Genomic DNA, 144179 nt, shown 5'->3' with positions numbered 1-144179 from the left:
TTAGTTGCTGTTGCCGCCAGTTAGCGCGGGCAACAGCAGGCGACGGTTTTCTGTAGTTGAAGTACTATTTTGTTTGCTATCCCAAAAACCAAGCATCCGTGAATTTTTAAAGAAAGGAACACTGCAAATATCACTCATGTATTGATTTGCTGCATTATTTTTGCGTAATGTCTTCGTGCTCAACAATGTTGACAAGTATGAACATTAACACCGGACTCGGCTGTGGGTAAATAAGACTATTGCGCAGTTTCTCTTTTACTTTGGCCGGGCGGCTGAATCAAGTCGCAGACAGACAGACAGACAGACAGACAGACAGACAGACGGACGGACGGACGGACGGACGGACCAAACTATCTGCGTTTAAGTGCCCGATAACGACTATCGTCTTTATCTTGTGCGCAGCTCACTGCCGAAGCAGACACGCCATGCAGGGTGCCAATAACAGTCTGGTTGCATTTTCGCCGAGCGCAGCCTGGCGTAAGCTCGTTCCAACTTTCTGTAATAATAGGGCCGCTGTTTGCCTTGGTATGTCACTACGCTTATCACACAAAAAAAGCACCCGAATAACGCTGTAAATTTATGCCCGTCATCCAAAACGGCAAAATTGTGGGCCTTGATTATGTAGCACTGACGTTTACACAACAGGAGCCTTTAAGACTTGCCTGACTCGGAACAATGCCCCCAGCGAGCCGCGTGGTTATCATGCTGACATGAACGAGCGTCCCTGATAAAAAAAAAAAGCCATAGATAACGTGCTTCCAAGAAAAGGGCCTCGAAGAAAAATCAGAACAGCCTAATATGACACGCCAAAAAAAAAAAAATATCGACACAGGCAAGAAAAAAAAAAAGGCGCGAATATTGCCTTTTCTTGGACTATGCTTTTCACATCTCGCCATTTTACGTAACATTGTGCCCACCCTTCGCTTGCTGTATAGGCGAATGCAATTTTCGCGCCTGAACCTCACGTGATACGAGCCACTCACTCCTGGCGCATTTCGTGTCCACGCTCGGCCTCAAAAGTCAGCCATCCGCCGCAGGCGATGCAGCGCAGCGGAACACGATAAATACCCGGTTGCTCTTGATATTGAAGAAACAAAGCAATTTCCGCTAGAATGAGGGGAAAAAAGAAGATAAACTTTTGGTATCTTGTGTTAGTCCTTTTTTTCACCGCTTTTTTATACTTCTTGCCACTGGGGACGGTTTCATTCAGGGCCATTTTTCTTTCTGCCATTTTTTTTTCCGGGGTACTTTTTTTACGGCGACATTTTCTCCGTGGTCGCTCTGAATTTTTGCCGACAGGTCTAATCTGCTGTAACACCATCTTATAACGCAGTCATTTCACCACTCTGTGGACGATCAGTGAGTATGAGGGGGAAAAAAATCTCGCCGTATTTAAGCATACGAAAACAAGAAGACTAGTTGGTGCGGCAAAAATAATTGTCTAATAAGGGACCCTGTGCGCCTCACCTATTCTTCTTTACACGAAGCTTCTTTTTGTTTTCATCTAACCATTTTTTCATCTGGAGTTCGGGATGAGTACTCGTTGCTCCCTTCTTCGTTTTTATCATTGACCCGCTCGGTCCTGAAGTCGCCTTTTATTGTGTGTCGTGCTGGCTTTTCCTCGTCCGTCCAGTTGTTTTCCTCCAGTCGATTCAGTGCCCTAAGGCGTTGTCGTCCCTTTTGATTAAATGGCCAAACCAGCTCAGCCTTCCTCCTTGGACTTTATTTTCCGTCTAGGAAACTTCCACAGGGCTCCCGTAGGTGCAGTCATCCAGAGACCCATCCTCCTTTGTCACCCAGCGTCCCAATTTGAGCCCATCTTATCCTCCGGCTGCTATGGCGGGCTCCTTGCCATGATGAAAGCCAGTCATGTTTACGGCAGGGCTGGTTGGCCTAACCAATTTCCTGTACGCGTAGCTCTTGAAACTTTTATCAAAACCTTCGTGACACAGGCTACTTTAAGGAAACTTCTTTCCGGATGTTCGGCCACACCTGGAGTCTGATGGCGCCTTCTTTCTTTCATAGTCGGCACCACTAGGCCTAGCCTATCTTGCTGTAAGAAAATAAGGTGAGCGCTAAATGAATGAATGAATGAATGAATGAATGAATGAATGAATGAATGAATGAATGAGTTTATTCAAGACAGAATGTTAAAGGGCCTTGATGACCGAAAGGGGATCGGGGCAGGTTAAAAATGGGTGAAATAAAGTTAATCTATGGGTCTTGCGGTATTCATTGTGCACTTATGGGCGGCTTAAGCCGTACAACTCTACCATACACACACGTTTGGTAGAGTTGGAAAAGAAAAGTAAGAGAGATAGATAGATAGATAGATAGATAGATAGATAGATAGATAGATAGATAGATAGATAGATAGATAGATGAGAGAGAGAGAGAGAGAGAGAGAGAGAGAGAGAGAGAGAGAGAGAGAGAGAGAGAGAGAGAGAGAGAGAGAGAGAGAGAGAGAGAGAGAGAGAGAGAGAGAGAGAGAGAGAGAGAGAGAGAGAGAGAGAGAGAGAGAGGGTGAAGTCAGCCAGGTTAGCCGCTCGACTTTTTTTTTGAAAGAAGGTGTACTTTGCTACGCCAGATCGGGGTGAAGGTGATACGAAAATTCTGAAAAGATTTCTAACGTACACATTACTGTAAAACACACACACACACACACACACACACACACACACACACGCACGCACGCACACACGCACGCACGCACGCACGCACACAAGCGCACATGCACACACGCACACACACACAGGCGAAAAAGTCGTTTGTCCGAGAGTTTACACCTTAACGTCGAGCCCAGTGTTCCGGAGGAACGTTATGGGCGTCTTTGTTACACGACATCCCATATCTGTTGTGGGCGACGCCCCAAGAAGATCCCGCAGAGAGACCTGGGCGGACACGGGAAGGCCCAGAGAACGCTTAGCGGTGGTGCTTTCAAGTTCGTAGCGAGGACATGCGCAGAAAACGTGCTTCGGGTTCTCGTTAACTGCACCAGTCGGGCACGGGGGGAGGAAGTCTGTTGAGGTTTAAAAAGAGAATGTTTAGTGCACGTCACAGTGATCCTGATCCGATGCAGGACAGCTTCATCTCGCCTGTACATACAGCTTGGCATCGAAAATCGGCAGTTTAAGTCTATCGTGTGTAGCGGCACGTAGGTCTTGTTGGCGTCAGTCCATAGTCAACGCTGAGAGCTCTGAGCAACCGAGGAAGCAAGAGCCGCTCCGTTACCCTTTAAAAGGCACTGCAGTAATATACGAGTTGCAATGCGCGGAAGCAGAAGCTCTGTCGACTTCGTCGTTGCCAGCCACAGCACAGTGAGAGAAGCGCTTGCAGCACGATAACATGGCGGTTTTTTAGTGCCCGAGTGTGCAGATCACGAATTGGTAGAGCAAGCTGCTCATGCAGCTGCACCGTCAGGTGCTGTAGGGCTGCGCGGGAGTCGGTAAGGCGTGACCATGCCTTAACTGGAACATTTAGAATGTACTGCAACGCAGCACACCGGACAGTCAGTTCAGTGGCGATTGAAGAAGTCTTGTGGTTGAGTTTTGCGGTGATTTTTGTGGGGGTTGACAGGATCCATATTCCTATGGCAGATGATGTATCCGTCACCAAGCCGTCAGTAAAAATGTGAGTTTAATTTCGGTAAGTAGGGGCAATGTGCTCAAATGTGAAAAATTTCACAGCTGGCCGAGACAACTTGGCTTTGCGCTTTGGTCTGGATGCCGGGAACGGTCAGTGCAATTTTCCAGGAGGCAAATAGCATGGGCCTGGGCTTCCGAGTCACAAAACAGCGGGTGTTGAGATAGTCCTGGTTACGGATGATAGCGAGTCATCCGGGTGCCACAAAGGGCGAGTGGCGGGGTCTTATTTCGAGGTGTAATGGGAATACAGTCCACCGTCATACTACTTGTGGACACCATCTTTAAGACAGAAGCGATCGGGCCACGCCAGTCGTTTCACTGATGGAGGTGAAAACGAAAGAGCCTGTATGTCGAGATTACGACGCGCGCTAAAGGCATCCAGGTGGTCAAAATCAGTCCGAAGCCCCCAGTACCATGCGCTTCATTGTCCAGGCGTAGCGTCAGAGCAAAAAATTGAATATTGAAGACCAAAGTAAAATCTAAATATTAATTTATGATTTCACTGGTATTATTTTGTGTACGTTATGTCACTCTCTACGACGGCTTCTTAAGGATAGAGAAAGCAGGACAAAAAGTTTTAAAGACATTCACTCGAAATCAGTAGTTTTGCGTTTATCTGCTTAGTATACTGATTGTATCATAAGAAGCAGATTATTCTAAGAAACCATGTGTGTTTGTAGCTCCTATGTTTGTAGCTCCTAGCACGCACACAAAATTAGTATTACAAGTTTACACAACCAGAGATAATTAACCTCAACTATCAGACTTTCTGAGGGAGCAGCGCAAACTAGACAGGACAAAAGGGTAGGACACAACACGAGCGCTTACTAACAACTGAAGTTTTTATTAGAAATTGGAACAACATATAAAGAAGCCTGCGTACTAACACCCCGTGACATAGGCCATGCGCACAACACTCTTGCACACACTGAAAGTTGAAGCTCATGCGCGATCAAGGTAATCAACTTCACAATCCAGCAAGCACACCGAGGGGGAACTAATGCAGTCATCACCGTTCTTTTTGATAAAGAAGGCTTCGGATATCTCCCTTGTGCGCGCGTCTTTGTGTGAAAACAAAATACTTGTCCCGTTAAGTTTCGGATAACATCCATGCTTGGAACAATGTGACGAGAGATGGGACGAAGGCTGGCCCATCTTCTGATGTAAAGGGCAAGCCTTCCGATGTAAAGGGCCAGCCTTCGTCCCATCTCTCGTCACATTGTTCCAAGCATGGATGTTATCCGAAACTTAACGGGACAAGTATTTTGTTTTCACACAAAGACGCGCGCACAAGGGAGATATCCGAAGCCTTCTTTATCAAAAAGAACGGTGATGACTGCATTAGTTCCCCCTCGGTGTGCTTGCTGGATTGTGAAGTTGATTACCTTGATCGCGCATGAGCTTCAACTTTCAGTGTGTGCAAGAGTGTTGTGCGCATGGCCTATGTCACGGGGTGTTAGTACGCAGGCTTCTTTATATGTTCTTCCAATTTCTAATAAAAACTTCAGTTGTTAGTAAGCGCTCGTGTTGTGTCCTACCCTTTTGTCCTGTCTAGTTTGCGCTGCTCCCTCAGAATGAATGTATACCAACTGGCCCAGTTCTCGACCTTGTTGAACTATCAGACTGTTTTTTAAAAGAATAATGTTCACCCATATAACCAAGAAGAAATCTGTACTCGCATATGATTATAAAATCGGAAATAACTTTCTGACCAGAACACACAGCTTTAAATACCTGGGGGTGACTATTACCAGCGATTTGGGGTGGCACACTCATGTTGAGGAGGTGTGTTCAAAGGCCTACAGAAAGTTGTTTTACTTGAGGAAAAAACTCGAACATGCCCCTAGAGATGTCAAATTACTTTCATATAAGACATTTGTTCGCCCTATTTTGGAGTATGCGTCTTCTGTATGGAGCCCTCATCAGCAGTCACTGAGAGATAAACTAGAAAAAATTCAGAGGGTAGCAGTGCGCTTCATTTGCTCGCGGTACCGGAGGACAGAATCCGTCACAAATCTGTTAAAATCATGTACGCTAGAACCCCTGCAAGTGCGCCGCGAAAAGCAAAGGTTAAAACTCCTGTTTCAAATTATAAGAGGCGAAATGAAAATAAATAAAGACACATACATACAACCTGCACCCAAACGAGGAGCTCGGTTGAACCATAGTCACCCATTAAGGCCCTTTTGGGCGCGTCTAGATGGCTTTAAGAATTCTTTTTTTCCTTATAGCATAGAAGTGTGGAATAGACTTCCAGAGTACGCTGTTACTAGATCAAATGTCAAAGCGTTTGAGTGTTTGCTAGAATTGTACTACCGGCAGCACGAAACCTAATGTCTGTTTTGTCATTGTGTATTGTTTTTTTTTGTTTATATTCCTCCCTGTAATGACCCTCAAGTGAGGGTTACAGTATCAATAAATAAATAAATAAATAAATAAATAAATAAATAAATAAATAAATAAATAAATAAAATAACTATATCTATCGCTCGTTTGTGCGTTTGAAACTGGTTTATAAATGAGAATTAATAACGCATGCTCTTTTTTCTGGGCAAAACGGATTTCCTTTATTTATTTGTGCAACCAAAGCCCCTTTTTTGAGAGAAACATGATTAAAACGCGAAGCTTTCTCTTGTTTAACTTTAAGTTCTCTTGTCTTGTTTAACTTCTCTTGTCTTTCTCCAGTGCAACCCGAGTCAAAGTCCAGACTCCAAACTGCTTCAACCCTGCCGGAATGGCGCAATGCGATAGACGTCGGCTTCATAACGCGAGAGACCCTGGAGGTTCCATTCCGACCGCGGGAAGCGTTTTTTATTGACTTGCTTGATGTGCCTTCGCTTATCATCATCTTCATCGTCTTGTGAAACCCATTGCGTAAGTTGGCTTTCCTGCAGTGCGTCTTGGCGTGACATCTAACGCCATCAGGGAGACACAGAAAGCTTCGCTTTAAAAAATTGGTCTCGTATCTGCTCACCTCGTTGAAAATGTCGCCGAAAGACGATAGTCTTCTGCCACCTCTGCCACGTAAACGCCTCTCTCCTCTCGCTCGTCGAGCTCTCATGCTCTTCTGTTCCCTTTCGATCCTCGCACGATAAACACGGAGGAGGCTTGATTACGTCAATTCAATATTCCCGCGTTCAACTGCTCGCGCCATCTGCTAAAGCCTTTTGTTAGTGCTGAGCTTGGAACACTGCCACACGGGCCAGACTCGCGCGAGCTCTTTTTGTATTTTCGGATCAAAATAGAATCTTGTTTTCAACGCGTATTTTTTATTTGCTGTCGCAAATATCGAGCACCCATCTTTTTTTTAAATTAAAAGAACACGGCGGGTATCGGTTATGCATTACTGTTTTCTTTCAAATATGCATGTTTTCTTTTTCTCAGCAATTTTGAATGGTGCAAAGTGTGTTTCCAGGTTTGTTTGTTGAGAAATGTTTTCGCTATATAAGCTTTTCGTTCAAGATTTTTTAACTTTTGGCTGTATGGCTGAATACCTACCTACCTACCTACCTACATACATACATACATACATACATACATACATACATACATACATACATACATACATACATACATACATACATACATACATACATACATACATACATACATACATACATACATACATACATACAGACCAAAACATCGTTTCTGGCCGAACGTTTGAAGGAAACCGAAGCTGAACTGTACAAGCTTTATTAGAGTGTGGGAATCACCCTTTGAAGACATGCGTGAAAGAGAGGGGGACAGGAAGGAGAGAAGAATAACTTCAATTGGCCATATTGAGACAGCCTTAGGCCCTCCTTTTCTGCGTCAGTCAACAAGGAGATTTTTGCTCCTGGCGGCTTCTTTGGTCATCTGGAGGATGCGTAGTTGCAGTAGAGGACGGGAGTGCGAGAGAAAAAGCTTTATTTGAAGCGACGCATGTCCGGGTTGCCGAAGGTAGAGTCCTGGTGGTCCGGGAAGGCGCCTAAATGGGTGCTACACAAAATTCAGGCCCCGCACGGGGGCAATGTGCAAGGTGAGGCAAGACTAGAAGACCGGGAGAAAGTCCGGCGTATGTGTATAAAATGAAGGTGTAAATGATGATAGCGGGGTGGTCGCCTGTAGCGAGGACAAGTCCAGAAGGTATGCTTCACGTCAGGATAGGCGCCACACAACTTACAGTGGGCTTTGCCAGTTCGCGTCATAATGTGGTGGATAATGGGGTCGCATGTCAGAAAGAGCGCCTGTGCCTTTGCGGTGTGTCAATTAAGCATCGGGAGCGGCAAGGCTGCCGGGAAAGAGGCGGAGGTCCTTAAATTGTTGCCTCTGAGCCTTGCGATTGGCAGCAATTTGTTTTTTAGGATCGGAGCTGCGTAGCAGGGACTCACAGTGCTCGGTGTGGGAGGAGTTTTGGCGGGTAGTTTCTTCTGGCTTTTCTATATAATGTTTGGGAGGTCTGTGCGATGACCCCAGTGTTTGCGTTTTCTGTGAAGATTCTTGGTTGGAAGGGACTATAGGCCACCGGGTTGGCGTAGGAGTTTGCCTAGAGCTGTCTGCACTCCTTGACTGGTGCAGCGGTGAGCGTGTGGTGTTCCGGTGGGAATTCGAACCTGCCAGTCTTGTAATAGGTCGTGATCTCTTCGTAGGAGTTCAGAGCAGGCAACGAGAAAAATGATACGGGGTCACCCCGACGGTACTACAACCTTAACCTTCACAGTGCTGAATTTAATTTCTCGGTAAAGTTCGTGTCTTATCCCTACGCCTACCTTTTGTATCTTACAACCGGAGTTTCAAACAAGAACGCCCATATCCTTTAAAGAAGGAAAATGACACGTGCTGAACTTCTTGGGATTTGAGTTCTCTTCGAGTTTGTGTCTGCCACCGCTGGGAAAATCTATTGTGTCGGCGAGAAAAGGCAGGGGCAGGGATATGTGGATTTACGAGACTTCTGTGCCACAAAGCCCTCTCCGAAGAGGTCTAGAAGAGGAAACGCACTTCGAACAAAGAGTTCTTTTTTTGCCAAACCCTGTCGGTGACGTCGGGAAGTATATTGCAGTTTCCACATCGATAAGGGCATGCGGATTACAAGAAGAACTAAGTGGAATTGAATTGTTAGAGCAAAAGAATAAACAAAGAGCAAAGGAGGAGAAGGAGGAAATATTGAATGACGGTAGGAAAGCAGAAAAGAAGTCGTAGAAGAGGCAGAAAGACTTGGGCGCCGAAACAAACGGAAAAGGAGCAAGCAGAAAAAGAAGGGCGAAGGTGTACAGGTCCAAAGAAAAAACAGAAAAATAAAATGTACAGTAGTGGTCGACCTACCAGAGTAAGTAGGTGGACTTAAAAATGTATCAGAAACATCTACCCCGGTTGTGTAATGATAATCGAAGGATGGTGTACCAAGAAACTTCACGTCGCCAACAATAAGAGGCTAGATTTTGTTACCGTGCCAGATAGCCAAACTGCCACTCAACTACAAGGTAAACCCATAGCAAGATGGAAGACATAAGACTGGTCTTCTCGTTTGGGCCCAATAAAGTATTTTCGCTCTCTCTCTTTCTTTCTCCAACTTGTATTGCAGCCCATCAAACACACGGGTCAACATTCCAAATTCGTCTTGCAGGCGGTGCGTCGCGAGACACGCATAGATATAGATGGTTGTTGAGGCGCATGATTGGACGCCTAACATTAGCATTCTTTCTAATGTCACCTTGCGCTCCCGGTGGTTTCGCGGTCTCGACGATGCCCGACTTCACGCATCCTTTTGATTCTCACTTCGCATTACTATAAAGTTTCGCTGCCGCATAGTTAGGCTTCCCGCCTCCGTTATGTGCGCCGTTTCTTCTCATCGCCTTCGTTCTTTGTGAATGGGGGACACAGTTTGTGGCTGCACGGCACCGTTTCTTCTCGACGAACTGTGGAATAGCTTCCTCTGTTGGTGGTGGTTGCTTTCGGTGTTCCACATAATATGAAACGACGAGCGCGTCAAGATCAGGTTATATAAACTGTTCAAGACACACTCATTGATGCCTGGGCGACAGCAGCGCGCCACTTCGAGATCGATTTTGAGAGATTCTTTGGTTTCACTGGGTTCGAACTTGACGTAGGGTGTACTGTTGCTCCTCTGTGCACGCGCTGTGCGGGTTTAGCTCCTTGCGCCCACGCAGCTTGGGGAGAGCAGAGCGCGCATGCGATCTCTGCCCTTTTCGAACACGGCGCAACTGCGAAGGAGTGCGTGCCCCGCCCCTACGTGCAAGCGCGGTGTTGTTTCAATCCCTTCGTTATGCATCCAGACATCACGATAAAGGCACCCGAAGAAAGAAGGCTTTGGATTAAAAACATGATAGACACTGTTTCAAATAAAAGCTGACACAGCCAGTGAAACTTTAATGTGCATGATAAAGTCATGTTTGCGCAGGTAGCGATCAGGCTTTGAATGATAGCTTCTTTGCTCTTTTGAGCCTGTATTCGGCCGCAAGATCTACTAGTTCCATACGCACTGCTACTTCACTTCCATGCCGTGAGCTCCATTCAATGGGAGTGAGGCACGGTTAAGACGCCACAGGAAGTGGACGTGAAGTCATAACTGGAAGTGACGCCACTTCTGGTCACATTAACACTGATTGAACCACGGTGGGTAGTGATGACGTAACGTCTGCCACTCAAGATTTGCATTACTTCACGAGCCGACAATTGACACGCCCTAAGCTGGCAACTGTTGGTTTGTAACTGGCGCCACAAATTCCCGTATTTCTCACCCTACCGCACGCGGAAAAAAAAGAGCTGTGGCCCGCCACGGTATGCACTATCGGTCATGGCCTGCGGGACAGAACCTTGGGCCTCACTAAATACATTGAAATTAAATTGAGCTTAGCTCAGCGAGCCATTGAAAGAAAAATGCTATATATAGAGATAATAGATAAAAAAACAGAAAAAAAAACGCCGCATATCTGCTCCTTTCGTTGCAAATGTCGACGAAAGACGATAGTCGACTGATGCCCCTGTCAAGTAAATGTCTCCTTTCTCTTTCCCGCTCCCCTCTCATACTGTTCCTCTGCAGTCTCGTCCCTCCCAAGGTAACACGCTAGAGGTTTGCTCAAGTCAATTTAAAGTTACCGTGTTCCATTGCTCCAAGTAGGGTGTGCGCGATGCCAGCGCTGCCGTACGACGGAGACGCGCGGGAATCGAGACACCCTGCTACAACATTTATAGAACCACGTTGCCCTACTCCACGAGAGTTGCAAACGGAACGTGCAACCTATCTAGAGGAGCCTTTCGTTGCTGTTGCTGTTTGATTTTTTAAATGCCGCCAGGCAGCGCGGGCAACAGCAGGGCGACGGTTTTCTGCAGTTGATGTAGTACTATTTCATTTGCTTTCGCAAAAAGAAAGCATCCGTGAATTGTTGAATAAAGGAACACTGCAAATATCACTAGTGTATTGATTTCCTGCTCTACAGTTGGGTAATGTCTTGTTCTTGTTCAACAATGTTGACAAGTATTAACATTGCCATCGGACTTGGACGTTTAGATTCAGTGGCTGTGAGTATATAAGACTCTTGCGCAGTTTGTGGTTCACTTTGGCCGGCTGGCTGAATCGAGTCACAGAGAGACAGACAGACAGACAGACAGACCAAAATTTCTGCGTTTAAGTAGTCCAAGAAAGACTATCGTCTTTAGTAAGAAAACAGCAGCCTGAGTTAGGGAACAAATACCTCGGGTGGAAGACATTTCAATTCAAATTTGGCCAAGAAATGGGGCTGGGCGGGTCATGAAATGTGGATGACGGGCAACAGCTAGACTGTTCACTTAAATGGGATCGGTACCACGGGATAAAGAACGAAGCGAGGAAAAACTCAGGACGCGATAGAGAGATGAACTACGAGAGCTCAGGAACGAAAAATGGACGCGAAAAACACGCGATAAAAGTGACTGGATATCTTCGGATGAGGTCTTCGTCCTGCTTCGCGCACAAACAGGATGGTGATGATGATGATGATGACGACGACGACAACGGTGAATCTAGGGACCTTGCAGCGATACTCAATGGGGTCACGTGACGAGCACGCTCTTATTTTTACGGAGGCACGAATAATGTGTTAAAGCTTACTTTAGTTTACAGTATAAAAACTTTACAGAAATATCGCCGCTCTCCCTACTGCTCCTAAGACGGCACGCATCTCCGCTCTTGACGGCGGCACGTTCGGTCTCGTCGACTTGCCTTTCTTATATTTTCTTGGCTCTACGGCGGGTGCACGACGGATTTTACCAGGAACTGCGAAACACATTCGTTTTTAATTAGCTATGTAGGTGCGGCTTTCCAGCTGATAGCAGCTCACTCGGGGCTTGGTTTCCGGAGTTTATGCGAAGTATTTGGCACGGTTATTAACGGAACTTTGAGGTTGCTTCGTGCGCAAACCGAAATATTAGGAAATGGCTCTACCATGTTCGAGGGACGTAGAAGCCATTAAATGTTACTATAGGGACAATAAATTTTGACGGCGAATTACGCAAAGACTTTTCAGCCCTCTGCGAAGTATTTTTTATGCAGTGCTGTAACTTGAGGGCACTTCTTGCCGTACGCGGTATATGACACGTTTCAAATGACTCGACTACATATATGAACGGCATACTCTTTCAGGTTGTTAAACGCTACCCCAAGATTTGCGAGGGCGAGTATTAACCCGAGCTTTGCGGCGGAAATAGAGGATTGCCTGAAATCTCCCTTTAACACTCCTTTTACAAACCGACATGGCTTCTACCTAGTTTTCGAGGGAAGTAATTATCTCCTTCCTCCAGTCAGGTGAGAGCGGCAGAAATCAGGCCTACGTCTTGCCCAGCTTACGTCTGCGCAAGAAGACAGTAACAGGTAATTATCAAGCCCACATGGTTGCTAAGCCTGCGCGAAACTTCCAACTTTCTAATCCCTCCTGACACAGCACCCTGTAATAGGTCACGAACAAACAAGCCACCAGGTAGTGACGCTGTGGGTCGCCTAACTTTAATTCCAAACATTGCGCTTTGCGAAGTGCTCCCAAGTTACTCCGGTCGCAAGTAATTAATTGCTGTCGGGCCGACTGCCTCGCAAAGATTAGCATGTACGACCGAAAGCCAAGTCATTCGGTCGGATTCAGGGTGTGTACGGACGGGATCTCACTTGGAATGTAGCACAGGAAGAAAGCGAGGAGTTTTCGGGGAGAAGCGGTCAACTTGGCTTTGAAGCTCGCTTTCTGCGGCTTTGCTTTGTCAAGAGTGACACTAAGTTGTTGGGTGTCACCGCCATCGCGGTGAGATTCCGGCGGACGGACGCGGCAACTTTAATTAGGGCGGATTTTGTAGGGACTGAGAATTAAGAGATGACAAATTTCAATGAGAAGCGAGTCTCCGTTGAGTGCCCTCTGGTATTTTAAAGCGAAAGCTTTCTTAGTGGGACCTATGGCGTCTTGTCGAAAAACTAATATTCCCCGAAGCACGGTTGGTCGACCGAAAAGCTCTGATTATATCTCTGGGCGCAAGGCGTGTGCGTGAAGCAGTGCTTTCATTGTGTCACGGAAGAGGAGGAGCAATGCCTTTAACGATGAAGTTTACCCTTATCGTGGTATACATTCCACCTGATGCTGCATTTAACGTGGATCGTCTCCAGCACTACGTACGCTCGACACCAGCGCCACACGTGTTAGCTGGAGATTTTAACGCGCACCATCCCTCCTGGGACAGCATAAGACCATAGTTTGAGGCAGGCGCCTCTCTGACGCGGCTTCCCGTAACGGCTTGACTGTCATTAACACCGGTGAGCCCGCGTTTAGCCGAGGTGCAGTATCGAGCACACTCGGTGTTGCCATGGTCTCCCTCGGACTGTTATTGTGTCAAAACAGTTACTTGACGATCGCGAATGAGGAACGGTTCTAGATAAGATAATAGACGCATTTATCATGAAGAAGGAGTACAATAATCTACCTTTATCTCATAAACCACGTGTCGGTATGCATTTAGATCGTTTGTGTATGAGTTTACATACTGCGGGGAAAAATCGTTGCATGGGTTCGTTTCTCGTTTGCGATTTGGGCCTTTGAAAGTTTGACGGTCGATTGTACGCACTTTCAGCGAAGTTTGGACTCGCTTTTAGCTTTCACGCTTCTCTCGGCTTTCTTTAGGAAAGGATGGTAAATTTTTTTCGTGGGCCGCGTTGTCATCAACTCGTGGAGCGAGACGCCTTTAGCGAATGCGAGTGTGGAAACAATTACAGCGCCCTCCTAATCAATTCACACCGTTTTCCCAGTGTCGGGGAAACCTAGAACATCTCGACGACATTTCCGAGGACCTCACTTATTGCTAGAAATAAGGCGGAATTAAAATACCAAGAGGAAACCAAAAGAGCTCAACTTCGGTCTCTCCCGCAGTCTCATCAGATTCACCTTCTACCGCATTCCCAAGAGTCTAATTTCATGCGGACGCTATCACGACCGCCACATGCGGTTTATCTCGTGTGCTAATTAGGCGGTTCAACCGACTTCAGTTAGCTAAATTCAAATCTGCGTGGCGATGTTAGCTACCGGGGTCCGGATAGAGTCCCGTAGGCTGTAAAGTAAGAGATATGTTAACGATGAAACCGGCGTTGACTTGGTCATTGGTGGCTCTACGCAGTCGTACGTTTCTTGCTGCGTTTTGCCCTAATTCTTTCCGTTTCTGAAAGGGCACGCAGTCGGCTGGGATGGTTATGTGCCTCGCATGCGTATCGTGGCTGTGTTTACCTCGACGGAATGCAATACGGGAGATTGCTTGTCGGCAGTATACTTTTGCGAGAATGGCGCCAGTTGTAAGCAGCACATTTTCGCGTGTAGTGGCGCCCGCGGAGCGTGAAACTGATGACTTCATTTCCATGCCCTAGAGGAGCTGTTTGTGGCTGGGGGGGTATATATCATCGTTTTGCGGCAGGGGGCCCGAGCCCCGGAGCCCAGCTCTATGAGCCGTAGCACGAACTGGTCGGGGTCCATTTTTTTTCTGCCTAATTTTGCTCCTCAGTGTACTGTAGAGGCTCATTACCCTCCGCACTCATTTTGTTTAAGTTGGCTGAGTGCCTGGACGTCGAAATAAAAAGAAGGGAAACACACTGAAGCATGAGGGAAAGGAAAGAGAAATGTGAATATGGCGATATTAGACGCCTGTAGTTTGCTGCTTGTTATAGTGCTTGGGGGTGTATGAAACATTACGTAGTGTGGACACGTAATGTGGATTTCGGTTTTGTGCCCGATCGTAACGGGCATGCAAATTTCGAGGCTACTTTTAGAGAAAAAGGTGCGCCTTAGAATCGTGAAAATACGGTATATGGCATAGGCTAGTCTACAGTCTTTCGACAACAATTTCGCATGAGCAAGCGGATACGAGGCCAATCCTTTTTTTTAACACGAAAGTGTTTTAGTCTCGGATACACGAAGATTTCGCTGACGTCATATCCGTCACGGAAGGGACGCCAGTATAACGAAGCAAGTGGCCTGTAAAGGGTGCACCCCTGCACACAGGTGTTCTTGCGGGGAAGCCACCTTCAGTACTAAAGAGTACGTTATACTTATTGTTGTTCGTTTTCAGGTTTGATATTTTAACACGAAAGTGTTTTATGCCGCGATGCCCCAAGATTTTACTGACATCATATCCGTCACGGAAATGACGCCAGTGCACCTTTGCGGAAGCAACCCGCCAGCAGGACGTCGCTGGCCAAGCACACCCACAAGACAGCCACCGACCCGCAATCATGCTCAGCTGCAGATTTAGGTGCACATTTCACTTTCGTGCTTACCTGATTCCAGTGACAGAGGAATCAACCACAGTTTTTTTTCGTCTTCAGGGTCTCGGGGCCACTAAAAGGCGTCGCGGAAAAGTAGTTTGCTTTCGTTTCTTCCACCTGTTCGTAACGTAAAACCTCCGTAATATTGGTTTGCATGGTCAGCCTTGTTTGTAAGGTCGAGTTATAAGATGCCTATGGATAACAACTTATGTATCAAAACTTGTAGGTAAAATCGGGTTTCAATGGAAGTACACTCCCACTCTTTTTAGGTCTGGTTTCATTCATTTTCGGCGCACAACAAAGGAAAGAAAAAGTAAAAGAAGCAATAAAAGCAATTTTTTCTGATAATTTTTTTACTTGAGCGGAGTTTGCGAACGCTCACTTATATAGAAAAAGGATCCCGCAATTTCGAAAGAGCTGAAAAAATGACACCAGTAATCTTTTTCAGCAAGAGTAATCTCATGGAAATAGAAATATAAGCCCGGAGTTCGTGATTTTTTCAGACATTCTTACTTCGCCTCATGCAGTAAGCGAAAAAAAAAAGCCCGTTGATGGAAGAACAACTATCACCGGAACTTACGCTTGATGCCCATTTCACTGCGGCTGTCTGGCCAAAACGTGGCCCGAGAAGATTGCTTTCAGAGCTGGTGTTTATGGAATACACCAAAATTGTTGTATTGCTAGAACCGCCGGTGAAAAGAAGGTGGGGAATGCTCGTTAATCTAAATCCCTTCTCTTCCTGATTCTCCCTTCAGCTTCCGCTGCCATGGTTTTTCTGCCGCCAACTCTTAAACTGAAATCTAAAAATCCAATTCAATCCAATCCAGTCCAATCCAATCCAATCCAATCCAATCCAATCTAATTCCATACAACGCAATTTAATCCAAGCCAATCCAATACAATCCAATACAATCCAATACAATCCAATTTAATCCAACCCAACCCAATACAATCCAATCCATTTGCGGCGGCGGCGGCTCCGGCGGGCCAGCTGTGCACCATGAGACGTCACCGCTCCTCGCGCATGCGCAGCACGGCTCTCCAGGAGCCACGCGAAACTGCTCAACCTCGGCCAGTGCAGCTCAGGCTACAAAACATTGTTGCTATTTCTGGACGCTTGAATTTTGTCTTTACGCAACAACAATTAAAGGCACAAAGATTGGACAAACGCGAGGAGTTAAGCTGCATGATGTCACCTCCTCTATTCACAATGTGGATGTCAGCGCGAATATACCGGAAGGTTTCGGTTTGCGGACATTGCGATGTCTACCGTGGTTCGCTTTTCATTCAGCGTGGCGATGAAAAACAACAAAACGACAGAAGGTTTCGCTGCGCAAACCATGAATATTGTGCGGAATCACACGGGAAAGTGTGGGCAGTCCTTCTCGCTTAGTTATGTCGCCGTGTTTTCGGGATTCTCTAGGTGAAAAGCGCCTAAACAGTTTATAATTATTCTTTCGACAATTCTGGAAATTCTCAAAGCAATTAGTTGCATTCGTTTTTTTTTTGCTGGACTGTATACGCACGCAGCGTATGTGAAAGAAAAATAATTCGTTCGCTCATTTGCTTTTTCACCGTGCAGACTTCCGTGGCTTCAGAAATGGCGATGATAAATAAGCCCAGAAAGTATCGCAGGAAAATTACACTATAGTTTCCCATTTCGGAAATACTCCCAGCTGTCATGCTGGGCGATTTTTATCCGACTCCTTAACAGGCTCGATATTTTTATGCGAAACATTCGCTGCATTTACAGGACAGAAGAAGCAGTGTAATAGCACGTGCACTGACGGCAATGAAATGCAGCAGGTTAGTTAGGGTGCAGACCTATATAACTGTACCGAACTTAACGTAGGTTGTAACTTCGCAGCGTCGCGGAGAGCTTATTTAATGGTTGAAGGACGTCAAGCTGACAATCACACAGAAATAACAGATATACGTGGAGCCTAGGAAAGTAGAAATCCATATCAATATTACCCGTATTCCTTACGGTTTCATGAAGATATGTAGCTACAGATGTCTTCACCCTCCCCTCCCCATTTAACTTATTTTCTAGAGGAAAAGAAAAGGGGCGGGGAGTGCACACATCAGGCTGTCAATAGGTGATAGCGTATTATAACGCTGTCACAATATTGATGGAGTACAGACCGATCATTCCGGAAATGGGGAAAGAGGTATTATGCCATCTAAATTGCTATTGAGTGTTACTACGCCATCACAATATTGATTTAGTACCGGGAGGTCATTCTAGACCACTACGCCACTTTACTTCACGACGAAAAGTGTTTTGTGTAACATTATTTCTCTACTCAAAACGTAAAATGAGAGAAGAGAGCTCAGGGAACATTTGTACATGTTTTAATACCTTTAGTGGGACATACTTCATGATAAGGGCTCTTATGTGGGAGAAATACGGAGTTTGACGTTGTATGAATTTTCTTTCAGGCCCGCACAGTTTCCCTATCCTTCTAGTACTAGTACTTTAGTTTCGTGGTTCTCCCCCCGCGGGACTCCACCGACGCTTCTCAGTGACACTGGTTTGCTTGACACTTTCCTGTTGATCTCAGTGATGCTTCAAGAATTTAATGTGCTCCTGTTAGCATCATGTTTTTCGGAGGCGGGGGGAAGGAGCGCGCCTTATGCAAAATGTTGGGCTGTCTTGTTAAATGTTCTTTTCCATTCACTGCAGGGAAGTGGACCATTACGCAAAGCGCGCTACTAAACAAGCTCGGCGAAGTCATCGTGTTTCTATGGGCTTTCGCGGAAGTTGCGTCGCTCACATTCTTCAGTCGCCGTAGCGAATGTTTTGGCAGTGTAAACGTTGCCCGAGAGCGACCCTTCCTTGCACTCTACAAATTTATACCGCTGACACAGGGGGAATTCGACAAACAGTGACCCCCATACTCGTCGAACGTTTAATGTACGCTATGGTTAGATGGAATGCCATCTGGTCAGACTGAGAACTTGATCAAGTATTAATTTGCATTAGCTTTTGCTCGTATCAACTTTTCAGATGCGAGGTTTTATAAAAACATTGAAGGAGGACAATGTTCATGACGACTGAAATGCTAAAGTGGCGGTAGCATTCTGTTTACCCTGACTTCTGAAAAGCCACTTTACGCATTTAGTACTTGGCTAGTGCACTTGCGTATACTGAAGCTCGATCAAACACACCATGTATGCAAAGGAAGGCTTGGACGACGTAAATTTCAGCTGTACTGCTACAAATGAAATCTATACAGCTTTATCAGAAAACATCGTGCTTAAAGAACATTTCCTTCTGGTCTGGTTTTCAAGCCCAGAACCACCGCCGGTCTAGGTTAGTCACTCTACCAATAATATAACCAGGAAGCTATCCGCAAGTAGCACGGGAGTAAACTAATCGGCAACTAGAAGTGAGGGACAAGCGTTCCTCGACCAATTTCAACTCTTGCTTTGCAGAAGCTTGCTCCGAATGGGTGTTTTTTACCCTCAAATTGTCGGCATTACCATATTTGCTACAGGCACAAGTGCATTCAGTGGGCGTCATAGTATGTAGCCTTAAAAATCAATTTCTGTGGAATTACCGGACCGAATAAACAAATGAACATGTCAAAGTTACACATACCAGAGGAGAAAGTGAACGGAAAGGCAGGAGGTCAACTGGGTGATGAGCCTGTGTGGGCTTTGTGGCCGGCGCCTGGGAGAGTTGCTGTTGTGAGAGGTAGGGGGTAAGAGAGGTCTCGTGCAAAGGAATAACCAGTAGTGAAAGCACGCGTACAGCAATATGCTTCTTGAAAGCCGCTACTAGCGTTCGCGTCAGCCGTTAGTGTCTAGAAAACAGAGTTGCGGTGGCCTTCTTCTAAAGAGATAATTGGCATCAATATCTCAAAACGATCTCTAACGTGAATGGCCGCTCATATTGTCAAATATAAGTAGAAAACGCGTGGCCCCAAAGGGTGAGTGAGAGGCTATACGGTGGGCGCTGAAAAGTCTCTTTGGCTATGTTCAGACTACCGACGCAAAAGCCATATCGGGATCTATGGACGTAAAAAAACGGCGTGTCACGCAGTTCGGTTGGCTGAGACGTGAAATGACGCCATTCTTTAAAGTTATTACGGCAGTTGCGGCAACAGTCTGAACCCGGCCTTAGGCACCACAGGGTGGAGCGCACCCGATGGGCAACAAGCGTTCGTAGCCGCTCCCATCTACGAAGGTACGTACATTTGCCTAAAATCGATTGAGACTGGACGCGAGTCCAGGCTACAATAGAGGATGCAGGTGGGAATAAGGGAAGTCCGCTGCATTCCTTAGGTTGAGGGATGTCGTGCGTACGGAGGACGGAAGGGTTTGAGAAACAGAAGTTTTTGATAACATTACTAAGTAAGCAGCGTCATCAGCCCGCTGATTACTGGCAATACTACAGAATATTAAGCAGTCGCTGAAAGACAACGTCGTGACAGCAGGCGGGTAATTTTCTCGGACCTCCGACACCGACTGGTGAGTAGGTCCATGGCGCAGAGGTGATCACACGATTTGGAGGGGGCTTTATAATTACAGGAAATCGCCCACTTTCGGCGTGCGGCTTGCTTGGCGTGATTAAGGTCACCACGAATGACTACATGCTCAGCAGTTGTCGAAGGCGTGGCCGACACGGAATCGAATTGCTGTCAATTTGCCGATATGTCAACGGCACTTGTCGACGTCGACGATGTTACCCAAACGCTAGTGTACATACGTTTCCCGCCACTTTATGTCGTGAGCAACAAGGACATTGTGACTGGTTTTGGGGCGCAAATTTGTGTTTCCGCACAATAACTTGATGTTTTATGTTCCGCTTGTGTAACAAGAGCATCTTGATCACTTTTAGAGCAGCCACCTCCGTAGCCGAAGTGGTTTATTTTCTACTTCGCTCGTTCGGAGCCTTTGCACTGTCCTTTGTATCATGAGACGAGCCTACTTTACTACACTCACCATTCACTCTAAAAAGGTCCAGATCTCTTCTCTCCTGAAAAAAGAGTTCCTCCTCGAACTCCACATACTGTAACGGCTACCAACTGCACACGATTTACCACGGTGGCTGTGCATGCCAAACTTAACACCTCGCAGGAGTAACTACAATGCGCCGCAATAGACTGTTCATTGTTTTATTATTTTTCTACTGTTTGCTGCGATGAATAGTAGCATTCCGTGGTCTGAGCAGAATTTGTTCCGCCTCCCTTATACTTGACAGATAGTTCGCTTCGACGTAGTGCATGTTAACCGAAAAAGTAAAAAAAAAAAAAAAAAAAAAACAAGAACGAAAGAATCTGTGCTATCAACTCAAACGTCCGAACAAGTACATCTCTTGAATCTGGTACCGTTACATCTCTTGAATCTGGTAGACGGCAAACACCAGACCGGGAACACCAGAAGGTTTTCTAGCGCCGATATCTGGGTTTCAAATTTATGACGTCGGCTTTCCGGCGACGCTTTTTTCAGCGGACTGACGCGCTGCAGAAAATGCTTGTTTTACAGAAACGCAAGGTACACATAGGCAAACAATTTTTTTCTACAAGCACGGGTGGCACCGCCCAATGATGTCAACACTGTTAGCGCCAAGAAAACCTTGGCCCTAGTCAAAGCAAAACACAATATAACGAAATAAGCAGACTTCTTTTGAATAAAAAAGCACATTGGTATGATTTTACGAACACGAAACTAAAACCGTCACGTTTAGGTTTTAAAAAATAAGCTGTCGAAAAAAGAGGGGAACTGAAAAAAAAAAAGAGAAAAAAATTAAGAGAGAGGGAGGCTGGCACGCGTTGGTCGTACGGGAGCACTGCCGACTTCCGGTCCAGCGTGCTGAGCTCGACTACGCCTAAAAAAAAAAAAAGGAAAGGGAAGGAAAAAAATATAGAAAGGAAAGAGGCTACCACACGCCCTTTGGGAGAGCTACGCTGCTGGAGTCCCATTCTCTCGACAGTTGGGGCATTGGCACACAGTTTGGTGGCTTTGTTTCCTTTAACTAAAAAAAAAAAATTGTTTTTTGTTTTGTTTTACTGTATTCATGTTCGCACTGTATTTCTTGCTTTGATTACAATGTAAATACCCACCCTGCATGGACCTTCAATGGTCCGCAGTATGTAATAAATAAATAAATAAATAAATAAATAAATAAATAAATAAATAAATAAATAAATAAATACAACTCAGCCCGAGCTTGTTTGACTATTTTTGATCTTCTACTTGTCGGTGGGTTCGGATTCGAGTGGTACGAGTACTCCTTGTAATAAGTTAGGGTGGTGCATAAAAGTTCCCCACTCAGGAATTACTTCGTCGAACGAGACGAATACTCCCCCACAGGTATCATCCTGGCACGATCGAAATATACTTCGCATCTCTTGAGCAGCCCTTACGACTGTCTCATTATTTTTTCCCCGAAGGCAACCTCTCCTCTCGCTCCTAAAGAATCATAAAATTCTACCTTCACGAAGTGTTGAAGGAGTCTAACGGCGGAAGCCGAGTCTGTTGCAATCGTCTTAATGTAAAGGTAACAGGCTGGTAGCTGCCCGGTTGTTTTAAGAGCTCTGCTGTCTCTACCGCTGCTGCTCGAGCCGCGAGTCTATACGCACTTCCGGAAACTTGTATGTTCAAAACAGCAACTAAAAAAAAAAAAACAGGCTCTGATATTTTTCTGCTCACTTTTCTCTCCTCCTTTGCGTTTTGACTACCTAGAGTAATTATTTTTAAATAAAATTTTAGTTTGACCGGTGTCATTTCGACGTTCTAACTACCTAATTTTACTACGTTCTAACTACCTAATTCTACTAATTTAATTCTACCACCGCTGCTAGCGACGAGCCACACAGGCCTTACTACCTAGGTGTTTCCTGGCCGTTGCATCGCTTAGCGCGCCCCAGCAGAGCAGCGCTGACGTCAGGGTTAATACGTGCCCGAAGTTAACCGACGTACAGACACACCAGTGCGCGCACGGCTACGCTTGCAAAAGGACGGACGGAGAGACGCGGTTGCGAACAACCGCGCTCCGAAATAAAACTTCGCTCGCAGACACGTCGGCGACGTGGTAGTAAGAGTTAGCGATACAGAGAGAAAGCGGGGCAAATCACACGACGGTGGAATGAGAAGGGAGGAGTTTTCATGAGTGAGTGCGCCAGGAGTAGTAGGCCGACGCGCGCGCCACGCCACGAAGATCGTAATCATCCTTTGTTTCCCGCCGGCGGCGAAACTACGTACCGCAGAGAGCGCAAGGAGAGAAAGGGTCCGAGCTCGAGCTTTTATTCGAGATAGCACACCGGATATGGAAACGTGAGTTATACAAAAAAAGAATTAGGAAGAGTGAGGGGGAGACCCGGGAGAGGGAGGGATAGTAGTACAAGGGGAAAGGCAGAGGTGAACAAAATACGCGCTGGAGAAAACGACCGGCGGTGCTGGCATCCGAAAGAAGCGGTGGAAAAAGCAGGGGCTGCGTCGTCGGCTCTTGATTTCGCTCGCTCGCCACCGGTGCTCCGCCTTTTTGCTTCGCTTTGGGCTCGGGACGTGAGACTCGGCTGTTCCAGTAGAGCGCATGCGCTCCGAGAGAGGGGGATGGCGTCAAGAGAGCGAGGGAAGAGGGGGAGCAGCGGGATGGGATTGGAAGAGGAGGGAGGAGAACGCGGCGGCGTGCGTGCGCGTTCAAACTCCGGAGCTGGACCAGCCGCCGGTCCGTTCTTGTCGCGACCCGAACACGCGGCGCGAGCTTCCGCGCAGCAACACCGGCTTCTCGCCGCGTGCGCGTCCGTCGTCCAGCCTGCATCATCGTCGCTGCCGGCGCCGGCTTGTTCTTCACAGCAATAAGATTCCCTGGGACAGCGCTCCTTCGCTTTACATGCGGTGCCGTGATCACGTGGCTTGAACGGGTCGCCGTATCATTCGTTCCATGCGCTTGTTCGGACCGCCGCGTTTGGTGGGCGACGCGGTAGGGTGTAGGACTCAGACGAAAGACCTGGTGCCCGTCTTGGTGCTTCTTCTGGTGGCTGTGCCCGCGTCACTGGCGCAGAGGTGAGTTTGCGACAACGCATGCTTTAGCAACGGCTTTCTCGTGTAGTGTTTGCATCTTTCGTGGCGATAGTTTTCGAACCATGGTACCAACCCAAGAAAAAAAGATAAAGAAACAATAGTCACAAATTAGAAGCCTAGGATTAAGCTTTAGTATGGGTGCCACTATGTACAATGTGGCACTATGCACAATGTCTTGGTTCATTGCAGCTTGTCATAAAAGATGCCTCACTGGAAACGGCTTAGTCTGGAATTCAGACGACATAAGGGCCATTTGTTGACACTAAAGTTGAAAAAAAAATGCGATATGTTATTTAACAATAAAAAAGACAGAGGTAAATGCCGTGAAAACTGTTAAGTTTGCAAATCTCTTGCAAGTAAGCAGCCCAGTCTTGATTTGTTGGTGTAAGGACCAATGTGAAGTAAAACATTCGAGAAAAACTTGCAAGAACTGAGGAATGCGGTTACTTGCCGCTCCTGAACTGTTCTCGAAGCGTTGTGAGTAGAAAGAGGTAAGCTTTGTTCTGTATAACCCTCGTCAAAGTTCACACGGCGCTCATTGTTGACAAGTGGTGTTTACATTGGCATATTCAGTTCATCGTTGCACTCGTCAGTGTTCTTGTTTCCTGACAGCATGGTATAACTAAAATGTCACTCAACAAAAGTATAGTTGAAATTTATAGTTTGTAATTACGTGTTGACAGTAACAAAAAAAAAATGAAAACAGAAAAGTCTGGAATTGCATGTGTTTTAGTGGCTGTCATTTTATATGTATAAGCAAGTTCCGCGCACTTTTGGACTGATATGTACCTGCCGTCTAGTGAAGAACAAATATACACTTGGGTAAAAAAAAGACATGCAGGAGAAATACGGCCAGTGCTTTTAACGGTTAAGGAAACACGGAACAAAAAATTTCAGGGATGCTTAAAACTTTCCAAGGACGTAAAGGCGAAAGCCTGGCTGCACTTTCTCTGGATCTGCTGAACTTTGCGGCCGTCCCCGTCACCACTCGACCAGCTCCGTTGGAGAACCCTCCGAAGGTGGTTCCGCTCGCTTGCCATCTCCAGGAGCCACGTGTTGGTCTGTTGTTGGACTTTCTGTTGAACTTTACCGCCACTCCCGTCTTCGCTTTCCTAGCCCCCTAGACAGCACCCTCTGAAGCTGGTTTCCCTCGCTAGCTACCATGATTTCCCGGCGGGCGCTACGTTGCCTTTTCTGAGAGCCCTCCTCCGACTCTCCTCCCGCACTGCCATTTCCCTTTCCTGGCATGCCATCTTAGCACGCTCCCCTGATCGCGACTTTTTTTTGGACTGCCTCTTTTCTGAACCTCACAACGCGTATGCTTGAAACATAGATTTGAGACTTCCGACTTAACAGAAACCATAACTGGATGAACACCAATAGCTTAACCAACGCCGCCTGTATAAACATTGCAAACGCGTGAGCGAAAAATGGCCAAACAGCCACTCTCCTGTAGCTCTCTCCTACCCTTCCCCGCTCCGTAGCCTTCCAGCGTGCTTTCGTGTCCGCCAGCCAGCGCCGCTTCTCGGAAACTATGCAAAATAGTGGAAAGTTTAGTTAGCGTTCCCGAGGCGGCGCTCATACGCCTTCTTGTTTTTCACCATGCCTGTCTGTCTTGGTCTGTCAATGATAAAACTTCCTTTGTCACGAAGCAAAATCCCTTGCGCTGCCGCAGGCTGATGCCGGCCTTGCGCGCTTATCTACTCGGATCACAGGCCCTGAAATTTTCTGAATGGGACATCCCAGCTCTATCCCCTCCGCGTTTAGGTATTGTTTTGACCCCGCTGTTCGCACTCCGCATCGGTACGCACTTCTAAAATTGAGGACTGTACTGTAGAAGCGTCCGGACAGCGTGGCGGGATCCCAGCTGCTTATCCTTTTGTTTCCTATAATTTTCTGAAGTTTACAGGCACGTGATATTATTGGAAAGTAATCGTAGAAGTGAGCGCGTGAACAAAAAACGTGCACGCAATTTTTTCTTCTCTAAATACTCCAGAAAGAAAAATATCAGTAAAATAATGGCTGCCCCATCCGAAAATATCGTTTTTCTGTTAGCTGTATGTCTACCCGAAAATGAGTATGTTCTAACACTATTTCAGTCCGCCTCCGTCTTTATCTTTGGAAAAATGCAGCAAGTATGAAGCGAGCGACACGTTGAACGAGATCCCCAGTGCGCCACAGAACTAGCGCCCCGTCGCGGCTAAGATGTAAGCGAAACGACCCTCGAAGCCCAACAGGCAAGCTGACAGACACACGTCGTAGAAGTGGGTGCAGCGTTCGCGACTAGCGAGCAGTGACGTAAGGCGAGATGTGCGCCGGCACGCGCCACATAGCGGATCAGTGCCTGAACTAAGCGTCCCTACCCTTCCTATTGAAAAGCGCGCGACGCGTCAGGCAATGTTAATACAGGCGGCGTTGGCTTAACAAAGCGAACTTTATCTTTAGGAAACAACGACTTCTTTAGTGCATTCCATGCTGATCTCAATAACAACTTCACAAAGATAAACCGTTATCTTTACGTTACTAATATTTTCTATAACTTTAGGCAGCATCAGACTCATAATTGAGGCTGGGATGCGAACAATACGAACTCGGCAGGTTTTTTTCAACTTAATAGATTATCACCTGTATGCGCACGATGCCCATAGTGCGCTTTACTTTTCAAAAGCAAGGAAGTTCATTAGGCGCTAGTATATATAGGCTGAATGAGGAGCATTTTCTTAAGAATGTGGTTTACTGGGACAAGTTCTTTAACGACCTTAGCGCGCGCGAATTCTTGCTGCAGGCATCGTAATTTATCCGAGGTCGTTAAGAAAGCTCCAAGAACAGCAGCGCTGCCCATTTATCTCGGCGGAGTACGTGTATAGAGCGCCGGGTGCGATTAATGAGGACTGTCGACGTTGAGGTTTCACATTTGCAGTAACTCAATTGTCCTTCTGGTTTCTCGCCAAAAAATATGTTAGCTTCCTACCAAGTGAACGCGTGTAGCCGTGCGTGTGTTGGATAGCGGCGCCCTTTTACGAGATAACTTCATTTGGCTACAAAATTGAAGCCTTCTACTGCGGGGAGGTGATAGGAAACAGCGTACAACCCACAGCAACCACGACTTGTGTTTTTTCCCCAGTATTATGTTGTGTTGCTTATATATACTCGTCAAGTTTCTTGTTAACACGTTTATGGCGATTTACGAATCAAACTTTACGATTGTGGTAATATCCCGTACGTGTGTGTCTGTTTGTTTCATTTTTTTTCTTTTCCTACACTTTTTTTAACAGTTCCAATTCCTATTGTATTTTCCAATAGCCTGTACACCGATCTTGTAAGTGTTTCTTTTTTTTTTTGGCACGACAAACTCGTGTCGCCAGTTGCTGTCAAATGTAGGGACAGTTGCCTCGTCAAAATGCCATGTAGTGCAGCTTTTTGTGACCGCCCCCTCCTTGTATGCTCAAGGGAAATAAAGTTTGATTTGATTTGATCTTTATATTATACTACCGTAATAAACAAGCGATGGCTTTCAGTCGGGAGTTTTATAACCCACGTGATAGCCCATTCTCATTTTGACTAGTGTTCTGTAGTTGCTGATAAAAGTTGCATCATACATGGGAGGGGAATGATATTATTACACTATGCGCGGATATTGCGGTCAACGTCGTGTGTCGCATCCTGGTGATTTCCGTGTAGCGAAAAACCACAGTAATATAGAAGAGTCCGAGGACACCGATGCACCTAAAGGGTTGTAACGCAAAAGCATGAATGTCCAGTGGAATGCCTCAGGCGCCTCACTTCCGTCTCGCGTTGTAGAAGCGCCGTTTTGGACACTGATTCGCGATCCGCGCTAATGCTTTCGAATGGCTTCGATCTATCCTCTTCGCGTTGCGCCGCTTCTCGCGGCTGCCGCCGTGAAAACAGGGGAGTTGACGGCGATGGCCAATTTAGCAGCGAGTATGTTTGCTAGTTCGGCTTTGTTTTTTCGTTCTCTCTATATGCGGTACACTGGTGTGGTAGTATCCAAGCCTGCGAAGGAAAGTTTTCTCCCCAAAATTTTTCACACTTTCCTTCGCAGAAACTTACTCCACCTTCGGGATTTCCCCTAAATTTGGTCGATTAGTATCTAAGCCTTCATTAACGGGACACTTAGGTCAAAATACACGTTGCTCTAGATCGATAGACTAGCTCACCGAGAACATGAATGTACCACTTTTATGCGTAGCTTTTTTTTTAAATATAAGGTAGAAAATGGCGAAAACATGAAGGCAGGTGCCGCCGCCGCTGGATATATCGCTCAACTTGCACCGGAAGTGGTTAAAACTTCTGGCGTGCGAAATGTCTTTCCTGGCTGCCGCTGGATGCCGCTACTCACCCATACTTGGGGCGGCGGCACCGCTTTTCGAGGAAGCGTGCGAGCTGCGCATGGGTGGTTGGTTCGACGCCAACATTCGCTGCCCTAAAAATGACAGGGTGTTTTTCTTCAACTAAGCGTCGATACCGATCACAGGTCCGATGAAGTAACATGGTGCTTAGTGGTCCGGAACTACAAAGGACGTGGGAGTTCGGGAAAGCATGACTGATTTGACCGAAACTGACCGAACCGTTCGGTACGTGGTAGCGTTGTACTAAGTTGCTTTTATACCGCTATACATCACCGCTGCCTCGCCTGCTTCCGGTTTTCGTAACGCAAACAGCTGCTGCATTCGCCGTTTCTGTCACGTTTGATCAGCGTTTTGTTAACGATTTCTCAGCAATTAAGGCATCTTTCTGCGCCGAATCAGCGCTAAAATGGCTATGGGAAGGTCAGACTTTCGTTTGTAACCAACTTGCTGGTTGCCTTCAGTTTCTTTTTAAAAAGTACAGGAACTTCGAAGTGGGAACTGCTAGATAGCGCGTAATCTTTCTTTCCAGGAATTCGTCTCTGAACATACAATCGGTACCGAAAGTGACTCGCGTACCCACGGCGCCGCTTCCAATCCGTGAGCTGTGTTCTCATACTTGGCATCACGCAACCGCACACACGTTCGCTTTGCCCCACGACCTACCAATAACTGCATCGCTGTCATGTTAGCAGGCGTGCAGTGGAGTGAAGCGACGTGTACGACCACGGCCATTCATGTGGCCCGGATGGCCAATGTATACCACGGAGCGCATACTGTCAAACATTACGGACGGACGGATGCGTGGACAGACAGACAGACAGACAGACAGACAGACAGACAGACAGACAGACAGACAGACAGACAGACGGGCGGATTTCGTGGCGAAGTAGCTTGAGATTGCTTGCGCATTAGTATACATTTAGCACGAATTTTAAGAAACAGAGGATCCGTCTGCGTAGTGATGTGGAAAGAACATTGGGCATTGCGAGTTTTGAAACGGTAACCACGATTACTCGTTCACAACTCTATTTTTCCTCTTTAATGAGTTGAAGGCCTTGAAAAATTGATCAAATAACGTTACAAGGACAGTACATAGAAGTGTGGCCACGCGTACTTATGAAGGTACACATACGTTACAGCAAATTTCGGACGACCATAAGCGATAAAAAGAGGAAGCCCGGCAGCAGATCGTTTCAGTGAACTATGCACACATGGACAAATGCCACTGTTTTACGTTACCAAGAGTTTATCGCTCCAAGGGGCTTGGAATGCCTAAAAAAAAGAGTTCGGCCGCCTTCGCAATTGAGATGCGAAGACTGAGGAAACAACATAACTGGCGTTGTTCACGAGTTTTAACTTGGATTTTCTTACGTCTGCCCCTTTCCTTTAGGAGAACGATGGTTAGAAAGCGAAGTTTTCTTCATGCAAGCTGATTTAAAGCAGTGTCCACAATCCACACTCCAAAAGTCCAAAATTCAAACAGCCAAAGTCTGAAGCCAAAGCCCGCGCTACCAACCCAAAGGAAATGATGTGCGCCCCGAAAGCTATGGCAGCGCAATCGGATAGACCCCGGTTTCATAACGCAAGAGACCGAGGTTCGATTCCGAGAAAAGGAAGCGTTGTGTTTAGGGGCGAAAACCCTTAGGGGCTCGGGCTGTCGGCGTCTCCTGTCGTCGTCGTCGTTGCATGCAGTCACGGTACTAAAACACGGGGGAACTCGTTTTCCAACGCCCCGCTAGAACGCTTCGTGCTTCGAAGACATGATACCTTTACAGAAAATCTGTATACCTCTATCCCCCCCCCCCCCCATGAATGGTTTCATCTCCGTGGGCAAAGACACGAGGCGCCAAGAATACACTTATCCACTGTATGCTTCGCCCCTCCCCAGGTTTCACGTTAGTGGAGATGGCCCTGTTTTTCTGGGAAATGACCCTCGCATTGCTTGCGCATTACAATGCAAGGAAGCAATACAGTCAGGCACAAAAATATTATCAGGTGTTTTAACAAAGAAACGAAACTTTGTAATGATACTGGCCAGTGCAATATCTCAGTCGAAGAAGCTTTAAACAAAACACTGTACAAGATGCAGTGTAATATACGCGACAGGAATAGGGTTAAAATTTGTGCACCATCAATATCAATATAAGAAGCCAGGACCAAACTCCTTATAGTGATACTAGTACTCGTTTTGTGAGTCTCAAGTTCGCCTTTTCTTGAGGTCTGCACTCCTAATACCTACTCGTTGGCTCCTTGCCTCCTCGCCACTTTCCCTCAAACTTCTTGGCCTAGCATTTTCCTCCTCTCCACCTCGCCAAGCGGAATTTTCTGTTAAAAGTCTCCAGGGATAGAAAAAAAATTAAACAGCACCGCTGGTAAAAGCTCCCCAGAACTAGTACATGGCGCACATAAACCAAATACAGGGTTAGCGATAAACAAACAGTTTATGGCGTAATCACGGGACTGGCGCTTTTCAACCAACTTTCTTTCAGAGCCACATGTTCAAATCAATATCAAAAGCCGTGCATGCCCAGCATGCTTCATACCAAGCACCAGTCTCAGAACAACCTGCGCCCTACGCCATCTCCGACATGGCGCACAACCACGTGTGAGATTGACCAAGAATAAGGGAAGGATCCGCGCAACACACTTGATGGTGGCGTGATCGTTTGCTTTCTTGGTCGTTGTATTTCTTATACTGCTCATCTTTTTGCCATTTTATGAATTAGATTATTTTCTCAGAAAGAGATCTCTTCTTTTTTCGTCTATGCTTTCTTTTAATCTTATTGACGTTAACTTCCGTATTTGCAGCTATATTTTACCCACTAGAGACACCAAAAGGATTGCCTTGTGTAAATAATCCCTGTCCCGAAAGAACTTCGATTTCTCGCCCGTCATCAGGGTGGGCCATTTCGGAAGCCTGAGCCTCTAGTAAGCTGATTGAAAGGCTTTGCTATCATAACACTCTCGTCAGAAGCAGGCGCATGAGCTTTTTCGACGATGTGCGCTTAGGTGACCCATGTTTCCACTTTTTACATTCGAAAGGTGCGCTCGCAATCAGGAGTCTAGATATAGCCAGGTCTGGCCTACGTATTTGCGATTACACAAGAGAAGGAATGCAGGAACCCCATTTTCGGCACATGAAACGATCTCATTCCGGTAGTTTCTTTTGCAGCTTTTTTTGGGCTTTTGGCAAATGCAAGTTGCTTTTCTAAGCTTCGAACGCTATCCGGGAGCAGAGACCACTACTTTCACGTCGCTACGCTTTCCGATCTGCTTGCGCCCAGGTGGCAAGCCGTGTAGGTGTACAGAATTTGCCCCGACTTTTCCTGTCGTCTTAATCGTGCTCGCGCACGGGTGGTTCAGCTGTGAGAGGATGTTTCACGTCCCCCCCAAGGCCGATTTTTCCACGGAGGTAACAAGCGGTGACATATATACGTATAAATATAAGTACCCTGTATAAGTACCTTGTTTAAACAACCTTCCCGCGTATCAAGACTGTTCTCGCCTTCATTAGTGCGCTTTTTCAGCCGCACATTAGCGACGACACGCTTTACCAGTTCAGAGTTGCCTGAAGATTGCGAAGCACCGGCTTCTTTGCCCGAGGCTTGTATTCCCAGCAGATACGTTGCGGGGGAAAGTGGAGGTATAGGTCCAAAAATCATAAACTATCGCATTCAGGAACCTCGTGTGTGACGACAAGCAGCAGAATAAATGTTTTGAACACTTACAACGAGGCGGGAACTGCTGCGTTGAGGCGATAGTCATCCGTATTCAAAAGAATAAAAAAATGGCCAACGTAGAGGAAGATAAGAAGGTCTTTCGGTCCCTCCAACAGCGCAGCAACTTTTGTGGTCTAGGCTTCAAAAATTACGTTGGCGACGCGTGACCCGATACATCGGCGACACATGACCCGGTACACACACCTTGCGTTTGAATGAAAATGTCAAAGTCCCAGGCCGACTGGGACGATAACGGTAAAACAATAACAGCTCCCAGTAACTTTCTGGTGTCACACAAACATTATTCTGAAAGGACACTCCCACAAAGGTGTCGATGCTTTCTTGAACGCATGTTCGAGCATATTCTCTTGCAGCTACTTTTTTTTTCGGCGGCAGCCAATAACCGATAAGTCGCTTTGCTGTCGAAGCGATCAAAAGTCCTTTATGTCGACCGCTACGTGGACGATTTTCTTATTCGTTTTGACAATAACGATGTCATCGGCACAGTTGTGTCTATGACGCTAAGAGTGATTAAAACATCTGTAATGCGGCTTGTCACCACGCTCGGTATTTCCGAATGCGATACCCTAAGACTACTGGACCATATATTGTACTGGTATTAAACGTATCGTTTTGCAACCCCCGTCTTGCTTCGTGTTCGGTAGCACTTCATATTCTGTCTAGAGTGACATACCGACTAGCCTCCTTTGCCGCTTTGTGAGTTTGTAGCTTCATCCCTTCTTTCCTCACCCTGTTCCTCCATACTCTTGAATGTCTGCTGGGAATACAAGCCTCAAGCAAAGAAACTGCTGCTTCCGCGTCCTTCAAGCCCAATCTAAAGGGACCCTGCAACACTTTCAACTTTTTTTGAAATCTTAAATGCTTGCAGAACGTAGTCACCCGACGCACCCAGTACTTAGATTAGGGGGTCGCAAAGTACCTCAGCCAAAAATTACTGCTCTATGCCCTACAGATAAATTGGAAACTCGCTCATAAGATTTTGCTCTCTTTCCGGTCTTGACGTTCTTCGATGGCCCGAATTACGTCACTGAGGTCATGTAGCGGCTATTGGCCGGTTTTACTTCAGTTGCAGTAATGAACGCTTTTCGATAGCAACTTTAAAAAGAAAGCCACTAAAACAAAGCAGAAGCGGAAGGCGTATCTAGTGCGACGAGCAAATCACGCAGTGCCGCTCTGTGCTGGCGATAACTGTAGCTTTCGCAGTGCTTCCAGACGCGAAGGGAAGAGTGAAAGCGTTTATCGAAAGTGTTGCAGGGTCCCTTCAAGCTAGTAAAACTTGGCGCTCCTCAGATGGGCTTAAAAAACGCACTAATGCAGTACCGCTTTCACAAATGCGGCAAAAAAAAAAAAAAAAAAAACCTTGCCTTGAGGTGAAGGAAGGTCGTTTAACAAGGCAAGATATCCGTCGCAGCTTGTTACCTCCGTGGCGAATAAGCTCCGTGCGGACGTAAAACGTTCTGTCAGAACTGAAATGCCCGACGCTAAAACGAGGGAGAATTAAGGCGGAAGGAAAAGTTGCAGCGATTCCGTACGTACAATTGTGACATAGGCTTAAGCTGTTAAAAGAGTGCAGCGACGGGAAAGTGGTGGTGTTTGCTCCCGAAAAGCTTTCAAAGATTTGCAAAGCAACTTGCCCTGGAAAAACTAGAAAAAAGAGCCGCCAGATAAACCACAGGGGCAAATTTTAGTTTGGGGGGGGGGGGGGGGGGGGGAAGGCGAAATGTGGTGTGTGTAATCCTTCTGATGTGTGTGGTCGTAACAACGTAGGCCAGGGCTTCACGACGTCTGAACGTGCGATCACATGAGAACCCTCGGAATGCAAAAAAAAAAAAAAAAAGGAAATACGGCACACTTAAGCGTACGTTGTCGCAATAGTGCATGCGCTTGCTTTTGACGGGGCTGTTAGAATAGCGATACATTTGAAATCGAGTTGCGTATTACAAAAGGAATCATTTATGTGCAAAATATTAGGAGATTTCTTTTTCTGACAAGAGATATAGTTGAGGCTTAGGCTTTTAGAAATATCCCGCTTCGACGAAGTATGCGTGAGCACGCCGCCTCTGATTTTATCGCCGATATAAATTCTGCATCTGGATTCTCCGCTAAGATATATTTGGATTAACGCAGACTCGCCTTTCTTGTGCTGCGGAGGTTTGTTTTGTGCAACATCGAGGCATGAGCTGGTTCACATATTTTAAATAATCTGTTCACTCATGACTATAGCTCCGTGAGCGTACACCTCTCGGTTTCCCCAGTCTGCGCACAATGTCGGTGTGTGCTCTTAACCTAACAAATCTAAGTGCGAAGCAGGTTTTGCCCGTGTTGTTCTTTCGTCATTACTTGCAAAAAATACGGCGCTTTACATTTTCTGAGCGTGTGGTTACAGCATTAGAAAATGCTTTGTCGCGGAGCTTCGCTCGTGGGCACTTTTCAAGCTTTAGCTCATCTGCGACGTATTTGAGGAGGCGAGGTGTAATGCTTACAACGCCTGTCTAAACGACATAATAATAATAATAATAATAATAATAATAATAATAATAATAATAATAATAATAATAATAATAATAATAATAATAATAATAATAATAATAATAATAATAATAATAATAATAATAATAATAATAATCAATCAATCAATCAATCAATCAACCTTTATTTTCGGTGCCCAGGAACAACCCTAGGGTCTTGGTACTGGTACACCATACAAAAAAAAAAAAAACACTACAATTAAGACAAGACAACATACACAAACTGTATGTATGGCATAAACAATAAAGTAAAAATAGTTACAGAAATCTTAGAAAGCAAAAAAGGAAAAAAAAAAGAACAGACAGTCAAAAAAGAAAAGGCAGGCTTAGTGTTGCAAGCCATGCCACTCGGCCAGCAAAACGTTCAGCAGATGTGAAAAATAGGAACTATACAAGCAAATATTGAATCAACATGACATAGAGTATACGTATATAGCCAAGGTTTTCTAACAACATATTAGGAAGTTCCAAAAAAAAAGGGGGGAAAAGCTTCAGCATTACCAACACTGACACTAAAAACGTACAAATATTCAAGCAACACAAAACAAGAAAAAGTGAAAAGCAAGCAAGAACAGTTTGCACATAATACATAGGGTACATAAATTTGGAATGACATAAAGGACTTAAGCTACAACAGTTTTCAATTCATTAGAGAATAAAGACAAAGAGCTCTGGAATATATCAAGACGATCGGAATATTCATTATATGCACATTGTATTCTGCAGATGGACGAGCATCGTTTACTTAAAGCATCTGTTCTGAAAGTTCGAAATCTTCGGAAAAGTTTGTTCGGCAAGTTGACATTGATAAGTGCAACCAAGTCATCACACAAAATATCACCATGAAGAAGTTTATAAAGAAAGATAATGTCAGCTCTCATTCGTCGACACCAAAGGGAAGGAATACTTTTGAGACAAGACGTGCTGCCGTTTGCGTCTTCTTGTACATGACGGAAACGGTGCCTAAAGATAGAAAGGAACTTATTTTGAACCCTTTCGATGCGGTCACTATTGGACTTGCAAGTTCCATTCCAAACAACAGAACCGTATTCGAGAAGAGGTAAGCACAGAGCCGAATACAACTTTAAGAAAGGAAGAGGACTTTTAAACTCTCTAGAATACCTGCAGACAGCACCCAGACATCGAAGAGAGCGTCCGGTAATTTGTGTAACGTGGGAAGAGAAAGTCAGTGAAGAATCAAATAGTACTCCCAAGTCCCGAATTTCGGTCACCCTCGGCAGTGCAGTGCTTGCTATTTTATAGGAGTATTGCAGCTGTTGAGTTTTCCTACTATAGGAAACAACTTTCGTTTTTGAGGGGTTCAAAATTAAGTCGTTTTTGGTGCACCAACGATGGAATGACACGATATCAGCCTGAAGAGAATTACAGTCCTGAACATTACGCACTTCTCTGAAGATTTTCACATCATCAGCATACAACAAAAAAGAAGAATTTTTAATGGCAGAAGCAACATCGTTAATGAAAATGGAAAAAAGAAGGGGGCCCAGAACGGAGCCCTGGGGTACACCACTGGTTGCTTTGTACCTAAATGATGTTTGATCATTAACACTTACATAGCAATATCGCTCCTGGAGATAGCAACGTATAAGACCCACTAAGGAAGCGTGAACATCTAACAGAATGAGCTTGGCAAGCAATAACGAGTGGTTGACTACATCAAAGGCCTTGCTCATGTCACAGTAGACCGCATCAAGCTGGCTTCTACCAATGACTGCTGGGACAGCCTGCTCCATGAAGCATGCGAGGTTTGTGGAAGTTGAGCGACCACGCATGGAGCCATGTTGATTAGGAATGAGGACGTGTTTAAGTGAGAAAGACAAGACCTTATGAAGAGATAACTCGAATATTTTAGAGGCAGAACAAAGAAGCGACACTGGCCTATAGTTCATGGGGTCGGTTTTTGGGCCTGACTTGAAAACAGGGAATACACGACAGATTTTCCATGATCGAGGGTACGTGCCAGACCGGAGACAGTTATTAAATATTGAGGTGAACACAGGAACAAATATATTTGCATACGTTTTTAGAATTGCAGCAGGAATACCATCTGGCCCAGAAGAAAACGAGGGCTTTAGCCGCTTGATGCTGGCCCGCACGATGTTCTCATCCAATTGGAAACAAGCGGAGTAACCGTCCTGGTGACAAGAGACGCTGCCGTCATCACTACCACCGCTAAGCCCAAACAAAGAAGAAAACTGACGAGCAAAGCAGTCAGCCGCATCTGCAACCTCATCGCCGTTGGAATCCAGTAGACGAATAGATTCTTTCGTTGTACTAGATCTAGAATGAATGTACTTCCAGAAGGTTCCCGGCTGATGAGTTGCTTTAGCTTCAACTGACGCCAGGTACAAAGCATGGTCACGTTTGTGCAATATTTTGCATAGGGCACGTAGGCGCCGGAACTCCTGAACGAACTGATTCGCACCAGAGCGCTTCATCTTTCTGTGCGCGCGTTCTTTGAGTTTCAGGGCATCCCGCAATTCAGAAGAAAACCAGTGTGGGAACTTGAACTTCTTTGGTAAATATTGCGGGATGTATTTCTGCATACCCAAAAGCACAATCTCAGTAAAACGGTCAACTTGTTCATTGACATCAGAGTGGTCAATGACTGTTGACCAAGGGGCAGCAGAAAAGTAGCCATACAGCCCAACGTAATCTCCCCGGGCGAAAGCGTAGCGAGGTTGCGCATTGCTTGAAATTACAGAACGGTGGAGCATTGTAGGAAGGCAACAGGAAATAGAAAGAGGAGGATGATATTTGTCGGGTATTACTAAAGCACAATCAGAGCGCGACACATTAACGCCATCGAAGTTTGAAAAGCACAGGTCCAGAATGTTTCCACTGCAGTTTTTTATGTGATTACGCTGTGCCATGGAAGTGAAAGACGAAAAATCTAGTAACCTATTACCCTTCTGTTGAAAGTGGTGGTTGTAGTGGGAACAGGTGAGGTGGCTCCACTGAACGCCAGGAGCGTTAAAATCTCCAAGGAGGAGGACCTTGAGGTCGCAATGAGTAGTGAGCACCTGTTCAATGGAGGAGACTAACTTATTGAACGCGTCAGGAACTACATCAGGAGGAACGTAAAAAACACCAACTAGAAGTTTTTCAGTTTTAGAGATATGAATTTCGACCCATAAAGACTCACCTGCGTTTTCAATATCGCTACGTAGCACACACGGGAGAGATTTGTTAACTGCGAGAAGTACCCCGCCCCCCTTTTGTTTGCATCCAGTTAAGGCACGATCATTACGATATACATGGTAATTTTGAGGAAAATAGTCATTGGATAGAATATCAGGGCACAACCAAGTTTCAGATATAGCTATTAACGGAAAGCAAGAAGCCAGAACATTACCAAAAAATTCAGTCGCCTTAGTTCGAAGACCTCGCACGTTCTGATAAAAAACATCTAAACTAGTCATTATTCTTTTTCTGATGTGTTGCGCTCAGAGCTGTGAAGCATGCCTTCGCGAAACATGCCTCGAAACTCCTTAAAGAGGCAGTCTTTCGGCCAAACAGCGGGGTCAATCAAGCGCTCGAAAAACTCTTCACTGACGGAAATATAAAAGGATGCGTACGTTTCAAATTTAGTTTTCAGTCGTCGGCAGTTCAAGGGCGAGACACCTAAGGTTAACAGATGGGTTTTAAGGCTAGCAGAGGTGGTGGATGGGGAAAGCTTTGAAACGAACATTGCTTTGGGGCGCTTCGGCTGCGGAACGACTACCAGTCCACATGTGTCCGATGCACCTACACATGCCCGGCTTCGACGCTTCTTCTCAACAGTAGGAGGGAGACAGTCAAGCACAGGCGCAGAATGCACCGGGGAAAGTTGGGACGGAGTAGGAGGCAGTGCAGGAGAAGCCGAAGACATCGACTGCAGCGGAGCAGACGTAGCCGAAGGCAACACTTCCTTGTTTACAGCTTGGGCAAAAGAAGGCTGCCCTGATCTGTGACGCACTCCTTCCGGCAACACGGCGGGGTGGTGAAGTAGTTGGGCACGCAAGGAGGACACCTCCGCTCGCAAGGAGGCAACCACCTGCGCATAATGGGCGCGGTCACCCTCCCTCCCCTGACGGAGACAGTCGAAAGCCTGCGCGTTTTCCCGGCGTAGGAGGTCGTTGTCCTCCCGCAGCCGGGCCACTTGGTCGCTGAGGAAAGAAATGCCGTCCAGCGCGTCGATGAGGAGTGCGCGAAGACCGGCCGCTTCCCCTCCAAGGTCAACCGGTTGGGACGGCGGCGGCGGGGCTTTCTTGACGACTGCCGGTGAGTAATAATAATAATAATAATAATAATAATCATCGTCGTCGTCGTCGTCGTCATCAACAACATCACCGCCACCGCCATAATAAACATAATCATAACCATCATAACTCATCATCATCATCATCATCATCATCATCATCATCATCATCATCATCATCATCATCATCATCATCATCATCATCATCATCATCATCATCATCATCATCGCCATCATCATCATAATACATCATCATCTCCATCGCCGTCGTCATCATCATCGTCATCATCATCAGCCTGTCTACGCCCACTGAAGGGCAAAGGCCTCTCCCATAGATCTCAAATTACCCCGGTCCTGTGCTAACTGCGACCAATTTATCCCCGCAAACTTCTTGAAACCATCTGCCCACCTAACTTTCTGCCGCTCCCTGCCACGCTTGCCTTCTCTTGGGATCCACTCTGTTGGCCTTAATGACCAATGGTTATCTTGGCTTCGCGTTACATGCCCTGCCCACGCCCATTTCTTCTTCTTGATTTATACTAATATGTCCTTAACACGCGTTCGATCCCTGACCCGCTCCGCTCTCTACGCGGTAATGGCTGCCATTACGGCAACGTAAAAAAGTTAGGACCCGCGCTAACTTGTACGAACGCCCGTCAGTGCGGATGCTCGCGCTCGTACTGCTGATGCAGCGCTCGGCTCTGCTGCATAGTGAGCGATAGAGTCGTGTAGTACGCTAGCAGAGAGAAGCATTGCATACGGGGAAACAGAATTCCTTGCCCTCAACCACTGCTTGAGCTGGTCGACTCATTATGCTTAATACGGTGTCTCTTAGGCTCCGACCAGACCTGTGCAGCAGAGAGTAGGCAATAACTGAACCCAAGGAAATGATTAGCCACAGTGTGCGTCCAAGCGTTCACCTTTTTGCAATTTTTATACGTGCGCATACGAGGATCGTAAAGTAAAAAAAAAAAACGGCCGTTTGTCTGCTTGCTTCATCACAAATGTCGTCGAAAGATGGCAGTTTCTTCTGCTGCTGCCAAGTAACCGTAACACCCGCTCCTCCAGAATTAAGAACGAAGGTCGACGAAAGGATGACGGAAAGCAACTTGGCATGCGCTGGACATGTCAAAGGGAAAAGCGTACAGGAGAAGGGAAGTGTCTTAAAGCCTCCGCTCGATGTCATACGTGTGGTTCTGGCATTGTGGGGTTCCCGCACGGGGTCCAGAGGCGGATCGCCTGACGCCTCGGCGAACGCCAAACATCCCGATTAGTGCAACAACCAAGGTGTGCACTCTCGATTAAGTCGAACGTTCGTGCACGGTTCATTGCGCTGCTCTTTGTAACTGCGAAGCTGTTTAGCAATTCGCTGATTCCGGCGTTGCACAAAACTCAGTATATCAGTACAAAGAAAAGAGATCACTGGCACCGGCAGGATTGGAACCTGCGTCTGGTAGATCAACGGAGGTCGTCTTACCCACTCGGCTACGACCGTGTGTTAGTACCCACAAATCAAACGGCTAACCTTGGCTGTGACTCGGCAAGTGAGTCTGGGGAGAGAAATTACGCCATCTGCTGACACCGAATACGTGATAGGGTACACGTTGCACCGGCGGGCGTCTAGTTTAGGTGCGCGCGTTCCTCTCGTTCTGCTTCTTCGATTTGCTTTTTCTTCGCCGTTATAGCAACAAAGATGGGTTAAAGGTTCTTGAGGCAGCGAAGAAGAAGCAAATCGGCTGCAACCGTGTACTTGAACCGTCGTGATGGTTGTGCGTACAGCTTCGCTACCTTCAAGTCTAACGCGTTAGTGTGAGCTTCCTTCATTCTTTTTCTTTCGATCCAGCGCTTGAGTGGGAGAGTAACGTTTCACCTTGTGTTTTATTTTGCAATTGCGTTGTTCATTTCGCAGATGCTTTCTTTTTTTCTCCGTCTTGTTCTCGCGAGGGAGCATTACTTTTACCTTTGGGGTTGCATTCGGCTTGCGGGTACTTTGCTGGCCTACATTGAGTTCCCTTAGCGTGTCACTTAGCACAGGCGTATTTTTCTTTCGATTAATTTAACATTTCACCGCGGGGTTTGCTTTGCGCGCGGAAATGTGGTGGCATGCTTTGGATATTCGGCGTTATGCCTCACTTGTTCTCTTTTTTTGTTGTTGGTGTATCAGTGCTGTAATCACTTTGTTGTATTGAGTGTAGTAGCCCAAGCAGTCCTGACTCAGGCTTTTGAGAGGGGGGGGGGGGGGGGCTGTAAAGATGGCAGCGCCGATGGCCCCGACGGGGTGATGTACCCCGTCCCTTCGTTCTTGTGCACGTGCAGTCGCGCGTCTTTGCTTTGTCCCTCTTCATCGGCAGACAAGAAAGTGTGGCCGACGCCGGCGCCAGCCTGTAGCAAGCTTTTGTGAAGGCCTCGCAAGCACCTCTATAAGCGGAGTTTGGGGAAGGCTTTCATTTCCTCTTGAACGTCAGGAACAAAGGTGGGTGGAGTTTAAAGCCCTAAGTATTATGCGTAGTCCTGTGGGTGGCGTCTTGGCTTGCGACTGCACTCGCAACCTTTTGTTGAGTTTGTCCAGAGCTGCGGCTGTGAGCGGACGCAAACAAGACTCGCTTCCGTGGTGGGTTCTGGGCGCCAGAGCTCCACTCTTTGTACCTCGCCCAACCGTGCGGCGTTTCGGCACCTTTTCGGCCTGTGGGCCTTTATCAGGGATCGTGCTGCGATACCCTTCGTACAGGGTGGTGTATTTTATTGCAACCCGTTTATTGTTTTCTTGTAACGTCGTTTCAATATTCTTCAGTGTAATGTCCTTGTAAATACGTGTAAATAGACTTTTCTGCATCATCTATACCCGTGCGTCTCGTAATCGGGTCTTTACACCCCTCTAAGGCGACAGCACCTAACTTCATTAACGAGCCAAACATTACTCACGTGATCTCAGTAGGCGCCGTGTGTGTGTACTTTTGGTGGGTTCACGCTCCGGTTTGAGCCACCACCCCAACCTTCCTCCCCCATTAGCCGAGCCGTCCAACAGCTCGCGAGGCCTTGCGCCTGCGCAGTGTGAGGGTGACGTCAGGGCCGAGTTAGCGGGCAGTCTCCGAAGAGCGCGGTGGTTTGTACGTAGGTGCCGCACGATCCCCGCGACCATTGGCGGGGCGGCGACGGAGCTGATCACGGAGGCCGTGCTATTTATGAGGGGATGACGCCGCGTGGATTGCTGGCGTTGCGAGATTTAGTTCTTGTTTCGCCGTGGTAGGTAAGGGCACATATGCGTTACGCACCTATAACGAATGTGCAACGTATCATAGATTGCTCCTAATCATGAATCTTTCATCATAAATAATACTTTTTTTCTTAAATGTAATGTTTCGTCTGTAATGTGGGCGAGCTTTAGACTTGAATTTTTGCGCCTTTTGCAGAATACTAGTGTTGCTAACCTTAAAGGAAAAGACAAGCAAAAGAGCCTGACAAAAATGTTATGAGAGTACATAATGCCCGCAAAAAAAGATAATGGGTCAAAACCGTTGCACATGTAAATATAATAAATACATAGTGTGAATATAATAAAGAGTATTTATGTTGTAAGTATTGATGGGATATGAGACCTGCTTACGACCGGTTTATCCCATTTACACTTCTGTTACAATGAGCAGTCATGTGATAAGCTATTTGCTGTAAATGAAATCGCACAATAACTTCAGCAATTTCAGGCTGGTCATATCACTTTAGATCTCAATTCTGCGGTAATTCTTCTCCAACTACGGTAATAATATTGTTTATATCAAAAACAAAAGTGATGGCTGAACATGCAGGAGAGTAGTTTCTAGTTAAGAACGCTGATAGTGGACCGAACTGAAAATCAAGCTAGACAGCCCAGCAGAGGAATCCAGATAGGCCTGCACACTCCGGTTTAATATCTGAAGAGACAGCTACTGCAGGCGGGGCCAATTTCGGCACTCAGTGAAGGCACAAAGAAAGGGAGGATGTACATGGCGGCCGAAATGAGTCTACTAGGGATAAGAAAAAGTATAAGCTGTGCTGCCCGGAAAATGAAGGCCAGACGGCTTCTTCAGAATTTAGACTAAAGAGAAAAAAAGGAGCAGCTAACACGCCGGCGTCACCTTTTGCAGCGAGTTTCTGGGATGTAATTTGTGCTTGCAATCGCGCTACAGAAGCTTAGTTTTGCTTCCCTGTGCAATATTACCCTTGTAAAAGAGTTAACGTTGAAATAGAAGGGGTTAAAAAAGGAAATACTCTCTGTTCAGGAACTTCTGTTCTGTTGGAGCGATTTGCATTAATGTAACGCAATTGCGAAGGGAAAAGGGGCATATTTGCAGAAGATGAAACTCTGAAATGTTTAACAATTGCTCATTCTGATGTGCCTCCACATTTTTATAGCATTTTCAATACTGCATGCAGTGGACCCCGGTTAAAACGAACTGAACTAAGACGAACTCCATGGTTAAAACGAACAATACTTTTGCTATCTTGTAACGTCTACAATGCCAAAAACCTCCGATTAAGACGAATTTCTGATAATACAAACAAATCTTAACAAGACAGTGTTTTATTTCGATTTCAGTGACGTCATATCCGTCACGCAAATGACGCCAGTACAACGAAGCAAGCGTCCTGTAAAGGGTGCACACCTGCACACACGGTCTTCTTGTGTTGAAGCAACCTTTAGAACCAAAGAGCATGTTATACTTAGGGTTGTTTGTTTTCGGGTTTTATAGTTTAACGCGGAAGTGTTTTATGCCGTCATACACCAAGACTTCACTGACGTCATATCCATCACGGAAATGACGCCAGTACACCTTTGCCAAAGCGACCCGCCGGCAGGACGTCGCTCTCCAAGCACACCCACAAGACAGCCGCCGACCCGCAAATCACGCTTAGCTGCAGATTTCGCTGCACGTTTCACTTTCGTCCTTTACCGATTCCTATGACAGAAGAATCAACCACACTTTTTCACCGTCCCTTCAAGTTAGTCTTAACGGGACTCTACTGTAGGTGTGCATGACAATATTTTAATTTCGGGGCTTTGTAAATTTTAATTATGCGTAAACATTGTTGCAGTCAATAAAATCATAAGCAACGGTTTAGAGCTGAATGCTTAGATTAAGAGGGACGTATACACAGCACAAAACGATCCTTCATTACCGAGCGTCGCACCTGGGGATGGCTAAGCAATTTTTTCCCCCCGTGACACTTATAGTACACTACCCGTGCGTTCCAAAGATGATATGAACGAACGCGCGCATTTTCAATAAATTATCCGGCTCTCCCAAGCGGCGGCGAACGCGTGCATTCATTTATCAAAACGTAGTTTACTGCTCCCGTCTCCTGAGTGACCACATCGCACTTTATCACTCGCTTTCACCATCGATTAAGTTCCTCGCAACCTCAGGGAACGCGTCAAGAACGAGCAGAACAACAACAAAAAAAAAGACAAAGCGAAACAAAACTGTTTGCGTTCAAACGCGCACGCTGCAAGCTCCTTACAGGCGCAGGCCACTAAACACGGTCTGGTGCGCGCTAAATACTTTGTTTGCCTTTTAGCGGTAAATGCAATATGAAGAGACGAGCTCGTAAGCAAAATATTGCCTCCTTGCACGCAGAGGAGAATTTGGCCTGGCAGGCGGGGAAAACGAATTATTTTACATTTTCAATTATGAAGCGGACGCTGGAACGTAAATGCGAACATGCCTTTGAGAGCTCGCCACTTTTTAAAGTGCGTTGGTAATATAAACACTGCAGCGTTCACACTACGCAAGAGTGAACCTTCATTTTTTTTTGCTAGTGTAAGGTATTTTTGGGCGTGTTGAAATGGCGGCATAGTCCGTATATAATGCTTCTCTTCAAATAAATACCCTAGAAGCTGTCCTTTTTTTTAAAGTACTATATTGTTTTATTTTATATGTGGACGATCTGGTGCTGTTATTTGAGGCCGCTATAATGCTTAACGCTTAGAACTTAGACGAATTGTTTTATTAAAGCGTTGTTTTATCTGGAATTGTAGAGGGCCGAATTTGGAGGTGTTGTTTGGAAAGAAAGTTTATAAATTGAACAAATCATTTTTTGGTTAAAGAGCCTTCAAAGTTCGTGTTTACATTGCTCAGCTGAGGCGTTCATTTTGTGTAGCGTTGTGAGGGAAGGTACTCGTTGTGTTTTACAATTTATCGCGGGTATTTTGTTCATTAAACAGTGACATAAAAAATAAGCGTCGTTCGCAATTCCCGAGGGAATGTGAGGTGTTATTTTAGAGAGGAAAGTCGGCTTAAAATGTTGCCGTTTGTTAGAATACTTTGCTTTCATAAGAGCAAAATGTGCCGCTTGAAAATTCCCCAAGCAGAAATTGGTTGGTCGGTGAAGTAACCAATTCAACGGCAGATGCGACCCCCGTTGAATGCTGCAACTAATGTACCGGTAGTGTCACCTGAATACACTCAAAAAATAAAAAATAATAAGAAAGGTAAATTTTGAGTTTTGTAATCAGATTTGGCGTTAGGCTTCCCTATGCCGAGTGGCGAACTATCGAAATACACACTTGCTTTATTACACCGTTCAGGTATAAAGTATGTATTTCAATCCGAACGTCTGAGCGTCGGCTTTTATTTGCGTGTGAATCAGGCATGTGTGTGAAAAAAAACGTGGATCCATTACTGGTCAGAAACACAAAATGGGGAATGGTCCTAGCTGCAAGCTACAACACAGCTAGTAGTATCCAGGAAAAACTAAACAAAAACTAAGAAAAAATGCCAGTATAAATTTCAAATCATCTTTTTACTGAGGGGATATTTTACCTCTACAAACACGAGACCTCGATGTTTCATTATCTCTAAGCATTGAAAAATATAGAAAGCACCTAGTGCTGTTGAAAAGATAAATGCTAGAGTGTATTCGGATGGCGAACTGTTTGAGTATCTGATATCATATCACACTGTGGCGCAATGTGCAATTACAAATGCTACTTGAAATACCTATACGGCATACACCTTGTCGACCCTGCGCTACCACATTGGTTCCCGACTGCACTTTCCGTGTATCGACATGCTAGCGGAATTGTCTTTAATGCTAGCGTAGCAAATACCACAATCGAGGGAGGCGTGATACACGATACCAGACTTGCAAGGGCGTAGCCAGAAATTTTGCTCAGGGGGGGGGGGGGGGGTGCAGATTTCTCTTGTCATCACACGTGTCATCATCACCCCGCACAGAGGGTATACCACTATAAATCATCACCACCACCACCACCACCATCATCGTCGTCATCGTCATCATCATCACACCACAACCACCACCACCACCACCACCACCACCACCACCACCACCACCATCATCATCATCATCATCATCACACCACCCCTCGACCTCCGCCACATGCTTTTTCAAGGGATTGAAATATGCGTAATTAATACATAACTATTCCCTGTAAAGAACAAGGAAACTAAAGCATTTCATAAAAAAAAAATATTCGCATGCTTCGAGAATTGTGGCAGAGTTGCTACCACTGCTTGCAATTCTCTATTTTGCCGACATAAGAAATAGCCCTTAAAGAAATATGGAAATTTAGAACAAATATAAAAATATATGTTTAACAAACATGGAAGCAAAAAAACATTGAACAAAAAAAAATCATTGAAGCAAAGAACTAATTCATCTAAAACACACAAAGCATGGATCGGACATTGTAAACGCGAAAAGCATGAAACAAACGACTTATGCGTGGACGTATTGTTTTAATGTTGCCTTGTCACCCATAATCTTTTTAAAATTTTTGCCCACATGCGGACAAGTCTTAACGCCGCTGTCTTTCATTCCAATATATCGCTAAGGAGCAGCTTGTCAGCCGTCCCGTACCTCGGATAATTACACCAAAATTAGTCGCACAAGAAATACCTCAAAATGTACAGTCGTAGTTAAAAAAGCGAGAAGAATATATTTTGACCAGGGCAACAAAAGTCTCATTGGCAACAAAGAGTACATTTATACAGAAAACCCGGTCTGCATGGTGCGTGTTTACCTGCGAATTCTCTGCTGCTGCGCCACTCGGGCGTCAAAACGACCTATATTTATTTTTCGATTTGGCAATAGACCGTTTCACCGCACGAACTGCTCCGCAGCAGCAAATTTGCAGGTAAATTAGTACATGTACAGGGGGGGGGGGGGGGGGGGGAGGCGAAGATAAAAGTGGTTAGCGCACTGGTTTCCTGCGGCCGCCCTGGTGGCATGGAGGTACTGCAACAGCCAGGCGTGCAGCTTCGCTCGCGAATTTCCCCTAGTTTGTCCTGAGCAGCGGCTCTCCGTCGCGTCGACGAGCGCGAGCTCACAGAACACTTCCGTGGATGAAGGCATGCCAGGCGGAAAACGGGCCACTAAGGGAGAGTAGGTGCGCTTTCCGGACAGGATTCCTCGGGTTCTGGACAAAATCCTAGGATGATTTCTGGCGCAGTTGGTAGCTTTGGTCACACTGCATGACAGCGCGACAAAGTTTCGGTGGGGGAGGGGGAGCTAAGGTATCATAATCCCCTTCCCCTCCCCCCTCCCTACGCCCCTGCTGACCTGGCTGCAGTACGACACATACTAGCGAAAGCGTCCTTTCTGGTATCCTTTTTTCTGAGCTTGCACCATACACTTTTCTGCGCAAACGCCCCAGATTGTTCTAGGTGGGAGACACAGCTCTAACGCCCGCTTTTTGCGATCCTTCGAGTGCTGCGTAGAGCTTGGAAATCGCAAGGGCCAACAGTAGTTAAAGATCGGCGGGAGGAGGAGGATTAAACGCCTTCGTAAAGCAGTCAGCCCTGGGGAAGAGTCCTCATTCCAGTTTCCCTTGAGTCCGTCCGGATTCTTGGGCTCTCTTCACCAGCGAAAGCTGGTCGCCAGGGTCCGAGCTGGGCAGTGCTCTCTCCCAGGGCTCAGGGGATGGGAAAGGCAGGGGGTGTAGGTGGGGCTCTTGTCACCGCATTGTTAGGAGTAGAGGGTGGGGGTCAGAATTTCGGTGGGTGGGAAGTTCCTTTGAGGCTGTTGTTGCTACTAATAATGTCAGCGAGAGAACGTTGCTGCACGATATATTAAAAACTGTTTGAAATGTCACATTCCCGGTTCCTTCTGAATTACGCGTAATTTTTTTTGGTGTTTTGTGCTTATGAAGCTGTGTCCCGTTTGTGCGCACAAGAACGAATGAAGGCGGAACCTTTAGAGTTGTCCCTCTTCCCAATGTTAGACATCTTCGAGGATTGCGTTCCGCCTTAGGCGGGGGCACGTCCAGCAAGAGCAATAATATTTTTCATCAATGGGTCTGGTGTTCTAGAGTTCCTCAGGTTATTTGTATGGCTTAAAGCTCCCGTCATAGATAAATATTGACGGGAACCAGCCCGTTTAGATAAAAACAGTTGTGAAATTTCAGTGAGCGCAAACAAACGTCGTGGGCACAGCCGGCAAGCGAGTATAGATAAAACTTCAAAAAAATTTCTCGCTTAAAAGAAGCGAGTTTGCAGAGTTGATTCGGAGGAGATGTTTTTAAAGATGAACAGCTTTTCCTGCTACTTTAGTTTACAAATAAAGTAAATCTTGCTCTTGTTTCTGGCTTAGAGCAAGACCGTAGCCAAAGAGCTGCGATGGACCGCTGCCTGTTTTACCGCTTCTGCTTGTTTCAGGTGCGCCAGTCCTTACATTTACTGCAAGCGCAGGTTAAATCACATCTGGAGCCGTGTGGGGCCTTTTGCATTCGATATGGGGGTGATGCTCGGGGAATGAAATTTTCAACAGGCTCTGAGAGAGAGAGAGAGAGAGAGAGAGAGAGAGAGAGAGAGAGAGAGAGAGAGAGAGAGAGAGAGAGAGAGAGAGAGAGAGAGAGAGAGAGAGAGAGAGGAGAGAGAGAGAGAGAGAGAGAGAGAGAGAGAGAGAGAGAGAGAGAGAGAGAGAGAGTGGCCCATGTTCACGTCAGCTAAAAAGGTCGTCAGTTAGGCATCGCTGCGATTATAATGGGCGAATGAAACAGCTGTGGCAATCTCAGGCAGATCGATATGGGTCAGGTTTGTAGGATACACACGGCGCGTAGAGCCAGTTTTTGTGATTCTTTAACGCGACACGTTCCTAGAACACACGCTCGGCACTTCATGGGGACGGCTGCGTGATCCTCGCAGCAACAGAATGGGCCGTGCAAGTATGGCCGCGTATGGAAGCATGAGAGCTGAATCAATATGGTAGAGTAGAAGCCAATATCGCGCGAGGAGCAGTGAGGAGGGTTTCTACCGATAGCTGGGCCAAGTATGCGTTAGATTGGCCGTGTCTCCGCGAGGAAAATGCCGAACTTCAGAGGAATCGAATTCATTGCACACTGTTCTACACATTATCCGGCAATCTCAGCAGTTGGGGAAGTTTCACGAGATACACGCTCAAGTGAAACTGGAGAAGTTCTGATGCCAAGTGATGCGGCGGAAGCTTCGAGTTCGAGCGAAGCTGCAGAAGAGGGTACCAGTGTAACCAACTAAGCAAATGAATCTTGTAAACTTTGAACTTGTTCTCTAATTCCGTGGCGGCAAGAATTCATCAGACAAATTGTTTAGAACGTTTCTGGTCTGTGCACTTCTGCTGTGGAACATCAAGAAGATATGCGGAACATAAAGTTACGAGGATTCAAATGCGAAGCGAATACGCACCAACATGCGGCGTAAGAAACGCTCCAAGCCTCAATCACAGTTGCTTACCTAGAGCTCAAGGGATTTTGTTTTGCTCAGGGGTATCCGCTTTTCGCATTGTTTGACCGACGAAGCCCAAGGGTGTGTGCCGTACGTTATACATTTAAAAATTATTGCAGTCAAAATTATGATATTCTTAATGATGTGATAATATACGTATCTCTAATTCAGCACCTCACCTTGGCGGATTCCGCGCGACTTCAAGTCCAACAGCGGCAAATGGTGAGAAAATCTGCTGCGCCCGCACGTGTAGCGTAGTGAAGAGAATAAAGCGCTCTTGGGTGACTCTAGGACTGATGGCTAAGGACTTCGCATCGCAATTCGCGGTAACTCAGCTGCTGGCGACGGCTCTGGGTACGCAGCGGAGGACCGAGCAGGAGGCCGGTCGCCTCACCGGCGCCCCCGGCACTCCTCGCGCTCCGCTCGCGGGACCTTGAAGACGATCGTCCAGTCCCGTGTCCCTGGACACTAAGGTCAGGGCGGAACCCTGTGAGGTGCTCCCCCTGAAGCCGAGTTACTTATAATAAAGTCTCTCTCTCTCTCTCTCTCTCTCTCTCTCCACGCGCCTCGCGCCATGCACCTGTCGTCATGCGCGTGTCTCCGGGAACGCATTCCATCCAACAGGTTCGGCGATACTTCAAGCCCAACAGCGACAAAACAACTACGGGTCGACACCGCGGGGCTGGTTTCCAATGAAGTTTGTTTTTAACCGTCAAAATATACACAACTCGGCCACAATTACGCGGGAACAAAGAAAATAACCAGGTAGCTTATCTAAACACAGCCTTGCTGCGTGGTTGTAAATGACCAGGACTCATCCAGGTGGCGTCATACTCAGCAGAAATCATAGTCTTTATATGTGTGTTCACAATATCTTTTCTTACTTGTCAACCTGTTTTATTTTGGCTGGCAAAAACATGCACAACATTTAACGTTTCGAAAAGATGGAGTGAGGACCACCACAGAGAGATGCTGCGAATTTCAACGTCGGCAACTTTGCCCAGTAAACAACTCAACGCTCAAGCAATCGAGCAAGCAAGTAAACGAGCCGGTATTCTTGGCTCGTTTACTGGCGTGCAGCCTTAGTAAACACCTGGCGCGCGGCTCCAATATGCAGTCACGGTCAATCGCCTGCGTGGGTATGTGCTGAGTGGGTATGAGCCTGGGGGCGTTTTTATGGTCTGCGGAGTAGAAAACGCGAAGCGCTATCCAGTGGCACCCTTTTTTACGGCAGCAGGTGTGCTAGGCAAAAAAAAAAAAAAAAATTCCTCAGGCAGCTTTTGTGGCGTAGAGGATTGTTCCTGAACGACCTGGGTAAAGTACCGGCAGTTGGAATTTTGTTGTTGGTTGTGCGCTTGAAAACTATTTTGCTTTTTTTTTTCTAGGAAGGGGGAGGTGTGATTTTTACTATACTTTCGCTGCAGAAGCGCAAGCGCAAAGGTTGTTACCTTTTTGGGTCGGTGAAAGTATTGGCCCGCAGATTCCGGCTGTATTTGTGTTGTCCGTTGCTCTGTACAGCAAAAGTAGATGTCAAGGCCTGGCCTGGAGACAGCCTAGTTTTCAGTTAACCATACGACGCGGGTACAAGCGCTGTGCCGCGAACATCCAACGCCGCTAAAAAAATGGAAAAACAAAAATAAGGAAATGGTGGAAAGGAACAAGAAAATGGAGTAAAAATAAAAGATACGAATAATAAACAAAAAAGGCAACAGCCAGAGCAAAAACGAAAGAATACACGCAAACACAAAGCGAAACATGCACGCCATAAAACCTCCTTCTACTGTTTGCTCAAGCCAGTTGTCCCGAAACAACGGACACACGCTTGGTTGAATTGTGGGAGAGTGGCGGCTTAGGTGCATGTGAGCAGACAGTCACCCAATCAGAGGAGGATAAACAAAGCGCGCGTCTTTTGGTCGTAAAATGGCGCAGCGGCACAATGCTCCTACAATGTCGCAGACAGAGCGGTTAGTCATTACGTTGAGGCATCAATGGGCGTCAAAAAACAAGAGCTTTCCCGTTGGGGTCGCGTACAAACTTTCTTAAGGCAGTTCATTGCTTATCTAAGTAATGCGATGCAGCTAAGGATTCTGAAGTCTGCCGCGAACATCACATCTAATTGCCCGTCGAAAAGTTCCAAAAATTGTAAATGGAGAGATATATAGTATTAGTTTGAGAATAGATGCACTGAAAAGTTGTAGTGATTCATTCAACTTGCTGGTGGAAGGATCGAGTCAGGCTACGGGAAGAAAGAAAAATACAGTGAAAAAGACAGCTTCCAAGTTCGCAATAGGGAGGAGGAGGAATAAACGCCCCTTTGGAGCAGTTAGTCTAGGGGAAGAGTCCTTATTCCAGGACCCCTTGAGGCCATCCAGCTTTTTGGGCTCTCTTTACCAGCCGAAGCTGGCCGTTAGGGTCTGAGCTGGACATGTTGCTCTCTCCCAGGGCTCAGGGGAGAGGTAAGGGCAGGGGGCAGGTTGGGGTTCTTATCACAGTCTAACATAATGTGGTAAAATGTGCCCGGAGCATCGCAGAAGCGGCATTGCGAGGAGTACAGGGTAGGAGACAGAATGTGGGCTCTAGTTGGGTGGGGAAAGGTGTTTGTTTGGATGCCTCGAAAGTGGCGTTCTTGCTCTTTTATGAGATTTTTATGTGGAGGAGGGTACATTGTTCGCTCCGGGTGGTAGTTCTGCGAGATTTCTTTGAAAGACGAAAGGGGGCAGACATGCCACTGCTCGCTGAACTCCTGACTAGTCCGAAAAATATGCCTTTGTTGAAACGTTCTATTGCACGACAATTTTACTGGCTTTTACTTTTGTGTACTAGCGTTCAGTATGTTAACTATGGTTCAGTATAATGTTACAAAGATGACCAACGTGAGCGTGAATGATATTCATAATGTATATTATCGACATGTGCAATACACGTAAATATTACGGAACGTGAAAAGCCGAAATGTTGTATAGTTTGTATGCCCCGCTGCACAAGCTTCAAGCATAACTATGCATGAGGTGGAAAAAGCCCCAAAAAGAATCAAAAGAGGAACAGCTACCGATTTAAACGAAATTAAGATATATTTTGATGCAGAAAAGCTCGCTTTATCATATTTACAATTACTTATGATCGTGGATGTATTAAAAGCAGAGGCGCATCAGCCTACCATCGTTTCTGTACGATTTATTTGCAAAAATAATATCTAATGGAATAAGTGCCAAACTGGACTTTCAACAATTAAAGGAACAAGCTAATTATAGGAATGGTTTCTCGACAAGAGATTATATTCATGCAATTAACCAGGACATTAAAAAATGTCAGGCTGTAATAAACCGCTATGTATATACGGTGTGTATAGATCATGAAAAAGCGTTTTAATGGGAGCTACGTCGGTGATGGAAGCACTGAGAAATCTTGTAATACAGGAGACATGCGTAGCACTGTTTAAGGATATAATCTTCATAAAAAGTCTAAGAGGTTCTCTACCAGAAAGGGTGTCAAAAGAGGACGTACAACATCTCACGTTATTTACAGTCGCCCTAAAGAAGGCATCTAGTAAACGAAATTGGGGGAAATTAGGATTACGCATCAATAAGTAATAATTGAGCCATTTTAGATTTTCCTATAACAATGTTTTGTTGAATAAGCTGTGCCGGATTTACGCAAAGTTCTTCTGCACCTGTACTCGCAAGGCTTCGTTGCGGGACTAAAAATAAACAAAAATCAAACGTTATGTGGAACAAATATGCAAAAAAAAAAAACGCCCTTTCAAGACAGGCGATGAGATACTAGAACAAGGAGAACTATCCGGGGCAAATTGTTTGTGCAGATCCAAATTGTGATAAACAATTTGGCGCCGCATTTGTTTGGGTGGGGCTGCATTCAGCAAGTATCCTGAAATTTCTGGCAGTGAGCTGCCTCTCGGAGCAAGCGACTTCTCGGCAATGTGCTGTCCGTCGAACATATAGATCGGACTCGCTTAATATCTACTAAGCCTTGGGGCTATTGAATAAATGAAACACAACAAAGCACCAACTTCACACACCTTCAGCCTATAGCAACACATGCACGGGAGCAACACACATAAACCCCTGCTACGCAACATGCATTCCGGACGCAGCATGCACGGAACATGCATAACCAGGAAAAAGAAACGCACTGAAAACTCCATTATATACGCAGCACTAACCCTAACACCGTCTATGTAGACGCAGTAGAAAACAGCTACCACGCCGTATACGCGGTCGGTATTACGGACCCTTCCGAAACTTCTAAACCCACCGACAATACGAGCCATCCTCCTCACCTAGAAGAAAGAACAAAGAGGTGGCAATAGCTTTAGCCATCATATGGGATCCTAACCTCCGACAATCATTTTCTGATTGAAAGGCTCTAATTAAATATTTCTCCGGCCAGCATATCGTCCCGATGGGCACTCAAAATTCTTGAAAGCAGCCGTTCCCTAGCCCCAGCCCAGACAATATGCTCCCTGACGTGGTCATCAGCGCACTCCAGCCTCACGGGAAACGAGACGGTCCACGAACACGCCCGAGGGCCCGCAATACGGGCATGGCCAAATCCTGTCTCTCTATCCCTGCCACGGGGCGCGGTGTGCTAGATATCGTCTGCTTACATTTAATAGCACCACCGTACACTGCCGCCTCTTCCGCCGGATATATTTACCGATGGTCCAGAAATTGGATAACAACGACAAAGCACACGTTTGGCGTTTCCTACAAACAAAAGCTGTCCCATGCCCAGCCCATGTGGCACGCATGCACTCAAAGCCTCTTGCCAGCCGTTGCCCGCCGCCTATCCTGTGAATACGCCGTCCTGTCTCATCATACGGGCATGCCCCCAGGATATGTTTCCACTTATCAACCCTCAGGAGCACTGAAAGGCCGTGCTTTGATAGGAGCCTTCAGGCCTGGTTAATGAATAGGGCTGCGGAGGTCGCCGGTAAGTGGATGCTAAAGGCCAAAAGCGCGATATGAATGACACTGTGTATAATAAAGTTTTATTACTGATATGATAAATAGGGCATAATAAACTTCATTACTGCTTTAATAAAGTCTGCATCTCCCTTTCCCTCTCTCTCTATCTCTATGCTCTTCGTGCTTCATAGGCTTTCCTGGTTTGCCAAAACAGTGTCACATTATATGAGCGTTTCATAATAGCAAGCCTCAAGACACGTGAAACCTTTCTAAACTGCTACCACTGGTGGCACGATTCATACAGGTCAATATTGGTTAGCGCAAGGGTACACCCTTGGCCAGACTCACAAAACCAAGGTACATAGGCAAAAATTGCAGCGGTGTTCCTCTAATTAAAAAAAAAATTCATTGGTCTCTGAAAATCAATAGGAAATCTTGGTTTGAAAACAGCGTTCATGAGAAACGAGATAAAAGAAGGAAATATGAAAGATGTTCACACTAACGCGTAAAACGCGAAGGAAGCGGATCTGTACGCTATCTTCATGGCCATCGCGAAGGGTTAAATCCACTATTGCCGCCGATTTGCTTCTTCGCCTCCGCAACGACCTTTGCTCCATCTTTGTTGCTATAAGTGTGAGCTTGCTTCATTTTTTTGTGGAAATGATGATCATTGGACATCGCCTTGGAGGGGCGTACGTTATGACGTGTCTTTCGCGTACCGAGCAAGTTTTGCCGCGAATACTGTGATCACTGGTAGTTTTTTTTGGCCAATCGTGGCCAATCTCCCGAAGTAGGTATGCTTGGCTTGACAAGCGTGCGCCGGAGACGGTGGTCGGTCACCACGAGGCACGCACACACGAGCAGTCGGCATTTTCTTGGTTTTTTAACTACCGGGCGGTCACCGCGAGGCACGCGCTCACGTGCGCTCGGCATTTTCTTGATATTTTAAAATGTCTTGACGCAAACTAATGAATATCTAAACAGCTTCGCTGTTAAAAGAGCAAAAGGTAAAGAAAAAGGATCTGCCCCTCAGAGTTCCGATGCGGAGCTAAACATAACAAAACGATGCGCCAAGGAAATGACGGTGTCTGGGTTAAAAATAGCAAACAAGATAGGCGAGATAAATACTGAAGAAAAACGTATAAAAAAATAGGCTTCGCATGGTCACAGGCGGCACCAAACACTACAAGAACAAACAGACAAAATAATCACAGTCGGCTGGTTTGAACTACAGATCTTTGTAAGCGTGATAAGATGGATTAATCACGCTCGCACGGGCACTTTTCGCACTAATTCAACCAAGCCAACGGTTCGCATTTAGAGGCAGTTCATGGCTATGAACTCTGTATGTATCTTTTTTTCAAGTTAAAGCGACTAGTTGACAACTTTAGGACGTGCCGTGCGATACAACGCCCCTAGAGAATCCTCATAATATCATAGCTTTACGCAAGCAGTTGTAGCTGTACATCCATTGACAAATGAAACGGGAACACGGCATTGACAGATGAAACGGGAACACGGAAATATTAAGCAGAACACGCAAAACTGAAAAATACTGCTAATTGAGGTCCAATAATGGCGTGCTCTTCATATGTTTGGAAAGCCGAATTTCTCAATATTAAAAAGACGATAGTCTTTCTTGGGCTACTTAAACTCAGAAATTTTGGTCTGTCTGTCTGTCTGTCTGTGACTCGATTCATACCCCCGCACAAAGTAAAATAAAAACTGCACAATAGTCTTATATACCTACAGCCAAACCTAAACGTCAAAGTCCGGTTCAATGTTCATACTTGTCAACATTGTTGAACAAGAACAAGAAATTACGCAAATATAAGGCAGAGAATCAATAGATAACAGATATTTGCAGCGTTCCTTTATTAAAAATTCATGGATGCTTGGTTTTTGTGATAGCACAAAAAATACCACATCAACTGGAGAAAGCCGTCGGAGAAAGCCGTAAGAGAAAGCCGCCGCCGCGTGCTGCTGCCAGCGCTACCTGACGGCATTTAAAGAAATCAAATGGCAAACGCAACGAAAGGTTCCACTAGATAGGTACCACGTTCCGTCTGGACCGCTCGTTGAGTAGGGCAACGTGGCTCTATAAACGTTGTAGAGGGTGCCTCGTTTCCCGTGTGTCTACTCCGTATGGCAGCGCTGACATCGAAGCGCCCGACTTAAAGCAGTGGAACGTGGTAAATTTGAATTGACTTGAGCAATCCGCTATCGTGTTATCTCGGGAGGAACGAGACGGGAAAGCAACAATATGAGAGGTGATCGGGGAAGGCAAGGGAGGCATTTACGTGCCAAGGGCGCCAGTCGACTATCGCCTTTCGTCGACATTTGCAACGAAAGGAGCCGATACGCGGTCAAGTTTTTTCACTAAACCGCGCATCATTTTGATTTGCATGGAAACGAATCCCGCCATTTGTGAGTTCTGGTTTATATTTCCGGGCTCGCTTTTCATTTTTCTATGACTGTACGTCGTATCGCCCTGAGTCGATCGTCAGTGAATACTTTTAATGCCGAGTCTTGGCTTGTGCCTTTACTTTGAGACATCTTTACAAGTCAACAGCTCTTAGTGGATTAAATCTTCCCAATAAAAATGAATGTCCTTCTTTCGCTAAGCATGGTTAGCATTATTCACAAGGAGCTCGCACGACTGAAAGAGGCGCACTGCTTTAATGCTCCGTTCGTGCTCCATCCGCATTCGGTAGGCGTATCCTAGCGGACTACCCCGAGGCCATTTCCATTTGCTGTAGCCTAGCCAATGCTCTGGAATCCTCAAGTGGGTGTTCAATATTGCAACGGAGGCGACAAAGGCCCGTACAAATGGTTCTTCTGGGGGCCATCAAAGGGTAAAAAGACGCTGCGACCGGGTCGTTGCATGGAAGAATCTTTAAGCGGCTTTTATCGCCACCCGCACCGGCCACTCCTTGCGATTACATTCTGGAAAGCTTTATAGGCGCTTATTCCTCATGTTGTTTTGAAACAGAGTAGAGACGTAAGCCTACTTTCTTAAGTACCCAAGTTTGGGCAAATAAAAACGCGAAGTAAGAAAAAGGTCTTGTTCCCCGTTCTCTGATAAACGTTTCTTTACAAAAGAAACCACTATAAAAGCTCGCGTTCGCCCAAGGTGATACTTTTTGTTGAAAATGAATGTTTTGCACAAAAATGTTTTCCTTTATGTGAACAAATAGGAGTGAGATAGAGAAAATGTGGGCATGACGCAGGGGTTTCAAGTTTCCTTGCTCATAGAAAAAATGCGTATCCTCGAAAGGTTTACTTTTTTATACAATGCTGGGACGAAGAATGCGGGACGGGTATTCATGTACAAAGCTAAAATGTGGCCCTGGCTCTTAGATCAAGAAAGCGATAAATTATTCACTCTTTCTAGGGGGTGTTTGGCTCGAAACTAACACATTCTTGATAATTTATCCTGCGTTCTTTGGGTTGTTTTTGTGTGGTTGAGTTGCTTCTTGTTATTATTATACGGGGATATTTTTTGAATAATTTTATAGTTTGTTCATATTAAAGAACTAATAAAATGCACGTAAGCCCACCTTGTAACGTTTAAATCTCCGATGGCAGGTCCTGACGAGCAGCGATGTAGACTAAATTTAATTTAGTAAATAAGAATTCATATTCACGTAACCCACTGAAACGAAAGCCTTAGATCGTGTTTCTTGAAAGGCGTAAGGAACAGAAATACGTGCAGAGAGCCGGTGGTCCAGAAAATCGGTGCGCGAGCCGGGATGCATGCGCCGGGAAAGGGAAATTGCAGTGCCTGAAGAGGGGTTTTAGAAAGGGCGAGGGCAGGTAAAATGTTCTGGACGCACCTTGTGTGCGAGAAAGTACGCTATGGTGGTAGAGGCTATAGGGACCGGGCAGCGGTACAGGTGGCCCCACCACCCGGCACTCCCCTCGTTACTGGAATGGGCCACGGCATTTGAGTACGCAGCATTCCGCTGGTTTTGTCGTGTATGCTTCGGTGCTTTTAACAGTTACGTGTTGTGAGCGAATATGTTCTGTAAAGCTAATTTTAGACACATGTGTTGAGTTTCTGGACGCACTAACAGCTACGTAAACTCGTCGGACGCTTCTAAGGTAGGTTGGGCACGCAAACCTCAGTGGTATATGCAGTTCTGCTTTTTGCAGTCCTGCATACCTGGCGTTACCCGTTTTGAGTACGAATAAAATTATTAATAATAATTTATAACAGGCTTAAAGTATTTCATTCGGTTTCGGTGGCAGCTGTTTCGGTCACCGGCACTTACGTACGACTTCGATTACCGTGTGATTGTGCAAATGTTGCGGCAGTTTACAATTTCTTTTCTTTAACTGTAAGCTTTCTGCCTTCTTTTTTTGAAGAGTGACAGCACGGGAGCTTGGGAGTGTTTTTGGTGGTCATTTCATTGAGAGTCGAAGTAATTCAACTATCCAACAGCTCAAGCTACAATCCCTTTCCCCCACCTCCATTTCTACGCCTGTTTCAAATAAAGGCGAGCGCCGACAGACTGCCAAGGCGTTAGAAAATACACAAGGCGTGTAAATTAGCGTCAACGTTTGGTTTTAATGTCTTGTCAAGACATGTAATAGTTTAATGTAAATGTAAATCCCTAAAAGCGAAGGAGGAGTAGACATTTATTCCAGCGAGATGGTATTGGGGAGGAAAAGCAAAAATATAACCAAGGGAAACAAAAGTTACCCAACTGGGATACTGATAGACAAGTCTGGCCACCACCGGTTCTGCAGGAAGTTAGACATCCCATGAAATAAAAAGATATACTGAAAATGAAGCAACTAAACCACAGTTCTACATAATCATGCGTTTCCATGCGTCTGCCTAAAAAGAAAAAAGAACTGAGAATGAGCGGACGAAATCTAGGAATGTGTCTCTGCGCTGTCTCGACTGCCCATAAGTCACACTCACGAGCTTTCGCTGCCGAACGCCTAATTAGCAGTTTTATCTACACCGCGCATGCATAGTGCCATTTGCGATGTGCGCCTCTTGTCGAGAGGAGGAAACAATTGACCCTTTCCTGTTGTTTTGCCGGCAGTTCTCCTCCCTCCGAAATCTTCCCCTGGAGGTTCCCTTCCGGCGCCCGGGTATTGCCTTGTCGGTGCCTAATTTATTGTCATTTGGGGCATTGGGGCTTGGCTGTTGCAAAGGGGATGTCGTGCTCTTCACTCTTTTATTGCCAAATCAGGTCGCTTACCTTGTTAGTCAAACGCATAAACCAAATCTTTTTTTTTTCTGATCGGTAAAACAAGTATTGCTACAGCAGTATTGAATGTTTTATTTTGTTAGGTTCTCAAATAGTTACCACCACTTTCCCTACAATTTTCTCACTTCGAATTTTCCTTAGTTTTAACTCTTAAGCTTTTCAGCAATGAGACCACAATCCGACTTGTTCAATCCCCCCGAGTGGATACAGTCACATTGTTTTTGTGGCTCCATCCAACCAACCAACAATTTTAACCCTGCGCCCTGGCGTGCATAACTAAAAAAAAAAACAGAAAAAAAGGTGTCTGGGGTGAGGTATTTCGTGCCACCGAGAAAACGCCGGGTAGGTGAAACGAGCGGAAACACGGAGTAAGAATTTTAGATCATTAATAGGGAATTCTTGAAATTCCTGCAACTTTTTTTTGTGGCGGGGGCTTCACTTGGACCTACAACTAGTGGTAACTGTTTCAGTGCAGCGCAAGCGATGCAGTTTCTCTTCATTCAAGAGTAGGTGGTAGAAACATTTGTTAAAACGCTACCGAAACATTAGGATGCCAAACTAAAGGCAGCTCTTCGGCACCGTCTTGCCTATGTCTTCCTTTAGCCACGCAGTAATTGTTTTTTTAAAGGGCGCGATCCAAGTAGACAGCAACCCAGTCCTAGCAAAGGCATAAAGCATTGCTTTTCCCCAGGACGCCATGACATTCTAATGTCTAGCGCTATTTATTTATCAAACGCATCACTGGGGTGGTTGCAAACGTATTGCCGTAAAATTAACCACGTTTCTTCCGTAAATAATGACGGCACGTAGCGTAGTTCATTGAGCACAGATTTTTTCTATCGGGGCAAATCTAAGAAGGTGCCCTCCAACTTAGTTTTCCGCTCGTGCACGGCGCCGTTTCTTAATAAAGTGCGATTTTCAGCGCCGCCGCATGTTTGGATCGGCCTCCTACGCCCGCTTTGCAGGATAATTTAGCTGCAAGATATTCCTGGATGTTCCAAACAGCACCGAGGCAAGAATACGGCATAAAAAATGTGCTTTGTGTATTACAGCGGTTACACGATTGAATGAACTTGAACTTCCAGCTTTTTTCATCCCACTATGTTCACCCCCGTCTGAAGTAGAAAGCCCCGCCGTTTGTGTGGCTTGCCTCTTCATTATTCATTAAAGCTTTCTCTCAAGGTATAGAGAACGTGGTAAACGTCACCATGACCTTATGAAACTCAAATGCCATTACAAAGCAATAAACGAATATAAAAAAATCCTCCAATTCTGTAAACTGGCATAATCTCTGTGAATGACTTGGGCAAGAACGCGGTCTCTCACATCTGCGGAGCCTCTTTCGGGGTCTGAGTGGACGGGTGAAAGTAAAACTGCCGATTCTAGAAGAAATGTGCCTCCATACTAAATACTCTAAAGTGGAAGATACTCTTGTGAAGACTCTTCCCACACGCCACGGCTGACATCTCGACCCTCTCACCTCTGCTTGAAATCGATATACGTGCACCGCTCGCGGAGCTCGACTCTGTTCACCGAGAGCGAGCTGCATATAGCCAGCTCCCAAGGAAAACCCGAATCTACACCGGGTCACGACCAAATAAAATGGCAAGACCTTCGAAATCTTCCCTTATCGGGTCAAGCGACCCTCTTAATTCTCATCAATCGGTCCTGGGATACTGGACAAGTTCCTGACCACTTGAAAATGACAATTATCCACCCCATCCCCAAACCTGGCAAAGATTCTCGAAAACCCGAGAATCTCCGACTCATCACATTAACTCCTGTTATTTGCAAGTTGACAGAACGTCTCATAAACAGGCTTCAACACCACCTGGAAAACACAGGATGGTTCCACCTGGCCCTCACGGGATTTCGCCCCAATTTAGGCACGCATGATTATCTCTGGCTTCTTTGTCGAGTCATAAACCGGACATCCCGAAAGAGCCTACCCGACTACGTCCTGGCCCTTGATATGCACAAGGCGTTCGATAACGTCAGTCAAGAAAGCATCCTGCAAGAATTAGCCGCTGCCTTTCCCAGTCAGAAGGCTCAGAGGTGGATTCGCGGCTTCCTAACGCACAGACCCATTCGCCTTAACCCAAAGGCGAATGCCGACTACCTATTATGCCGACTACCTACTACCTTGACAGAGGAGTTCCCCAAGGTTCAATTTTCGTACCTTTACTCTTCAATCTGGACGTGAATCATGTAGCCCACATCATTGAAATGGACTCAGCGGCCCGTTTAGCCTTCTATGCTGATGATATAGTTGTGTGGACAGAGGCTACTGATTATGACTCAAAAGAATCTATACAGGCTGAACTCCAGGCTGCTGTCTTTAGCTTGGAGCGCACCCTCTCCAGATTGCAGCTGCAATTATCCCCCAACAAGACCGAATTTCTCAGCGTCGACGGCAAGCGTTCGACCAACCCTGACCAAGTCCTCCACCTCAATATCGCCAATACAATTCTTGAATCAAGAAATGGTACCATCAAATGACTTGGCCTCCAGATTAGCAGCTGCAATAGCCCCACTACATGAATCCGTCATCTTCGGACAACATGGCGCTCAACCGTGCACGTCATTACCCGTCTATCCAATAAATACGGTGGCTCACACCAAGACGCCTGTCTCAAGCTTGCGCGCGCCGTTGCGCACGGCCGACTGTCTTACGGATTTCCCATATATGAATTCCGTCCCCGACATCTCAGTGAACTAACCATATTAAACAGACACCTGATTCGTACCATAACAGGCCTACCACGCCGCACTAGGACGGACGTGCTGGAACAAGCAGTGCCACTTCCTCCAATAACTAATCTAGTCGAAGAAGTCAAGCTGCGATTCCAGAAGCACCTCTAATACATGCCGCAGGGACGAGCTATTTTTAAATGGGATACCTTGAACAGTAATTCTGACCCTGCGATCTTTCCTAAATCCATTCCACCATGGGAGAGACCTGCAATCAGCCTTATCTGACGACGACCCATTCCCCGACGTCAACGAGCAGCTAGGGAACAGTACGTCCGCACTCTGGCCAACGACAAAGCCCACGATGAAGTTAATGTATTCACCGATGCCGCTATCCAAGACATATAGCCGCTGTTGCTTGGAATTGCCCCGAGGTTCCCCAACTCGGTGGTTCTCGCAATATTACGAACACCTGTGGCCTTTCAGATGAAGTGGAACTCTTTCCAATTCTGGGCGCAGTTCAAAGCATCCAGACCCATTGTGCAACCATCCACACAAAGAAGTTCCGCATCATCACTGACTCGCACATTGCCCTCCAGGAACTGAACAGGACCTTCACGCCTAACTCTATGGCCACGAACATCCTCTCTCATGAAGGAATCACGATACGCATGGTCTGGACACCTGAGCACACGTATGGAGCGGACGGCAACCAAACGGCGCACAACGCTGCCCGGGAGTGTCTACTAAATCCTCCCATGGTTCTCGACACTACTTCAGCACAATGTGACCCACCGAGCACATCTGAACAACACAGGCAACAAAAACTTCGTCAAGCTAGAGCCCTCAGCCGTCACCGGCTAGTCGAGGCCTCACCCCCTGGTTTCCTCGCCCCACTAAAGGCCCTTCCCAGAACAGGAGAGGTCTTCGCCAACAAAGTTTATGCCAACTCGGCCTATAACCCTGATGTTATTTCGAAGTGGATGAACCCAAGGCGTCCCTCCTTACTCAGGTGCCCCCACTGTGGCAGCAGCGAGTCACACAACTTGTTCCACCTTATTTGGTCATGTGCAGCCTTCTCAGACGGTCACCAGGCAGCCTTCTCAGACCAGTCACAAATGAAACCGGTGCACGTTCATCTTGCCACACCAACCGCAATGTACCATCAAGAACTAAGCCGGACACCCCCTCCCATCAGGGGAAGGCCAGTGTGTGTGCGTTGCTCCAACGGGACCTCGAGAGACAGCCACAGTGATAGCTACAGTGAAGCTTGAACATTACTTAGATGTACTACAACTACTTAGTGTTGTGTTTCCCAATCCCATTTTCCATTCCCTACCAAAATGGCTTTATAGCATCCTCTCTGCAATAAAGTCATTCATTCATTCATTCATTCATTCATTTACTCATTCATTCATTCTTTCTCTCTCCAGCTCGACATTGTAGCTTGACGCATTGAGCATCGTTTTCGGCTTGCACTTACTGAATATGTGCGTACATCATACACACGGCATGCCTTGTAAAGGTTGTCTCTACTCTCAAGGTTCATTCACTGATCCACTGATCTTAAAAAAAGTTTTTGTAGTTATTCAAACCTTGCTAGCCGTACTAGTACAACGACGGAAAGACATGCATACGAACGCCGCGCTGACCTCCACCGGCGTTGCACTGACGAGCAGTTTGCCACGGGCGGCGCTGTTTCCTGAAACGACGGTGGGGCCATATAACGGCCGCCCGGACCCAATACAGCAGAAATGCCCTTAGTCGTATCCGCAGCCAAGAGGAAGCGGCTATGGAAGAAAGTGCGGCAGCGGCCCGACGAGAGACGCATGAAAGTCCAGCAGAAAGTTCAACAGCGGATCAAGGGATAGCCCAATTATGCTTTCGCCTTTACATTCTTGGAAAGTTCTAAGCATCCCCGTTAGTTTAATTCACAGGATTTTCGATAACATTTACACGGTGAGTACTGCTTGGACTAAAAGAGGGTGTCTCCGTTGACGCCGGCTTGAATGTACGTTGCGCCATGTGCAAACTTAGATTCGTTTGTTGCTATAACAAAAAACTGAAAAAAAACAAGTAACAGCTGCAAAAGCAGGCAGAGGGAGCAAAACTAGTTAAAGCAAGCATAAATTCGAACGCTGATTGCAAGGGTAGGATGCGAGCTTGTTCGGAGGAAGCGTCTCGACCAGCGAGGCAACTAACTTTCCCGTTTGCTCACTTTGGCCTTAGCACGCGTTCACCCGTAGAACGTTGTTTGTTTTCCGCTCGAAAGCGCGTTCAAGAGCCCCCGACGTTCTAGACAACACAGAGACGCCCGCAGGCTTTGGCATTCGGCCCACATTTTGCAAACCATGCAGGCATTTCAACAATCGGGTGTTCGGTTGGGTTCAACTGCGGCCGGGTCTGCGCTCAAAGCAGAATGCTAAAGACACATCGTCTGGTTTATTCTCGGCGCAGCGCGCTCTCTCTCACTTTCGCTCTCTTTTCGGCGCTATTCTTTGTACTCTGTGTTAAATGCATTCGAATCAGACGTGGCTTTTCTAGTTTCAGGGCTTCGGTCAACAGAGATGTCATGTAACGAAAGTTTTTTTTTGTTGCATTCGGTTTCGTTAAACTTTAGCTGGTTGTTTCGTTTTTTTCTCTTGCTACAGTTAGAATAGCACTCAGTCTTGAGTACTTTAAGCCAGTATATCGGGGGTGTGAAATTTTTCACTGAAATTTTTTATCGGGCTCATGAATTTATGTTCCTTAACCGCGCCTAATTAACTGTTCATTTAATGTTGCTCTTGGAAACACTATACGTCAATTTATTATGATGAGGTACTCCTTTTCTGTTGTGATTTCTACTGTGCTTTGGTAAAGGTAACAGCGAGAGGTGCTTTGCGCTGCCACATTTTGAAATATCTTTCTGTAATATCATTCTTCCGTGGAGGGTGCTATTATAACCTCTCATGAACGCAAGCACACCTGAAACTGAAAAGTCACGATTGTCTACAAAGCTACTAGTAAGAGCCGCACGTTACTCAAAATAACCTTCCTTGCAGCGAAAGCAAAATAAAATAGGAGCGAATTTTTTGAAAATTTGTTCCAAGATTTCTTCTGCTGTCCTGGTGACGCGACTTCGAAATAACATTTTATGATAAAATTTGTGGTGGACCATTGCAATATCCGAGGAGCCAGCGACGGTAGCACGATGGTTTGTCCTCAAACAGCCTCTCACTATTTTCACCATAACAAAACATCAAAGGCCGGCCAAACGCAACTATCCGGTAGTGGCTGACCAGCTGTCGAAAGAAAAAGAAATCATTTTCCGTCCACTACCTACAAACACGTTCCCGCATCCCATGAGACTGCATGCCACTCACCGCCTCCCCGCCCTTTATAAACCCCTTTGTGCAGACACTGCGGGCAACCCATAAGTCTCTATCAGATGGTCTGGAAGTGCCAGAACAACCCAGACCTGGAAGATAACCCAATTCTTAGGGCCGTATTCTGAGTCCCTCCTCCACTCCATTTGCTCCCTCCACTCGGCTAAGGGGAGGATTCCTCAATGCTTATGCATGGGCAAATCGATTTCAAGGATCTCCTCCACTGGAGGCTCGAGTGGAGGAAGGACTCAGAATACAAGGGTTAGTCCTACCTAAGCTCACTCGAGAGTAGCCTCGCCAGCTGTGCCTGAAATAGGCTGCTAAGGCTTACCGAAAGGGCGAAGACGGTGGACAGAACCAAGAGAGTTTTTCCCAGCTTCCCACCTACCATCTCTTAGGTTCAATAAAGTTTTACTCCTTTTCTACCAGGCTGTGGTTTTCTATGAGGCGTTGCAGAGACCGCTTGAGGCCCGTATCTCTCCGTGAAAATTGCGAAGTCTGTGCACGAGGTCGAGATGGGGCAATATGCTCGGACGGCTCCAAAACGTCTCCATCGATCCGCTGGCTCCGTGTATCTGATGGCTGGTGTCAGGGCGCATCCACCCTAAATCCTCTGAAGCGCCATGCACGTTTTTACGGCATGTAAGCCCCTCTGCTCCCGTAACGTTGACAGACACGGTGGATTAAGTGTGTACTGAAGCGTGGGAGGGGTTCTTCCTACACGATAAATTTAGAAAAGTGTGTCGAGTGGGGAGGCGGACAGGAGATATTTGATCCGATGAACACGTGCCGCTATATTGGGTCGAGCCGAGCTTTTTGTAGCTTTGACGGGCTTTGCTGCGGAAAGGCAAATTTTGTAATATTTACAATCAATTGTGCGTAGCCCTTAGTCATGCAACGAAACGAAGACAGCACGTGAGTTGATCATTCGTGTCGCTTTCCGTTTTTATAACGATGCTGATTGCGGACCTTGTGTAGTTGGCACGCACTTGAGTTGGAGAGGTAATTGCATCATCAAGAATGCGCTTGTAAGGGACTCGTCTGAGTGGACGACCACAACCCATTTTTTTGGACTGGCCATGTACGGTGTTGAGCATGCCCTGTCCTTGCAGAGCGATCTCCTGAAGCGTCTACCAGACGGTAAATTAAACCGCACTAATGGGGTGCAGTAAAATGCGTTTGTAAAGTTGATCGAAGGCAGATCCTCAAAAAATTAACTCGCCTCAGGAGGCTATAGTAATTTAGGAGTACAGGATCACGTTGCCTTGAGCTGAAAAGAGCAAAGGAATTGCAGCTGCTTTTCAAGTGCCTTTAAGAGATGATGCTCACCATCGCGTTTCATCTATCAAGCCATAAAAGGTGCAAGTCGTATTATCGACAAGACAATTGCGGAACGGCCTAAACAAAGAATAAAATAAAATATAAATGCGGGACGGAACGGAAATATTGTAAGGCGGTGAAGTTTCGCAGCTACAAGATTTGGGGAGCTTTTTTTTGTTTTCGAAGGGCTATTTTCTGAAAAATTGAGTTTGCGTTTGCTCCAGCCGCTTCGATGAAAGACAAAAAAAAAAGAAATATTGCAAAGACAAGACGTCGACACAAATTTTGGGCCAAGCATGCTCGATTTCCAGTGTTAAATGGATAAACGTGACATTTTCTTTACCCGAGCGACGCTCGCGAGGCCCCGATGCTGCTGCCCGTGCAAACATTAGTCTGGCTGGCGTTGTTCTACGCTCGCCCATGTCAACCCAGCCGATGCATACCCTTTCGCCTGCGTATTATGGGAGCTTGAATCGCCGGAAGACAAACTCTCGAGTGAAGTTCGCTTTTCCTATGTTCCATTGTCCCTTACACAACCCGGATCGAATGATTCCTGGCAAGCATATCCTCAGGCGGTGAAATGCTTAACCTCCTCCAGCTCCCATGCTGTTCTTGTTCTTCGGTACTCAGGAGTGCACTGTTTGAGTTGCCCACTCCGGCGCGTCGGGAGAAGGTTACCTATTCACACGAAATGGGACGTAGCTCTTAAGGCGACATGCCGTGGAAGATTTGTCTTAGGGAGCTTCTCCTCGAATGGGCAGGGCTAACACCGGTAAGTAAACGTGACATTCTCCTCCGCTTGTCGCTCTATTTAGAAATCGAATGTGCGTCAGTAGGGCCGTGAGTCTGAGTTGTGTTAGCGAGAATTTGCCTTCGGTGAGAGCCGTCGGGAAGCTGAATCTCCGACCTAAGGCGTCTCGTGGAAGACGGCACGATTTTGATTGAACTTAATCGATTGAGGGCGCGAGTCTGAAAATCCCCCAGGGGCAGGCAGTGAGTGCTAGCACCGTAGATAAATGTGCTTATTCTTATTTCGCAATTAAGTTACGAACAAAACGCATGGCAACTGCTCACAGAACTTCATGCGCAGCAGAAGAATGCCTCAGGCTTTTTTCAGCTCTGCCCGGTCTGCTTCCTTTCCGTCGGTGCGAGCAGTGTAGTCAATCCAAAATACATTAGCCTCTAAGTACAGTCGCTAGCACAGAAGTAAGCAGAAGAAACGGGCTGTTATTCTGCATGCTTCCCATATGAGCATTTTAGGATTAGAAATATTTGCTCGAACTGGCAAAGAATGTTCTTGCAAACGATTGATAATTCCGCCTACATTACTTGCTTTGCAAAAATGAAGGCTGTAGGAAATGGGCCACCAGGTAATACGTGCCTGGAAATGCCCGGATCCGGCTACTGCGCACCGAAATCATTGGAACCTTGTACTTCATGCCTACCGTAAAATATACTTTCGTGCTAACACAAAACCTCAAATTTTCTTCCCTAAAGTTTTGACGCTATGTATTATAAGCTTCCATGGCTCACCCAAATCATGGAACCTTATGACGTAAAACATGGCTTGTTTTTTTTTTGGGTAATATGAAAACTTCCAATGCGTTTTAAGGATCTTTGCGTACTTGGGGGTGTTTCTTTGGTGAAGTCCAAAGTGAAATAACTGCACAGAAGAAGTGAAGTGACAGCTTCCGTTAGGATTCTCTTGATTATATAGATGGCTGTCAATAGTTGCGTTCACCGGAGATTTCTTATTTTGAATATACGTATCGTTTACAACGGCGGTATTTCATTGCGCTTAGTAGACATCTTCCAGCCACCTGACAACTGCTCACTTTCACAAGGGAAATTTTACAGTGTAGAGAGTTGCGAAATCGTCCTTAAACTTGGTGAATATGCACTGAAATTTATTTTTGTTGTTGCCGGTGTTGCTACAAGGTATTATGCGTCAACACTTTCTCTAATTCACGCAATCCAACTGATCACCAGTGGTCGGTCATTTCGATCCGAAATTTTAACACGTAAGGCAAGTCTCTTAGAGCTTAGATAAGGGCATAATATTTCAGGACCAGTTTTGCTTCAATTATGCGATAAAATTGTGGATGTCGAGACACGTTTGTAGGTACGGCTGTGTGAAAAAAGCGCTGGAACAGGGAATGGCCGTTTCTCATTTCTGCTTCAAAAAACAAAACAAAAACATACAACGCCACCAAAACGGAACTACTCCAATACTGAGAGTGAGTGCTTCGTTGTCACGAGTAGAGACCGGAACTTTAGGCACGGAAAATCAAGGTTTCAGGTGCCTAAAATAGGCATTGAAAATGGCCGTTTAGGCAAATATAGGGACAAAATACTGTCGTTTACGCGCATGAAAGCTCAATTCGCATTTACTTCAGCAGCGTATTTCAGAAAAAATATTTGATTTGTATTAAAACAGTGAACAAGTCATGTGCTGTGGGAAAGTAACTTTATTTTCTTCGTGAAGATAGGTCATGCAAGAGTTGCTATATTAACAGATTGACGTAATATGCAGGGTGATTCGACAACAAGAAAAGGCTTAAAAGACATGACAAACCTGACCCATCTCAATGAACTGTAAAAGAGGGGAACGCGGGAAAGTTGGTACATAATGCTTAACGAAAAAAATAGCGCTAAAGACAAGACAAAGAGGAGACTAGACACATGCAGCGCTGCGTGTGTCTAGTTGCCCCTTTTGTACTATCTTTAGCACTGTTTTTCTTGTTAACCACCTCAATGATTTTGCTTCTTCAAGTTGTCTCCTTTCGCTCGTTAATTCCGTGCGACAAAACAATGCGCAACCTCCACTGAAGTTGGCGGAGCGTGGTTGTACCTCGGGACGGTCCGGGACCTGATTTCCTCTGGAATACCGGAATATGTGCTGCTCGAACCTGCCGTAGTTCTTTTACCACAGTGAATCCAGAAATTTTATGTCAGACGCAATGGCACAATGTCCAACAGGAATGTCTGTCAGCAACCGGTCCTTCGGGGATGGCGGCGAATCTGTACCGGACTTTGGAAATGAGCTCGGCATTCTCAGTCAGAGTGGCGGACAAGCTCTAAGCTGCGGAAATGCTTTCTGCTAAGCGTGTGGAAGAAGTACACGAATGTGCCAAGTGACGTTCAAGTGTAGCGTGGTGTAAATATTTTGGGCTGCGACTCTTTTGTAGACTGCAGCCCGGGTGGTCAAAATTAATCCTGAGCCCTCGACCACGGCACGCCTCATCGCCTGTGTAGCGTCCGCGCGTTAAACCCCACAATCAATCAAGCAAGCAAGCGAAGCTGCTAATACCACAGGAGAATGTTTTGTACTAGTTCTCCGCCCTTAGCCGAATTTTTAAGGGGTGACTGCGGGCTCTGGGGGAAGGGGCACACTCGCTAACTTCTGCTTGAAAACACAGCTGCGTCTCGAAGAAAGATCTTAACTGCAGGTATTTATTTGTTGACAGAGCAGAACGACCTCCTCAGCTCTTAACAACATCGATGAATCCCATGAATACTACAGGGAAGTGCAATAATTCCGTATAAATTGCTGAACTATTCAGAAGCAGGCGACTAGCGAAACTGCAGGAATAGCACTATTCAGTAACTATATGCACTATATACCGATTATCAAAACTAAACAGCACGCGAGATTCTTTGCAACTGATTCCCTTATTAGTAGGTTTCGAAATGCCCTTGGAGGTTGCCCGGCACGGCACATGGCGGCTGTCACGCCTAGAGTACTTGAAAAGTGCCGAGATTCTCATCCTATAAGCTTCGTTTCTCATTCCTTCTTCGTCCTACATGTCGAAGCACCTTGCCGTCCGGTGGGTGTACCCGTGATCGGCGGATGACTGTGCACGTGTTCTTGGCGTCACCTTAATACTTTGGTGTGTCAGTCTTGCACGTGGGTTTCCCCTAGGAGGCGTCTTGACCTTGAGTAGCATGCGCGGAGAACAACACTTTGACAACATAGAGTTTCATTCCAGTGAACAAACACGGGGCTGTCCGTTTCGCTCCCGTAGAAGCCCCTGTATTGACAACAGGCGATAATTTCACAATTATTTACAACTTTACTGTGAACTATGTAATTTCGAAAAGTAACGAAAACTCGACGTGATGTTAAAGTCGGCTTAACGGCTAATTGTCATGTAATTTATTGTTGGATAGTTTCAATAAAACAGGAGTTAGAACCACTTTCTCTAATGACACTCCCGCCCAAGATGGACGTGCTTCGCTGTGCAACCGGGAATACAGGAAAGCCATCGTATGAAGACCAAGCTTAAAACAGCCCCTTAAAGTCGCCTTCACCTTTCAAAAAGAAATGTATTGCTAGGAAGACATTTTTAATGGTAATTTAAGCCGTTTTAAATTAGTATATGATGGCCGTAGGAGTTTTCTAATTTTTTATGGGTTTTTCCATGCACTGAACGTGTGGCGAACAGTTTTACGATCCCGGAGATTTGAGTGGCCCTACTCTCGCTTGCGATTCTTGCCTACATCGCTCTGTTGCCGGAGGCGATTTACTGCATTTTAGACATAGACAGCGTTGCTGTAAAATAAAGGAAACTTTCTCGGGGCACTTACGTCTGCTGACGAGCTTTGAAGGCGACAGCCTAAAGGTTTCCCCGGGCGATACTTATCAAAGACTTTACTGCTACATCATGCTCACGTCTTTCTCTTCACTTGTGTTTTTTTGTCTTTTTGGGGTGAAATATTTCGACAAGCAGTGTGGCGACACTTCAGGCAAGAGCAAGCCACAAATCAAATTCCTTCGCGGCTTGGTTGCACCTGTTCTACATACGTACCGCCACGTTCAGCCGCCACGCGATATGACGTCAGTGCCCATATATGACGTCAGTAGCGCGTTGGTAACGCACATGGCTCCTACTCTAAAGACACGGGTTCGATTCTTATATGAAGTCAAGTGCGTTTTCTTATTTGCTTTTTACATTAGAGGTTACTTTCTGTACTGGAGAACAAGAGAAGCAACGTTGGTTTTGCGAAAAATGTGGGAATTAACGCTTTCACCTCATTTACAACACCACCAACCAAAAAGTCTGCCTCGCGCCGTTGCCAGGAGTGCCACACACAGACACAAAACATGCAGACGGCCCGCTGGTTTAAACCCCACAGATCTGGTCAACTTCGCCCGGTCGCTTGAAAAGGGAGGGCGACAAAGATGGTTCCATTATAAATGCTACGCACGACACAAAGGTTCCTCAATAATGAGTCTGGCTGAAACCTTCTGCAATTCAACGAATGTTTTGTGTGAAATATTTTCTCCAGAAAGCATTGCTGAAGCGAGTTTCTACAAAACATACATTACAAAGTTGTGACAGGTCAGTCTTTATAGTTGGATAGATCGACTTCTGTCATAATTTTTTAAAGTCGTGGAAATAATTTCCGGTTCAGCATGTTCTGTCCGTAATATTTACAAAAAAAAAATTCCAATTGATATTTTTGAATACATTCAATGATAGATATTTTCGTATGCAGTATCGTTTGAGAAACTAATTTCCGCCAACCATCCTCTCTCAGGCACTAGAACACGCAGTCACTTTCTCGCGGTAAGAGGATTAGTCTCGTACCTTTTAGTGATGTTGAAGTAATAATTATTCTCCCACTTCGCTAACCCGGACTGGGCTATAATTACCTCTACGATGGTATTTTATTACGAGCATGTGGTTTATTCAGATAGGTAATGCCTAACGTTGTTTTGGTTTTCCCTTTGGTGGCGCAACAAAGGATTCACACAAACACGCACACACTCGAACGTGTGCGAGCACACGCATACAAACACAGACACGCACAACACGCACACAAAAGACGTGAGATGCAAAACGCGGTCGATTTCAGCCGAGACGCCCGCATCTCATCGCGCATGCATTAAATATATTCAACTTGTTCCTCGCGTCTTGTGAATACTTAGGCGTAGTTTAAAATCTACGGTAACTTTACGCAGCACATTAACGTCACATTTGGCAGTTGTTATAGGCTATCAGACTACAACTTCAATACATAATAGGAGCTTTCTTACTTCACGCTATCAAGACATCAATCAAAGGGGACGTGGCAGTTTATTTGCGGCGTCATAAAGTAACGAAATACCGCCTCATAAATACAGATAAAATACTCGCCGGGAAATACCATCTGCTTCGCTCCTTAATGACACGAGAGCTAGCTTTGCACTATGTACGGCTTGTTCACGCAACGTTTGCGCTCAAATGACGCCGGCAAACACCATCATACCTTTTAAAAGGGACTGCCTTCCCGCGTCTCATTTCACGCTTACAAGCTCATCTGACTCTTCACTCCGGGCTCTACGGGGAAAAAAATACAAGCAATCAAAAAAGGGAAGAAACATTACGAGTATAGCAGGCAAGCCTCCACGACTCTGAAGGTATATAGACTACTCGTTATTGATGACGCTCCTTCATTCCAGCCAGCCTTGATATCTCCATTTATTTCTTTGTTGCTTGCGCGTTATTGATTAGGACAGATAGCCGCACCTGGATAGTGTTGCTCGCGCGCAAAACATCCATCAGTTCCGACGTTAGACGGCGTGAATAAGCTTCAGTATCCGCGAATGCACGGAAAGAGTAGGTGGCTTTCAGCGTCATTTTGGCGCTCACATACGTTGGCGTGGTCGCGTCGAAGACGTCTCAGCTTTCGCAAATTGCACTTTGATATGCGCTGCGATGAAAGCAAAGGTGCCTGCCACTTTTTCTCAGGTGAGTTAGTAAGTACGACTTTGCTGTTCAAATGTGAGCGGAGATGGCGGCGCGGGTAAATTATTTTCGATGAAAGTACTCGCACAGTGAAATATGTCCCCAACAACGCTGATATATAGTGTCACGAAGCAGGTTTTGCCTGCTTCACCGAAGACACCGTTTGTTTTTATAGGTTATTTCTTAGCATCAGTTCGTGTCAATACATTGTGTTCAGTAGGGAAACCTTGTGTCATCTGCGTCTGAGAACATACGTCACAGCTGCAGTCCTTGTTGCCAGTGCTATTCGGATACTCGGACATGCTTTATAGTGCCGAACGAGGTAATTATCATTGTTGTGATACAGAGTTAAAGAAATCAAAGTCGAGAAAAAAATTCTTGGTGATCGGAAGGGGATCACCACCCACTACCGACACAGTGAAAATTTTGGAAACAGTAGAAAACTACCATCACCTCCAGATTTTCGTATTCAAAATCGTGGCTTTTTTCATTTAGAATGAGCGCCCCGCTTCACTGCTGCAAACTGTTCTTTTCCGGAGTTGTCTGATCTAGCGGACTAGGTTGAACCCCACAGTTAATTGAACAGTTAATGTTGCCCAGTAACCTGAATAAAGATCTCAAACTGCACTCGAAAGAGAATCATCATTATTATCAACAGCCTACTGAAGAGTACTGAGGGAAGAAGCACTTTCCCGTTGACCTCCAACCGCTCCTGTCCTGCGCTGCTCGAGTCCACGGCTTTGCCCCCGAATTTCTTCATTTCATCCCTGCATCGAGTTATTGGCCTTCCCCTTGTTCGAAACCTTTCTCTCAGTATCCATTCCTTTACCCTGGTACTCCACCGGTTCTCATTTCGCCTCACTACATGGCCAGCCCAAAGCCATTTCTTTTTCTTTATTTGAACTACGATATCATCTGCTCGAGTTTCCTCCCTGATCCATGAAGCTCGCTTCCTTTCCCGTAAGTGTTACTCCTATCATTTTTCGTTGAACGGCCCGTTGAGCCGACCTAAGTTTGCTTTCCAGTGGTTTAGTAAGGCGCCAAGTTTCCGCTCCATATATCATCAGGGGCACTTTGCCTCGGTTGCTTATTGGTCTTTTGAGTGATAGAGGTAGCTTGCTTTTCATTATTTGGGAGTTCTTGCCGAGTGCACCTCAGCCCATACCTATTCTGCGCCGGATTTCTCTCTCGTGGTTCGAGTCAGCACTCACAACCTGTCCGAGGTTATATTCTTCTGCTTGTTCTAGCGTTTCGTTGCATACGCTGAAGAGGCCGCTTTCAGCAAGGTTATTCTATAGTTCCTTCCCCAAGCTAGGTGCAGCACTGTGGAGGCTACATTGTTGTCAGCAGCCCTCCTTCTCAGGGCGCCTAACTCACCGCGATGGAAGCGACAAAAGGTGCCGAGGCCTTGCGGTTCCACTTGCCGAAAGGGGAGAATGTAATGTCCTTGCAGGACCACCTTCACGGCGAGTTAGGCGCCCTCAGGGGGCGCACAGTTGACTACAATGTAGCCTCCACAGTGCTGCACCTAGATTGTGGTATGAACTATTGAGTTCCTCTATTTAGCTCCCGCAGGGAGCTGAGAGTTGCGCGACCCTTTTCCACGCGCCTCTGTGATGACGTCGCTCCGGTTATCTATGCCGCGCAGAAAATCCCCCTCTACAGCCACGCCGCAGGCGCCGACGCGGGCAGTACCGCGCCATGGCCATAACTGCGTCTCGCCCAGAAGCAGCGTCAGCAGCAGCAGCGTGAGCGATGTCGCAGGAATCCAGTGTAGACACCTAATGTGCCTCCGACCGAAGCGCCCTCTCCGCGCTTCGGCCGCCATCGGAAGCGTAGCAGCCTACCATTGTCCCCGAAGAAGAAAGTGTATGACAGCTGCATCTTACTGATCACCTACGGGGCAGAAACTTGGAGGCTCACTTAGAGGGCTCAACTTAAATTGAGAACGACTCAGCGGGCAATGGAGCGGAACATGATAGGTGTAACATTAAGGGACAAGAAGTGAGCGGAATGGGTCAGGGAACAAACGCATGTTAAGGGCATATTAGTAGAAATTAAGAAGAAGAAGTGGACGTGAACAGGGCATGCAATGCGGAGGCAAGATAACCGTTGGTCATTAAAGGTAACAGAGTGGATCCCTAGGGAAGGCAAGCGTGGCAGGGGGCGGCAGACAATTAGATGAGCAGATGAGATCAAGAAATTCGCGGAGATAAATTGGCCGCAGTTAGCACAGGACTGGGATAATTGAAGAATAATGGGAGATGCCTTTGCCCTGCAGTGGGCGTAAATAGGCTGGTAATGATAATGATGATGATGATGAGAATATCGCAGGCTATGATTGTACGCTCCGTAGTTTCCCCTGGTCTAACCTGGCTAACAGTATAGCCTGGTGTACAATCGTTCTGCTGCTTTTATTATCTAACCCATGCTGTGCGTAATTTTACCCTGCTCCCCTCTGAGTGCGTACATTCTGTCTTTGCCGATGGCTAGCTTCCTCTTAGTTGCTTTTAAGCTTTCTCCAATTTCCAGTGTTTCCTTGATCGCTGCCATGTTGTATGTATGGATGTCGCTTGTTTTGCTGCTGCTAATCAATTTAGACAGCTGTGCTAATGCAATTTCATCCGCCATACTCGACACCTCTACGTTCTGACGTTTCGCACTTAGTTCTTTCCTTGTCTGAGTTAGTTTTCAGCCGCGTGCATAAATACTATTCAACCTCAAGTTTGTATTTTGAGGTAGTTCGAAAACTAACTCAAAAGAGAAACTTCAGGATAAATTGCGTCCGCATAGGCGCCAAATTTGAAAGCACTTTTAGGCATTTATAGGCATTTAGGCACAAACGCCAAAATAGGCCTCATTTATTGGCACTATAAACACACGATGAAAGCAGTTCTTATCGTCCACATACCCAGCTTTCTCACTCGAAATTCTGACCTCTCAGGAGCCTAGCAACACCACGTCAGGAAAGGGATGCATGGAATAAAGCAAGAAGACAACGCGTGGTTAAAAGCTTTAAAAAAATTTCCAGGATTCTGAATACTTTTTGTGTAATTCCCTGTCAAATCGTACTCCACATGCATTTGTATGGGATAGTTTTCATGGCTCTGGAGCTTGGTCGCGCAACGTGCTAGACTTGAAACTGTGCACAAAGCAAGCTTTAATCCGTAATATTAGCTGCGCGAAAATATTTTACATTTCGCTAAAAAACTACAGAGTAATCACTGTTAAAAGGACTGCCCTGAGCGGGAAAGCTGCACATGAATTTGTGCTAATATATCAAGTGGGATGGTTGGCGCTCAAGGAACAGGAAAGGCATTTACATAAAATCCGGTCTCTTTTCATTACTATCTAGTCCCCATCAACAGTCGCACTCTTCCTGCTTCATTATCGATCAAGGCTATCCAGGACTTCGCGGAGAATTCAGTAATACGTTAGTAACAGAAGCATTCGGGCCTAGAACCATCATCCATTACGAAATAATGAATGGGGCTCATTACCGAAAACAGTACCAGTGGTGGCTGCTAGTTTCTTGTTCCTTAACTATTTTGTCGCACGAACAAGTGCTGACAACAAAGAGAGACCCGCAATTAAAATTATTGATTTCTTTTCGAGCACGACAACTTCTAGTTCCTCGAACGTACAGAGATGTAATCACTGCCGTTTGAATTCAGTTTCTTTGTACCGAAGCATGCTCATCTAGAAATCTCGGCGCTCCGCTTTGTACGCCGCTAACGTAACCCACAGTGAAAAACAAGCGCTGTAATGAACTGGTCTGCAATTTCGAAAGATAATAAGAGAGAATAGCCACTCACAGAAGGTACTCAGGACTCGTTACTGCACATGAGAGAACAGGGAACAGAAAGGAACCGCTTAGGCGCATGATGGAGTCGTCCAAAGTTCGAAAGCGCGATGAAAAAAAAAAATCCAAAGAAAGGCCACGTGCCGGTGGCTAATTACTTGCAGATTCGCAGTCCTTTTAAGCTTTCCAAAGAAGGCTAACGATATACAGCGTTGAGAGCGCTCGAAGGTCATAAGTGGCGGAATTGATGGAAGGCGTGCATATCTGGGGCTAAGTGTACTGCGTACAGTAGTCACTTCCACTGGAAGTGACTGCCCTCCCTCCCCTTCATGCCTCCCTCCCTCCATACTTCATTAGTGCTTTGTGTTCACTTCAGCTCGTAGCAACCGTATCATTAGTTTGGAACGACGCAATTATGTCTTATCCGAAAGCAAAACAAAAACAGTTTAGTGCATGAATAAAATAGGAAGCATTTCATTGTCGAGATTGGGCCACCATCGGGATATACATGTTCCGCGAGGTATTGGCTCAAATTAAATTGACAAAGAAAAGAGTTGTTTCTGTGTTTACTCAAATCCAAAACGTTCGTGATGTTGAGAAAATTCCGGGCACCTCAAAAGACCTCGTTTTTTGGTAGCACGGTCAGGAAATAGCTTCAGGGTAAACGCTGCGGCTACGACGTCATTTCGGGAAAATCGCTCTGCATCCTAATTTGCATTTAAATGCAACAGCGCCCTAGATGCCTCCTTTTTCCCAGGGTGTTTTTCTAACACTGTTTCGTTCAGGCTCACGATATTGGATAATTTTCGCATAATCAGTGGTAGTGCAAAATGCCTGACACGTGTAGCGCCTGTTAAGGGTTCTTTATATGCATCCTTGTGTAATTTAAGGGGCCTCAAAAGTTCACGCTTGGTTGTTGAATATTTAGCGTTGGGCTAGGTGAAACGTAGCTAGAGCGTTCGTCGTCGGCAAGGGATTCTTCTTATTCTACAGAAATGAAATGTCGCTCTTATGCACTCGTCGGAATGAAGGATATTTCCGGGGGTGCCAAATAATGATAATGAGTGTGTTTAGGAAGGCTCTGTTTGCACGTCTCGCCGAACGTGGGTGACGCACACACGGACACACGCGCATTATTATTCTGCGTGCATAATTCTCCCCGTAAAAAAATGGCGTTTGCTGATATATTACACGGCAGTATATTCCATTTTGACACATTCTTTGAAAGCGGAACGTACACACGAGATAGAAGAACAATATATTATCGCCCTGATTTCGTTGTACCATCTGAATTTTCAATCTATTAAGGTGCTATATTATAACAAATCCCGTTGTTCCGAAGTTCTTTGCCGGCGGCATCGGCATGACTACGACAAAAAAAATTACCGGGGATGTTCAGAACTTCCTAAGATTGTGAAGGCGAAAGCCTGCAGTTGAACATTCTGGTGATCTGACATGGAACTTTCTACTGAAATTTGCGGCGGCGCCCGTCATGCTGAACGTCAGTGTCACCTCGCTAAAGCTGACATAGGCCTCACAACATACCCACTCAGGCGGATTGGCCAGTGACGATGGCATCTGCCGTTAGCAGCTCAACGAAGATTTACCGATTTTAATTTGGCGGCGACCTTAACACACACACCCCATATTCTCACATACCCAATTTGTGGGATTGGCGAGTATATCATCTGCCGTCAGGTGCTCACGGGTAATTCATATATCAGCTGCCGTCAGGTGCTTACGGGTGAAGTCGTCTGTCGTTTGACGGGAAGCTCGGAATTGAGTTCGCCGGCAGCAGCATGTGCCACCTCATTACCTGAAAGGGAGGTGTGCCCAGGTGTCCACAGTATCTGGATGATGGGGGGAGTCTTTAGAGATGGGATGATTTTGAGAGCCAGGTGAGGGGCGGCTGAAAATGGTAGTAGCGGCATGCCTGCTGACTGAGTGTTAGGATGGCAAGGTGGTCCGTACTGGTAGGGTTGGTAGACGACAGGGCTATGGCGGTTGTGCCTGCTGTTGCGGTTGTGACGTTAGGCAAAGTGGTCGAGGGGAGTATGGTCCCCGTGGAGCCCGTGACTGTAAGGGTGGCACGGGATGTGGAACTGCAGTATGCGATGTTGGTTTATGTGCTGTCTGGTTGGCCAGAATAACGTTGGTTGATGTAGGTGACCCAATCTTCACGGCGGACTTTGTTATACTTGGGGTGCATGGGGCGCGCGCGTTACCCTGATGAATCTACGTAGGGGTGGCCGGAGGGGCTGGAGTTACTCGGTCGTTAAAGGGTTTGGACGATTCAGAGGGCGGATGACTTTTCGGCCAGTGAATGTTAAGGCCAGACGGGAAAGTTGGTTGACGTGTTGGGCTTCTAGGAGTTTGAATTATGCGCATCCACAAAACCACGTAACAGTCGCTTATGTGAGAAAGAAAATCACGCTGTTTAACAAACGTCTTATTTTTTTTTTTTGGGGGGGGGGGAGAGGTGGGGAGGAAATTTCACAGTTTAGATTGAATACCAATTACACACGAAGCCTTCTTAAGTGGCTTCTTCATTGTGTTCAGTCCATGAAATCTGTTCTAAAAAAACACCACGTTTTTTTTCCCTCGCTACAATCGCAACGGCTGAATTTCCAACCTTAAGCAAGTAATATTTGCAGGACCTTTTTTTTTGCTCCGAAAACCCCGGCAGTTTTTTTTAAAGCACTGATAGCTAACACCTTTCATTCACTCCATGTAAGAAAGTTGAGAACCGAGTTAGCTTGACCTACTAGCTGTATAGTGCCGTTGGATGTGCAAAAGAGACTAGTTTTATCCTAAGAGAGAATACAGTATGGATATGTTCAAGGTGCAGCTCTGGTCAACAGTTCCCAGGCTGCAGCGACCATGCCCGAGGTAGCCGCACTCCGCTATCGAGAGAGAGAGCATAAACATTTTTATTGGAAATTAGCATTTGGGAGGAGTCTTTTTTTCAAGCCGCCTAGAGCTCTGCCTGCTTCTACAGCCTTCAACACCACAAGGTGTTAGTCCGCGTAGTTGAGGCCGGTCAGTGCTCTCTCCCAAAGCACATACACAGGAATAATGGAATAGTTTAGGTGAGCTTAGTTAGATGCTCGCGGTCTCTGCCTCCTACTACGTGAAAGGGAGTTCTGGGGGCTTCGCAGAAGCGGCGTAACGGGGAATATATGATGGAGGACGATATATGGCGTTAATCGGATGGGGAAAGGTGTTCGTCGGACGGGCACGGGTGGCTTACGCGCAGGTGGGTAGGTGAGTCGTTATAGCCTGTATTGCTGCGCGATCTCTTGATATGTGATCAATGGGACAGGCCTTTCCTGCTCGCTTTACGGGCGCCAGCAGGATATCTAGATCTCTGGTTATGAGGTGGCCGGTTTTGTGGTCCAGGACGACAGAGAGGGTGGGTGGCCATATTATCTCGGTGGGTCTGTACGGAGGGCGTTGGGAGATGATATGTGGTGTTGTGCAGTAAATTCGTCCGCATGAGAAGTTACGGCATACCGGTTGCGACTGAGTAGTAATTATTTAGGTTCTAGTCTGCGCGATGGTGAGAGATGCTGCCGCTTTCTCCGTTTGTAAGGGGTCGTACCTTGCTAGTGTTAGGCTGGTTAAACGTTGATTGTGCTGGATTACTACGACCGTCATTGCTCGTGAGCCGGAAAGGAGGCAGCGTAGGTGCACGCGGTTGTTGGTTCATCGCCGTAGCATTGGTGTATTATCTTGACTCTCGTTTCTTTGCGCCATGAGTGATGTTCGCAGTGCATGTTTCGGGGGAGCGGTGCGACAAAGAGTTGTTTCCTTTCTCTGTGAGGAGACAATTTCGGAAGATGGATGCTGTAGGTTGACTGTGAGCCACAAACGAGAGAGGAGAATTTGCCGGGCATCCTCGACTCCGATCACATTCTCTTAATCGAAATATGGATTTCTATGAGGCTGTGCGCCGCGTTGTGCGGGCCGAGCTGTATTAATTTTTCAGTAGCCGTGCTGACGCGAAGTCTGAGGGCCCGTTTGAAGGCTCTCCTGATCGTACCATCGATCTTCTTGGTTTCTGCTTTTGTGAGGAAGCACGCAGTTCGTGGTGTTTTTGAGCTAATTTAAAGGAGAATGTTTGTATGGTCGTCCTTAAAGGTCGTACCGAGGAACTTGAGATATGGAGAGGGAACAGGGCTGTGGCCTCTCATGTGGATGGTGACAATGGATAAGCCCAACGGGTTTCTTTCTTGGAGAAACATAGAGCAGTTCGGAATTTGAGGAACCAATTGGAGGCCACAGGGAACCTGTGTAAGCACGCTGGGTTTCCAGTGACCACAAGTCAGCCTCAACATACAGGCTTAGAGCTGTACTAAATTCACCATATGCGAGTCGGAGCACTGGATGGTACACGTGGCCGAACGTTTTCAGGGCTGCCTTTGGTGACTGCTGATGAGGCTATTAAATGTTTATAACCTGTGGCAAGGTTTTCACCTTCAGAGTGTTCTGGCTGGCATCTTTTGTTTCCGTAGTTGAGAGTGTTAGGTTTCTAGGCATACCGATGCGTGTAACGTTGTCAGACGCCCCCTTGCAGTACAGAACAAGGCAGGCAGGGGGTGCGTTTCACGTGGCAGGGAGCGTTACTTCCTCCCTGAGCTGTGGTAGGACGTCTTGTGTAGAAGGATGCAAGTGAAAGTCAAACATTACCGCACGTAGCTTCTCGTCATTTTCTACGTCATCTTCTCGCCATCTTCTACAGTTTCCATTCACAAGATGGTAGGGAAATGTATCGAACATTGTCAGTTCTGGGTGGCTTGGCCCGCTTACGTGTGAGTCTGACTTCCGCTCGACTTTTCGTTCTTCTCGAAGAAGCCGGTCTGCAGATGTGACTGAGATGAGCTTTCCGTCCCAGCAGGGAAGAGATGCCCAGGCCATCCAGGGCCCTGTCAGAGATAGGGTCCATCACGAGCGCCGCGTTGCTGCGAATCTTGACCAGGGAGGGCGTAGCCTCATGCAGATGGATGTCCTCGTGTAGGAGCGGGTTGGAGGCTCCCCGAGGATGAGGGGAGGGGCTCCGTACGATGAGAGTGGCGGTAGCGGACCATGAGAGTCGCAAGCAGATTGCGTGTCTCCCGGGGGTTGATGGATCACTTTGTCCATAGTGTGTTGGGATTCCATCCTCCTCTCGCCTGGGTCGATAGGATAGCGTCGCAGCTTCCGCGTTTTGGAAGTGCTCGGGGTGTCGCTCATTCTGTTGCAGAAGGCAAGGACGTTTTTCGTGCACATTGGAAGGCATAGCGGGCGGCTTCCTCTGTAAGTAGAGCAATACGCTTTTTTAGCTTGCGGTTTAGTTTCTGCTACCGAAAGTGTTTAATTAGCCTGCGGCGAGCTTCTCTTATGTGGGTGCTATTCAAACAATGGTTGGTAAAGAACTTCAACAAGGATTGTAGGGGGGCCAGTTGGTACATACTAACTGAGTTGCAAACAGCGCAGGAAACAGGACAACAGGAAAATCACACAAACACGGCGCTGAAGTGGCAGCTGATGTTTATTGTCTGTCTTTTCCTATTTATTGCCTGTTCGCGACAATAAACATCCATTGTTAGCTCAGCGCCGAGTTTATGTGATCTCCCTATAATCCTTTTTCCTGCGCTGTTTGTAACTCAGTAGTTCAATGAGTTGACTATAAATTCTTCTGACTTGGCTATGCAATTTATTACGAAAGCATGGAAACATTCCTGTGCTGGTGTCCATGACCAAGTACAGTGTTGAACCACTACCGCACGTTATAATTAAGCTACATTGCTTATTTGATCAATAGATTACGAAGATATTTCCTTCCAGCATATTTGAATATTATAGTAACAGTTTTGCGGAAAAGTTTAAAACATCAATACAATTCGAATTCCTGCTTTCTATAGCGTGCGTGCAGAGGACAATTTTCCACTTTATCAATTTTACTCTCAAAGTGAATATCCAAGGCATTTGTTCAAACACTTTTGAATAAGGACAGGAAAGTGTCGTAATTCGTATCCGGGTCACAGATGAGACAGTTTTCAGCTTTCGTTTGCGTATCTTCGGAGTAGTCTTTGAACAGTATAAACTGGAGTATGTCGAATCGCACTGATAAAGAGTGCATTGAGGCGAAAAATGTGTGTTATGTTGGAAGTACGATTTTTAACATCTCTTTATCCTTCTTACTTCCGAAAAAAATTCCCCCAGCAACGAAACACTGTGCGCGTTTTGTAACAGTCCAGCTTCTTACAGGGATACACAGAAACGACCTAAGCCTTCGCAAACGTTTTATTCGTTGGTTTTTCTAGTTTCCTCAAAACTGCCGCTATAGCCTCGGCTCTGGAAGCACGCTATCGCTTGGCGAAAGGCTTCTCGGTGCAGAGGAAACGAGCTATCTGCGTTTAACTTAGCGCAAACACGACCACGAACGCTATTGTTTTAGTTCAGCGCGTCCCGAAGTGTAAGCGGGAGCGGAGGAGCGGGGCTGCCGCAGAGTAGATAACCTTAGTGTGGGAGCCAACATATCGTACAAATGGGGTCTGTACGTCGTTACGCCGGGAACGACAGGCTCGGGTAAAACACTCTGTGCTGAGAGCTTTGCCGTGTTTGCAGCGGTCAGGGCTTGGGTTCGTGGTGGTGCCTTTTACGCTACGTCCGCGACTGGCGAACGTTTCGTACGGAAACAGTGTTTCCGAAATTACGCCACGTCCGTGGTGTCAGAAGTTTGGCAACGCTTTTTAAAACACTAGACTCGTTAGTGCATTTTTTTTTGTTCTCTCGTGGCGAGATCATGCAGATTGGGAACACAGAGAAAGGGCGATGTTCGCGTAGTGGCGGACAATAAAGGTTCGAGTGCACATAATACGAAAGTCCCGCTGATACAGGCGGCTGGTAAGTGGCTATGCTGTATGCATTAGAGTAGAGGAGACCTAAAAATGATTACGTCAGGCGCTGCGCTGTGGAGGAGAGCTTATAATGGCCGAATCGTGTATGCGGCCGTTCAGTGGGGTAAGAAATGTGGGACTTGTTGTATTTGTTTCCCTAACTGCATTTAGTGACCTAAAACTGCGGTTGTCCTTTAAATGGCGAAATTGTTGAATGATCGTTACAGGTAGGGTTTAAAATTATATCATATAGCTTTTTGCAAGATTTTCTGTTAGCGCTGTCTGCTTGAATAGAATACCAATATGAAGGACTTCTCAGTCCGTAATCGTGCCCGATGTTTTAAAATCAATTAACAAAGAAAGACAGAAATAGAGAGAAAAATAAAGAAACAAACAAACAAAGAATGAAAAAAGAAAGAGAGAGGCGGAGAAAGACAGAAAGAAAGAACGAAAGAAAGAAAGGAGCAATAAATCAATAAATTGTAAATTGTAAGGGATGACTTGATCGTAAAGGGTGCGTCTATTCATACATCTTTCACCGTATGTATTTTTACATATTTCGTGTTATATTTGTTTTGTAAGTACTGCTTAGAGCCTCGACCTCCTATTGATCATTTTGGGGAGATATATGAACATTTTTCTGAAATTTTTCAGTCCTCCACCACAATCATTTCCTCAGATAGTTATACACGCATTTGCATTTTCTTATCCTGCCGACACAACTGCACACGCGCACACGCACGCACACACACACGCACACGCACACACACGTATACACACACAACACACCACACACACACGAACGGACACACACACACGCACGCACGCACGCACGCACGCACACACAACACACCTCGAACAACAGCGCCTATTCTTATCCGGATTGAATAAGAACCACGGGCGGAAAATTTAGAGATGGGAGGAGACTTGCCAAAATGTTGCATTATCTTGTTTGCAATAATTTAAAATTGGACTTGATAACTTGTGGCTCGCAATCCGTACGCTGCTTTACTGCACCTCAAACAACGATCCCAGAAACGTCTTTGCCCGTTTTCTCCACCAGAGGTAAATAAATAGACGGTAACTGAACCATTCCCCTTGTGACTGGTAAGCAGGACGGGCTAACATTAGCTGGACAAATTAGACTCCAGAAGACCACAAGGGTAGAGAATTGTATTATTTACTATCAGATACTCTTGCCCCACAGTAAACAAGCTGCCTCCGTTCTTACGGATAAGCTGTTTACGGATAGTGTCCACCTGATCGTTTCCGGCAACTGACCGAACAGAGATTAGCGATCACCGTACGGAAAAATTCTTTAGGAATGAGACAAATGTCCTGAGGCCTCCATATTTTGATATAAGGCGGCTTATATTGCTCTTCAAAATGACTTTCAAGCAAAGCGCTTGTATTAATAGGTGCAGCCAACTTTAAAGGGGTCAGTGTAAGTTTGATGTTTGTCAGCTGGCTTTCCCACATTATGGTTGCACAGTGAAGCCTACCCGTGTACGACAAGAGTGCGGAAACAACCCCCACGGCCGATGGATGAAAGGAGCACTTTGCGTACGCTCTCATCCGGCGGTCGTGCAACCCTACTCTAGTCGTATTAACCCAGTTCGACGTTGGTAGCGGCTTGGCGCGCGTATTTAGTGGGTGACTGCCTCCTTCCCTATCCCACTCTTCCTACATCAGTGACCTGCGGTCCTCCTCTCCCATATAACGGAACCTTCAATTCAGTACTCCTCTCCACCGAAGCCGCCTCTTCCCGAGTCGTGTATACGCCTCGCCACCCCGCCGCGTCTCTCTCCCGCGACTTTGCGCAATGTTATGATTATTTGTACGGTTTAAGGCACCAACGAAACGCGGGCGATGAGGCACGCCGCATTGGAGGGCTCCGGATTAATTTTGACCACTTGGGGATCTTTTACGTGCGCCAAAATCTCGTACACACGGGCGTTTTTTCTTTTCGCCTCCATCAGAAAACGGCCGCCGGGGCCGGGAATCGAATCCGCGTCCTCGTGCGCAGCAGCACAATGCCTTAGTCACTGAGCCACTGCGGCGGTTCATTGCGCAATGGCGAGCACTCTGCGCCGCTCCGCCGTGATTGGCGTAGCCGCGCTATAACAAACCATTGCCTTTACCCACCAACCGTCTGGGTTCTTAGCCTGTGACGTAGAGATCGCGCCCGTGTCCTGGCAATTCAACACAGCAAATCCTCAATACAGCCAAACCCCAAAATAGAAAATCCCACCGGCGTGCCAGCTTCGCTGGACTTCGCTCTTTTAACACGAAAGTGTTTTATTCTGGGATACACGTATTTCACTGACGTCATATCTGTCACGAAAGTGACGCCAGTACAACGAAGCAAGCGGCCTGTAAAGGGTGCACCCCTACACACAGTCTCTTATTTGGGGGGAAGCAACCTTTAGTACTAAAGAGTACGTTATACTTGGGGTTGTTCGTTTTTAGAGAGAAGTGACCCTGTTTTTTGCTTTGCAAGTTTCGTTTTTCAAAGCTGGATCTGCAGTCACGCATAAAAGGCGCCAGAATTTGGTTCCAGTCACCGGAAAAACATTTTCGTTATCCATAAGTGGCTAAGAGCTTGCCTGGCGTTCGAAAAATCAGAAACCAAAGCTTCGTTTCCAGTTTCACAGAAGATTCTTAACCTAAGCAGTAAAAATATTGTTTTTAGGGGCACGATCATGCCTCATCTACGTTTTGCTCTTGCGGTAAATATATAAGGGGGGCTTTCAATAGCTTTTGTCTCGTGTGTAAACAGTCCGGGCTTAGCCTTCAGCCTTAATTCCAATTTGTACGCTCCGCAGAGAGTTTATACGCGTGAGAGCTTTTACCATTCCGTGCCCCTTTATACGATTCTTGCTCACACTTCTATGAGGCGAAAAACGTCTAAAGTCATCGTGGGGCGCACAACAAATATCCTTCATAGGTAATATACACACAAAGCGAAGTTAGTGAGTCCGTGTTTTATATTAATATGTGTATTCTCAAAACATTTTTCGCCATTTTACTTGGAATGTTGTAAAAATCCGCAATAAAAGTGTCAGTTTCTTGCAAAAGTTATGAACGGTTCAAAAGACCGCATAAGCGTGAAACCGAAATAAAATTGCGTTCTGCTCCGGTGTGAATAATTTTTCCTGATTACTACAGACACGTCTCAACGATTCTCTTTTCCGGCCTTGCGAAATAGGAGCTGGACGGAAGGAGAAAGCGATATTGATGATGACACGCTATCTAATTTATCTTGCTATGAATTCGAGAAGCAACCAAGTAGCGAACCTATATATCGATGCGCTGCATTTAAGAATAAATCAAATAGTCCTTTAATGAGACCATCGTTGCTGTCTTCTGGCAATGTAATTAGGACAAAGCTGGGGCAAAACGCGAATCGTTTTGCCTTCGCACCTCACATTGCAAGCATAGAATAAGGAGTAAATAAAATGCCATATTTCATCTTTATGCTACCTTAACCGGCTCTCAAATTAGTGTGTTCCAAAGAGAGACACTAAAACAATTCCTAAAATATCCCTCGATCCCTATGGGTAAGGGCCAGCCTTGATGATGGTTCATACTAACGGAAAGCGGCCAAAGAAAAGCAAGCTTCGTTGCGCTTCGCTGCGCTTCGCTGCGCTTCGTTGCGCTTCGCTGCGCTTCGCTGCGCTTCGCTGCGCTTCGCGATATTTTTTTCTGTTCAACGTTGACCATCTGGCTTTGAAACATAAGGAGCACTTATTTTTTCAAACTGAAGTTGCCGCATTGGGCTTTTGGCAATTTCGTTTCTCAATTTTAGTTTCTGTGCCTTGAAATGTCAGCAGGAGGGTCATATTTCTCCTTTAGGGAGATATCTTGAAAAGAAAATGTTTTACTAGATTAGTTGTTTTGCCAGACTACTTTAGGCTGGTTAGCTTCTAACGCTGACCTTACTGCCTTATAATCCCCAGGAAAAGCCTGCAGGAAAGAACAGATTGATATCAACATAGCGACCACAAAAAATGAAGTCAGTTTTTTTGGTGTTGCGATCTTTGCGATAAAGTTGAATATAGAGATTTATTTCAGCAAAGCGCTGTTCTGGTTTCTACCCGACGAAGTCAAACGCAACTTCACCGGGGGTGCCTGAAGAACCCGTTCAATGACATGTTAGTTTGTGCAATGTATCTTTTTCTAAACTAAGAAAACACGCGAAGGGCACGAACGGAAAATATAAAATACGTAAAAAGTTAGTCAAAAGTTGAAACAACAAGGTTTATTTACGTTTGACCAAGATAGACGACCAATATATGACGAAGATCTAATGGCAAAGGTTGATGACGTAAGAGATCTCGAAAAAAAATCAGGGAAACTTGCACTCACGCGCTAGACTTGAATGGCGGAGCTGTTTTAGGTGAGCATTGCCGGATACATAGTTAAGTTTCAGTAGCATTGTTTTTTGCATAGTTGCGGTGCTAGTAACAGTTGTCATATGCATCGAGGAGGTCATCGTCTTCTCCGCGGCGAGTGGTGGATTCAAAGTCATACTCAGAATTGTAGACTTCCACCAGCTCTTGGTCATCGACTCGAGGCAGCGGTGAAGGGACCTGTGAGTCGTCTCGGGAAGGATTGGCACTCTCTTAGCCAGACCTCTCCCAATCAGGGTGTCCTTTAAACTTAGAATTAACGTTGAACTTTTTTTATGAGTGGTAGCGCTTGATGACAGCGCTATAATTTTTTCTTTTGTTTTCTAAATCCACTGCGCGTGGCGGGAACGATCGGCGGTCGCCGCAAGGAACGCGCTCACGAGTGCTCGGAATTTTTTTATATTTTTTCCTGCAACGGTGAATTTACACCCTCATTGTTAATAGCAATTGCCTATTTTGGATGGCAGATCTTCATTACAAGATGATCTGAAAAAAATGCGCAAACAATCGTTGCGTTTTTTTGGTATTGATCCGATGACGATGATGTCGTCATGGCCAGTAACATAAGCGCCTGCTTCATTCTCTTGAGCTGCATCTTAATCAGGGCTACGCATAGTCGCTTCAAGTCCTTGTGCGACCAGGTGCGCAATGCAACACCTGCTGGTACTATAGGGTGGGTGGGCGTTTTGGCTAAACACGTGCATAGGCATGTCGCAGGGATGAGAATAAAGGCAGCTCCAGTCTAGTCCAAAAGTAAGATCTGCGCCTTGAGCTTTGACATACATCCTGTGCCTCTAGCTTGGACAGGGAACCATTGATGTGCTCAGGCCTTGAGGCTGTGCCTTGTAGAAGGTTCTCAATGAATTTTCCTCACGAGGAATGACAGCATGCAGCCACCAATTGACAGACGCTCTGCCCTGTTCGTTTATTGTATCATTAACAGCGGAGGTGTTCTTACTGGCTGAAGTTCACCGTTGCAGAAAAAAATACCAAGAAAATGCGGAGCGCTCGTGAGCGCGTGCCTCGCGGTGATCGCCGCTTCCCAGGCTCACGCAGTGGAAGACACAGAAAACAAGCGCAGTAAAAAACAGAGGACGAAGCGTGGACAGGACAAGCGCTAACTTTCAACAATTGGTTTATTGCAGAACCAGCGCATATAAACACGTGTGGCCAGCGTGGAGAGAGGAGGAAGGAACGGAAAACATCAAAACGATGGGAGAAAGAAAAAAAAAAACGAAAAACAGTGACGTGCCGCCTACGACAAGAAATCCAGCTCAAGTTTAGATAAGGCTACAGATGGCCTGCTGACGCATTGATCTCCGGACCTAGTAATCTCTGCCGCTTCCACTGGCCCGGTGATCAATGCGTCACCAGGCAGTCTGTGGCGTTATCGAAACTTGAGCTGAATTTCTTGTCGTAGGCGTCACGTCACTGTGACGTACCACCTACGACAAGATTCGATAAGGCCACAGACAGCCTAGTGATAAACACAAACTGATTCCCATTGATCGCATTACTCGCAGCCCCATTACTCGAATTGCAACAACAAAAAAGATCCCCTGATCTCAGATAGCAACGGAAACGTTTTGGGATCGTGCAGGCGCATTCAAATTCAACTTGAGCGTGTGTTGTTCTTGTCAGCTGGTAATTAAAGTTCATAGGAAAGTTACTAAAATGTAGAGTAAAAAATATATTCAATATCCAAACCTCATGGCTGCATTTCTGCCACTCTTCGCAAAGTTTTATTCTTTTACATGTGAAGTCGGGAAGGAGCTTTCGGGGTCAATGCTTTGAGCTCATGGAAGCGTTGCGCACGGCAGTCAATGCACTCGGGTTCTTTTTAAACCCGATTTCTCCATGTTAACGACTTTGGACGCATGTATTTTTCGACACACAAGTTCTGCTAACTTATCTTAAAGCATAGACGCGCGAAATCTAACCACCGTGAGAGGGATATGTTGCAAAATTATTTGGTTTTAACGACAGGCGCCAGACAGCGGTCTCTGTGAATGGGTGAGAACATGTTTGTTTCGCTGAACCAGATCTAGGACGCTCATCTCTCTAGGCGACATTAAAGAAACTCGAACCGACGGCTTGTACAAATAGCGCCCGAGTGAGTGCCACATAGAGATAGGACTGCGTAAGCATTAAAGAAGGATACCACATCATTTTCTTTTATCCTGAACACTTTCACGCGAGCGCAAAGTGGTACCCACAGAAAGGATACGATTACGCCAAAGTGCAGTGAGCATACATGTGTCGCCTACGCGCATGTGTGGAGCATACATGGCTGTTATATATGCATGTGTGCTTTGAGTATGCGTCGCTTCCTTCGGCCTCCACACGTGCCGATTGAGTTCCATTCCCGACGCACAAACTCAATGCTGCAATCTTTTGCTTATGTTGGCTGACAAAACAATGTTTTATTGCCTCTATCAGAAGGAGGGCGACAATATTAGATAAGGACGACGGGTAGGACGAGTGAACGTGCGAGTTCAAGTTTTTCGATGCCACGCAACTATCAACAAAAATCGATTCTTCTATGTTGACGGAAAAACTGTGTTACAAGGCTCCTGATATCATGCTCTGAATTATGCTTGTAAAAACGACAGCTGTGCCGAAAAATATACATTGGGCTTTTTTTTGTACTGCTGGCCACACTCATAGAATGCCAACAAAACCATCCATGAAATTGTGTCATCGTGAGGTTGTTGACGGTTTGGCCATATTTAGCGGCTTATCTACGGGAATGGCAGGATGCTTTGCCTAGCGAACTTTTGTTTGAATTCTTGCCTTGAAGAATTACAGATAAAGAAATGGCGCAGCTTGCTCTAATTTTGGAAAGCTGGAGAAACAGCAGAGCTGGCTGTCCCTTCCCCTTCATCGGAGACCCGGCTGTTGCTCCTCACATGGATTTCCAAACTTGCCGCTGAAAGTTCTCCATGGCTGGTAGGCCCGGATCGTTTAGCCCACAGGCTTTCACATCTCTCCCTAAGAGGACAGCGCTAGCACGCGTTAGAACCGGCGACAATCGTAGCGCGAAGCCGGCGTCCTCAGGAGCAATCGGCCGTGAATTGGTGAGTAGAAGAGCACGCGAGAGATCACGCCGCACACGCTGGGCAGAGTGTTCTCGATGGTAGAACTGGCCGTCGCCGGGCGGTCCTCACGAGGCGTACGCTCACATGTACTCGGTATTTTTCTTGGTATTTTTGCGAGCTCCTCACGTGACGCAAGCCTGGCCGACGTTGGTGGCTCCTCACATGGCTCACAGTCCCGTGCGCTCGAACTTTTTTCTTAATATTTTTTCTGGTAGCGCTATACGATGGAACTGAAAGCTTAAACAGCTTTGCTGTGAAAAGGTAACTAGTGTTTTAATAGCGGTAAAAAGGCGGTTACAACAACGTTAGTCGGAAACAACACCCACGGATTTGGTTTGATGCTTTGAACTGGTGTAAATGGACTATTATTTGCTGCCTAAATTTAAATGTTAATGCAACAAAAGGATTCACAATCGAAGAAATTTAGGCAATGGTCAGTGAAGCACGTTGTCATGAACCTTGAGATGCTCAAGTTCAATTGTAATTTTGCCTACATAATGTTTTTCTGGGGTGATACAACAGCTCACTCCTTTGGCGAAGTGAGAATTTTATTTCAGTAAAATTGATAGTTGGGCGAGTTGGCGTTGATGCATCGCTAAGTAGCGCTTGAAACAGGACGACAGCAGAGAAGACACCCACGACGGCGCCGTCGTGTGTGTCTTCTCTGCTGTCGTCCTGTTTCAAGGGCTACTTAACGATGTGAGAATTGCATACTTGGGAGGAATTCGAGTTATTGCCAGTTTCAGGGTGCTACTCGTAGCGCTATGGACCCTATAAAAGGGAACGCAAAAGTTGATATAGATTGTGAGCAGCTTTTTGAGTAACCTCACTAGAGATGTGCAATTGTTGAATGCGTAAAAACAGATATTTGTTTTAAAAACGTTACTGGACAACCGGGTATGGGCGGTTTTGTAATGATTGTGATGTAGATTGGAATCTCATGACACAGATATATCAAAGTAAAACAGCGGCAGACAGATGCAAGTAAAGGGGAAAAACTTGCACAAAGGCATAGCGAAGCTGCAGGTTTTTTTTTGCGACCTACACGCACAATACTATGGCTGACATTTTTATGACACAATCTTACGCACAATCCTATGCCATAGCAGTTCGGTAATAGCAGTCATCCCACCATCAGTTCAGCTGGCGCTGTCTATGAATATTTGCACCCATGAATCAACACAACTTGCAATAAAATGCAGATAGAAACTCAACTGATTGATCGTACGTTTCGCATACCACCCGCTTCCCGGCAGCCTGCGCCTATACTTACAGTCATACGACGGAAAGAAACTTCAACAGCTGTGCCTCGCAGCCTGCCACTTCAAACATCCAAAACACTGCGACCAGTCAAATGGTGGCCGCTCTGCCTGAATGCCGTATTATGCAGCAGGAAGAATGCATTATTCACTCCGAGAAAGAACAAAGCGCTGACGTTCGTCCGAGGAAAACTGACTCAGTTTATCTTCGATCTGCTCCCGCCTATTGCAAATACTATTTTTTTCTTGTTTCTGTTGCATTGTCATTCCTCTCTCTGAGGTGCTCTTGAGCTATTTTGCTACATATTTCAGCATACATAACGCTTGACTGGCTTTCTTACCCCTTTTTTCCTCTATTTTAATATGTTTTTATTATTTTTTATAAAAGAGGGTAGGTTAGGAGAGTGTAAGGGGAAACACTTGAGTCGGCAAGTGCAGCCAGTGCGAACTCTTGGGTTATGCATGAAGGTCAACTACGCGCTTTGTCCACATGCCTTGGGCTCTTCCAGAGCGAGTCTGCCCGAGTGCAACCGCCCTCGCGAAGCACGTGGCAGTTCAGTGTGTACGACAACGTGGTCACACCGAGTTTAATATTAGAGTTGATGTCCGCCTCGTTTCCCTGTAATTAAGGGGCATGCCCTTGAAACGGCGTCGGAGATGAGCGGCGAGCCGAGGGCATCGTGAAGCAGTTGAGTTTCCAGAGGGGAAGACGTTTTTGCAGTGGAAGGACTCGACGGAATGCCTTTTGCTGAGAAGTGATTCCACGAAAAACATCGTGTGTGCGGCGCTTAAAGTGAAGGTTAACTGAAAAGGGCAATTAAAACTTAAGTCATCCTTTTAATGTTCACGTTAAAGCCAGCGCTGAAGCTCAAATTCAGTCCTTATTTAACCTCGCGAACGCCGAGTTTCGCTTGGAAATCGTACGTTATATAAGAGAAAAACGGACAAAATAAACTCTGAAATGCTAGACACAACTTTTCATGGCGAGACATGGGTCGATGCTCAGTGCAAAGCGGCTTTGGCTTGAAAACATCTCAGTAGCAGGAAGTCCGTAAGAAGCGTTTCGAATGCGAGTGCTTCATTTTTTGCTTTAAGAGTAGAAACGCGCTCTCGGCAAACGCACTTAGTTGCGCTGTGCGAGCAAGTTGAGTTGTTCCCAAGAATAATAATGAGCGAAGGCTTCTCTCCCCCCTCCCCCTCCCCCCCCCACCTCCCTTTTTTTTTGCGAGGCAGCTGATAGGAAGCAGACAGCCGTAATTAACGTCTCTGTTCTCAGCCATTACCTTCTTTCCATCCCACTTTCCGGCTTGCATTCTGAACAGTTAGAAAGCGCCGGTAGGGCACGAATTCGGCGTCTCCCTGCATTTCTCCCTATTAGGTTATCGGATGAGGAAACGTCAGACTCAACACCTGTTAGTGCTTCCTCCGCGATTTCCGGGTTCGCTGCTTTCAAATGACTTAGAGTGGGAAGCAATGTTTTCCTTGGCTCAGCTTTATCGCTCATTTCCTTTTGCGATCTGATTGATTGATTGATTGTTTGGTTTTTTATGGCGCAAGGCCGACTAAGGGCAAATAGCGCCGGAGAAAAGTTTATTTAATGAAGTGAAGTGATTACCACAAAAAGGTAGGTAAAAAAAAACGTGTCAACCGAACATAGTAAAATCAGTTAAAGATAATGGTGATGGCTAGTGTATAGGGCCAGATTTGATTATGCGTGATAGGAAATGAGGTTTAAAAACTTAACGTCTGACAAATACTCAAACACACGTTTCACAGAAACGCTGGCATCGTCACCTAGAAACAGCGATGGATGTAGTGGGATATGTTGTCTGTAGAGTTCTCTGAAGTGTTTGTGTCGTGTTGTGTGAAGTGCCTTGCATGTGATTAGTATGTGCACTACGGATAGGGCCTCTCCACACCTGCTGCACAGAGGTCTTGGAGATGCAGTGAGAGTTTTGCGATCGGTTTCCTTGAATTGACTCGTTCAAATTTCGCGTTGTCAGGGGGGGGGGGGGGGCGCATTTTCCACGTGCACGTGGCAGCTAAATAGAAACATTGAAAAGGCGCGCCCGCAGAGGCCACCGCTGGTCGGGTCGCTTGTGTAGCGGTTGTCTACTTCTCAATGCGTACGCATTCTCACGCGACTCTCGTGTGAAAGCTGGTCTTTCGTCCGTCCGTCCGTAACTTGCGACAATATGCGCTCCCAATGTACTCATGGGTGTTATGGCATATTTAACAAATGGCCCTAATGAATTTTGTATTCAGAGGGTGCTTTATTTAACAAATTTCCTTTCATAAAGCCCGTATAATATAGGGATTCCAAGATGACCCTCTGGAGGGATGCTTTTGCTCTACCTTACAGTTCCCACTAGATAGTTTCTAAAACTCTTTTTTCACTTGAATACGTAAAATAAACGCCTCACCGTTCGAGAAAAATCCGCGTGATGATGATTATGGTGCAGATGACGATGATGATGAAGTAGAGGAGTAAGAAAAAATTATTTGAAACCACGAGGACACCTAAGCCCTTCTAACAAGTTGGGAATGTGAGACCATCGATGTCTAGTAGGACGCTCTACAGATGACGTGGCGATGAATGGATATAGTGGTATTGTAGGCATCACCATAATTTTGGACCGCGAGGGGCACAGAAGCGTCCGCTACCCGGGCAGAGAGTTCTGCAGTGCGTTGCGCAGCCAGGGCTCACGGGTGATTGCTGCGCCCCTGGATGAAACCAGCGCCCACCCTCGTCCCTACTCCCGCCTTGGTGGGATGGGAAGAGGGCAGTGTGGTACCCCGTTATCCTGAACTGGCCATGTTCTCTTTTTGTGCTGCTTTAGTACAGCCCTGATGGAACATTAATAATTGCTCAGTTGGTTGTTTATTAAATGTTCTGCTTTAATGAGCATCGTACCTCTGAAGCACGTGGAAAATAAAAGTGCTTTTCAAAATCTGCTCGCCGGATAACCATGGCAGACAAGTCTACCTTCTGCCCTCGGGGATATTGGCTTGCCGGCATGTTCAATGCCGTGTTCACACACCTTGACCGGGAATATAATGCACAGAAAATTGAATAGAAAACGTTCTACTCAACGTGCTTTGTAAAGCTTACTTTGCGAACTAATATTGCGGAAAAATATAGAGACGTAAAGAACCGTGGGTCTACAGGTTATGATTTTCATGGCTACGCACATTATGGGGTCATTTAACGACAGTGAGGGATGACGTAGTGTATAAGAGGGGGATATGAAACCTTTATATCGGTTTATTATTGCCAGCGGTGCGCCAGTGGTGTTCAGCCTGCAGTACCGACTCTTTATCGGGCACTGAGTTGGTAAAGAATCGCGACGACGGCCGCAAAAATACCACAGGGGGCACTTTGTCAAACAGCTAGCGATGAGTTTTTTAGAAGGCCCAAGTGGAGTTGGCGGCACAAGATGTTGTAGGCAGTTATAAATATTATGTGAGCATAATTCGGCGATTGCCAAAACGAGTGGTCAACTGATTCCAAGGCACATAAAAGAAGTGAACCCGCTTTATGGGACAAATACGCCAATATATTAGATTAGCTATGGTAGCCTATAGTGCAGTAACGTCAGCATTCAGTTTTTTTGTTAATCACTTGTGCGATTTTTATGACGTAAGGAATTTGAGCACAGTGGTGCCTTTCGATGTTATTTAAACTTTCGGTACTTAGTTGTATTAGGTATTGCTTTTCGGTATTTAGTTGCGTAAAAGGCTACAGGTGTTTATGTACGTTTATGTTGTGTTTCTCAAAACTGCAGATTTCGTATGATTCGATGGTGACCGGCAACAAGAAATTTCGCATTTCTACTGAAATCGATTTAATACGCGACACTTCGCACAAGTCGCATTTTTTAAAATCATCGTCCTAGCTAGTCTTTTCAGACAATACACGTTTATCTCTCTCTCTCTCTCTCTCTCTCTCTCTCTCTCTCTCTCTCTCTCTCTCTCTCTCTCTCTCTCTCTCTCTCTCTCTCTCTCTCTCTCTCTCTCTCTCTCTCTCTGTCTTTCTCTCTCTCTCTCTCTCTCTCTCTCTCTCGCTTTTCTCCTCTAAAAAATTAGAAGTTGACGAGTGCCATCACATTTCACAATATTTGTTTTCGAATTGCCTTTAACTATTTCCTTCTTAAAACGTGCAGTTCAATGAAACACTAAGAAAACGTTCGTGCCTAGGACGAGAAATTCTGCTTTCAGAAATTCTGCTAAAATTTCTGAAAATTCAAGGCTTTGTCAGCTGGAACATGACGTTTAAAATGACAAATACATATGAAAGGACAGCTAGAATATTCCATAGGGCTTAGTGTTCACAACTATGTTTGAAGAACGCCGTCAGATCAGTAATAGCAAAAAAATCACGCCATATCCACGGAATGAATGATGATAAGTGGGGCGAAGCTCGAGAGGGGGAGATCATCGGTAACCGTAACTCTCCCGTGAAAGTTCGCCCATTACATCATTAAGAAAGACGTAAGACTGTGTGCGTACATTGTACAAATCAACTTTTATTTTCGGAGTCAATGCTCCCAGGCCCAGGCCTGGTGAAAGACCCCGCGCCATCGAAGACTACCCCGCACCTCCACCACTATTTGTCACATAGGATGGGACACAACGGTAAAGAAAGAACTTTTATTTAGGGCGAACTTGTGCCCGAACAAGACGAGAGGAAACGAGCAAAGGTGCTTGCGTCTCGTTCGATCTCCGAGAACAACTGCCTGCGTTCGTGGCGTGATCTCTTGCGTGATCTCCCCCTCGCAGTGCACGTGCGCTCGCGCCTCCGTTGGCGAACACAGACAAGCTCGCGCTCCCGGTGCCGAGTTTGCGCTGCCGGTTGCAGCCGGTTATTGCGCGTGCAACGCGGCCCACTTTGCGACATCTCCGAAAGCATGCGGCGGTCACGTACCACGAGACACAAGGGATGGACAGACCCATGGCTTTAGGAGCTTCGCCCCTAAAACTAAAAAAATCACATTAGAAACTCATTTTTGCTTCTCGAAAGGCAGATAAGAGCTGACGTTCTCTAATTCGCTGGCGCGCCTTACGAATACGCCACTCCGCCTTGTCAAATGCACTTACCGGTGTCATTCTGTCAGCTGGAATAGCTATACGATATTAGAGACGTTTCCGTAGACGCCGATGTGCCGATGAGGCGCATAGCAACAAGGGCTGCTGCAGAGCCATGGGACAGCACGAATTTGTGTCTGAGCTGATCTCGCAGACAGTGCTAACAGAAGGTGACAAAGTGGATTAGGCGTAGGATATGTGTTTCCTTGCTGCTCTTCTGTTCAGTAAGCAGCATTTACTTCTAGGCGGGTGATATCGTTTTGCGTACGTCACGTGCCTATTTTACCCTGCATATCCTGGTATCAAGGATTGGTTTTTCTCCTGAGTTCCAATATAGAAAAACAAAAATTAAATTAGTGGCCTATTTGCTTCTAGGCAAATGTCGTCGAAAGCGGATAGTCTTTTGCCGCTCCTGCCACGTAACTCTCTTCTCACCCCCTCCCATCAACCGTGCTTTTCCTCGTCCTCTTGCTTTTCCCGCGATGAATGCAATAGAGTTTTGTTAAGTTCATTTTTCTCAAATTATCAGTATTATAACATGTTGAGTTATTATTATGGAGGGTGAGTAGCTTGTTGCAACGTCCCCACCCCACGCGTACGCACACACACGCAAGCACAAGCACCCCTCCACAGACAGACAGACAGACAGACAGACAGACAGACAGACAGACAGACAGACAGAGCTTCTGGTACAGAGTTTGGGTGGTAATGGTGGTGACGCAAGTATTGAGGAAGGACGAACCCTTTCACAGAAATAAATACATTTTAGATTCTATTATTCTTCATTTTTTCACAAATACAGTTATTGTGGTTTTTATAACATTTTCAACACAAATATGGTGGCGGTAATATTGTGCGAAATTAGCTTATTTCGTATCTTTCAGCTCAATTTCAACGTGCTGTAAAATGAAGTGAAATGAGAATAAGCTCATTCCCTCACGCTACATTTGACGTTGCCTGCGTGAGACTGTTTTCGCGTATATGGAACACGAGCCGAAAGAAAGTAGAAAGAAGATTGCACCATGTTCGCAGCCCTATCTCGTTGCTCGGTTAAGGCTACAAATTGCCTTCCTGTTACCTTCCGAAATCTTTTCACGCCACATTGGTGACACTAAATTGCAGGGGCGAAGTCAAAGAAATACGGCCCTACAAAACATGACCGAGAAAGCAACCGTAGCGGAATTGCTGGGCCCAATTGCCTCCCGTCTCCAGATGTGCGCTTCCCATATTTCTATACTATCTGTATCCGAAGTTTTCCGTACCCGACCGCAATTTCGCGGTGAAACCACGGCTTTTCTCGTGGGAATGGGAGCTTGTTTCACGTGGCTGATAAGAAGGTGCCGGGCGCGCTTTGCTGCCGCAAGGATAATAAAGCGTCGTGTGCCGTACAAGAAGTTTTTGAAGGAACCGAGAAATGAATGGCGGTGGCTCAGTTTGCTGAATGGCAGCTGGTTTCTTCAGCCAGATAAGGCTCTACTTTTGTGTCGGGAAATTGATTGAAGGGACGTCAAGGTTTCTCGCAATCCTATTTCTCGATTTTTTGGGGCATTGGGGAAGTCAGAACCAGCTTTTGCCACATCACACTCACACCGTTTTACTGAAGGTGATTGAGACATCAATCAATTATTATATCCCCCACCTTTACAAAAATGAGCTCGTGAGTTCATGGTCGATGAAACTATGTTATGGGTAAACTTTAAGAGAAAAGAAAACACTCAATATGGCAATCTCATTTAAGAAGCAGAAAAGACTTATAGCCCCTTTTCAGCTCTGATGTGATTCACCCTTTCTGTTTACCTTCCTAGAACTGGATGTGCACGTGGCTATATGTTTCTGTTAAATGATCTGTCGCACGAGCATGTGTACCGGCATTTTGTAAAATTACTCACAGAAGGAGGTAGCAAGTAATACAACAAATTCTGTCCCCAACCGGAAAGTAGCGGATGACACGAGATAATTTAAACTGGTATCGAGATTTAAGATCCAGTAAAGGGCAATGATGTGCACTAGAACCTGATTCCATGACTAAAAAGACAGGTTAGTTGAGCGGTGCTTGAGATAGCATTTTCTGCTGTGCTAGTGCTAATAATGTTTGTTTTGATTCCTTGATCTGTTTTTAACATTTACTTTGGAAGGGCAGTTTCACACTCATTCACCCACATGGGGCGTTTCATTTCTTGGACCATACTTTTACTCCTTAAATATTCGTTTCTTTTATTCGTATACGCGATTAGTTTGTATTATAATTGTTGAACTCTTCAACACCATTTAAAAGTATTCAGTGACGGTATTTTCAGACTAACGCGTTGACTTCAAAGCGGCACGATGGAACTAAGTCATATGAATTTCCGCCTGGAACAGTTACTCAAAAGGGGGCTGCTATCAAATGTTTTTTTTCTTAAATATGTTTGAGAAGAATGTTTTCTTAAATTTGTGCCACCAACTCCCCCACATCAAGCTTGCGCTGTTGCCGTCAAAATATTGCTGAAGCAAGGTTATTAAAAATCTGTAGCATGTTTTGTCACATACAGGAGCACAGGCAGTATAAGTATTGAGCAGATTCTTCAAAGCACCGCCGGTCAAGGGCCGAAGAAGCAATGTGGCAGTTTGTAGGGACACGTTTCGTGTGACGTTGACAGTTGCGCCAATCCACCATTTTCTCCGATTTTCTTTTCTCCCACGCAGGAAGCATGGAAGTGTCGGAGATCTGGACAAGCTGGACAAGCTGCTCAGCAAATACGACAGGCGGGCGCTACCGACAGGTCGCACAAGTGAGTGGGACAATGTTCTCGGATTCATTCAGCTGGCATATGTCATCGTTGACATCACACAATAAAAACTCTTAATGCTCAATGTGTTGTGCAATTCGCAACTGCTTGCGAAATTAGGTCAACCCAGCGAAAAATCACAACAGAAATACCGCAAAAACATAACAGGAATTCCTGTCATGCGACAAAAGAAAAATTGTTGTGACAGCAGAAGTCCTGTTGCTACGATAAAGCCATCTGTTGTTGCGACACACATTTCTGCCGTAACGACAAAGTCAATTTTCTCAACGACAAACATTCCTGTAGTCACAACAGAACTGCCATTTACGCTACTCTTCCCACTGGGCAATAACATTTAAACCATGCGCAGCTACTGATGGAACATCAGGATCAAGACAAGACAGAAATTCGGCATGACGGAACATCAAAATCAGGACAGGAAAACGACACGCGACAGCACATCAGAGTCACGACAGTACAAAAATACGACAAGGCGACAGTACGACACGCGAAAATACGACAAACTACAGAGATTTGTATTGTCGCCTTTTTTGACTGGGAACTGTTCGTTTTTTTTCAGCACAGGTTATGTGGAGACAGGAAATTTTGAGTAATATAACTTTGTTCTTTTCTTTCGGATAGGTGGGCCCACTCAAGTGGCGTGTGAGATCTACATCAGGAGCTTCGGATCCATTAACCCTGCGACGATGGTACGCTGATGTTTTGTCAGTACACTTTCTGTTTACACTTGCAAAAGGGCAATTGCTTTACTGGAAGGCGTGCTAATATGAGAAAAGTGGTGTCGAAAAGTCAACACTGATTTTGACTGAAAAGTATTATGACTACACACGTCTTGATTTTAGTCGTTCAAATGACGGAGAGTGCGCTCATGTAAGCTGTGAGTGCGAAAAAATTTTAAGGTCAGAACTTAAATGCTTTTTGTTCGAATACTTATAAAACTACAAGGAAAAACCGGGAAAGCAGGCTATAAATGAGCGTACTTAAGTTCACCGTTTTAACTTTAGTTCAGAAGTGTTGGGACATTGTGTCAGAACATTCTCTTAGAACGAACATTTAAAACAAGGTTAGTATTATTTTCACTACGGAAAGTTCATTCAGTTTTGAAGCCAGGAGGTATTTGGAGACGCACATCGCTAAAGATTTCTGCGGACCCATTGACGCATCAAATTGTACGGGAAATGGCTGCACGTTTCACGCCGTTGACTGCATGCATATTTTAAACGGCAATGAATTCGGCGGAATCTTTGTCCCTTGAAGAACATGAACCACGTTCTAAAAAAAAAAAAAACGCTATTTAAGAAAATGTCAAGGGGAGCCTCTCTCGTTATAGAGCCAAGCGCCGGACAAATTCATCGCCGCTCGCAGTTTGACGGCGAACAACGTCAATATGAGAGCGGGGAGAAACTTGTCGTCATTCGGGCGGTTCGCTTAACAACCCAGTTGCATCAAGCGACGTGACGGAAGTAGAGGCGTAGAATGCAAGAAAAAATGATATGAAACCTTACAGTCTGGTGGGAAATAAGTTTCAGCGGACTTCGTGGTAGTTGCACAACGGTTCGACGAACAAAGGTGAATGCCCCTGACCTTTTGTTTCCACGCAGACGCGTCTAAGTGTATTCGTGCATAAAATTCATTGAGGCGGAAACTCAGGAACTCTACCATTGACTTTTATTTGTAGTTGCCATAGAGGTTAATGTTCGTGAGAAAACGTTGAGAAAAATTAACTTTATAAAGAGGCCAAAGTATACCATTACGCTCAACTTGTCCCATGAATATGGTAGTAGAAAAAGGAATGATGAGATGTTCCTCCAAGGATTGCTCAAGGGTTCTGAAGTACATCTTTAATCGGTCATATGAAGAGACTTACTGAAATTGATGTGTAGGGTCGTTTCAGAAAAAAACACAGGAAATTCTGACTTACAGATGATAATCGAACCATGTGGAATGTGTTCCCGACCCAGAAGTGGTTGTGCGGGAAAGTTCATGATAGTCAGCGCAGACGAAAACGGGACAAGAAGAGTATGGACGACACGAGCGCTCTCCATCATACTCCTCTTGTCTCGCTTTCGTATGCGCTGACATCCATGAACGCACTCCAACTCGCCGAATTCGCTACCCTAGTGGAAACAATGTTGGGTAAACCAAAGCAAATGATCGATGAAATCAATTGACGTAAACACGAAAATGCATGTTTCAATAGTTTTATTATTCGGTCGTAACTGTTCCAACAATGATGGTCACTGTGGCACACTCCGAAACGTTTGGCCACAACACGCACCAGAGTTTTTCGCAAAGACAAAATTTCAACAGGTTCTCTTGGTTTGAATGGGTACATTCGATAATTATAACAATCACGGCGGGGGCGTTCTCCGAAAAAACGTCAGGAACTATGAATTGCTAAGTGAAAGATCCCTAAATTACAGCCATAAGGATTGATAACGGGCGTCTTTACTACTAGCTCGATCCAGGGGATCTTCGACCAGCCAGGTTTAAAGGGGCTATGAAGACAAAATAAAAATTTGTTCAATTTGAAATAACTAGACTTTGCTAACTTGTTCAGCTTTATTCCAGCCACGAAAAAGGTCTTTTTTAAGTGCAATGCACTTCTTAAGCGACCCTGAACCTGCGTCCACCGGCGATGTCCGCGCACGTGGAGATGGGCGCGCGCAGCCTGGCCGCTGACATGGCACATACCCACGTGGGGGATTGGCCAGGAATCTCCTCGTCTTCCTTGGCAACGGGGGGAGATGGGCGCGCGCTGCCTGGCCGCTGACATGGCACATACCCACGTGGGGGATTGGCCAAGAATCGGGCGTGAGAAGGGCTAATGCACCTGCTTAAAGGAGTACTGACACGAAATTTCAAAGCTGAGATCCGCTCTAGCAATCAAGTACAACGACAACACAAATAGGTGTCTGTGAATAAATGCATCTTTCTTTCTTTGTAGTGGTGTGTGTGTGTGTGTGTGTGTGTGTGATCTCTCTTTCGCGAACTTTACCGAACCGCGCAAATTCAACTCGTGCATTCGCACTTTCACATTCTTCCCCTCGGGGAAATGCGGGGAATTTTTTAACAAAAAGTACAGGAAACAGTGAATAACGTTCCAATGCCGCCCTGGAGTGACGTAATACGGGCAATAGTTATGTAGTATTTTCTAGAAACGCTAGAAACATAGTATCGGTGTATTAATAGGTGAAAAACCGGAAGTGGCGCAGGCGCAGTTTGATAGTTTGTAGACTGAATCAAGGTGTAAGTCCAAGTCGCTCCGCACAAGCGCACATGCGTCGCTTCGCGGACTGGTACGCCGGTAAAAAAAAAAATCTAAGGGCAATTGAAGGCAGGGGAAGAGTCAGCGAAGTTAATATAGGTACTAAGGACTTCAAATTAATGGAAACTTTTATCGTACAGTATAAACACAATGTGCGTGCTGTGTGGTTGAAACCACCCGAACTCAGCGCCACTTGAACGGACAGTTAAAAACAGCAGCTTTGTCTATCGGGTTTGTTGTGTTGGTATTTCAGCTCGTTTTGACACCATATTCTTAATCCAGGTTTTTCAATTCCGGTTCACACAGCTACCGATGAATCAATTTTTACCCTCATGGCCAGGCAGCTTTATTCACGTCCCCTGTTGTTGTTTTAAAACAAAACACACGTCCTTGCGAAGAAGCAAACACACACCAATGATGACCCCAGTGTTTTTTCCAGTGTTATCTCACATTTGCATTTCTCGTTTGCCCCAAAAGGAGAAACACCATGAATAAGACAATCATGATGTACGAAAAAAAAAAAAAACGAACTAAACCGGTGTTTTTTTAATTAAAGCTTTTGCTGCATTGTTTCACGGAAACAAAGCTGCCTGGCCATGCCGGCCAAAATTGATTCATCCGTTTGCTATGTGCGTAATCTCTGATCAGCAGTGAGCTCATTAAATGCATTGCATAAGTATTACAGATGGAGTACACATTCATGAGCATATAATTTTGCGTTAAGCCGAAGGGAGAGAAATTTGTTCTGAAATGAGCGTTATGAAAGAAACTGTTAAGAAGGTTAAAATTTTGCTTAGTAGCTCCCCCCTCCGACTCCCCACCTTCCTCTGTCAAGCAAATTCTACGACAAAACAAGCTATACGCGCTATGCTAAGGTGTTCTTGGTTTTTATAGCAGTAACAGCCTTGCAGGGTATTTGTGTGAGTGATCCGGTTCCGTGATAATTTCTGATAAATCTATTATCTATTAAGAGAACAAGATCTGTAATAAAAAGCGACCAATAAGGACAAGCATGAATAGCTTGAACGTGCATTCGATTTCAGTTCATTCACTATGTTAACAAAAGCCGAAAGGACATGTGCTTACCAAAAGAAAAGGAAGTTTTGAAAGGATAAAAGGAAGCAAGTTAAACATGAGTATTGCTCAAGGCCACATGCAAACAGCGAATTTATCTAGGGGATGAATAAATAGCGCAGTAATCGTACGTTTTAAGCGAAAGCATTCCTTCGAGCCTAAGCGATGCATATATGCGTCCCAGAAGATTCAAAATAGCACAGGGAGTCGGGGTGGTCTGCTATCACAGCACCATTTCATCGGACTTTCCCAGACCAGGTTTGGGCAGCAGATGCGAAAAAAATATACATTGAACATCCACTGGTGGATCTTTGAGGATGTGCGAGCATCTCGTCCCTCTCTCGAGCGCGGCCTTGAGGCTGGGCCAGCTGCGCACACCTCGTTCCGGCTTCAGAAGTCCGCAACGCGGCGTTTCTCACACGCCCTTCGTACACCGTACAAACCGTGTTTAGGCTCTAATCGTCCAAGCGGTGACGTTTTCTGGCTTTAGCAGCGGTCGAAAACAGTGGCTGCCTGTCGCTGTTTTGTTGCGCGTCAGTGTCGGCATTTAGTCACCGACCTTCCCATACATTCATCTTCTGCTGCCCTCACTGTGTGCAGACTCGATTATACAAAGCGTATAAGCGGCGGCGGGAGTCAAGGGACCCGTCGAGGCAGGAGTAGGCGGATAGCCGCACTTCGACTTGTCACCATGGCAGCGTGGGTGCCATGGTGCAAAGCGAGGGCAGCTCTTTCTACGCGTTTTTTCCAATCTGTCGTTATGTACACTTTAGTTGCTCACTCTGTTGACGGATCGACGTTTATCGCGAACTCTGTTGACGGATCGACGCGAAAATTTTTCCCACATACCCCACGCAGTAATAAACATTTTCCTTTTCACCAGGATTACGAAGTGGACTTGTACTTACGGCAGCGCTGGCACGACGACCGCTTCGAGATGAGCGGTATAAGCGGACCCCTCGACCTGAACGACCCGAAACTGGTGCAGCGGATATGGAAACCCGAGGTCTTTTTCGCTAACGCCAAACACGCCGAGTTTCAATACGTAACCGTGCCCAATGTTCTTGTGCGGATCAGCCCTTCGGGAGACATCCTCTACATGCTCAGGTACGACACGCTTTCCTATCGGCGCTTTGCTGTATTCGACGGGAATTCTTTGTTGATGAGAGCAAAAGAAAAGCAGCTTGCTCTCAATCTAATGACGGTGGGTTCGCTTTCGTGTAAAAAGAACCGTAAAGGTTAGGCTAAACCTTTGAGGATCGACAGATTACCATATTTGCGTAAATAGGGCACCAAATTAGTGTCGAGATTTCGTGGCACGTTAAAGATCTCTAGGGGGTCGAAATTAATTCAAAGCCCCCAAATACGGTGTGCCTCAGCGCAGTGTAGCTGCGGCGCGTAAAACATCCATAATTTTAAAAGACAGAGCTATAGATCTTCCCGAGAAACTGGAGACGAAAATTTTTGAAATCTTAATTTTTGAATTTGAATTGGAAACAGTGTTGCCCTCTGTCTCTTCATTGTCTCGTCGCTCTAGTGAGTAACATTGTGCTTAAATGTATGTTGTGAAACAAGTTGATATGTCTATCTCGTGCCCTACTGTCATCTTCGTAGGCGTGTTCGATTAAAGACATCTTCGGGAAGGGTCTCCGCCGCTGGTCCCTTTCTCCACAATGTCTGCAGATGTGCGTTGCTGTTGCCCCCAGTTTTCATCGGAAAGACGCGTTTTGGCTGCCGAGCTCAGCCAATTGGACAATCAATCATTCAAAGTAGGGACGGTTCTAGGACATCGACCCCTACAATCAACTTCGCAGAAGGCAACAAAAGCCTTTCTGCATTTCACGAAGGACACACGCTTGGATGAAAGACCACACTGCCCACAAAGGGACTAAAGTGTGTGCGCGGCCCCGTGCTATCTCCTCTTTTTCGCCTGCCCTCTCTTTTATCCCCTGAACACCCCTTCCCCAGTGCAAAGTAGCAATCCGGGCTATAAGCCCGGATAACCTCCCTGCGTTTCCGTTCGCTTTTCTCCTCCTCCTGGACTAATGTGGGTGCTCCTTTGGCTGCCAAAAGATTCAAAGGTTGTCTTATGTGGGTGATGTCTCCTTTCCTTATGCGCACAAGCATCGAATTACGGTGACCACGGGTTTGACTCAGCGTATCTGTGAACTAACCGGGGCACGAGTTAACCTGGAAAACAAGCCACGGGTTTTAGTTGGGAGCATATGGGCCACAACACGTGGTCAGTCTTGTAGAAATAGATGCAACTAAGGGAGTGTGGATACTGCGGTGTCCTGTTTAGACAAATTAGGAGCTGCCAGCTCCGTTGGAACTCAACAGGGACGTCACACCGCCGGACGTATTTTGCAATGCAAGTACGTGACCTGTGAATTTCCGCCGGGGCGGACGTTTGCAGTGTAGTATTGTTTCTAAATATCAATAAATTCTTCACGTTTTTCTCTGTTGACGGGCTAGCTCGCACTAATAAGAAGGATCATCTTGTGATCTTCTTAAGAAGCTGGGCGAAGAAAAACTTCTTTCTACTACCGAGATCTTTTAAGCCGTAGAAATATGCCTATACGACGGCAGTGAACGAGACAAGATAAAATGCTTCAAAGACTGTCAATTTAGATAGGCTGTTAAACAAGCGAGCTAAGATTTCTGTTTTCTTCTTTGAATCATACCTTCGATCCGCTTCTTGCGAGCATTTTTTTTGCTGTTCACGTGTGTTACAAATTAGAATCAGAACATTTCTGGAGAAGGCGTAAGCAGCGAGTCTTAAGAGCAAGAAATCGAGGCCTACAAAGAGAAAAGGCATTTTAGAGTTTCAAAACTGCCCATCACAGCGCCTCGCGGATGTACATCCAGCCCCGTGCTCCAAGAAGCGCCTATTAATGCTAAAAAACCAACAAAACGTGGTTTTCTGCCATCGGCAGCGGCTGCCTCGTTCAGCCCTAGAGCGTTGCGCTCGACCCCTAACTTTCGCGTTAAATTTCAAACTACTACGCGCCGCAGTTTTCGAGGAATCCGGCATTTAAAGTTTGTGGGAATTTAGTTTCAGCCTATCTATTTGCCGCTGGCGCGTTGACGGGTACGCCTTAAGTTCCTGTTTTAAAGCTGCAACATACAACACATTTCAGTGAAATCAATGGGGCCCTCGAGCGTGATTGCTCTCATGCGATTAGAACGACCTCATTAACTTTCGCGGTTCTTCAGCGCATGCGCAGAGTTGCAGCTGTTTGCACTGGAATGGAGTGGAGTGATGCTCGTTAGTTCCGTGCGACGCCAGAGGATGGTGACTTTGCGTCACTCTGCATTGCTCGCTGATAAATCGACCCGACAAACTAGATGTTATTTGTTTCGACTGCTGTAAAAGCTGGATACACACTTGCCATTGTGTTTTCTTTTCGTTGTTCCTGGTGTCTGGTTCAAGTAAACGGGAAGCTCGAAAGTGAGGATTCCCGTACTGCTAAACCTTTTTTGGTAGCTTCGCCATAATTTTATTGTTTTTTTTGCCCGCATTTATTTCACACATTGTTGTCAATCATACCGGAATGAACAAAAAGGAATGTAGTGATCTAGGTAGTGATCCTTATAGAGCTGTAGTTGATTTCCGTAAACAACGCACCGGTGTTCCCCTTTTCCTGCCATGCAGACTCAAGTTAATTCACGGTAGTCATTATTGGTTCAAGTTGCGGGGCTAAACAATTTTTCATATCTGTTCAGTTCGCAACACAGTGAATCCAAATTGCGAAAAAGCTTATAAAATACATCTCGCAATGATCATTTCTTGGTGGTACTTATTAGTGCGACCACAGTGGAAAAATGTAGCTGCAAACACAATTGTTACCTCTACAACTGCCCATGAATTGTAAATACTACGTAAAATATCTTTCAGAAAATTGTTATTAACAATTTAATATATTTACCAGGAGGCATGCATCTGGTATTGTTTTTTTTTACCGATGTACAAGACATTTTATCGCCTTGGGCTGAGGAGGTTTACAAGAACTCATTACTTCCCAGTACACGATTTATAGCCTTTGAAACAAGGCACCCTCATAGCCTGCCGTTGAGTGAAGCTGTATTTCCTTGAGTGTACAAATGTGGTGGCCGTTTTGTTTCCGTCGTTCACGACCTAATTTCAAAAGATACATGATTTCGGCCAGTGCCCCTTTTAGACTGAAATCTGGGGGCGCTGGCATTGACGTAACATTTTGTTGCCGCCGTTCACGACCCAGTTTCGAAAGATACGCGAGTTTGGCCAGTGCCCAGTGTACAGATTGATATTTGGGGGCGCTGACATTGACGTAAAAAGGTTGTTACCAACGCTTCCAAGACTATTTCCGAGCCTCGATAGTATTATTCATCGCAAAGTGGGTCACCTAAGACAAATCCTGGCTGGGGCATTTGCTTTAACTGGTTCGTTGGCATTTTTTTTTCTGTCATGCCTCACTGAGAGTCTTGTACAAGGTGAGGCGTGTAGGCCATTTTTCAACATCCCGTTCTTCGCAAGATGCGTGCTCTCGCTGTGCATTGTGGGCGCGAACAGTGTGCCCGAAGGAGAAGGGGGCGGGGTTCACTGATGCTAACAAAGAATGGGCGCCGCTGGAAGCCTACGCTATGCGGACACGCCGGGTGCCTGGGACGGACGCACATGCGAAGGCGACGAGCGCCGTGATGTACGGCAGCGTGCGCTATGGCAATTATGTTCGCGTCAGTCGACACGCCTACGCGCTCGCCTTTATTCGGGCAGCGCCGAAAAGTTTTCAGCGAAAGTATGCAGGCAAAGACTTCTGACGAGATCCCTCGCAGGGTTGCTGAAGGAATGGAAAATGGAGAGGGAAAGTTTAATGAGCACTGAATACTGAACAGTAAACTCTGAGTCCCACTTGCAGCAGGCGCTGGCTAGTGGTGAATACACTAAGGAGAAACGAAGCATATACAGTAACCCCACGTTATCCTTGTTACAGCTCTCCTTAAATTTGGAAACGGCCTCATTATAACGAATACTTCGTTAAAATTAAAAAAAAGAAGTCTTACTCTCTGGGCACTGCCTTGGGGGCCATGGGACGCTTTGAATAAAGCGAATTTTGTTATAACAAGGGTCTGCTGTATTTTGATTGGCTCAATGACGTAAATGGTGGTCTTTGGGATAGCTGATTTAATTAGTTTTAAGTCAAGCTTGTTTGAACAGTGTGACCAGCCCTAGATTATTTTCGTAACATTGACAATTCCAAGAGTACCATTGTTCGGTGTGAGAATTCTCGGAAACCTCCGACGTTCAGTTCGGAACGAAACTCGGAGACTCGGAGATAAAGTAGTTTAAATCCAATTCGTGGCTGGGTTGCGCATTCTATAACCTGAGGTTATCTTTGATTCGCAGAGCGCTATGCAGCCGTAGCGACTGTAATGCGAACCACTGCAACGATGTCAGACTGAATAGCAACGCATTTTCGGATGATTTAGGTCTAAAATAATTTGGTCGTTACCGACGTGATGTCAGGGTATACTTTCTTTTGTTAAGCTTAGTCAATACACGTTAAACACGCTCGGAACCTGTTAAAGTTTGACATGTCCATGTGGACATTGAAGCACGCCGTTACAGCCGACTTGAGCAATAGGCAGAGATGATGGCGCTAGGGAAATGGTATTTCCGAGTCTGCGTTTCTCTTGCAAAACAAATCCAGTAAATCAACCGATAGCACCCAGATTATGGCCTACGTATTCTTCACTTTAAACTTACAAAAGCAATTAGACAATGTTTATATCTCAATTGAAGGTCCCTTCACTAGTGAATTTTCCACATTTATGTTCACTGAAAATATTCATACTTAATTAATAATATTAACTACAAGCCATAATGCAGCGGGTTTCAGAGTAGCTGCATTATAATGACCGAGAGCTATGCGTTTTCTCTCGTGTACGGTAGCTTTTGAAGGTTTAAATGTGGCACTAACAATATAGTTACAAAGCCAAGTAACCAGTTCGATGGGCATTTCGGGTGACGTAGTTGCAAACGCTGGGTTAGGTGTTACCGAGTATTGTAGTTGGTAAATGCTTTTTTAGGTACGTATTGATAGAGGTTCTTGTGTGACCTTCATATGCTGAAATTGGCTTCAAATATTAATGTCAAAAGAAATAAATAAGAAGAAAGGAAAAAAAGAAAGAAAGAACGAGAAAAAGGAAGAAAGAAACAAAAAAATGAAAAGAAAGAGAACTAGAAAAAGAAGGAAACAAAAGAAAAAAAGCAAGAAAGAAAGGAATAAAGAAGGGAAGAAATCAACAATGAAAGATAGAGAGAAAGAAATAAAGGAGGAAAGAAACAGAGGAAGAAAAAGCCCGCCGCGGTCCACCAAGCTTGAGCATACTCACCTCATGTTATGGATAGGTCTGTTCCCGTACGTTTATGCTGCTGTTCCGAAGCAAAACTTGTAAGCTCCAGTATACGGAAGCATGCTCACTTCTCAAAACGTGTAAATATAAATGGATCTGCCTTCATTTCAGAACTTACTCTGTTTTCTTTATTATTTGCAGACTGAAACTCACCTTTTCGTGCATGATGGACCTGTATCGGTACCCGCTCGATGCGCAAGTTTGCACCATCGAGCTGGCCTCGTGTAAGTCTTTCTTCCATTATATTTAGACGCCTCGTGAGTGGTATTAGAGAAATGCCGAAACGACATCTCACAGAATTAGTCAACTCTATTCCGCTCGAATACAATGGTTGGTCGCGGCAGCCGCACAAGCCGACCGGCTTTTTCGTGTCTTATGATCAACAATACTTCAAATCTTTCCTATTATTATCCTTTCAATAGCAAAAACAGTTCTCCCTCTACAGTCGAAGCGTTGTGGGGAAACGCAATGAACCCATTCAGTAAATGCACCGTGCTTTTTTGTCACAGTCTCGAAGACGACGGATGAACTGCAACTGCACTGGTCCATTGAGTCACCGGTCATTCTCTATGAAAATATGAAGCTTCCTCAATTCGAAATCCAAAATGTGAGCACTTCGCTGTGCAACGAGACATTCCACATCGGTACGTAAAGCTTTTAACTTCTACAATCATTATATCTCGGAAAGGAATGAAATGCTTGTTCTAACGAACAAGTTGCATACAACGGCTTCATATAATTCTTAGCCATAAAACTGTCAATCGTAAACGAGCACTTTTGATGGCTCCTAAGCGCATATAGCTAATAAATTTACTTTTCAAAAAGTTCCGCCTCTAGAGGAGACGCATGGGCAGTATTTATTTCTACGAGAGACTTGCTTGAAAATGTACCCCATTGAAATTTTATGGCTGTACTGGTAGCAGCTGGAAAGCGCAGTCAGCATACCAAGAAAATAGGCTGCGTTTAGCTTGGACTGTTGCTGTCAAGTTGGTAGCATTTTCTTCGTCTATATACCGTGGTGCTATACAATCTAGACAGCAGTGTGTAGCAACTACAAAAATATGCTTTCTCGTTTGCCACTACAAAAACCGTCCGAAATCCAATTATCTGATTAAAAACGGCGGTTTTTATTACTCACATCTTCTGATTACCGAAGCAATCTCCTAAGCTGACATGATTTGAGCGAACTGCTCTTTATAAGGCTAATGGTAAATGATGTCGATAGTTATGTTGGCATGTTAGCAGATGAATATAATTAGTCATATGACGTTGGGACTCTAACCGGTTGCATTTAATATCTTCCCTTGGAGGTAGTTGTGTATGAACAGAATCTGATGACATTTTACCCGAGGTTAAAGATAAAGAATGTGGGTTAAGCGGAAACGCCACTGCAAAGCGTGTGCGTAAAATGTTAAGTTACACCGAAAAACAAACAAAAACTTAATCCAATTGATGTTTGAACAGAGAGATCAGGTGTGATATTACTAGATAGTACACGGTATTCTACTGGCTTTATGCATAAGACAATGTGTAAAGGACTTATTTTTGCAGGTTAACATTTCTTTTTAAGAGTCGTTTGTGATGTATAACTGCTTGGAAGTAATTATGCTTACGCCCATTTCAATAATAACAAAAATCATCTCAGCCTTTAAGATTTATTCGCATAGATAACTTTTGTTGGCTGGACGTTCTAACTTATGTGGTGCGAAGCCATACAATTTTGGTTCGGTGTCGTAAAATTTTACTGTAATGTTACTGATGCGTCTGCGCTTTGTACGTATTCTGTACCAAACTGAGGAAATGTGTGTTGCTGGAGCTTCTAAACAGTTTTAGAGGTGGTAGAGCTTTAGACTTACAAGTGTCTCCTCATGCCCTTCGTTGTCCGGCGTTCCCAGCTTTTTTTCTTTTTTGATGCACGTATCGCATCCCTAGCCGAGTCAAAAAAATTACGTAATGGGTTTCGTTTTGCCCTTTTCAGGAGAGTACAGCTGCCTCAAAGCTGAGTTCAATCTGCAGCGCTCCATTGGCTACCACCTGGTCCAGTCTTACCTTCCCACCATTCTCATCGTGGTGATTTCGTGGGTGTCCTTCTGGCTCGACGTGGAGGCCATCCCCGCGCGTATCACCCTAGGCGTCACCACTCTGCTCACCATCTCGTCCAAGGGCGCTGGCATCCAGGGAAACCTGCCCCCGGTCTCGTACGTCAAGGCCATCGACGTCTGGATGGGCGCCTGCACTATGTTCGTGTTCGCCGCACTGCTGGAGTTCACGTTCGTCAATTACTTGTGGAGGAAACGGCCCGCGTCAGCCAAGTTGCCGCCTGCGATCGTTACAGCCATTCCGGAGAGCAAAGTGGCCGTGGTAAGTCGAGTATGCCTACGCGAGTGCGATTCGTTACGATTCACCCAGTGTGTACAAGTATATTAAAGATTTCAACGGGTCATTGCATTTATTCTCGTGGTTTACTGACGCAAGCCTTTTTTCGAAGAAATGGTTGAGGCATTCTCGTTTTGTGTCCGAAGTAGCTGATTGTGACCGCTGCTGAAGTAGAACTCTGATTACGTGAAACACAGAAGTAACGATGTGTAGAAAATTCGGTGGCCATTATAAAATTGCAGGTTGTTTTTAAAGCGTTGTACTTGTAGCCCACCGCTGCATCGGCCCATGCAACCATTACTTTTGGTATTCTGTATATGCGACTAGCTACAAGCGGAAGCTACACTCTGCTTTATGTTTGGTGGATACCGTGTACCGCAGTGTGCTTATTGCGGTTCATAGAGGGTCAAGTTAAAATTCAATGCACACGCTCAGCGCCACGGAATTTTCTATTGCTGGTGCGATCGTGGGCTTATACTTTGTGCTGGCACCTTTTTTATTCTTTTCTGCATGCATATACAATATCGAATGGTGCAGACTATAGAGACATTAGGGAAAATGTAAGTCATGCTCATGTGTTAAAATGTCGATGCGTTAGACATGCCTAGTCCAATCACGGGGTAAAACAAGATGAATTACGTCATATATTATTTCGCCTTAGCAAAAAAGACTAGGTTAGAGGGTTGTAATGGCGGTCGGCAAAGAACAACACTATGATTTTCAGAGAAAGCCGTGCCTGCTGTAATACGATAAGCATATCCCTTTTACAGAGGCATTGGAAGAAAGCATTGATGAAAAAATGCCCGAACATCTACTGTAACCGTCGCATTTGGTGCTCTGCTTCATAGCTCAAAGCTACGTCTCGCATTTCTTTGTGCCCTATTCCGACAAAGAGGATAGGATGAACATAGCGTCTCGAAAGGAATAACATTAAGCAACTTCGACAACGCTAGGTTACATTCTTAGAAAACAGTCGTAATTCTGTACTTAGTTTCCATGTCATAAGGTCACATTTCAATGTAACCTTTAGCTACCAAGCAGCACTTTTCAACACAGATTTCGTCGCTTTCGTAGCTCTTTCGGTGTGGCGGTATTGTCGGACGTGGGCTTAAACCTTCTTTCACCAATAGTAGCGCCCTCCTTACCCTCCCGAAGCTTTGGAGCTTTCGTGGTCCTGATCCGATTAAGTTTTATGGCGTCCACACGCTATAAACCTTAAAACTGGGTCACGCAGCCGACTGCTATATTGCTTTCCGAATGAAGCTTTGTACCGCGATGGTTTTTGAGCCCGCAGCCTCCGCAAAGGCATCGCACGAAAAAGAAGTGTTTCCGAATCAACGCATTCCGGTTGTTCTGTTGTATACTGCCGTATTAAGAAGAAGCTTCCAGCCTCTCCCTGATGTTGCCTGCAGTACACCCCAACGCAGTGCAGGAAAGCCAACTTTTCATGACGATGATAACGATCGTTGGCGAAGTGATGAAAAATTAAAGCGCTTCCCGTGGTTGAAATCGAATCTGGGTGTCTCGCGTTATCAAGCCGAAATCTATCCAATTGCTCCATTCCTTTTGTCCCTTTATTGCCGATTGCACCATTACGGCACCGTTGAAGCAGTTTGTATTTGGAGAGGGGTGCATGGACATGCAAAATTAGACAGAAAATGGAGCCCTCCGTCTAGCGACGACGGCGGTTGAACGCTAGGGAAAGCCATGGGATTCCCGTATCAGTAAAGCACTTAAGAGCAAAATCGCAGTACAGTAAGTGATCCCGATAAGAAATTATGGTGGTAACGCGATTCCTACCATATGCGTATGATACCGCGGTGTGATGAGGGTCTGATCGCTTCTGCGTTGGTCCGTTTTGCTGTTGGACTTGATTTTGGAAGGCTTCCCATTCCCCAATCGTTATCGTCTCGACAGAGGGGTAATCGATTTATTCAAAATATTGAAAAACGCGTGGTGCTACCAATGCTAACGTTTCAGATTTTGTGTACCCGTATTTAATAATGGTGGAAGTAGGCGAAAAAAAAATAAAAAGTTTAAGAGTTTTTTTTAATCTTACTGCGTGTATTAAAATGCAATTTCAATGTGCAACAATAACATAATGTCTACAGCATGAGCGAAGTAGCCGAACGCTGTTCACATAGAATTTGTTTTCGCGCTGATGTGCGAACCACAAATTTGGAACAAGAGGGCAGGCAATAGTGGAAGCAAGCGTTTGCAGTCGAAGTGGCAGGTGCTACGACCATGTAGACTTCAAAGAAGTGAAGCGCACGACAAAGGTAAAGAGCGACAGGGCTGACGAACGCATGGTCACAGGAATACGCACAGTTCATAAGCACTTTAAGGAATTTCAAATTAACTCCGACCGCACAACAAGCGCGGTCCGAAAAACTAGTTTAATACGGCAGCCTTATGTTTACCGTATCAACGTTATCATAGAAAAGCGTACAGCAGTTGTTAACGAGCTGGTCGAAGTACACGGTACGAATAATGAGGCGTTGAGATATGTTACGCTTCATAAAGTGTACGGTAATTTATGGTTATTATTTCGGTTTATCGATAGCAGCAATTGGGGAAAACGGAGAGGGGCCAAGGTCGCAGGAGGGACGTGATGGGGGCAAGTAAATAAAGCATAAGTTGTTGTTGTTGTTGTTGTTGTTGTTGTTGTTGTAATCGTTTATTTCAAAGGGAAGGCCATGCGGCCATAATAAGGGAAGAGGGGGAAGAGGCAGGGAGGAGTAGCCGAGTAGCACAAATGGTGGGTCCTTGAACACCTTACAAGAGATCACTGCCGTCAGCAGAGCCAGGCTAGGGTTATTGGGATCACCTGAGTGCAGTAAAGTCAACTTTTACGACCGGGGTAGGCCCCGGTTTACACTAATCTCGAGAGACCACTCTCTAGGCCGAACACCCCGAGGGCTGAGAGAAAATTAGCGTCTTCGAAGGGGGGCTCGTCTTTAGAGGAATCACGTGGCAAAGCGTTGACGAGTATTGGGCGGTACAAAATAAATGCGGTGCAGTGCCAGATTAAGTGGTTGAGGGTGGCGAACACTAACGTTTGACAGTAGGGGCAGTAAAGAGGTGGAGATCTTGCCAGGTGAATGCATTTTATCATGATGTGGGGTGTGAGGGCTGCGTTAGCAATAGTTTTGTTGATGAAGATTTCCGCAGAGCGTGGCATCGGAGTAGCCAGAGCCAGGTAGCCAGCGGGAGTAACGGACGCAAGGCGTACCTTCCGAGCATGGCGTGCGCGGTCAAGTTGAAGGCGAGGGTCAGGAGAGGGGCGCTACGCGTCGTCGTCTAGGGGAGGGGTACTAGTGAGACACTCCCTTGCTGCATCGTGTGCAGCCTGGTTGCCCCCATCCGAGCCCGTGTGACCCGGCACCTATGCCAATCGGGCAGTGGTCCCATTGCGAACCAAAATGGCGATCACGTGTTGGATTTAGTGAACAGTTGGGTGATCACTGAAGGTCTTGCGGAGTTCTTCAAGCCCCTGATGGGAGTCAGTGAGGATCCGAAAACGTGGAGGGGGCGGCGTTGCCATACTGTAGGTCAGGTGACCCAATGTGCAGAGGATACTCTGAAGTTCTGCTTCCAAGGGAGACGAGTGATTTCCTGGCCGAATGACAGAGCCATCCAAGTCCGGCCGAGCTGGGCAGCGCCAGGCCAGACCCATATGGGAAGGCGAAAGGTTGGCGTCCGTGTGAATGTCCACTTCATCTGGCAATTTTGTCGCAAGGACGCGCTGAAGGGCTTTCTCACGGGAAACTGGTCGGGTACGGGGGATACCAGTTCGCTGATGGGCCACTGTGACAGGCGGGAGTGACCAAGGGGGTGGAGATGGTGAGGCCGAGGGCAGCGTCGGAAGAATGCGCAGGTCCCAGGCGGAGAGTGCAGCCCCCTGTGGCGTTAATGTCCGCCTAAGGTCATGTTGTCCGAGAGTTTCCGCGAGGAGGTCTTCCATGGGAGGCATAGGAGCAGCCCGTTCAAGAGCATCGATGCGGGTATGCCTTATGGTGCTCCGGCCTACAGCCTATCCTCGACTCATAAGAAACATTTAGCGGTCCTTTATCGCGCCATGCTCCGCACCATCACTGGACTTCCCAGGAATAAAGCATAAGCGAGAGGCTGCGCGTTACAACCGCCTTGACACTTTCATCATGTATACAGGCGGGTAGGCAACCACAGGGGTGCCTGTGTGGCTACACGTGGGAACGGAGTCATGGGGAGATGAATTTAAATGAGAAATTAAGGACGAGAGTTTCTGGCCTGCTACTGTGGGCCACAATAATGGAAGTGTTCCGGAGAAAGTTTTTGGAAGGCCTCCACAGGCGTCTCTAAAAGTAGCAAGAATGCACAGGTTTGTCGGCTGTTTGCGCGGCAGCCGCCCGCAAAGAAAACAATTCAAGGAACCTTCAGTGCGAAAGAGATCAAACAAAGTCAGCCGGAAACACGTCACGGAGGTTGCAGGTGTTGGCAACATGTCAGTGCACGCCTTCTTCTGCCTGCCCGTTCCTTCATTGAGAGCATAGCGAGAGACGCGGGGAAAAAAAAAACTTTCCAACTGTTTACGTTTCCTAATTGAGGGCGCGGACTAGCGAAACTTATAAACATGTTCTTCCGCTTCGTGCAGCTGCTTCCTGGAAAAGCCTGCAACGGAAACCTGGTAAGAGGCAGCTATTTTCCCCTACCATTTTTCTTACTATTTTTGTAAGAGTCCGATATTTGCAAGGCAAATCGCTATAATGCTGGGAAAATATATGCGCGTACGACACGCCGGTGGTTCCCGCCTTGCGGCTTGGTAGTTGTTCGCGAAATCCTTCCGTAAGAGCAGCCATGCTCCAAATGTTATGTAAGCGTCCTGGTCGCGTTGAAATAAATAAATAAATAAATAAATAAATAAATAAATAAATAAATAAATAAATAAATAAATAAATAAATAAATAAATAAATAAATAAATAAATAAATAAATAAATAAATAAATAAATAAATAAATAAATAAATAACGAAGTTTGTAGTAGCCTGCAATTGAAGTTACTTCACAAAAAAGCTCACATTTGCTGACAATTGCTTTGTTACCACTGTTGAAGCTTATTTTGGATTTTCGACATTTAGTGATGATCCTGAGATGCGCGGGGAACTATTCGATCATCGTTTGTGCGGAAATTTCACCTTCATTTTGAAAGTTGCGTGTTACAGTTTCGTGACGGCCCTATTTCGCAAAGTGCTACAGCTATCATGTGCCAAAAACTATATACTCTTGACATTCTTACGTGTCTGAAACCGGGCCTTATGTTTGAGAAGCAACAGCTTGAAAAACAAATCTGGAAGTTACCCTACTTTCGTTGCTAAGCGAAATAAAATATGCGTTTGCTTGGAACCATTTTTTCCTATAGTAAATCTCTCGACCGGGTGGCATTAAAGCTCTATTTCAAAGCGGTAAGACAGTTTAACGAAACATAGCAGAGTTAAAAATGTCAAAGGGATAATCGGACGAAGTAGCATGTTTATGAAGTCGCTTTGGTGCTGGAACAGATACGCGTAGGCGGAGATTTACGGTAACATCGTAATGCCGGTGTTAGAAACAAATTTACGCACCATGATTAACGAATTTTAGTAAAGCCGGAGCTTTAAAGATGCCTATGATTCGCCGCGTAGGAAAGCAATTACTCAGTTCGTCCTGTGTTCCAATTCAACAGAGTCCGGTGAGCCCCATGTCGGGAGGTGTCGGCGTATGCGGCCTGGCAGCGGACGTCGACGGGCCACGGAACAACCACAAGGTTCAGGCCAAGCGGATCGACCAGTCGTGCCGGATAGCCTTTCCTATGGCTTTTCTGGCCTTCAGCATCGTGTACTGGCCGTACTATCTTCTGTGATTGGCGTCTGTCCCCCATTTCGCGAAAAGGCGGCGTGATTATTTTGGGCGCTGTAGAGAGCGGGTGGAAAGAAACATTCATTACATAACCTGTGGCTTTTATTATAAGCGGCAAGTTTCGTTCTCATGGTAAAAATATTGGGAGTTTTAGCTTGTGTTTTGTGCATTCTAGGAGGTCTGTTCGGGATGTACACAGGAATTAATTATTCTAGCTATATCTAAGCAAAGTTTAAGCGTAATAACTACGCAAAAAAAAATAAAAAAACAAAAGAACACTGAACCCAAAATCATGTAACAGGACGGGCGCAGCTTCTGTCACTTCACCTGATGCTTCGTCGTTTTCGGAGTTGTTAGGCCTAATGTACACCAATTCGGCGAGAGTAAAGGTGCCATATCTCCCCGAAAAGCTACTGTTTAGAACTCGCGGACATAGTGGAGCATCGCTGCTGTTCCTTTAAACGTCTCGCGGAGCCGTTTTTTAGGACAAGTTATCCGTGGCCTCGTCACCTTGTATTCACCTTCACGGACGAGGAAATCAACCGCATTTAATGAAAACGCCTGGAAAAGTGAGTGGTAGCTTTTTCAGGGTATTTTGAAGCGTTCTGGTCGGTATACCACCTTTCTGAAATGGCTGGCAGGAAACGGGATTTGCGGCCAGCCTGACTCTAAATATGAAACTGTCAGTGAACAATTTCAGAATTGCAGCTCTTTTTGTGTGACGATACATTTCCACTGGATCAAAGGTGTGATTTAAAAGAAGGTATCTGCTGTGTCGCGTCATCCACAAGAAGTATTTTGCACTAAGAGGAGCCGGTGGAGAGTTTGGTTGTCCGAACCATCAAAAGGATTCTTTACTTGAAAGGCAACTCTGAATGTTTGGCTTGCGGGTGCCGCGGCTGTATTCAATATTCACAGAAATTGTATTTGTGGGTCTGTATAGTGTTTCATTATTTCTATGGAACAGCGTTTTCTTTGGGATGTCGAGTTTGGTGCTAGTTTAATCCGCAGGTACTCGCTACTCCATTTAGAACGCGATGAGGTCGGAGCCCAAACTACCTCATTAAAACGTTTTTTTTCGGGTGCCGATACTCATTAGACTCTCAGTACCCTCTCATTGGCCGTCCTTCAGTACGAAGGCAGTCCAACTCAAGAAATAAAATACAGTAGACTCCAGTTAATACGAACAACACTCTTGCTCTATTTTAACGTCCACATTGCAAACAACATCCGGTTATACCGAATTTGTGATAATACGAACAAATTTTTGCAGTCCCTTGGAGTTCGTCTTAACGGGAGTCTGCTGTGAATTGCAAAATTGTTTGTGGGCAGAGTTGGTAAACTTGCTTTGGGAAAAATAATTACCCCCTTCTCGAATTCCCTCAATGCACAAATATTTTCCGTAAGTGCACTTTGTTAACGTACGCAGTTTCGGACTTCGCATTTTTAGATTTATTATCCCCATGATTACAGTACCTTCTCGCAGTCTACGTCTCTGTTCGGGATAACAATAGGTCAAGAGAAGACGCTCGCCTTTGTAGATGTCACCCCGCCTCAGACTTTCACAGGACTCATACACGCCAATGTCGTAGGGTGTGTGCAGTCTGTCAAAAAGAGCTGATCATAAATGTGTAGTTTTTAAACGCTTTTTAGCTGAAGAAATGTTTGTTCCTAGGTAGAGTAACAGGGTGCAGTAAAAAAATTCAAAAAGATAAAGGATGGAGGATAAAAAGAGTGTAGTATGCTGACTCCACGTGAGCGTCATAATAAAAAACGGACTTTGTTCAAAACTCGGCGCACGAGGATGATATGTAGGAGTCCAAAGGAAATGCCTTTATTCGAACTGCAAAATGGGAGCTGCAGGCTTGTGAAGAAGCATCGTATTTATAAAACAAGTGACCCGTTTTATACCTTAAAAAATGTGCGTTGCAACTAGTGTATCAGGAGTACACTGTAAAATCCTCTGTCATGTTTGGAAGAGGTCCGACAAACACATATTACTATATTTTTGCCTATGAAAGTTCTTTTTCCGTAGGTTTATTTTTGTGCCGTATTGCATTTTTAAAAACTGAGTCTGTTAAATGGGCGGTACAAAACGTTGTTCTATATATGGCCGTGTTTTGACTGGCGAATAACGTCTTGCATTACCGGAGGGCAGTGAAACGTATCCTGCACATGTTGCGAAAACTGAGGTAGATTTTAGCCCCAGTCAAGGGAACGACTAACTCTTGTTGTAGCAAGATTCTTGTAATTCCTTCAGGAATAGTTTGTTAACTAGTTCAAAGTGCAGAAGCAGAACGTTTTTGGATCAATAAATACTTTTCATCGATGACTTGTTTTGAGCACGTGTGTGTGTCTGTGTTGGTCTGTGTTTTTGTCGTCTCGCGTATGTGTGCGAAGTTAGGGCTCTGTTTTATTCAAAAGTACATAGCCAGACGTCGGTTCTCTTTGGGAGCACTGCCTCTAGGCTGAAAAAAGGTCACGCAGTAGCTAGGTGTCCTTAGTAGTGAAGTAAGCAGCGAAGTGGTCGAAGTACACAGTTTCAAGTCCCAGCTTGGAGTCTAAATTATAAATGCAACCACAGAGGAGCTGTCACAGGGTACAAAGAAACTTTACAAGAAGCTAGGTATAACATAGCTAGGCAGGGCTTAATAACAACCGAGAATACAGAAACTGAAAGAAATCAATAATGTGCAGTAACAGCTATTAATGACAATAAATACAAGGACAACATAAAAACGGCATTCGTTTGCTGCGAAGAGTCGCAGACCTAAGCTCTCTATGAATGAAAAGTTTCGTTGAATTGTGTTTGTCTTAAAATGTTTTAGAACATCCGAAGCTGGCTGCTGCATACGTGCCCGTAGTTGAGCATTGGCTGGGAATTTTACTTAAGGCAGCAGTCGTTGACCGAGCACCTAAAACTTCGCGTTGAGTGCCTTCCGTGGAGTTCAATATGTTGGACACCCTAAAATCAAGCACTCCACAGTCCCCTTAGTATGAATGCAGGGACATATTAAAGTGTGCGCACGACCAATCTTGCACCAAAAAAAAACAACTAAAAATTGTTGGTGTAGAGCATGCTGACGCACAGTTTATGTATTAGTGATAGGGAAGCTTACCTGGAGTGGAAGAGAGAAGTTTAGGTTAGGTGCGAGAACAGAGGGAAACAATATGCTACTTCTTGTGCTTTTGTCAAACCAAGAGTCATGCGAAAGCCGAAAAAACAAATGCTGTGCTGCAGGGTACGTGCATGATCACACAAAAAAAGAAAGGGTGATTGAGTGAAAGGATTGCCCAATCGGAAGAGGCAGAAAAAAGACAAAAGAATCAGAGAGGTGGGGCCTCGGTCGTGGGAGGGTTGCAAGCGAGGAAGAATTGGCAGGGGTATTACCAGGGATGTTGAAATAAGTTGGCACCCACTGGAGCCCTATTGAATGATTCCAATCGCCTGTCTGGTTAAGCGTTTGAGAACATCGTAGACAAGAGAGCTGTAAGCGTTCTTTATGCTAGATTGATTCAAGGTAAGTAGTGTGTCTTTAGAAAGAAAAAAAAAAGACTGCCCATCGAAGATAAAACATTTTTAGAGCGCATTTGGAGAGCGAATGATGGAAACTTTTTCACAAAGCTCCGAAGCTTCGATGTCATGGGTCAAGTAGTGCGGAATAGTTTGAAGGAATTGGCTTCGCCAAAACGCGGTATAAAGCTCTGGGTCTGCGCGATCCACGTGTGCGCACGTGTATGAAATTGCTGGCGAGTCATTTTAATGAGTGAATACGGGAACCGAAATAGAAATACAGAGAATGGAAATGTATTATGTTAGACAGGTACTCTTCAGTGGTCCGAATTCGCTTTCTGCAGGAACGGCCGTGCATCGGTTGACTATATCATGCCTAATGTGCACCTCTATCACAGAGAAATGCTTGATAAAGGGGGCGGTTTAGATTAAAAGCACAGAGAGCCGCTCGAAATGGAGGCCACACGTGTAAAAAAAACGTAAAGCAGAAAATAGAAGCTGGCTTGTTTCTGCAATTACCAAACTAATCCCCGTGACAAGGGGGACATGTACCTTATTCGAAAGACATTTTAAAATAATCCTTGTAGATTGGTTCCCGAAGTGACCGTTGTTCCGTGAAAAAGGGGGGCGACAGCCCGACTGTAGCGGTATGCACGCGTGCAAGAGAAGATGCTTAACTGCACCATTTGCGCTGACCAAGTCAATGAAAAATCGAAATACACGTTATCGATAAGATATTGTATGACATTTTGAGGAACCCATTTTAGCCAAATATTCACCATAACTCTCACAGACGCATGGCACTTGACAATCGGTAATGAACACTTTTCAATTTTAACAAGAAACCTTCCGATTCATTGCTCCTAAAGGGCAGAGCGTCTTTTTTTTGTGAGGGCAGTATTTTATTTCCAGGAATTCTAGAAATAGCTCCTAAATGATTTCCGTGCTAGTCTGAAGTCAGTACACACACGTAATCCGAATCAATTTCCTTTATCACAAGTGGCCCTTTCCTAACAGAATTGATAGCTTCGTTTAGCTTGTACTTCACCGATTGACACAGAGCTTAGGTAGGATATTCATTGCTGCAGGCAGGAAATAAAATTTAAATTTGATTGAGAATAACAATTAAAGTAGACATTTTGAGTTATAATCCCCGACGCAATTAGAATAGGCTTTGTTCTTGGAATGTCATCCAATTTATATATCTCTAAGCAAATTTATTGGTTGCTTAGTAGCGGCAAGGCACAGTCAGTCCACTTTGAGGAAGGACGTTGTGATTACGGAAAGAGTGGTGATCATTTTCGCGTGGGTAAACACGTAAGAAACCCCCATTCTTGTACAGCCTCTGGGTTGCATAAACAGACACGTTTATTGCACGCAAAATACGCGTTTACTTCAAAATTTTACGTTGTCGTTTAACTTTAGGGTGCACCAACTGAAACACAAACACAGTTCTTTTTCTTGTGGGGGGGGAGAAGGTGCTGGTATCCTAATCTCTATTTGAGGGAAGCCATTCATCTGAATAATATTGTGCTCTCGGTTAACTGCTGTAACCTCGGCGAAGGCGAATAGTGACATTTTGGGGACATTTAGTGACATTTTGCGAGGTGCTAAGATCAACAAATAAAAAATACAATTCAATTCAGCCATCACAATAACCTGTATTAAGCAAGCACAGCCATGGTCTAAAAAAGAGAGGTAATAAAGATGTAATCAAAGATTTTCTGCGTAAACGCGCCACCCACTCCCTATCAAGAACAACGGCATTAAAAAAAAAAAAAGGCTTGAATCCATGCTGTGAAGGCGGATGGAAAGCAAAGCTTTAAACGACACCCACAACAACTGCCCATGCGACGTCACTTGAATTCACAAATTTGGCTCTAAAAAGAGCGAAACCAGAGATACTGCATGCCAGCCGTTACCTGGAATTCGCGGGGGCGGCGTCCCGAACGCCGCAGCGTCGGCCACGGCTGGGCTAGAGCGTCGGACGTCGCCGCTTTAGACCGGCAGTGCGTTCGCAGAAAGAAAACGTAGAGGAGCGTCTTTCGATGGGTGAGACTGTGGAACCTTGCCATCCTGATGTGCTAGCTCGGGGCTACACCAACGCGCGACATAAGCGCAGACAACGGAACAATTTTGCATGTGAGCTTAGCGATTCCCATTTATACTGATTTAAACTAAAGTTAAACCTGGATATAACGAAGGTGACAGAAATTCGCATTTCTTCGTTACATCCAAGTTTTCGTTACATGCAGGTTTCGAGTTAAAGCTCCCGTGAATGGAAACCAATATGCTAGGCATCAGTGATGCTGAACTCACGCTTGTTCAAGGAAATATTTCACACTGAAAAACTGCGTGATTTGCGCTTGCTTGCTACGCGGACGCCGAATTCACAAACGTAACTAAGTATCACTTTTGCTTTTTGATACTTTTCGGTGCCTTGACGCGTTTCACGAACCAAACTTATGCTTAAAGGGCGCCTTTTCGCGAACTTCATGCTCTTTTCTGCAGGCAAAATTGTTGAAGGGATGCTAGCTGAGACAGTGTACCAGGCGGTAATGTTCTTCTTTCTCGCCGGCGGAGACGGCATTTTAAATTGCGAGCTTGTCTTGAAAAGACAAATCTTTTCGTATTCAGGCAGCAGAAATCATCCGCGAACCCATACCACAGATATCAGGGGCACACGTGACTACAGGCCGACCGGCAGGCCTAGTACCTAACCGACACCGTACTCACACGTGGAAACGCACGACAGTTCGCGGTGCGGGCGAAATTCGCTAAATCAGTGCACTTCGCCAGCCGATTTTTCAGAAAAAGGGCAAGAAACATTGACTCATCAGCGTAGCGAATTCGTTACTCCACGTTAACCGTCGCAACTCTTTCGTTACATAGAGGTCGCAAAGACGTGGACTTCAATGAAGGTGGAAATGGGGAATTGAAAAAGTTAATTAAATCCATGAATTCGTTACATAGAGGATCGTTACGTCCAGGTTTAACTGCAGTTACTTTAGTAAGTTTGAGAATTGCGAGAAAGCTGAGGGCAATTCAATAATCGCTATTGATCAGAACCAGTTGCTTCTTTCGCCTTTTGTAATACCTCTCAAAACACAACCGAATTGGTATTCACCAATTTAGAAAACGTAGTCCCATTCGTGGCAAGCAGTGCGCAAAAGGTAAAGTTTCTCTAGCGGCCAGATGTCTGTATGGGGACTCTACATTTTGTTTCCCCGCACTAGAAACGAATCTTTAACGTATCTTTGCCGTACGACCACTTAATTCTGTCGGGTCCGGGTTACCCAGGAGGGGCTGTCGAACAAGTTATTCAAGCCGTGCGAAGGAAGCGTCCAACGGACGCGAAGCTGCGCCAAACAGGCCCCAAACAACCGTCGCTAAAGCAGACGACAAAGCCATCCCGCCGACGCGCCCGCCGCTGTGAGCAGGCACATGCGCGTGCTGCATGCTGGGTAACCATTCGCCGCGCCATCTACACTGTGCTCTGTGAGTGAAAACCGCCCTCCCCCTCCTCAGCCTCGTTGGGAGTTTCTTGTTGCGCACGCTACGAAAGAGCCGTTGGCTGGTAGAGGTAGAAAGCTTTGCTTAAAAAACAAAAACAAATTGAAGATACGTCGGTGGAACTTTAAGCATGCGTGAGCATCTCGTCCCTCTCTCCCGCGAACTTAAGGCTCACCCCGGTGAGTTCCTTGCTTTAATTTGTTGCTTTGCCGCCTTGCACTAGCGGCCCACGGTACTGGCGGCCTTTCACTGGCGGCCCATTCTACAACGCTTGCAAGTTCGTGGCGGGAGTCGCGGGACCCGTCGAGACGGCGCAGAGGCAGGTGGCTCGCCAGGCTTCGACATAACACCACTCTGGCAGCGTGGGCCCCATACTCCTTTCTGCTTTTTTGAAAGCAGCTCTTTCCACTTTATCTTTCTGTGCTCTTCTGTCGCTCGGGTTGATGACAGCTCGATGCTGCTCTGCGGAGCGGCGCAAACATTCCGCTGACATGCATCAACTGTTGCACACGTAATAAAAACAAAACTTGAGGAAAAAAAAAAAACTCACAGCAAAAACGCCGATGGGGCACAACAAGCAAGATTAGGCGCAACGAACGCTGTCCAGCGTTCGTGCCTTTTATACACTATCCAAAATTTCTATTCTGACACGGAGCAACAAATAGCTATAGTTACGATGTAGTCCGTAGTGATGCTATCGAATGAGCAAGTTTGACTCGCTTTGCCGGCTGCCAAGCGATGCGCTGGCTCTATTAAGTTATACGTCCATCCCGTCGGACCAGCCCGGCCGGAAGGAACGATGAACTCATGCGAATGGCCTAGGAGCATCGCAATGACCTACGCTTCCGCTTCCTGGAGCAGTAACGCGCGCATCGGTGCGCAGTGTCATACGAAAACGGGACAGATGTGGAAATGTTGCGTGCTGGCTTCCTTTCAGCGCTTTCAAGCATACTCCTCTACCCACACGGAAGCTTTTATTTTTCCCGGGACTCTTCTGGCGGCAGCAGGCAATGACTCCAGTTAGGTCGCAGTGTCGAAAGAGCCGAACTGCGGCGCATATTTTTACCCTGCCCGTCACGAAGAGGAACTCGAAGTGAATCGTAATTTGGGAAAGTAGTGCTCGGCGGGCCGGAAGTCTCTGACAGCCTGCCATCTGGGAACATCACGGCCATGATGAGAAAATCTTTCTTTTTTTTTACGCGCTCATCCTACATCGTGAGCTTGTATTCCTAATTGAATCACTGTGTGCAGGTCTGTGACAGGGAATGACAAGGTGGCAATCGTGAAACCTGTTTTTTGTCTACCTGATTCTTTTCGTTCTTGTTTTTGTGAGAAGAGAGTCTTGCAGTGGGAAGGCAGTCTTGTCAGTAACACTTTGACGTGGACTCATTCATTTCCTGTTTAATAATCGCACCGCATCCTAAGAAGATTTTTGATACCACCTCAACAAAATTATGCGGGGATTTTTGAGGCATCCGTGTTTTTATGTCTGCGCGCAGATAGATTCGCAGCGTTGTTGGGGTTTGAGATGACTGGTGGAAAGCACAGGAGACAAGTGAATTTTTAGAATATTCACTTTAATCGATCAACAATCCTAATCCGTTAATGTAAATCAGTAGGAAAATGACTGTAGCATGCTATAAATACACATGGTTTAGTTGAAAAAAAAAATACAAAAATGATAAAATAAAGGCCTCATGTGGGTCATCCCTCACAACTGTTGCAGTAAAGATTTGCGGTAAGTTTGGAATTCGAAACGCTCAGCCGCTAGCACACGCTGCTTTTACGTGCAGAAGAGGCCTACTGAAGCTTACAAATCGCGTGTTAACAGCGAGTCACATGACCCGTTGATCTGCTTAACAGACAACCGCGACCATTCGTCAGTATCAAGAAGCAACTGGTCCGAGGGGGAGGAGATGGCGTGGACACTGGATTGGTCGTATTCGTTCTCCATCCCGACGGACCTCCCCACCTCGCACCTGGACCACATCCTTCCACCACCTTTGTAGCCGTCAAGCCTTGGACGAGACGAACGCGACATAGACTGCCCCCCACTTACCTCCTTCTTTCCTCTCTTTCTACCTTCCTATCCTTTGAAACCCCCCTTCCCTTCCCTGAACTGGGTTGTATGAGGGTGAACTCCACGATGAGCTCAATAATATACCCAGTTCTTTTCTCTTCCCGGCTTTCTTAATAAACCACCACCACCTTATCCTTTAACTTCCTTTCCCCCCAGACCCATCCACCATAAGGCGTAATCTGAGAATCACGAACAAACAAACAAACAAACAAACAAACAAACAAACAAACAAACAAACAAACAAACAAACAAACAAACAAACAAACAAACAAACAAACAAACAAACAAACAAACAAACAAACAAACAAACAAACAAAAAAACAAACAAACAAACAAACAAATTAACAAACAAACAAACAAACATAATCGAACAAACGAACAAACCCAAAAATAATCAATCAATCAATCAATCAATCAATCAATCAATCAATCAATCAATCAATCAAAACAAGTTTTAGTTTGCGTAACAAATGGCAGCCCTTTCTTAGTCCCCAAAATATACCTCAAACATGTAATGCTTCATTGCAATCTAGTGCTTACAGCCAGAACTGGTACTCTATATAATAAACCACCCACTTCAGAAACTCTACGGTTCGCTCCTCTTGCTACGCTACTTTAGCGAGTCAGCAGCGCTCCTCTTTGCATCCCAGGCAGCCCATTCCGCTACTTCTTGCACCTTGGCAGCTGTCAGCTGAGAACCCGAGCACTGTGGGCAAAAAGCAGTTTTGTTGTTTTCCGAGTAGCAACATCTTTGGATCCAGCCACCGCTCTCAGCGATAAGCCAGTTTGCAGCACGTTGTCGCCATCGCTGCGCCGCCGTCCTGTCCCCAATGCTCTATCAGTAGTCGCCGTACGAGCGGTATGCATGGAAGCTTCAATGCGTAGTGTGGGTAGCTGGGCTGAACAAAGTGAACTGTAGGTTTATGCGTGGAAGTTATGCACTTTATAAGCGACCCCAAACCATCCACCGCCGGCGGCGGCGGCGGCGGCGGCGGCGGCGGCGTCCGCAGTGCTCCTCTATATTTAAAAAAGAAACAGCATCCGGCGCCAGGTTTCGATCCGAGGACTTCGCGGCCGCAGCGCGACGCTCTACCGACCAAGCCACGGACGCGACGCTAATATCAGTGTTAGTGACGCGCCTTATATCTTTAACGCATTCAAACTACGTCGTCAGAGGCGTGCGTTGGCGACTCAGCGGCGTTATAGCGGCTTGATAACTGCGTGGTGTACACGTGATACTACAAACCCGATGGAAGAGATGGAAGAGAAGGCGGCGAGGCGGTGGGCTGCGGGGGCCGAGCGCAAGCGCCGCAAGCGGGCCGACAACCGTGCATTCGCACTTTCACATTCTCCCCCTCGGGGAAATGCGGGGGAATTTTTTTTGTTCTCAGTCAAAATCGCCTGTGCGCCGCATGCTTATGTTGATTCCAGTTTGCGGAGTACCGATATATGTTGAGGTTTATTCTCACAGTTGTAAGAGGGAAAAATGAATAAATAGCTTTTACGTGACGTGGCCACATCCCTATCTGGAGTACTGCTCGCAGTTTTCCCAATGCTGCTCAAGATAAGAGCGGCTGGTAAGTTCACAGCCTTCCAACGTGCAAGCAGGGCTGCAACTTGGCAGCTACCATGACGACAGTGCAAGCTACGAATTGCATTTTTTACGGAAGCGCGAATATTACAAAGAGAAAGTGAGACTGCATAACAACAATTCTACTGCTAGCACGCGAGTATTCGAGGTAAGTGATTTTGTAATTTTTACGAAAACGTAAGATTTAGTATCATTTTTGACCTTCGGCCATCTTCTTTTATCTTCTTCTTGAATTCTTCGGCCATCTTCTTCATTCTTCTAGCCATTTTAACTTTATTTTTACTTTTGCTGTCGAAAGGGCAATGTCTCAGTAATGCTAGCTTTTCTGATGGAGGAGAAAAGCGAAAGCGCCCGTGTTTTCTAGATTTCGGCGGATGTTAAAGATCCCCAGATGGTCAAAACTAATCCGGAGCCCTCCACTACGACTACGGCGTGTTTCATAGAGTGTTTAGAGTCGGCGCGTTAAACTCCATAATCAAATCAATCAGTCCTTATCTAAGTACTGCTTGTTTGCAGATATTGGGCATCTGCAGTTTCTCCTCCAGTACGTATCGGTGATAGCCCGAGGTTGCAATGAGGCGAATTTGTTCTTCAATAGCAGCGTTGACTACGACCCGAGTTTTTGTAGGTTTTAAACAGCTACACTTGATAGCCAGCAGAGTTGGTAAAGCTGCAATGAAAATTCGCAGTTTCTGAGCATGCGCCTGGAGGTGCATTCATTAATTTGAAGGCTATATACAGTGGAATCTTGTTGATACGATTCGGCATAATACGGTTTTTGGCCTAATACGTTTTTCTTTTTGTTCCCGGCCGACATTCCTTAGAAACAATGAATTTTCGTGCGTTTAATACGATCACATTTTTGCCGAAAATTGGTTAATACGATCGTGGAAGTGAATCCTGACCGACATTTCTAGATATCTTGCGTTTATTTTTCGATATACCAGCTCAAACCGCATTCCAACAAACCACGATGTGCACGTTGCAGAGCCGCTGAGGCCACGGTAGTGCCGGTTTTGCTACAAAAACATCGCTGCCAGACGTGGCCGCTCCGTCCAATGATGATGATACGTCGGGCGGCGCATCGCATCATCTTGCGAAACATATCATAATTTAGGAAGGTGCGCAGCGTCAACAATGCACACGGGAGGCAGCGAGGCTTCTTCTAGACTTTTCGCCATGCTCCGTGCTTCCCACGCTGTTTTTCGTTCTCTTTCCGCCTTCTTGCTGTGTTCGGTGCTGCTGCTGTGGCTCTGAGACAATTTTTTTGTTCTTCTCTGGCTGCCTTGTTGCTGTGCGCGATGGTCCTGCCAGCCTTGTGAGAACGTCGAGGAAACGCAAGGCGCTCCGTTTAAATGAAATTGTAAGCAAATTCGAAGCGAACGCGAAGAGGAAGCGTGTGGACTTGGCACGGGAGCTCGGTTTTCCAGTGTCAATGCTAAACACTATTGTCGGTTAGCAAGGGTAACTTTGAAAGGAGCTGTAGGTTTTCTAACCTGGTGTAAAACAAACGCGGGATGCAAAATATAAGCAAATGGAAGACGTCCCGCTTACACGGTGCAGGAAGTTAGAGCGACAGCCGTGAACCGGGACGGGCCAGTCCTACGCGGAAAAGCTGACAATATCACGCTCTTCTTGGACGTTGAAGACTTCCGGGCGTCCGGCGGCTGGATAACGACACGGATTGTCGTACAAAACAGTGTCCGGTGAAGCGAAAAATACCGGCAGCTTTCTTCTTTACGTTTCAGAAGAATTTACTCTTGAACACTGAAAATAAGAAAGTGCAGCACAAATTGATCAGGTACTTGAATGTTGCTCAATTAAAATGAGTTGCGGGTGGTGTATGAATATGTTCTTCCGTATTTAACCTATTTGGGTAATACGATTTTCGCATAATACGTTTTATTTCCTGATCCTCGTGGAAAACGTATCAACGAGATTTCACTGTATTTCGTTTCAGTCCCCGCTAATGACGAACGCTGGGGAGCATGGCAGACCGAACTTGAAAGAGATCACGGCAGGCACGCGGTGGCCGCTGTTAATGCCCTAAGATATCAGGTGGCCCATGACCGGCACTGCGGAAGCTATCAACGTTCATCAACCGAGCACAGGAAAAGGGGCATTCGTGCATGAAGCAACAAAAGCGCGATCTGCATGTCAAAGGAGACTATCGCCTCGGGCGCGCCCCGCGGTGAGCGATATAGGACAAAGGTGGCACCAGCAACCCCGGTTCAAAGAGCCCCTAAATTCGCAGTTAGTAATCAGCTCTACTTGCGTCTTTTCTTGTCGTGGAAAAGGTCAACTTGGCCAATAGGCAGAGCACGTGCACGCGGTGACACCTGCCAATGAGCGCAGCATATTCAGCGTCGACAATGGGGCTCCATTGAGCTTTGCTCACCCGCTGCGTGTGCCAATACCTAACTGATAAAAAGACCATGACACGCATCGAAAAACGCCACGATAATAAGAAATCAGCGTCTGTCCTTTGGTTATCTTTTAAGATAACAGCTGCAGGGAACACAAAATCTGCCTATTTTGGGAAGAGCGTTTTCGGAGAAAAAGAATAACGCAGGTATTTTAATGCGAAAGCATTGAATGGCCCATTGTACGAAAAAAAAATTCCCGCGCCTTCCCGCGAGGGGAACACGAGTAAATGCAGAGCATTGGGGGTCGTTAACGCCGCGTAAAGTCGCGTTAGGGTGGGTAGTTGGGTCGTAGTTGCGTTGGTGTTGGTTTGGGGCAGAGAGAGGAGAGTAAAGTCGCGTTAGGGTGGAGCGAGCGTCAACCAAGGAAGGAAGGAGCAACGCAGTGACTGAAGCACGAGCGACCGCTAGCCGCTTTATATTTGCAGCGCGCGCAGTAGAGGGAGAGCAGTACAGGGGGGAGAGCGCGCATGCGCAAGCAGCGCGCGCCCTTCCACGCCCCACCGCGCTGCTATCACGCACCTGTTACGCCGAGACCGCGACGGAGCGAACGGGCTGACTACGACGCATGCGCGCGCCAGCTGCTTGTGAGAGAGAGGAGGGAAGGAGGAGAGGCGCACCTGCTGCGGACGCGGAGCTGTGGACGCCGTCCCACGCAGGAAGAGGCGAGGCTAAGAAATGCTCTGCATTTAAAATGTACTAATATTTACGGAACTGTCTGTTAATGCGTTACCATGCAGTCAAGGGGATTGGTCGGGAACGATGAGAGCTATAGCCAGAAACCCACGGCCGATTTGGGGACTCCAATTTGTCTGCTGCGTGAACTCACTCAACCCGCATCGCCAAGAGATTCCCTGTTTATGAATACAGGTCGCGCGACAACAACACTTACCTGCGATTCTGACATACGCACTCAGGGAGAATGGCCAGTGGCGATGACGGTTGCCGTTAGAAGCTCACGGGCGGTTCTTGGGAATCTGTGATGTCACCCCTACTTTTTAACATATTATTTACTCACTTAGGTTGGATGCTCGACACTGTGCAGCCCCCACGCTTCCTTGTCTATAAAGATGACGTCGCAGCATGTTCAACAGACAAAAAACGTACAGATGCAGTATACAGTGCTGCAGAAGGCTTTATACGTTGTCCAGGAATTTGTAGCAAAAGTCACTTTCGCTGTCCCTGTTGAGAAGGCGAGGTACATAACAGTTGCGATCAAAGCTGGCCGCCAGAAGCTGGCTGTCCAACTTCCATCTATACGCGTAGGCACTCATCAGCTTGCAAAAACAACAGAGCTCCGAATCCTAGGCCTGCAAATTCACCAGGCTGCTACCGGTACAGGATGGCTGAAAGCAGTGATGCAAAAGATGACAAATATCATGCGTCTAATCCACCGCATTGCACCGAGAGCGGGTGGTGCAAGAAGTGAGGTTGCTCGGAGGCTGGTGTGCGCTCTGCTCCAACTACGATTGGTTTGTGAACCCAGTTTCAGCGTCTCACCATTTACCAACATGCTAAACTGGAAGCGATAAATCGGGAAGCCATGCGATCTATCACCGGTCTCCCTCAAATCACCTCGATACCGGGCTTAACAATTGCTCAACTTAATAAAATTGACGAGCTCATAACTCAAAGCCGAGCTGTGTGACTGTCAAAGTATTCATGTCTGCAGAACAGCCATGCACTGTACAATCCCTTCAATACGGACATTTTGGCTCCTCCTGGAACTCGGGATGACCTTCCCCTGGGGTTAACGCGATTATAACAGCCAACAAAACAAGCCATCTGCAGAAAAGCCCGGCTGAGGAGGGCGAAGTACCGCTCTTTCCCCTTCCAAATTATCACAGAAGAGATGGTTTATGTCTCTAATACACCGACGCTGCATGCACAGGAACACGTGGAGTCACGGCGTGGACCAGCCCCGCTCACCCCAGCATACAATGTTGTATTCTCTACGCCTCTGCAACGTGCACCACAGTGATGCTGGAATTGCAGGCCATCCACAACGCCCTGCAGTGTGCAGCTGATTCCAATCCAGCCTTGCCAACCAAAAATGTTCTTACCAACTCTAGAAGGTGATCTGTTACCTGAAACAGGTTTCACAGACTCCCATCATCTGCGAACAAATCCACCAGCTGCACAACAAAATGCCGTAGTAGGTGCTTGTGTAATGGATGCCTGGCCACTCCATTATAGTAGGCAATGAATGGGCTGACCCATTATTGCCCGTCCCATAATTGCCCATACCCGTCATCCTCTGCCCAGCTCTGAAGTCACTCATGAGCCACAGGAATGGCTGCAAAGGAGGTCTTTCGACGCCGAACGCATGTTCCTATAGTTCTATGTTCTGTTCTCCTTCCCCTCAACCTTACCAGGATGGAGGAGGTTGTCCTACGAAGGATTCGGTTGAGGTTGGCCCTTTCTCCTGCCCGGACGTATGAATGGAACTTAACAACGTGAGGGTTCGAGCTCACGTTGTTAAGCCCTGCCCGGAAGTATGAATGGAACTGGGACTACCGCGTACATGTGAAATACACAGCCTGCTCCGATGCAACCACTCCGGCACACTTTTGCCATCTATTACGGACATGCCCTGGAACCAAGGACATTAAAAAAAAACATTTGACAGTGCCAGGATTAAACTTGTGGCAAGACACTCATTACCAACTGCGGTTTCCTAATCCTGCTTATCCTTACTTGCTGGACTATATCCGGGATGCTAACTTAGCTTCTTGGATATAGATCATACTCATTTTGTGTCTACTAAGCGTCGAGGCCCTCGAATAAACGAAAACACAGCAACTCATAGGGTGCAAAAAAGCATACAAGGCTGTCGCCATAACACACGTCAAGCGTCTCTGAATCCTTTATTTGATTCGGGTGACAGACAGACATACCTAAATTTCAGAATTTATCCAGCGCAAAAAAGATCACCCTTTTCGAAAAGACTGACTTCTTACGCCCACCGGCTTATCCCCTCCTGTTTAGACATTCATCATGGGACACTTTCGGGCACCCTTTGCGGTGGCTCAGTGGCTAAGGTGTTGTGCTGCTGAGCCCAAGGACACGGGTTCAATCCCGGCCGCGGCGGCCGCTTTTCTGATAGAGGCGAAAAGCGCGACAGCCTGTGTGTTCACGTTTCGGCGCACCTTAAGATCCCCACGTGGTCAAGTCAAAATTAATTCGGAGCCCTCCACTACAACGCGCCTCATAATTTAGAGGTAGCTTAGGCGCGTAAAACGCCACAATCAATCAACCATAACATTTTCTGGCGTAGTTTAAATTTCTCCACAGGTAGCAACAAAATAGCCCCAAAGTGATGACGCTGCAACCATGCCTCCTTGTAACCTCTTAAGCGTTGTTTGGATTGCCAGAACGAAGCGTGGGTCAGATTCCGGGGTGGCGGAGTTGCTACCCCGAATGCAACAGCCTCACTGCTAGTCTTTGGAACCAATCGTTAGAGCCGTGAATGCACACAGTTACTTTAACGTCACAACTTTTACGTTTTATCTACAACGATTTCTCCTTTTCAAGACGCTTTCACCCCATAAAATAGCATGGCACCATTGTTTTAAAAAGGGTGCGGCAAGCAACCAACGAGAGGTGGTCGGGAAATTATATATCGATACGTCTTCCATGAGCCATTCTCTATAAAAGGCTTGCTTTATGAACCCCAGAAACATTGCTGCGTCAAGAAATGCCGATCTTTGTGGACTATGAGGAGGGCCAAAGTATGCTGCTAGCGGCCAGGCCGGCCGGAAGTGATTGCCAGCGTACCAGATGTAGAATTTTGCGCACCCTAATATAGCAGCAATGATTGGCTCACTGTTTGCGAGTTGCGTAGGTCGGTTTGAAAAAAATTCACGAATTGATTACCCGCCGATCATTGTTGATGGTCTCCCAGTGGTCTCTAAGCTCTCCCCTGCAACTGGTAATGTTGAGCGACTGTCTACGTAGTTCTGAGGATGCATTCCGCTTCGCCGCGAATTCCGTAAAGTTACTGGCAAATATTTCGAAGCCAGCAATGGTAAATTTCTACATTTGAGGCTCTAAATGCAACAGCATTTGCGGTCAAAGTGAATTGCTCGCGGGAACCACGTAACACAATACACTTTAAATTGTGTAAAATCAGACAGATTTCCCCAATAAATTAACGGAAACTCACTAAAGGAACTTGTTCAATAAAAGACAGCCATTTTCTACTTTTTACGGCCCCTCTGATGCAGACACGTTTATTGTGCTGAGCATAAAAAAGCCAGTAAAAAAGTATTGTAAATCAGATAAAGTTACAGCAATTCTAGGAAGGAAAATAAGAATTACCGTGAGCTTATTATGATAAGTTGTTTGAACCTGACACACTGCGATCGTACATTTTTTTTTTTTTTTGTGGCATGTTTCAAATTTTGGCGACCACCAGTCAACGACGTATGGAACATGTCGCTTACTCGCAGGAGGACGGTACGCCCTTAGAGGTAAGTACCCATATTGAATCTTTTCTTCTTCTGTTAGGGGCACTATTTTTATAATGCTGTACTAGAGGTCTCGAACGATCTCACCGTACAAATAAACCGTTCCAGAGCGTCGTAAACTTGAAAAACAAGCGGCCCAGAAAGCCGACAGAGCTGATGATTAGGCTTCCTGAGACAAGCCGGCCGGTTGATCTTGGACACACCTGCTCGAATGTTTCTCCTTCTAACTACAGTTAATGCATGTTATAAGATCCATTATGCGACTGTACAGCCGGGCTGCTTCGTGAATTTAGGTGTTAATTCCTTAAACAACACATTCTCCCCAAATATGTCACATCGTTCAAGCGAAAAATTAAAATAAGACCGTTGACTGCAACACGGATTGAAGGCGGGCCAGAAGGTACTTAACAGAGTTCTACAACTACGCGGGAAATGAGGCTACAGAAAGGGCCCACAGACGGAGCGCTGCAGACAGGGCATACAGCGCCCTGTCTGTGTTCCTTTTCTGTAGTCCCGTTTCCTGGGCTGTTTTATAGCTCAAATAAGACCATCGTTTTGTAACGACACTGCCTCTCATGGATCCCAGCATTTGTTGCGGCCCGTGAAGAGGAGCTACGTACAGTGGCATTTAACGGGGCTTTCACATATAGAGTCCAACCTTGTTTAGGCAACGAGATGCTAAAACTGCCTATTATGCCGCCGCCAACAAATAATTTTTTTTATTTCCAGGCACTGTTGGCCGATTGGGCCGTTGCAGGGGTGGGGTAGAAATCGGACATAACAACCGTCATGTCAAGTATAAAGAAGAGATGTATACGCCTCGAGCGCAGCCTGTAGGGGCTAAGGTCCCTGAAAGAACTAAGGTAGCGCCAACTGCTCCCTCCTTCTCCGCTGCCCTCCTCTTTTTTCTCTCCCCTCACCCGCGGCGCCGCCGTCCCTTTAACTCCGCGGCGGGGCCGCCATATTTGTTGGCCACTTGAGAGCAGACGCCCTCGCTACGCTTCAGGGCGCTCGCTGCAGTTTGCTCTTGTTTTCGCGCCGAAATCGCTCTTTGGTAGCATTTATAGGATTTCTAGAGCCCCGTTTACCAACAGGCACTGAGTGATAGTGTTTTGTTTTATATTTTTGTCTACAAGGGGATATTTGCGGGGCGGATGCCGCTGGCGCATACGCACAGCGCGGTTTTTGTTTACGTGTGCGGCATTCTGTAACACCTCAGGATAGCTCATGAATGCGAAAGGATCGAGCGTGGACATTTCAAACTGCTCTGTTACGGTAGTTCCGTTCTTGCATTCGCGTGACTGCGGTCGTGCAATCACTGCACAGAGGTCTTGCGCACGGTTCGCGGCAGTATACAGTGCGCTTCATTCGCAAATGCCGTAGTTCGAGCGCTGCGCTGGCGTCCTTGCACTCGCCTTTCTTGCGATAATTGTGTATCCTCAGCGGCGTTCACTCTGCGCCCGCTTTTACTAACGACCTACAGCCTACCTTAATTACGCGCAGTTTAGAGTGCTTTGCCGTTTTTGTAGAAATGTTTCCTTCACCTTCATGTCGTTATAGGCTGCTGTGAGTAGACTAAAAACATACACATGCTGTTGTGCGTGTGTGCACGTACAGCGACGTGAAAAGCCCCTGCTTCCCCGACTTCGCAGCCGGATACACTAAACTACACTCGCGGCCGTACGTTCATGTGCGAACCTAGTGAAAAACGCAGACTTGTAATTCTGGGAATACGCGCCAGAGAAGACTGCGATCAATCGATCGGGTAAACTGGAATTACAGTCCCTCTAGGTACAAATTATGTAACTAGTTACTGCAGTTAATTAATCATGCAATACGTTTTTTCACCGGGCGCGGTCGTTTACAGCCGTTATTAATGGAGGCGCCTGGACAGAATTGTTTTGTGCTGGGATATATTCTGGCAGATTTGTACATTGCACTAACACAGGGATACACCCGAAAGAAATTCGAAAGAGGACCAATGTCACGATGATTATCAAGAGAAAACAATAAATCACAAAAATGAATTGGTGCCAGCAAATAGATATTTTATTGGAACAAACGTCCGTAATGACGTCGTGCAGGTGGCTTGTGCTGCTGACGTGGCTTCCCGTGAGAAAAAATGTTGGGAGTGGCATTTGGGTTTAGTTTTTTTAACGCCAAGCTTCTCCAATATCCGTTGCTCAAATTGATCCGTGAAATAATCCTATTGAGAAGGGAAAAGAAATGTCGCCACCGAGTTTGAGATGCGCCACAAACACTCCGCAAATATAGGCAATAATGCATTGCAGAAGGGAGTTAGTGACTGTTCTACCGTAGCATGGTCAAATTCGTGTTCGCGCATCTGCTCAGTGCCGCGTCCGCTCAACTCGCTACACTAAACCCGTTTAGCAAGCGCTTTGCTGGACAAAAATACGTCTGCTGAAAATAATATAGTCGCCCAGTGTGTTTTGGTTCAAATCGCAATGACTGGATACGCTGCGCCATCAACTACTAAGATGAAGTAAGCGCGCACACTGCAAATGTACGGCATCACGTGTAATGCAAACGTAAGTCGTAATTAACGTTCCTCTGTGCATACACGGAAGAAAGGGCGTACAGCCGTTACGGTGCGAATATGCATTTGAAGTGCTCATTCAAACGTGCGCGAATTTAATAAAGCGATAACAGAAATTGCGCATCCAACGTACGTCAACGGCGCGGTCACTATATTAGCTGACCTTAAATTGTTTTACCTAGCCGCAATTTTTTTTTTCTCGCAACAGCCTCAATTTGCGCCGCACCGACCAAGCCCATATTACGCAGCAAATCACTCCGATGTCATAACAACGGGATTATAATACCACCCGGGTAGCTAACACACAAAACATGACTTCACGCCAAAAAGAGCGTACAGTCGCGTGCGATTTGAAGGTAATCGCGCGAGCTTCGACCGATAAAGGCGATAACGCCCCCGCGCGGCCTTTTTCGGAGCGACTGGGACCTAGTTTATGCATTCTCCTCTCTCTCGGTCGCTGTTCCATCAAGCAGTGATCACTCCCGCGGCTAGTAAACCACCCTTTCCGCTTTGTGGTGATCTTGTGTGGTTGCAATCACATGTGCGTTTTCTTCTTGGTTATCGTGAGCAACAATATAACCCATTGTGATAGATGTATTTCCCGAGAATGCGTTTCTGCGCACCCTTTGGACAACTGCTGTATAATACCACGAGTGCGACGTCACCGCCGCGTGCGCGATAAAAAAAAAGAGGAAGGGGTTATTGATTTTGCTGCTGGGGTGATGGCTGCTGGAATAAACAGCGACCGAGGGAGAGAAGAATGCGTAAGCCAGGAACCAGGCACAGTAAAACAAGCCGCGTGGGGGCGTTATCGTCGTGGTCGGTCGACGCTCGCGCGATTACCTTCATATCGCACGCGACTGTACACGCACTCGGAACGCACACGATACATGGTCAGACGCAAGCTGCCGTCGGCCAAAACAAGCATGAATTCAGGTGAACAATTCTCGCGTCACGAAACCCTTACGACAACTGACTGAACATGCTACGCCGCTGATATTGATGCTGGAAGTTAAGCGCGCACATGACAAATACACGGCCTCTTATCCAAACTAAAGCTTACGACGGGACGAACTCGGCGCTGCGCGCAATGCCTACTCAGAACAAAGCGTGGACGACGGTCGCGAAGGGAATACGCATTTCTTCGTAAGTGACCGCTCAAGCTCGCGCAGAATTTAACAGAGCAAGAACAAGCATTCAGAAACTTACCTCGCAAAAGAGTGATGGTAGCGTCGGCCTGAAGTATGTCCGTTCAAATCTATGCAACCAAACTTTTCTCCTTTCTGCGTCGCGTTTCCCGGACGGAATAACGAAGTCTTGTGCCCTGCCTGACGATATTCGCGCTGCCTAAGGCACAACACATCGACACCGAGAAGCAACCTAAAACGACACCGGTGCGACATTTTTTCGAAGCGAGCAGCTAATTCCGGTACTGAAGCACGGTGGCGACGGTGGCTCGGAAGCCAGCAATGGCGTCGCAGCGGCGGCGTTGCGCAATGTCCCAGCCGGCGAGGCATCGGCGAGGCGACCCGGCGGCGGAGCAAAAAAAACAAAACCACGTGACTTTTCCCTTGGCCAATGGCGCGCGGCGTTCGCCGGCGAAAAAGAAAATGGCAAAAAACGAAGTAAGAGAGGAGCGCGGGCGAGGGCGAAAGGCGGTGAGATCTAAAGATGGCGCTACCTTAGTAATTTTAGGGACCTTAGTAGGGGCGCCACTGAAATCCCCCTAGCGGCCCGTTTTGAAAGCAGCCGCGGGAGTCCGCGCCCCGCTCCCCAGTGCCGCCGCTGCCTTTGCGGCCCCTTCACGACTGAGATTTACCGTTTGCGGGCGCCTGAAATCCATGTTTATGTGGAGCAGTCACTCTGTTCGCAAATGGGGTACGTTTACGACAGTGTAAATGTTTCTGACGCGATCTTAGTGTGGTATATTCGGTCTGTATAAGCGCCAGGTGTCTGTCACAGGCCAGCGTCGCGGAACCAGCGTATGATGGAGCCGATTGTAGTTACACTGACCTGAATTTACTACCCGTATCCCCGTAACCACCGGTTACTCAGGTGTTCATGCTACGGCTATACACTACGATTTAAATCGGTTTTGTGCGCTTACATAATCAGCGGAGCACTGATACCTGACAGCACGCCAGTTACGTTACGTTTGCCAATGTTATACCTGAGATATTGATCACCAACATTTACAAACCAGTCTGTGCTAATTTCGGGAATATTCATACGATGGACAATGCATAATTATACTCGGGGATCAGCACACGACAGAGTCGTCTTGTCGTGAAGTGAGCGCCCGCAAACATTCATCTGCTACATATATCCTCTGCGAGCAGCGCGGAGACGGGCTTAGAATATAATCCGTGTCCGCGACTAAATGCTTCTTCAAAATATCGTCATATGGCAGGGGGAGTCTGCAGAATGAAGCAGAAACTGAAATCAGAGGGCCTTATCACATTGGTCGTTGGAATTCCAACGACACCTTTCATCGCTTGTTGAACAGCCTACCCTGTATACTTCCAAAAATGCGTGCGCCGTAAGATCAGCTCTTCGTTGAAGTAGAAAAACGAAAGGAAAGTGAACGCGAGATTTGTGTGGGATTACTAAAACGTTCATTGCTGGATACCGCTCCGCATTTGTACACAGCGTCCCCCTCCCCTTCCCCCCCCCCCCACACCAATGTCTCGCGAAATAGCAGTGCATTTCGCGTATAGTTGGTCTAGTGAACCCTTCCTGGCTTAAGTTTCGACGAACGTATTTAGCATGTCAGAAGCTGCACTGTTTCTTTTTTTTTATTTCCGTTAGAGCTATTATGTTTCATAATTCCGCACTTGCACAGCATTTATTTTTCCGTGGTTTCATTAACTTGCCTTGGTTCTAGCTATATTGCGTGTGTGGGCACATATTTAACGACGCACAGGCTTGAAATATACTTAACATTTTCGCATGGTTTATATTCTTATAAACGGCATAAGTTATTATCCAAGAATGGGTAATCACATCCCCGAAACATATTTTTCTGCGACGTATATATTCTAAACGAAGCCGCATTCGTTGTCCACGCTGCAAAATGAAGCCAACCTCTCATTGTGCCAGCATCAGGTCTAAACGAGGCGACAGTAGAATTCATTTGTGCCTAATGTTTTGGAGGTGACATGGGTGATGTGTTGCTGCCGCCGCCGACGCACGGAAGAGCGGCGACGAAGCACGAAGAACCGCGTCCCCGGGTAGCTCTTGGAGGCGATCGCGTACTCTACGAAGACGCAGCTGCTTTTTAAGTGACCTAACGTACTCCTTGCCTATAGTCGTCACCATAATAAGTTTGTTTTAGGGCGCGGAAAGGCGAAAAGAAGCGAAAGTGAGCCCAAACACTGTACGAGCCCCTATCAGCCACGCAGCGCAAATCCCGTCAACGCCGCGGAGAAGCGGCGGCAGGCGGCGCAGCGATCGCGAAGCTCGAGGCGTATAGCCGATACAAAAAGAATACATCACTATACTACATTCTACAACTTGCATGCTGCATCACATACATCACAAAATAAACTTCACAATACTACATCCTACAACGTACATGAGACAAGTTACAGCAAATACATTCAAATTTACAATAGAACACATGCACACACACACAGAAAAAGCAATCACCGTTCGCGAAGATTCCCTTAGAAATATTTAGTAACATTGTTTTCAAAATGTTCTGCAGTTTGGGAATCACGTACAGTCAAACCCGTTTATAGCGAATTGCAATATGCACCGCGATTAGTTCGATATATCCAATAGCTCGATATAGCCGAACCCGCCTATAACGAACTTATTGTTACAAGTTCGCAATCCGCGGGAGCACCCTTCCCCTCCTCAACTCCACCATCCCCGCATGCAAAAACAAACACAGTAAAGTAGCCGTTACGACACCCAAAATAATCCATTTATTGCAAGTATTAAAGCTACTTTCCGCCTGAACTGTCTACTTTGCAAAGAAAAAAGCGGTGATTTTTGTTTTCACTTTCGTTTTGGCGGCTTCAACTAGCATAGCATTCTCTACACGAAACATTATTTGCACCAGTTCGAGTCGGCGTCCTCCAAAATCTAAGAAGCATTGGCGGAGCACATTGACTGCCGAAAGCGCTTCATTATAAGCGTCGGACGGCTTCCACTCGCGACATAATCGGGAATGTGGGGGAGCTCTTCCCACAGTTCACCGATGCTGCTGTCTTGGTCCGGACTCGCTGACTGCGCGGGTTCCGTCGTGAGCCCCCGCATCGGAAACAGTTACGGAAAGTGTCGGGCGTCATGTCGCTCCGTGCGAGGCGCAATGTCTAAGTCGCAACTCTTGCTCCGTGGTCGCGGCCAATCCACATCTCAATCGCCGCTCCGAGACCAGGCATTTCGGCGGCCATTCTAGGCGCGCAGTGTTCGATATATCG

General features: G+C 46.1%; 1 protein-coding gene across 1 annotated transcript; it reads left to right on the top strand.

Annotated features, from left to right (window-relative positions):
* Window positions 1-23000: 23000 nt before the first annotated feature.
* LOC144178489 (glycine receptor subunit alpha-2-like) lies at window positions 23001-121937 on the top strand. The gene is made up of 9 exons (XM_077706388.1): window positions 23001-23421; window positions 100515-100600; window positions 101240-101307; window positions 105844-106067; window positions 111498-111580; window positions 111866-112000; window positions 113335-113717; window positions 118366-118398; window positions 119433-121937. Exons 1-9 carry the CDS (start codon window positions 23300-23302, stop codon window positions 119607-119609), a joined length of 1311 nt encoding a protein of 436 aa, XP_077562514.1. The 5' UTR covers window positions 23001-23299; the 3' UTR covers window positions 119610-121937.
* Window positions 121938-144179: the final 22242 nt, after the last annotated feature.

The sequence above is a fragment of the Haemaphysalis longicornis genome, unplaced genomic scaffold (assembly GCF_048455015.1).
Source record: "Haemaphysalis longicornis isolate Haplotype H1 unplaced genomic scaffold, Haemaphysalis longicornis Haplotype H1 scaffold_4, whole genome shotgun sequence".
NCBI lineage: Eukaryota > Metazoa > Arthropoda > Arachnida > Ixodida > Ixodidae > Haemaphysalis > Haemaphysalis longicornis.
Note: the sequence above shows the minus strand (reverse complement) of the source record. Positions and strands in the feature narration are given on the sequence as shown.

Excerpts from the sequence above, each read along its gene's own strand:
- LOC144178489 (XM_077706388.1), top strand. The coding sequence starts at position 23,300 with ATGCGCTTGTTCGGACCGCCGCGTTTGGTGGGCGACGCGGTAGGGTGT. Across the intron at positions 100,601-101,239 it reads GCTACCGACAGGTCGCACAA|GTGGGCCCACTCAAGTGGCG; the intron begins GTGAGTGGGACA and ends TCTTTCGGATAG. Across the intron at positions 113,718-118,365 it reads CGGAGAGCAAAGTGGCCGTG|CTGCTTCCTGGAAAAGCCTG; the intron begins GTAAGTCGAGTA and ends CGCTTCGTGCAG.